The 144179-nt window shown below is 35.0% G+C and overlaps 1 protein-coding gene and 2 long non-coding RNA genes across 7 annotated transcripts; all 3 read right to left on the bottom strand.

Annotated features, from left to right (window-relative positions):
• Nucleotides 1-1275: 1275 nt before the first annotated feature.
• On the bottom strand, nt 1276-12570 carry LOC143223494 (uncharacterized). 2 transcript variants are annotated; one of them, XR_013012938.1, is made up of 4 exons: nt 12097-12570; nt 10088-10227; nt 8153-9006; nt 1276-6675 (listed from the first exon to the last, which is right to left on the bottom strand). It is a non-coding gene; the product is annotated as an uncharacterized LOC143223494 (long non-coding RNA). The 2 variants fall into 2 exon arrangements; XR_013012939.1 differs by having other exon boundaries at nt 8153-8274; nt 12097-12559.
• Nucleotides 12571-80108: 67538 nt separating this feature from the next.
• On the bottom strand, nt 80109-121144 carry LOC143223493 (uncharacterized). 4 transcript variants are annotated; one of them, XR_013012937.1, is made up of 5 exons: nt 120449-121144; nt 114074-114154; nt 108008-108100; nt 95309-95387; nt 80109-81058 (listed from the first exon to the last, which is right to left on the bottom strand). It is a non-coding gene; the product is annotated as an uncharacterized LOC143223493 (long non-coding RNA). The 4 variants fall into 4 exon arrangements; XR_013012936.1 differs by lacking the exon at nt 80109-81058 and adding an exon at nt 91683-94723; XR_013012935.1 differs by lacking the exons at nt 80109-81058; nt 120449-121144 and adding an exon at nt 118852-119541 and having other exon boundaries at nt 94766-95387.
• LOC143223848 (protein FAM200B-like) lies at nt 81301-85238 on the bottom strand. Its single transcript, XM_076452327.1, has 4 exons — nt 84664-85238; nt 84115-84503; nt 82925-83087; nt 81301-81349 (listed from the first exon to the last, which is right to left on the bottom strand). Exons 2-4 carry the CDS (start codon nt 84488-84490, stop codon nt 81301-81303), a joined length of 588 nt encoding a protein of 195 aa, XP_076308442.1. The 5' UTR covers nt 84491-84503; nt 84664-85238.
• Nucleotides 121145-144179: the final 23035 nt, after the last annotated feature.

The raw sequence follows: 144179 nt of genomic DNA, 5'->3' as shown, positions 1-144179 counted from the left end.
CCTCTTCCTCATTCTCAGAGCCAAAAGTATTGCAATCAATTCCCTGAAATTAAAATCTCCCATAATACAACATTTTTTCAGCTCCCAATCTAATTTCATTATACAGTTGACTTTCAAATTTTGACCTGGTGGTCTATAAGGCTTTTCTCTTTATGTCCACTAACACTAACCCAGATTGACTCAAGCTTATTGCTATTTTCTTTAACATACCCTAATTCAATTGGGTGAAATTCATTCCTCACATATAAAGCTATTCTTTCCTCTCTTTTCAGTACTCTATCTCTTGTGAATAGTTTGTAGCCTGGTATTTCAAAACATTCTCTCATAACAATTGTTAATATCCAATTAAGTCTCAGAAATACCCATACTATCAAAATTCTCAGTTTTCAGAACTGCTTTGAACTCATCCATTTCATTTCTAATACTCCTAGCATTACAATAGGAACAATTAATCATATATTTTAAAATGTATTCATATTTTCCTGTCAATTATATTTCCTATTTTACTGACATGTTTGCCCTCACCTCTGTCATGACCTAGTTCAATAAATCTACCACTACACCTGAGTTAATAGCCCTTACTTTAAGTGTATGTTGTCAGTTCAAAACAAGATTAATTTTTCCATTAAATTATTCAAAAATCTAATCAACCTGTTTGCTTATCATTACATATTGGTCTAAGCCTGACATTCAACCCTAATGACCTACTTAGTTTCTCTTCCCGACAATTTATGTGACAAAATCAAACTATGAACCCTTTCCTTAAATGTGATCTTATCAGTGTTCCATACTTACCAATAAGCTCCTCAGGTTCATCTTTCCATAAATCACTAGCCCCAACATGTGCCATATAATGTGCATTGCTACTGGTACCCTTAACTATCTCTAGTTCTGTCACTTATATCTTATACCCCTTCTCCTAGATAATATAAACAGATTCTTTCACTCTGTTTACTCCACATACTTTTATAATCTATGTGACTAACTAGATTCACCTACAACTATAATTTCCCTATCTTTTCCACTTATTATCTCATCTGTTTCCCCTACCTGCTCCATCTCATCATTAGTAAGTGATTGTAATCAAGTGTTTATTTTTAAATTCAAGTCCATCTTTACTCTTCAATGCAATATTTTCCAAGTTTTTGTCCCTGTTTCCTTTCTTAGCTCCCTAATGATGAAGATACCCATTTTTAGTTAAGGTGTTCTGAAGAAAAATTATTTCACTATAAACGGGGATGTAATCCCAGCAAATTGAGTCGACTCTGTGAATAAGACTTAAAACCAAGTTTAATTTGAAATATTTAAAATCAAAAACTTTTCATCTAATACTCATAAAAATAAATATTGAACATTCCAGATCACAAACATGTTAATATAGCTTTTCACTTAACTATAATTTAATTGTTTAGAAGAATTGTTTTATACACAATTATAAAGTCATCTGTGTATATTCATCTGCCCCTCCTCCAACAAAGTGGTAAATTTGGTTATTATAGAACAGATAGCCCATTGTATAGATTTGTTGTTAACTACAAAATAATTGAAATAAATTTCAGATATTCAATTACACTTTAAAATGTTTAACTATTCACTTGATAGTGATCAAAATTCAATTTTGTTCTTGGAGGGGTTGTGAAAGAAGTGAGCATATACATTAGGACCTTTATAAAGTTCAGTGGATAAGATAGTTTGTGGGATAAATAGGGAAAAAGGTTTGGATTACATAATTCAGTGAAATGGGTGGAAAATATAACTGACAGAATAGAAGATTTAATAAAGAGGTTAGTAGTGATGCAATTTTTAATGTGCACATAGAAGCTAATGTTGCAGGGAAAGGCAGATCAGTGGAACTAACTGATAAGAAAAAGGGGCTAAAAAGGTATTTAAATCAAAGGGTGATAACAATTGTGTCAGGAATACCATTGAGAACTAATGATGGGGCTGAAAATGTGAGTAGGTCACTAGGGCTGAATACTAGGTTAATATGTAAAAATGAGCAGATTAACTGATTTGACTTCTAGGATCAGTTTAATGGGAGAAAGGAGCTTTTTCAAAAGGAGAGTTTACATTTAAATAGCACAAAAGCTGGTTTGTTTGTAAGGGTATTAACACAGCTGAAAAGGAAGATTTAAACTAGGACTAGACAGTACTGTGGCCCACGATAAACTAAATGTAAGATGTAGAGGAAAGTTAAGCATAGGAACAAAGTACAGTAATAGCTCTAAATGTAGGCTTAACTGTCACTATTGTAATGCTACAAGTATAAGAAATAAACGAGATGACTTTGGAGCACTGGTATAAATGTAGAATTTTAATATAATAGGAATAACTGAAAGAAAATTACATGTAGATAGTTTTGATAACACGTCTAATAAGTTATAGGTTATTTAATATGGAGACATTTTTGAAGAAAGAGGTAGGAGTGACTGTATATGTAAAATGTGTTACATACTATTAAAGTTAAGAATATCAAAGATAATGATGAGGAGAGAGAATTCATTTGTATTTCTGTTAGCAAATATAAAGGGAAAAGGCTTTTAGTGGGAATTTGTTACAGACTATCATATAATACTGGCAAAATTTATGAGAAACTGTAGAGTGGAATTAATATTTCAGCTGTTAATGAGGTTATAATTATGGAAAATTAATTTCATCTATATAACTTAGGAAATATTAGAATCAAACCATAAACTGTTCAAAATGGCTTTTCTTCATCAATTGATTGAGAAAACTACTTAGGACAATGCTATTTTAGATTTACTGTTAATTTCTAACATATAAATGGTTGAAAGGGTGGAAATCAGGTAACATCTGGGTGCAAGTGATCATTGCTCTATTAAGTTTACTTTGTGGTCCGTGAGAAGATAAGGAATAATAATATTTTGGTTAGAATATCAAAACATCACATTTTGAAGGGATTTGACAAGAAATATCTGATGAGAAATATACAGATCAATTATTTGAAGCCACTGCTCTAAGGATATAAGGAATAATATTTAGAAAAACAAACACAATATAAATTTAAGAAATTTAAACTGACTGGTGTTATAGTAGATTTAAAAGATCAAGATAGTTGCTGAAATAGAAAATTATGACATAAAAAAGGAATATATGTTAAAAGTTAAACAGAATATACATCAGTGAATTATAGAAAAGTATTAAAACTAAAAACATACACCACAGTGAGATCAAAGTAGAGAATAAAACTTTAACACATTCTCATCAAAATACTAAAATCATCTGGTTTTAGAAGTTACTAAGTTTGGAAATGCAGAAATACGTCTAATATATTTATTTAACAAACTAGAAAATAATTAGAAATGTAATGAATAAACTTTATATTTTGTGTTGTGTCACACTAAACAAAGATTTCTAAATCTAAAGTATAAGTGTGGTTTGTGTATGTGTTAATATGATTACTATATCTTAAGTATTTGAATATAATTTTTTTCATATTTATCAGTACATAAATGTAATACCTATTTTATATGAAAAGTGTGTTTAAATCAACAGGAGCCATAAAATCTTTGGAATCAAAACCTTGTCCAAGAGACAAATGCTAAAAACATCTACTTTCCACCTCAATCTCCAACAAAACACCCACGCAATTCAAATACAAGTTTAGGACTTTGCTTTTGTTAAACAATAAATAATAGTTGAAACTACTGTGCTCATCCATTCTACATTAGAGAGAAATGTGAGCTTATGGTAAAAAATGAAAATAACCTCATACTCACTTCAACACATCCACACAACGTGATGGAAAAGCCTCCCACTCTTCTGTGACACACCTTAGTTCTACCTCTCCCATCTGACAATGGTTTGTTTCTGTGTTTATACATTTGTTTAGTTGTTTGTAATTTAGCACAATGCTAGACAGTTCTCTGCTGACCACAGGTATCAAAATAAGGTTTCTAACTAAGTCTGCAAACATTCTGCTGTGCCACTGGGGTGCCTGAAAATGGCAGGTGACAGTGTGTGTTTTCTTATAGCAAAACCACATCGGTCTATCTGCTGAGCCCACTGAGGGGAATTGAACCCCTGATTTTAGCATTCTAAATCCATAGATTTACTGCTGTACTAGCAGGGGGTGCAGGTGACAGACATGGTCAACAATGACCAATCTGAGATACTTTATTATATAGTGTAAATTTCTCTTCTTTCATATATTGAAAATATTGTTACAATTTTACACACATAACATTTAGAAAGTTAACAGGTATTACACTATCATTGTAAAAATAAAACATTACTGTAGCTGGTTTAGTAAAGTTAAAATCCTGTTGATACAATAATACTATCTAAATAGGCTTTTTAATATCACCTTGAAATGACAAAACAAAGTGCTGGTATGTATAAAAGATGGTACAGAAGTATCAGTACACTCTTAGATACATCATTCTGGATGTAGGTGAAATGCTGGTATGCAACTGTTCACAATATAGCAGCATACTGACAAATACTGACTGGCTCATTTCAACCACTAATCTTATGCGTATTTATTTGCTAACAGTTTTCAAACACTTGAAGATAAAGTCATGACTATTAAAAGTTTTAATTTTGGAAAATTAATTGACATTATTTTAAATTTTATGTTGTTTGACTTTTATATTTATGCTTTTTAATGAACATAAAAATATTACGTTTTTACTTAGGTTAAGTGTATGTTTATTTAATAACTAAACTGAAGTACAGTTATTCATTTACCTTGGTTGGTCACAAAGTGTCTGAGTATAACAAAGTAGTTATGGACTATAGACAAGCATGTGAAATTCAACAAATCAAGAACTTTGAGATTTTCAGTATACTGATGTGAATGTGCATGGTGTTTGAGTGTTAAGCACTGACTTAGATAATGTTTTATTATTTACAGGTTAAAATATTTAATCCCATGAATGTTAAATCGCAAATTAACTATTTCAACAACTAGAATAAAAAACAAAACAGGCATTGTGGTATAAAATGTAATTTTTTTTTTGAAAAACAAGTACTTAAAAAAAGTCATTATTAAAGGCCAGCAATACCTATAATATTAGAGTAAGGTTCATAATTTACCAGATATAAGATAAAGATAAAGTGAAAAAATATCTATTCAACAGGCAAAGTACAAGACAAACCAGGTTTTTATACCAGTGGTGGGAAGAGCATTGATAGACCATTGTATAGCTTTCTGCTTATCTACAAATAAACAATAATGGTGGAACTTGTTGTCCCAGACATACATACACCTTGGTATTCAAAAAGTAAAGCAGTATTCATTACCAACTTCCTATACATAAGGGCCTGGTATGGCTAGTTAGTTAAGGCACTTAGATCGTAATCCGAGGGTTACGGGTTCGAATCCCTGTCACACCAAACATGCTCACCCTTTCAGCTGTGGGATCATTATAATGTGACAGTCAATCCCACTATTCGTTGGTAAAAAAAGAGTGGCCCAAGAATTGGCAGTGCATGGTGATGACTAGCTGCCTTCCATAAAGTCTCACACAGCTATATTAGGGACGGCTAGTGCAGATAGCCCTCGTGTAGCTTTGCACAAAATTCAAAACAACCCAAACCTATATGTAAAGCTTGATTTAAGTCTTAAAGATCTATCCTGTGGGCAAACAAAATATAGTGTTAGCTTGCTATAGGCTTAATCAATCACTTAAATACAATACATAAAGGCTGACCTTTCTTTATATCTAAGAAATGTTATTGTTAAGCACATTAGGCAGTAAACATACTTTAATGTTATTGTATGACTACATAATAGAAGAACAAGTACATACATAAGTTGTTTTAGGCTTACTCTTACTCATAATGTTGTGTTGGATTTATGTTCTATCTACATATATTTTCCAAACATACCATTTTTTTTGTATAAACTACAACTGCATTAATTACTAGATGGATGATTAGACAAAATTACTTGTTAATTAGCCTGCAATTTTTATCTACAATAAAATAACTATGAATGTAGAAATAAAGATCAGTATTAGGTATGTCTTTTTGTCACTTAATTGAAAACTATCAGTTACACTAGGGTGCCACACACTTTATTGTCTTTTATTCGGAACTAAATTTTGAACATATTTGTAATATAATACCTTTTAATATTCGTAGTGTACACTAGAGGGAGATACACATCTTGATTAAAAGGACAGAGAAAAATGACATTTAAGCCCAAAAAAACACAAATTAGTTGTATTTACTTACTCTGAAGAAGCTCAGCAACCTTCAACAGCAGCAAACTGTTACACAAGTTGTAATTAGAAGATATAATTGTTTGCTTTACTTCACTTACTTTTCTGTGTTTTAAGAAAAATAAGTTTAAAATATCATCTGTAAATAGTAATAATGTATTATAACTGAAATGTGACCATATTATACAAACTACAAGTTTACTGAAACATAGTCAAGGTTCCACCCAACCTGTGATGAAAGTGATAATTATAGTTCAAGAACAATTAATGTAACAAATTATACTTATGTTTATCATACAGATCAAACATATAATTTAACAAAGCAGGATGTTTCATGTTTAAACCTTGTCCACCAGGAGAAAATCTGGTTTTGTCTTGACTGGGTGTTGGGAAAATCTCTATCTGCTACACCAGAGTATGTTTTCTGGAATAACGTTTCTCATCGATTTTTACTTTTCTATTTCTGTTTCTTTTCGAAGGTTTTCCACTTCATCCATCAAAAAGATTAACGAAAATATATTTTCACAAATATACCCACAGTTGTATAAAAGTTTAATTTCAAACAAAGAATAACCATCTATACTAAGAAAACATACTATATAATAACAATAAACTTGTTTAAATTATACTGTTATGATAAGTCATAAAATGATAAATATATTTCTTGCATTTCTTATGATTCTCAGTCTAAATGTACTTGAAACAATAATTCTATTGTTATAAAATTGTTTATTCTATAAAATTAAACAAAATGATCATTTTCTCTTGTGTGTACCTACTGTTCATAGATTTCTGGAGAAATAACACCTGTTTAGATAGAATCATAAGTAGATTGACGTTATCTTATTGAAAGGTTCTTATGACAAAAATAATTGAAAACTTTGCCCACGAAGTCAACATACTGCTACAAGTTTTGTTTGTTACAATATTCAATGTGGAGAACTAGCCTACTGAACTGGGTGAAACTGTATAATTTATTTGTAAGTTACACAAGCACCTCTGCAGTAATTAGTAGAATTAATTGTAATATTGGCATGGACATCCTGAGAATTTTTTTCCAGAGAAAGGGGAGGGAAAAAGTAGTGTAAGATTATGAATTGAATAAAAAGTCATATAGACATGATGAATAAATAAAAAAAATAGTCTAATTTTCCAGATAGTTGCAAATGACCTCACATATTGAGAGTACTGTTGCATATGAATTTATGACAACTCATACATCATTATAGATTCTGTAAACAACATAATCTCAGAGTCATAGCTAATGTGATGTATAAATATTTTAAAATGTATTTAAAAAGTCAGTATGGTTAAGTTACAGTTGACCAGATCATCACAGACAGACTATCCAATTTATCTTTTAACAGAATCCCCAAAAATTGCACAAGCTGTTATTCAAAACATCAGATCTAGTTTTACACTATCTGTGTAAAAAAATAATTAAAAAAATTTTTTATTAAAAAAATAAAAACATAAGTAAACTTTAACTGATTATAGTATAGCTTCTCATGTTGAATATTAGGTCAAATCAGTTTCTCATCTTTTTGTCTTTCTCAGAAATACACAGATATATGCAAGTTTTTGTTTGTTTTGTATTATTTGTGTTTCTGCATTATCCAGGCTCCCTTTTCCCCTCCATTACTACAGATAAGCAAGTGTAGTCTCAAACAATTATCAGCCTATCATCAGAAAAACTTCAAAGTGTAAAACACCCTAACCTGTGAATGAATTGTCAATAGAACAATTTAGGAAATCACATTGCAAGTAAGGAAATATTCAGACCAAATTAAATGTTACTTTATCTAACAGTAGGGAAATATTTAAACCAACATTATAAAGAATACCAAAATGTGAAAACAGTACCCTAAGGGCTGGCTTGTTCTAAACATATTACATTAATATTGATTTGATCCCACAAACTTTCAGAATTCATTATGCAGAATTTTAAGAGGAAAAATTCTTACCTCTTGAATAGCTTCACACAGATTATCTACAAACTTTGTATGATCGACTTCATTTCTGGCACTGAATGTTATCAGGACTGTGTTGTCAACTCCCTGCGTAACCCTAATTCCATGTGGATAATCTGGACATAAAAAAGCTGTGCAAGTTATTTAGAGATTTATAAAAGACTGCCTTTCATTAACCTTAAGTTTAATGTTTACTGTTGTTCATCTTTCACATTGTTTAACATATTCAAAATACTTCATTATTCTTTTGCTTAACAAACAAGTAAAGTATAACATTAAATAATAACTAAAGAACAATCAGGGACCTTTCAGTGTATGATGTATCTAAGCTATTCTATCCAGTAAATGAAACACTAAAAAAAAAAAAAACTCATAGCCAGGTGATGGAGAGTAAGTTTGTTGTGGACACTTGAATGTGGTGATGTTTTAAACATTACTTGCAAGTTACTGAAATAAATCAGGTGATTATACAACATTTCTTAACTTTAGATTAATTTTATATATTTTTATTAATATTCTGATCAGATTCTGAGTGCCTTTGATGATCATAAAAGAAAGACAGAGGTGGGAGCAAATGTCTTCTTTGACATCCCACTCATCTACCTGCTCCTGCAACTTCTCAGTGACTTTACTTGCAGATACTGTAAACCCAAAAATGGAAAACTTTCTACAAAAATAGCAGTTTCCCCTAAATCACAAGAAATAAATCTCAGAAATAACCTGAAATAAACAAAAATTAATATCTTGCATGGAGCTTCAAAGAGGGTAATAGTGATCCCACAAAGTGGAAAGGACTACTTGGTCTTGCAGGTGATTCTGGTATTCATTTGACTGCAGATTTCAGAGACCTGGAAATACACATACCTTATGTCATTGAAATGTTGACAGCTTTTCACCATAATCTTTTCATTTTCATTTTGAATTATCTCACAGCCATACTGCAATATAAATGTTCTTGTCCCATGGGTACAATTTTCTGTACAAGTTAAGTAAACTTAAACATCTTTAAATAAAACAGTTTATAATTTTTAATGCATACGAATAAAACAAGAAATGGTGACATAAAAAAAAAACATTTTGGTAATTAAGTAAAGAAATAAAATAGGACATTTGAAAATTATGACATCGTAAAGTAAAACACGAAATTCTTATCACTAGTGCAAAATAACACTTTTATCATTAGTAGGTTTGATGAAAATGTTGAAAAATAAACTAAACTTGTCTTTAAAACAGAGAACAATAAAGTAATAGATTTACACAATTAAATACATAGATTCAATGATCTGATATAAGACATTATCCTTACTATAAACATATCATTAAGGATGAACACTTGTCTCTGATAGATTCCTGCTTCTTATTTCTTGTTAACATTATTAACTTCATACAGTTGACAGTGAACAACCAGCCTTCTGTGAGGCTTGACTAAGGTCTAGAAAGTTAAATCAACCAATTATTGAACTTGGATAATATTATTCATTTATTTTATTTACTGTACATCAAATTCTTTAAGTCATCATTGCAGTAAACTTTTAATTTAAAGAAAGCACCTTTTTTTTATTAGAGTATAGTTTTTACTGTATTATAATTTGAGTATTTTCTTTTTACACAATGTCAAACCTTAAAAATCATGTAAGTTGAGGAGTATGTCACTAGACATTTTTTGAGATACAAAAAAAAAAGAAATTTCATTCTTATGACTGCAAGCTGGTGTCTGGGATTCAAATATAATAATTATAAAAAAGTCAAGCAGACAAAGTTTCTGAGGACTTGTTCTGCAATTTGGTTTCACTTTAAAGATGATATTTTTGGATTCTATAATCAAAGAATTCAGCAAGAAGTCTTAAATGTCAAGAAAACAGTAACAGAATTGAAGAAGAAACTCAATCCACATGTGAACACTAAGAAACAAGTAATTCATTTACTTACTGGATTTTTTATAACAACCATCTGCTGATCCTTAATTACTTGGGTCATGTAGTCAGATCCAGTATTAGATTCAACTGCTTTCATTATTTTGTAAATTCCTGACAGCATATCTTGGTCTAGATTATGACCATCATCTATTGCTAGTTATAACAAGAGTACAAAGATTTAAGAATTTAAACTTATAAAACATTTGTTCAGCATACTTATGGAAAGTTTATTACTATCTTTCATTTCATTTCAACAAGTTTGAACAATGAAAATGGTTTATTGTGATTCCAGTATAAAATATGTGTTGCACAATACTAAACTTTCTTTGAGGACTTGGGTTTAAATCATCAGTTGAAGAATAACTATAACAGAAACAAATACAGGCTTTTTACAAGTGAACAGACCTGAAGGAAAAGATTTGTTAAGAGAGGATTACTGTATAAAATGATTAAATGAATATTGTAATACAACTTTATAAGAACCTGGATTAAGAAGGGTTGCAGAATAACTTGATAATAATGTGGATTAAAGAAAAATTGTTGTATTGCCAGATAAGAGGGTGGATTAATTCAGGATTTGTAAAACTTAACAGCCTGGATTAAGACAGGATTATGTATAATTTGACAAGAAGCCAAATTAAGACAAGATTATGTACGATCTGATGACAGGCTGGATTAAGACAAAATTACGTATAATTTGATGACATGCTCAAGTAAGAATTAATTTAAGTGTTCAAGTCTAAGATAAAATACAAAAAAATGATTGACTATTTTAACTTAGTAGCAGATAATTTGCTTTATATGGTATGGTTTGCCTCTGGCAGTTGAATGAGAGTTCGTTGTATATGGTTAGGGCTCACAAAAATTCTACATGCATTTAAAGTAGCCAAAGGATTAACACAAACTGATTATTTTAAAGTGATTTAGTTTGGGAGTAACATACTACATGTTGCGATACAACATTGATCTGTCTTCTTCAGATATTAGACATGTAGTATGACTTTACCAAAAGTAATCATTTTACTATGCCCATAAATCGTTATTTGCCAAATATTATCATAATGTGCTTTCTTACTTAAGTTCAAAATTTTGTAGTTATGGAATTCACATAAAATGTCTGTTTTTCTGAAGAAAAAGTAACTAATATTCAGTAAACTTGTATCTGATTACAATCATTAGATGTAACACTAATTATCTACCTTAAAACATAGAAGTTGTTGTTTTTGTTCAGTTGAAAAAACACCATTGGGTCTAGTAGTTAAATTATAAGTTTATAAATTTAGATACAACTTTACAAAACCTCTACACAACTAACTGCCATGAATACTAAACTTACTGGCATCCCAAAATTAGTTTGGAACTTCCAGAGAGTCTCATCAACTTACAACCCAGCTAGATCAAGTTCTTCACAAAACTTCAGTAAATTTAGAAGATTCAGAATTATTTTCTCTTATTAATTACACATTTTACTGAATGAATTATAAACAAACATATAAACTAACAAATGACCTGTTTCAAATTTATCACCAGATCATTTAAGGTAGAGGTTACCAGATATGTTAAATTTTAATGATGACACAGAGTACGCAACTTACACTTAATGATATAACAGCTTGATACTTTAAATATAATTTTAGGGTTGTTATGTACAGTTAATATAAATATGACAAAGAATTTTAGACTCTTCCTTTTCTGTTTCTAAAAAAGTGGTTTACAGCCTGATTAAGGCTTAGGTAAGAATCAAAAGGTAGCAAAAATACTGAAAAACAAGAAATGTTTGAAAAACCCTTTAATATTTAAAATAATACTTTAGTTAAGAAAGTGAAAAGTTTAAAGTGTTATATTATGATATTAGTAAATACTAATTCATACAGCTGCTGCTATCTATTGTGTATTGTTTAATACTATAGTGTCCAGCTAGTGTTATGTGAAGTATTGGTAAATACCGATTCCTACAACTGCTGATACCTGTTTTGTCAGAACAGTTTACATTGTTATACATATGATTAGAGGTTTACTTACTCTAACACAGCTGAGTTGAAACCATTTTGTAGGTTTCCCAGATACTCCCCAATGTTCTGTTTACTGAGTCTTTTCCTTGAGATCAAGAACTGGGCTACAGCCTTGGCTGTTGATTCTTATAAATTTATTTGGATCAGGTAAGAAATCCCAGTTTCTACTTCTATGTTAAAGAGATTCAATCCCACTCTGTACTGGAGTTTTTTTCTGAAAATCTGATACCCGTATCTGTATAAAAACTGGACATTTCTAGTTAAGGTACCAGTAAGTTTGTTTTTCGTTGTTTTTTTTAATTTTCGCACAAAGCTACTTGAGGGCTATCTGTGCTAGCCGTCCCTAATTTAGCAGTGTAAGACTAGAGGGAAGGCAGCTAGTCATCACCACCCACCGCCAACTCTTGGGCTACTCTTTTACCAACGAATAGTGGGATTGACCGTCACATTATAACGCCCCCACGGCTGGGAGGGCGAGCATGTTTGGCGCGAGTCGGGCGTGAACCCGCGACCCTCAGATTACAAAGCGCACGCCTTAACGGGTACCAGTAAGAACAACAAAACATATTACAAGTTACACTTTTTTTTTTCCAGTAGTTGGGACAGTTAAAGAAAAGTGCAAAAATATTCTGATTTACGTTCATTAAATTTTAATTCCTTGAAAAGGGCAGTAATAAGATACTGTATTTGAAAGCATGAAAACTATATTGAAACAATTCTACTATTTGCCATAAAATTGTTTTAAAATTATCTTCTCGATTAACTGCCCTCTGTAAATGATAATGGAACAAACCTGAATAAAATTTATTATTTAGGAGCTGTATAAATTAATTTTCAGTTTAACCATCTGAATACACACAATGAACTGTTTAATAAATGCTGTCCTCATTTTTTTCTGAGATTTTACTCAAACATTTATGTATCTGTTCACCTGGTGTCATTAGTTCAACAACTACGAGAGCGTTTCTCTTCCATATTGGGAGGCCTGGCATGGCCAAGCGCGTAAGGCGTGCGACTCGTAATCCGAGGGTCGTGGGTTCGCGCCCGCGTCGCACTAAACATGCTCGTCCTCCCAGCCGTGGGGGCGTATAATGTTACGATCAATCCCACTATTCGTTGGTAAAAGAGTAGCACAAGAGTTGGCGGTGGGTGGTGATGACTAGCTGTCTTCCCTCTTGTCTTACACTGCTAAATTAGGGACGGCTAGCACAGATAGCCCTCGAGTAGCTTTGTGCGAAATTCCAAAACAAACAAGCTTCCATTTTGGGAAATCCTCCACGATATCTTTCTTAATAAAATTGTTTAGTCTTTTCAAATGCTTCTGAATTATCGTTCAGTGCTGGAGATGGGTTATAACCAAGACTTGGTTCTGTTTAGTTGTAGCTGGTGAACGATTTCTGGCTCGATCTTTTAGTGAGGCGGCGGGAAACTTGCTTTCCACTTCTCATGGAATCAACGAGCTCTTGACACCAAGAGTTCATACAGTAATTCTCGTTGTATAGATAGAACTGCTCTTCGAGCACAAATACAAATCCTTTGCAATATTTCTACTTGTTTATAATAGAAGTATTGTAAAAGTTCGTACATAAGAAGAAAAACTTGAAATTTCTCACGGTGAAAGTGTTAATGCAATTTCAATTAACTTCGACTGGTTGCTTGCAGATATAGCACCATCTCAAGATCGCATGCGTCATTGGAGATGCAAGATACTCTAATAACTTACGTATGAAACGTCAAGTAAGCCGGGATATTAATATTTAAGCTTGGTAGGTGTTTTGGGCTTTAAAGACCTCTGGGGAGACCCCAAAGGCAAACCAGGGGCGCTCAGAAACTTCTGTTTCTCTCCAGCCCCGCACATGAAAAAGGTTAAAGTCATCAGGAATTGAAGGATAAGTACTTGGTATGTTTCTGCTGGTGGACTTGGGGTCGTTCGGGGGTAGTTGCAGTGAAGGCCAGAGAGTCGGGGGAGAAAAGGAGGAAAGAGATAACTTAAAGTGAGGAAAAAAGTAACAAGACTAATGTATCGAGCAGCGGTAGACAAAGAGAGTAGGGGAGGGAAATATATAAACTTAAATTCTGCATGAAATTAAGAGAAGGCACAAGGTAACTGATCACCTTTACAGGGCCAAGGTAAAGAATTACCTAAAAATTTTACTGTGGGGGGAAACGGAAGTACCCCGAGAAAACCCACTTTCACGATCAGGGCGCCGAATGATCTACCCTGATCGAGCCCTAGATAGCTAGGGAATTTGCATCAGATAATTAACAGGGGGGGGTAGACGTGGCCAATCCTCATAGTAGAGAGACTGCGCTTGTTGGAGATCCAGTGCTTGTTGGGCCTCAGAATCTATCCCACTAAGTGCCAACGAGAGACCTTCGTTCTCTGGCCTTTCTATTTTGGCAAGTTTCGATCGTAGCCTTATAGCCGTAGGGGTCATTCGTAATGATTCACGTGTTGAGTCATAGTCTTGGTCAATTGTACTGGCGTGTGGTAATCTTGGTTTCGGTGGGTGTGGTGTTTGAACTGGTATAGGTAAGTTTTCCTGGAGTTTCTCAGCTGTCTGGGAAAATTTATGTCTTCTGGGCAATTTGGTTTGAGTAGCTTGAGAGATGGTAGACAGCTTGTCTGTTGTGGTTGATTTGTCCGCATACGTAACTTGAATAGTTGGCTTCTGGGCAAACGTTTTCGGGCGAAGTGGAATAGATAGCGTCTGAGTGAGTTTGTTGAGATACTATGGCTTGTTCAGTACTTGGCTGGCAGCGATATCATCGGTTGTCCAAGTATGGTGGAGGTTTGGGTTGTGTCGGAAGGTGGCTTCACAGGAAACGATCTGACAAACGGCTGTGGGGAGTGGATGCGTAGATTAGATGATACATTAGATGGTGAAAAAGTTTTTTGTTGCTTGGGTAATCTAGGATTATTTGAGCGACGGTGGGGACGTTCAGCACTAAAATGGAAGATGTGATAATAGCAAGCATTACGTAGAATGGTATCAGCATACTGTTTGGTGGTCATGACAATTTTCATGTAACTGGTAGTTTGCTTGGTGGATTTTGAGAATATCCAGTGCACGGCGTAAATCACGGACTTAGTTTGGCTCTCAGTGGCATGTTTGACTTCACTTGGTTGAATGGAGTAGTGAACTCCTTTCAGGCAAACAGTGAAAAGGTTAGTAGGACTCTTGGTAGGTGAACATTTAATATTAAATTGGGAATTCCAAGGTTCGCAAAAATAGGATAGGTCAGCAGGCGTTGACGTTTGGAGGAGAATTCCCCCTCGGCGAAGAATTCGCGTTCTGGAAGGGTCTAAGGAAGCGCCAGGCTTAGCCTACGCGATAAACGTGGCGATTTGAAGAAGAGAGAGGTGGGGTGGCAGGCCGTCGACGATTACCGGTCGGACTGTTGGCGAGATCAGCACAGCAGAACCAGGTAATGAGAACGTCATTCTGGTATAGCAAGAGGAGAAAAGCACGTCCGGCTAGCTCTCTGTCTATGCTGGGAATAATGATGACAAGCCGGGATCAAACGCAAATTAACGTAGCAGGGGTTTAGTTTAGAGAGAGAGAAATCAGAAAAATTCTCTCTCCAACTGGGGTGTTCAGGAACTTTGTGGTTCCTCTTCGTCCCCTTTCGTGGAAGATTATTGGACTTAGCTGGGTTTTTTTATTATTAAAAAAACTTTTTTGGGTGAAGGAGTGAAGTTGGTCATAATTAATATTATTCATGAACGAGGCAAAGGTAGCACCGGAGAAAACAGCCAGAACCCGTCCCGAAAGGCAGATGTCATAGTAAATGTGAACATAAACGACCCGATTCAGGGCACGGCAATAAAGTTGCCTTGGTTGGGATCTAAAGATCCAATGGCTAAGTTTTTGCTGTGGGGGGAAACGGGAGTCCCCCGAGAAAACCCACTTTCACAGGACAGGCGCCGAAAGTTTTGCCTATCATGTGCCTGATATCTGAAAAAAAAAAAAGGAATACATATTATTGACATAAATTTATTTCTTTAGATACTTTGTTGTGTAATTTGTGATTCTTGAAATATGTTGTAAGGTGAAATGTATTTTGTTGGTGCACTAGTTAATTTGTGTAGTGATGCCGTTAGTTTGTTTCTTTTTTCTGCTTTTAGATAATATTTGTGTGATATTCTGTTAGTCTATCTCTTAGTGTTGGTAAATTGCTAATTTGATGTATATAATTTACTGGCGTGAATGACGGTAGACTGAATGCAGATCTTAGTATTTTGTTTTGTTGAACTTGGATTTTCTGTAGTGTGTTATTTGACATATTATATGTGACTTGACATCCATACTCTATTAGTGGACGGATGTAAGCCTTGTACATTTGTATAATGGTTTTTGGTGAGCATTTTGAGTGTTTGTTGGTGAGAGTCATTAAGTGTGAAATGCGTTTTCTAATTGATGAGTGTATGTTGTTAACATGTTTTTTCCATGTTAGTTTTGTGTCGAAAGTGATGCCAAGGAATGTGATATTTTTGCTCATGTTAATGGGCGTGTTTCCGAGTGATAATTTTACTTTTTCTAGATTTTTTCTTTGTTTTTTTAGTTTCCTGTAGAAGGTAATTGCTTGTGTTTTGGTTGGATTTAAATCTACTCTCCACTTGTTGCTCCAGGTCGAGACGTTGTTGAGTGATTCTTGCACGCGAGACATGGCCATTTCTGGGTTTCTGGAGGTGCTCCAGACAGTGATGTCGTCTGCGTATTGTGAATTATGTGTGTATGTTAAATTGGGGAAAGGTATGTCACTGACGAAAATAATATATAGTAGTGGAGAAAGGTCTGATCCTTGGGGCACTCCTGCATTGAATGATTTATTTATAGTTTTATTGACTTTTACTTGTGCTGTTCTATCTGTCAGGAAGTTTGATATCCATTTAACTATAGTAGGGTTTATTTTTAGATGAGTTAGTTTATATTTGATGGCATTGTGCCATACGCTGTCAAATGCTTTTTTAACGTCTAGGAATACACCAATGGTTACTTGGTTGTTGTTAAAAGCTTTGTAGACTGATTCGGTGAGTCGTGTGAGGTGTAAATGAAACTGCCGTGCCAAGGATTGTGATGCTACTGTTTTTTAAAAGCCAGAACTGGATTAACGGGTAAATCTCGAACGAAATGAACACGACGTCACAGCTGAAATTTGTCTAAATTTGAAATATTGTAATGGAATTAGATGCAATATCAATTGTTTCAATTTCAAAGCATATTTATATGAAGTATAATTATATTTATGACGATTGTAATTGGCAATTGTTAGGTTAGGTTAGATTCGTTGCGGTTTAATTGGACAAACTTTCACCAATGACCTCTATGCCCGCATAACGTCATGTTTCATTTTGTTCGAGATTTAAACGCACGTCAGATTTGGCTTAATATTTTGTTATATGGCTTAAACATTTGTATTAAAAACAAAACAATGTAAAATATAGGTCATACTTTTTCTTTAGAAAAACATATTATTCTAGTGACCTTGCCTTTTTTCGATAAATCTTTATTTCTGACTTCGGTATGGCAACATTGATCTTAGGTCAGCATGTCATTGTATGATGATAAAACTTAGGTGCTTGAACGAGTTTCCATTAAGAAGCTATTTTGTGTCCGTGAAAATTATTTTTAAGTACCAAAGGTATAGGAATACGTTTTTAGACAAATTAATAATTAGTTGTCACCCTTATAATCGATAAGTAACTGAATATCAGTAATAAATCTTCCTAGGCCTAATACGAATTCATCGGTGTTGTGTGTGCAAGCACTCAACACAGGATGATGCAAAAAGTACTGAAGCAAGAAAGAATTTGATGGTATTGTTTTCTGATGGCAAAGCCACATCGGGCTATCTGCTGAGCCCACCGAGGGGAATCGAACCCCTAATTTTAGCGTTTTAAATCCAACTTCCGAGTAGTTCAAAAGGAAGTGTTTGCAATTAAATCCAAGAAAAACTACATTTCGTTTGTCTATCAATAAAGATGCTCTTATTGCTTCATACCATGTTAGTTACCGTACTGCAAAAGCAGGTGAAGCTCATACAATTGCAGAAGATTTAATAAAACCATGCGCAAAAGATTTAGTAGAGTGCACGATTAATGAGAAATTTCTTAAAGGTTAATTTTACAAAAAAAGAAAACTTTGCAATTAAAAGAACTACTCATACTGATTAATTTTGCAGGTTCATATTTTTTATAAAAATATCTGCTAATAAATGAAACATAGAACTTGGTGCAGAAAGAGCCCTTTCCGAGCAGCAATACGAACGTTTTAGTTTTTACGTTTGGCGCTAGGAAAATACTGTGACCTAACAGTTGCCAAACAAACCGCCAATGCCAGCGCATTGAATATAAATAAATATGGCCAGTGTATACGGAGAAATAGAAGCGGAGTCTGTTTTAACTTTGTGTTCTGAACAGTGTCGAATAGCACCATATCAATTCAATCCTACTCTGAACGAACCTAGAACAGTTACTTTTGACACAGATGTGACAAGTTCTAGTGATGAGGACAGTTCCACGAGCGAGAGTAGCAGAACTGTGAGTGATACTGATAGCGCCCAGGCCGGTCACGAGTCGGTCATACCTCCAGTGAAAGAATAAGTCTAAGTCATGAAAACAAATATGGTCTGTATTATGTCACGTACAATTTAAGCATCTCGAAACCTATCTGCTGTTGATAAATTATTGGTATCACAGACTGGGTTTTATTTGTTTATACTTTGCCGACTATGGTAACTAATACTCGGCCCTTCCACAATCGTTGTACCGGGTATTTATGACTCGTAACAAAATGAATTTCAATTATACGTCATAATTCTGTCTATTAAATCAAACTAGATGTAGCAGTCTAAATAGTTAACTTACCTTGAAATGTTAAAATTGAAAAATTGAATTCTTCAAACTTTTCCATATTTAAAAATGATACAAAAACATTTACAGAATGATATACCAGCTTTTAAACTTGGAATTTACTCTATTTGGGAGAGATTTGTCCATTGTCTAAACTAGGATATCAAGGTTTCACTGACTTTCAGGTAGGTGCCACAAATAAAAAACACGCTCATGAATGTGAAATGTGTATGTCGAGTTACATTCTTCAAAAACTTGTACTTTTTAAATTATTATATTATACTAGTTATTGTTTATCGCTTTATACTGCACACACACCTTTAAGTTTGTTATTTTCGTGATGGTAAGAGGGGTGGAACCTGTACGCTGCAGGCTGAGATCAGTCTTTAGCTCTACACGAGGAAAGATGTTGTGGACGATCCTGTCTACTGCCGATGGCTTTTTCAGTCTCAACCTGCCTGGCTTGAAAACCCACGGAATCCAAAACAGTGTGATCAGACATAAAACATGAGCGTTCAAAGTGATCTTGACAAAGCTTTGCATGGTGTGAAGGAGTCCAGTTCTCCCTATTGACCATCCGCACCCACTGTCGCCACCTTGTCGGTTCCTTCTTCTTGCACGGAAACGATAAGAAGCTTTTGCCTGATGCCGAACAGTTTTTACAACCATAAGCAATAGAAGTGCAAGTCTTTTTTTATTTTTTGTTGCTAGATTTATTTTTATGTGCAAGTAAGTAAAACATTTGTTCAGAAATGTGATTTGCAGTCTCAGAAGTGTATGAAAATGGTTGCATAATAAGCGAACGTTTTATATTTATGAAAAATAAAAAAAACATTCTGAGGTATTACCGCAGAATTAAATTAGTAAATGTTGATTTCTCTGGAAACTTGCTAACTTTATGATTTCTATTTGGAAAAATTTAGTAGTTTAACTGCATCTAATAATGTCATGTTCATATTATTGATCAAGGAATGTACTGATGCATATGTGTGTACACGGTTATAAAACATATGATACATATATGTCAATAACTATATCTAAATTATTGCTTAAACTGCTTATAAGTTTCTTATTAAAGTAATTAAGTATTTCCCCAAATGTAGTAGTAATAAAATAACAATGTCAAAAGGCATTTTAGATCAATGATCACATACATAAATTACACATATTTCTTCCAATTTCACCAAAGTTAAAATTGAAAAGATAATGATGGCCTAAGTAGAAGATTTTGTTTGTTTTGGAATTTCGCACAAAGCTACTCGAGGGTTATCTGTGCTAGCCGTCCCTAATTTAGCAGTGTAAGACTAAAGGGAAGGCAGCTAGACATCACCACCCACTGCCAACGAATAGTGGGATTAACCGATCATTATAACGCCCCACGGCTGAAAGGGCGAGCATGTTTGGCGCGACGAGGATGCGAACCCGCGACCCTAAGGTTACGAGTCGCACGCCTTAACACGCTTGGCCATGCCGGGCCCTAAGTAGAAGATGGATAAGTTGCCTTGGTGTGTATTCCTTCGTGATAAACATTTTACAAGTTAGAAACAACGACGTATAATATTTTGTTGTTGTTTTTGTAATTACAATAATTTTAATTTTTTTCACAAAACTGCGTTTCCTTCCAGAATATCTGTAGAAAATAAATATATTGATTTGAAAATAAGGTCAAAATGCATTATAATCTTTCTATTCAGTAGAGAAGTCTGGATTCAAACTAAAGAACGTGGATTTATATACAGCTTTTATCAACTTACAAAACTAAAAAATGTTATACCCAAGTCCTTTCATGTTAAACTGTAATGCTACAGCCTACAATCAGTGTCCAAAATGTCTGCTGGTAGGACTCAAGTGAAAACATCGACATCAGTCTTCTCACGTCAAAGTTCAACATAAACGAGACTTATTTTTAAAAGCATCGTTACCTGGTTAGACTTTGTACATTTAGAAAGTTTAATTTTTAGATGTAAGAATGGAAAACTGCTTGTCATGAGCATTTACAAAATACGAAAATAATGAAATTTTGTAAAGTTACTTACAGCAAAAAATGTATTGATCATTTTATATTTATATCATCAGTATCTTAAAAGACAACTGTAACAGTGTGAACTAGATTAAGATTAGTTCAGTGTAGCATAATTATTTTGAGTTTTAGTAAAGTCATTTAGAAACTACATAAATATATTCACAACCTCACAGCAAGCCACATCGAAAACCACCCCGCCATTCACAATACTCTTCACCGAGCACCTACTTCTGGTGACCTTCGCCTGAAAACTAAACAGCATACACGCTACCCCCATGCTGGTTTATTGGTCTATCTAAACACAGAATATCAACACACGTGATGCCTCTGTAATGACTGATGACATCATAACAACCAAAGAACCGGCCCAAACCATACCTATAAAAGATACAAAGCGATACAGACTCGACTACCTTCGGAAACTCCCAAAGGCATCACAGAGCCCACCACCAACTCTTGGGCTACTCTTTCACCAACGAATAGTGGGATTGATCGTCACATCATAATGCCTCCAAGGGTGAAAGGGCAAGCATGTTTGGTGTGAAGGGGATTCGAACTCGCGACCCTCAGATTACAAGTCGAGTACCTTATCCACCTGGCCATTTATAGTGTTCAGACAAATTCTTATCTGAATTTGTCATATTACACATTAAGATTCCTCTGTAAGTGTGTGTGTGTACTTGTAACTGGCAAACCGCTGGCCCAGTCATCATTAAACTTGGCGTATACCTTAAGGACTCTGGGGGTGGGGGACGTAGTATACACAGCGTTTAGATCTTACGTACACCATCGCAGGCCCATCTTTCTTCCGTATTACAGACAAAATTGTTCTGAATTAATGTATTTATGTGTTGTCTGCTATGAAATTTTAAAAATTTTGTTCTTGTTTCATAAAAGATCTATTAGCAGGAGACAATTTATAGTGATCTTTAGTACTTTAAGAGCACCGTAATGTCATATAGTTGTAAGTTGGTGTACATAATGAACATTATTTATCTTATATTATTAGTTCATTATAAGCTTATATAGTGAATTTTATTTCTCATAACATTACTGCTGTCTCATATAGTTGTAATATAATATGAATAATATTGCTGTTACGCCATATAGGTATGAATTAACATATATCAAATGAGCCTTTGTTCTTTTACGTTATTGTTATCTCTTATCTCATATATTTAAAACTTGGTGCATGTAGTATATTTACCACTTATATTATCATTGTAATGTCATAAAGTTAGAAATTAATAAATTTGATGAACTTGTATTTACTTCCATTATTGTTATATCATATAGTTATGTTAGTAAATATATAGTAAAAAGATTTGTTTGTTTGTAGTTAAGGACACAGCTACACAATGAGCTATCTGCGCTCTGCCTGCAACGAGTATTGATTGTTTGCTTGTTTTGAATTTCGCGCAAAGCTGCACGAGGGCTATCTACGCTGCGGGTGTTGAAATCCGCTTTATACTATTGTAAGTTGGCTGGCATGCCACGGTAAAGAGAAAAGTCAAGTGCTATCAATTTTTCCATTCTGAACCTTTTAATCATTGTCGCATTTTATGACTGCAAGCCTACGATAAAAAACAGCATATCACACAATAAAATTTGATATTTTAACTTTTTTTTTTTTCAAAGTAAATTAAATCACCAAAATAGTTTAACCGGAAGCACCCAACACAATTATAATTTTTACTGGAACCGAACCCAATTCTAGGCATAAAGTAATTTTTTTTATTTTAGGCGTTTTGTTGTTCAGATGATGGATCACCATGGATAATCCATCTTCTTTGGCTGTTTATTACCTAACAGATACATTAAAAGTGCAGTAAGTATCACTAATATTTAAGGTTTGTTTGTTTGTTTTTGAATTTGCGCAAGGCTACACGAGGACCATCTGGACTAGCCGATCCCAATTTTCAGATGTACCTGTCTCGGTCTTACGACGTAGGGTGTGCTTAACAATGTTGGGGGAGTATTTCTAGTCTACAGCAGTTTATCAGAGAGTCCAACCAGCATCACCTAAAGCTTTTATGCGAACCCTCTATTCCACTGACTGTGAGTCGAGCGCCCTTACAACCTGCTCACGCCGCGCCCATATTTAGGATAAACACGTAATTGTAGGGTTTTTGCTCTTTCCTTTCTGCAGGTCCGGCATGGCCAGGTGTGTTAAAGGCATTCGACTCGTAATCTGAGGGGCGCGAGTTCGAATCCCTGTCACATCAAACGTGCTCGCCCTTTCAGCCGTAGGGGCGTTATAATTATGACGGTCAATCCCACTATTCGTTGGTAAAAGAGTAGCCCAAGGAACTCTAGTCTTGCACTGCTAAATTAGGGACGGCTAGCGCAGATAAAAACAAGCTCTTTTCTTTCTAAAACTGGAGCAAAATGTGTTGACAAGATCAGTTCATCACTACTAGAATGCGAGGATGAACGATATAATAATAACTGTAATTAGAAGAATGTTGTCACCCTATGAGCATATTTAACATCATCAACAACAAGCCATTATATTTGTGATAAAATTAATCAATAAGAGACATCATGTAGAATTTAGTTCGTAATATGTTGCGAGTCCTCAAAATGCAAAGTAGACAAATCACGAAATTATTCCTAGCTGATCTTGTGGTGTCCTGTTGAACTCTCTTTTTTCAGCCCCACTTCTGTGTTTTTCATTAAAATTATCTCTTCCTCCACTGCCAGTTCTGTCTAGAACTCACGAGTTCTTGTTTCTTTTATCAGTCACTATATCCATTGGCATCTCACCTTTAAAACAACTCATGTTTATCTGGCGGAAAGTATCACACAATTCATGGCCCTGTGAGGTTGAAATTATCGAAAGTTTCAATTTCCCCTCGATATAATCGGCACTACAGTATATTCCTGATGATTACCAGGCTCATCAAAGTGCAAAAGATGATAATATCATATATTTGTCAAGCCTTTCATAGTTATCCAGGGATGTATTGCAGCACCTTGTAACTAGCTGTTCAACTTTAGTGTAGTGCTAAATCTCATCATATTTACATCACTTCGATGTTTTAATGCTTTTACCAGCTTCAAAAGTTTCGACGCTAATAATCAAAACATTTTTAATATACATTTTCTTGTTCTCATACGACGAATAAAAGTAAAAGGGAAGGGCATATGAATCAAACTTTAATATTTATTTTACATTATTATATTATTCCAATACGTTTATTGATAAAACTATGCAACAAAATTTTTACTTTTTCTTGTTCCTGGGCAAAAAGTGTTATTTCCCAATTGCTTAAGCCTAAAGGAAATGGAGAAGACCTATTTTTCTCTTCAAAATTTGCTTTTGTGACCCGGGTAACGAAAAGTTCAAATTTATCCATTTTCCAGAACATTCTAGGTAGATTCGGTGCTGAGCTGATAGAGAATTTTCTCGATCTTACAAGAACTGTTGTAGAATGTGAGTAGTTTTTCGAGATTTGCGACTGTAATGTAAATCACTTTCACGTATTAGCCCCCAAATACAGTCTCCCATCATGTTTGCGTTATTCGTTCCTTTAAGAGGCGCCACTCGTTCGGGTTATATGCAATTCCAATTGCCTCGCACAGACCAGATACATTGTGGCAGAAGCAGAGCCCATCTTGATGAGTGAAGAAGCTTGAAAAATGTCGGCGATCCTTCATGTGACTTGCAACTTATGCACTTTCATCTGACAAATCCCACACCTTGAGCCTAGATGTGAAAAGTTTGGCATTCGACTTTGTTAGACCAAGATCTCTGATCAATTCTTTGAGGTCTCTTTGGTTGGGGTATTGTCAGTTTCTCTCACCAGCTGTACCTCTAAAATTGTAATCTGCATCTTCAACGTTTACCTTCTTTTCTGATTTGGTGCTCGCTTCTGAGAATGGTTGATTTTTCTCTGACGGAGTGGGTACAGGGAACTCAGGGCAGTGTGGCACTGGGGCGACGGATGATGGAAGGTGCAGATACATGATTGCAGATGTATTCTTACCAGCCCGACGTTTGGAAAGGTCCACCATGCGGAAGTAGCAATTGCTTGAGTGGTCAGTGGGTTCATGCCAAATTCTTGGAATAGCAAACTTCACGGCTCTCTTTTCCCCTCTCTACCATCCTCCAAAAGAACAAAATAAAGTTGTTATTATGAAGAATAAATTTATTTCATTCACAACTTATGTGTAAGAGGTGCATTTAAAATAGTTTATATGTGATATTTTTCCACACTATTGAGAATTAAAAAATATTTTTAAAAGATATTTAAATTTTGAAAGATATAATGTTTTTATAATGTAAAATCTTACTGTTGAAGCAAACAAATATTGTCCGTTTCACTTTCTAGAGTTTTTTTGCAGTGCTTGCAGGTAAAATGAGGTGCCCAGTGTTTGTCTTTATCCCCGACAGGCATGTCAAAATATATCTTGTAGGCTTCACATATTTTAGCAGATACTGTCACAAAGTATGTTTTTGCTCTTGTCTTGATAAATTAGCCACATACATAGCAGAATGCGTCTGAAGAATGCTTGTACAGACAGGCTTACAGAATAAAGAACTTTCTCATATCAAAAGGTTTTTTCAAGCAGCAAAAGATTAAATCAAAGTAAAAAAGACATACTATTAAATGATTTATTCAAAATTTAACTTACTACATTGTAATTACCTGTAGAAATCACATCAACCATTAGTACTGTTTTCAAGCAACATCCATGAATCTGTAGTATATGGCCAGTTATAATATTTATTTTGTAAAGCTCATTTACATCGGTTATTTTCTTCTTTTTTCACCATAAGTTTTAATTTGTCTTTTACATGTTATGCACTTTTAAGTTATCAAAAAAAGATTTGACAGTTATGCAAGGACGCGAGTATGTACTGGTTTATTAAAAGTGATTTGTGAATAGAAAGTATAAACATAACCACGTGAATTGATTTTTCTGCATGTTTGTTGTTAAGCTCGAAGATATGTCTACCATAGGTGTTGAATTATTAAGTCTTATAAGCCTCCACAAGGAGTCACAGGGGGCCAACCGCTTAAACTTGTAGTTAGTTACAAAGCTACGCAATGAGTTATCTGTGCTTTTGCCCACCACGTGGATCGAAACACAAATACACTTTTGACATGGATACTACGTCAAAGTTCCGACCTTATTTCCTTTCTTGGCAATCTTGTGCATAGTAATGAAAACATTCACTGTAGCTTCTACACTGCTGTGACGGCATCAATCTGTAGATAACAATCTAATTTCTGTTTCTTTAATGAGACTTTATAACCCTTTTCATGACCTCAACAATGCCATAACTAATCAAAGCAAAACTATTCATCACTAACAATGACCTTGTTATAGTATGCAACCTTGCATTTCACACAGTGTTCATGATAACTAGCCTCAGTACTGCTCAGAAATGACTCTTTTACCAAAGAATAATAGTATTAGACAATTACCAACGACCACTACTAACACACTTCCACTCGAGTTGTGTTCCGTAACTTGAACACCGTTTTCCTCCCTAATGTAGTGTTATAGTGTCGGCTTCTTTTCTATCATCATTGACTAAGTTTTGCCTGGTAGTGTCACTTTTTTCATCATTATCTGCAGCTAATTAATCTTATTATCCTAGCATCTGGTTCTCGAACTTATCGTCATCTTCACTTTACTAATTCTCGTTCTCGTCTGAATTCTCACATTTTTCACAGTTTGATTCTTGTTGTTTTTCTAATCTTATTAATTCTTCCTCATAATTTTGATCTCTAATGCTCAATTTATAATCAGCTAACAATTTGCTTTTCAAATTTACACAGCCCATCTAATTTCCAAAATTTCATTAAAGTTAATTTCTCATGTACTGTATATAATACTATACTTAATACCATCACCACCAAGCACAATGTTATAATCACAGAATTAGTTAACTTCCACTTATCTAACCAAATTTTTTCTGCTGTAGCTTGTTTATTTCTTGACATTTATGACTAAAGACTTGGATACATCATGTAATGTGACAGAAACACCATTCGGTATACAAGGCACTTCTACATTTGAAAGTCAATTAAAGTCTCAAATACAAGTAGTGTCTTCAGAAAATTTCAACTGTGTAATATATAAATGTCCTTCAATCTAAAAGACAAAATGGTACCAACTCGAAATGTCAACGTCATAAAGTCAATGAAAAGGTTGCTCAGTGTAAATTATTACTGTTCAGAATGTGATAAAGCATTTGAACCTTTAAATGAGCATAATTGTTCTGAATATCGTAATGTTTCTCACAGTGATGAAGTCTTGAAAGTTAAACCCATGGTTTGTACTGTTTGTAACAGATTTTACAAGTTTGTAGAAAGAATCACACAAGAATGAACAGACATGAATCAAGGAAAAATAAAAAACAACATCTTTATGTGATAATTTTTACCAGCGTAAAAATACTTTTCTCGTCACTGGCACTTTGTTTTTCTTAATTTTGCGCAAAGCTACTCGAGGGCTATCTGCGCTATCCGTCCCTAATTTAGCAGTGTAAGACTAAAGGGAAGGCAGCTTGTCATCACCACCCACCGACAAATATTGAGCTACTCTTTTACCAACGAATATTGGGAATGACCATCACATTATAATGCTCCAACAGTTGAATGAGCAAGTATGTCTGGTGGGATAGAGATTTGAACCCACAACCTCATATTGCAAGTGGCCTAACCACCTGGTGATGTATAACCAATGAAATAAACTTTACAATCTAATCAAACTGTTTACAGCAGCAGAAATGAAACTATTCACTGGAGAAATTCTCCCAGTGAAATTTTTCTTCTCTTACTAGTATTAACCATGTATAATATCATGAACACATAATCTGTCACTAGTTAAAAAAGTGGGCTGTCAACAAGAAATTAAAATTAGAGAAATTTAGGCCATACTATCATGGTTGTAAATTCTGAATTCCAGGTTGGCAAAGGTCACACTAAATATGAAAACTCCTCCAACTAAGGAAACATTCACAAAAATAATTATATGTATGACTAAGTTCAATTACTACTAATAATTATATAATAATTCTTCATTGGTTTGTTATACCTAACAGACTCTAAACTAATACCCCAAGAGTGGCAAAAGTTTGTGTCAAGAATCATTATGATTGTTATTAAAACAAAACACAGACACTTTCATTATTAAAACTAGATTCCTTAAGCAGAACATCAAATCCTCTTTCTCAAGGTGTGCTGAAACAGTACTTTAGATAATATATACATATATAACATATTGGCATGACATAAATAACTTCTCATTTGCAATAGATATTTACAACTGCTACTGGTGTTAGCTGTGACTGATACTCTTATGTAAGTGACGACAAAGAAAAAGTACAATGGCTGACCACAACTAATTGCTTCCCATTTCTTAACTTATTATATTAACAGGACTCATGCTTAACCTCTTTTATGGAGCTAGCCAGGGCCCCAAAACATGCATTTTTGGGGGCCAATCCTATAGTTCATTGTGAAATGTACTCTACAGTGAATGTTATCAGAAAAATCACTAAAAAAAGCAGTAGTTGTCACGTAACTTAAAAAGAAATTAAAGATATCAACATATCAATTAATGTTGCTGTGAACTCTTATTTTATAAAAACAAAACACCAGTCAAACCATTTTATTTCACAGCACTTAGGATTTTTATCTATACAGATAAAAGGCTAGTGTCCTTCTGTCTGCAAAACTTCTCCACAATTTAATTTTGAGTTGGATTAAACTTTGCATAATTCTTTACCATCATTAGGGAAAGTTCCTAACAAAATTTTAGTTGAAATGGCTCTCTAATTAAAAAGTTTAGTTAGTGCATGTGTGTTTTTTTTAAGAAACAAGTCAATAACAGCTTTATATCATTTCAGAATATATCATAAAATAGATCCTTTCAAGAAGCCACAGGGCTACCTAGGTAACACTTTTTATGGGCTCACCTGCATTTGCAGGAGTCTTTGGCTCCTAGGTTTCTGCTAATTTCAAGTCTTCTATTAATTAGAGTGCTATCAGACACACTGAAGGCATCTTTCAGCAGGATGTTACATATAATAACTATTATGTTTCAACTGGTATTTTATTTATGTTAAACAAAGTTTAACAGCATTTGTTGTATTTTAAGCTCCAATGGTATGTAATTTTGGTTCCTTTCTTACCGACATAGCTCCCAATCATGCCTTGACTTGACCTATTTGAAAAAAAACTTATGCTGTGTCTCACCTACCTCAAATATGGTACAGAAATACTTACTCACTTGATAATGGCCACGAGCACTACATATTTATAAATATGGAAGAATATGAATTTCTTTGAAAACATTTAAACATTTTCATATCATAACATCATATGTAGTTTACAACAAGGCATCTTTCACATCCATATATCTACCTGAGTATGAAGTTTATTTATAAGTATGCTGGTTTGGTGTGTTTTGAAAGCCACACCAAGACTTTCTATGCTAACCATCCCTAATTTAGCAGTGTAGGACTAGAGGGAAGGCAGCTAGTCATAACCACCCACTGCCAACTCTTGGGCTACTCTTTTACCAACAATTACGAGTCGAGTGCATTAATCACCTGGCTATGCCGGGTCTATAAGTATACTCCCAAATGCAGTTTATCTTCTTAAATTAATTCATAACATTATAATGAACTTACAGATATATATCATAAAGTTACATGGTGTATGAATACACAGTTTTGTAGGAATAATTGTTTTACTAACTAAAAATTTGCCTATGATCACTCAATACATTATTACACTCCTGATATCCAATCTTCACACTTAAGCCTACCTTTTTTACACTCTGGTTTCCAAATTTTACGAGCAATGAAGGTATTTGAGGTAGTAGGCATGTCACAACATGAATAAAATTGTCCAGCAGCAGTTGAAAAATAGTGAAAAAAACAAGAGCGGAGGTGAAATGTAAACCATCTGGAAGCAAAAAACTCTTAAAAGGAGACAACCAAACAAAATATGTGTCAAACTAAATCAATAAAGGCAGAAGGAGATATGTCCTTTGTGGAAGTGAAATCCCAGAAAATGAAGGGTTGAAGATAAAAACCCAGAAAACAATAGTTATGAACTAAGTGGCAACGAATGGTATGAACAGAGAAGTCTGTCTGAGCTTGAAAAAAAAACACAGTAGAGTGAAACAGAAGGATGAGAGAGAAGAGAAGAAGGATGGAGATCTTCTCTCCAAGTGGCTGAAGACTGAGGCAGGAGGTACTGGAAAGGGGAAAAATGAATAACAGGACAACATAAATGGTACAGGATAAGTCAGTAGCATAGAGAGAGAACTGCAATTACATACAAAATATGTCTGATGAAAAGAAGGTTGAAGCTGCAAGTTACTAGTGGTTTGAATGGTTAGGAACAAGAGCACATAGGATGACACCAAGATCCCAGGTGTGCTCAGGAATCGGGCAAATGTATGTATAGACAAGAAAAGGATCTGACCATGATGAGAGAACAAAAGAGGAAACACTTTGCAGTATCAAGCAGGCAAAATGAAGAAGGTGCCATCCAATAATTGGCAAAGGCGGAGGCAGCAAATTCTATTGAACATCCTGGTAAATGGAAGGGAGGTGTTTGATGGTAGAACTAACGAGTAAAATGGTGAAAGATTGACTAATGTAAAAAGCCACCTCCCACAGGTAAAAGGGCCAGGTGGAATGACGTGCAGATAAGGAAGAGATTAGCAGATGGTAAAGTCTGGCTTAACCAGGTAAAGGATTACCCTAAATCAAATGTAAAGGTGAAAGAACAAGATTCAATGTTGGAATAGAGGTGGTATAAGTAGAAGTAATAGTGTATAATTGGCAGAGTGTTGGATATATAAGACTGATTGATGCATTATTATTTAGTTTATTTTGTGATTTAATATTTAATGATTGTTTAGTTTTTAAGACAGAAGTGTTAAAGATTGATTATTTTAAGTATTAGTTGTGAGAAATTTCATTATGCAACTCTGTACAAGTCAATAATTATTTAACTTTTGAGATATGACTGTGGTAATCCACAAAGTAGTGTGAGTGAATTTATATCAGATTGTATAGTAAGAAATAGAATAGAGAAAATAAAATATTCTTGTCAGTTGGGTTCTAAAGTAATTGAATCAACCTGTATGGATTTTTGACAAGAAAATTTAGAATTTTAGATACAAATGTGATATCCTATTAAGAATTTTTTTACTCATGTTTGACTTGTTTTAATATATCATTTTAGTGGGTTGTGTGCTGTCCATTTAATGTTAAAATTTATCACTAACAAATTATAGGCACCTATTATAGACGAATCCAAGTCCACACTTGCATATCCAAAACCCTGACACAGAGAAGAGGGGTTTGGTTGACAGATAGCAAAGAACCAAGGTCAAACCTGCTAAGGGATACCATACCACCAAGAATAAACAACAAGGAGTGTCTTAGTTAAGGCCATGACCCAAGGTAAAGTCTAGAAAGGAGGTGAGCAACATGGTCAGACCAGGCAGAAGGTAGGAAGAGCCAGGACCAAGGGATGAAGAACAGATAACCTGAAGAGGTTGGTTGGTTGTTTGGCATTTTATGGTGCAAAGTAATTAGGCTATCTGCACCAAACGACTGGTAAAAAAATTAAAAGTAAAGTAATGTTATTAAAATTTGTAAAAAGGAATCAAGGTAAAACAAAACAAAGCTTAATTTTTGAATTAAAAACTTAAATAGCATTAAATCCAATTTTTAAATCTAGTTAATAGCAATTAGAGAGAAAGTAAAGCAATACAAGTTTTAAAAGGCTTTCTGTAGCATAATTTTAATTATTCTAACATGCCAAGATGATTAACAGGTAAGTTCAAACGTCAGTATGAGTCACCTGAAGTTGGCCTCTCCAGTCCTGGTTTCGAACTATTCGATGTAATGGCCATTTTCTAATTTTGTAATGAATTACTTTTACTTTAATTCATAAAAAAGAATCATGTTAAAAATCTAGTTTATGAATTAAAAAACTTAAATAGCATTAAAAAGGCCAATGGCCTTTAAAAAAACATTTGTAAGGAGGACAGTGTCACCATCATCAATGACACTGTCTAATGTTAGGGATAAATCTTGGGACAAAATGTGTTTAAAATGGTGCCATCATAGAGAGTTGTAATGTTAGCATGACAGTAAAATGTTGCCTATTGTGACCTGAGTTTCACACAGACCACACATTTGTGCATTAGTCCCAGACAAAAACAAAACAAAACAATGAGTTAAAAAACTATGACCAATGCATAGTCTAGTTGGGACAACTTCCTCTTTCCCATCCTTAAGGAAACAAGATGGCCAAAATCTAATAGAGGGTTTTATCTGGAAAACTTGTTTTCATATTGCTCATTCCAAGTCAGCTGTCAACTGGCACAGAGTCAAGTCTTGAATACAAGACCACAGTCTAGGTATGAAACAGGCACAGCAGTGATAGCACCAGAGCAGACAGATTTAGCTGCAGTGTCTGCAAGCTCGTTCCCACAAACACCAATGTAACCTGGTACACAGAAGAACTGGATAAAAGTGGATGTTAAAGAGAAATGAGCCTGCAGAGAACTAATTGAGCCAGAATAAATAGTAAAATTCCAGTACTGCTTAGCTTCTATGTGATCCAGGGCAAGAGAAATGGCATACAGTTCATCAGTAAACAGAGCAACTGTAGAGGGGATTCTGTGTGCAACCACTGAACCACAACAAACCATGGCAAAGCCCACAGTCACCTGATTTTGAACCATCTGTATAAATGGGAATGAAGGGGTGGTTCAAAAGCTGTTCAGCAAATAAAAGACATTATTTCCAATCTGTAGTATCCAATTTTCTCAGATGACTTAGAGAATGGTTACATTTTGGGATGGTAATAATCCATGGTGGAATGGTTTAACCCGTGGATACAGGAATTTTATCCAAGGATACACCCAATTCATCCAACTGCGCCGAGATTCGAGAAACAAAAGGAACAATGGCTGATCATCTGTTCTGAAAAAAGCATAGCCCACTGAGGAAGAAAAACACATCCCCAGGTGGGATGCTGTGGTAAGGATTGAAGTTTAGAAGCATACAGTAAAGACAGTTGCAAACAGCAGAGGTGTAGAGGAGGTTCATGAAACTCTGTGTACAAGCTCTGGACTGGAAAAGTGCAGAAAGCTCCAGTGCAAAGCCAAAGTTCCTGATGATGAACGAGGTCCACCATCTACAAGGCCAAGGATCTGAGCAGAGTCACAGACCAGAGACCCATAGTCTAGTTTTGATCAAGTAAGAGCACAATATATCTTTAGCATAGAACATCGATCCACTCCCCAAGTGGTGAAAAAGAAGACACGGAGTATGTTCAGTGCTCTTGTACATTTGACTTTTAGCTGCTTGATGTGTGATATAAAGGTCAGCTTATGGTCAGAGATAAGACCCAAGAACTTTGTCTCAGGGACCGCGGGAGCACAAATTTGCCAACACGATGTTCAGGATCAGGGAGAATACCCCATTGGCAGAAAAAGTGCATGCAAATGGTTTTTTATAAAGAGAGACGTGAAAACCAATTGCTATGGTTCACTTTAGTAAGTAATTGAGGGCAGTCTGTAGCTGCTGCTCAATATACCTCTGGTTCAACAACTGACATCAGATATGGAAGTCGTCGACATCGAAGGAGTTGTTCAGTGATGGCATTAATACTAAAAAGTGTGACACTCAAAACAATACCCTGAGGGGCTCCAAGTTCCTGTATGAAAGAACAGGAAAGTGTCAAACCCACACAAACTTGGAATCGCCTGCCCATTAAAAATTGTTAATAAAAATAGGCAAATGGCCATATAACCCATATAAGTGTAGATCTTGCAAAATGCCATACCTCCACGTAGTATCATAAGCCTTCTCAAGATTTTTCGGTGTATTTCTGTTTTAAATTGTGTATCAGTTCTTGTAATTCTGAGGTTAAGAAATGATATTTGATTTCTTTCTTCCTGTTTACATGTGAAATTAATGTTGGGATGTATAAAGTTAATGTGATTGAAAACATTAAGTGTGTGTTCTATAGATGTGAATCCCGCAACTGTGTCGTCTACATATCTGTACCAGTATAATGATGGATGTAATGCTGTGTTAAGTGCTTGTGTTTCAACTTGTGTCATAAAAATATTAGCTAGAACTGGTGATACTGGGTTGCTCATGCTTAGGCCATTTGTTTGTATATAGTTGTGGTTGTTGAACACGAAGTTTGTCTTCATCGTGGTGAATTCTATGACGGTTGCTAGTTGGTTGCTGGGAATGTCTATAGTTGGGTTAGGGTCTCGGATATAGAGTTCTAAGGCTATCTTGCAGGCTTCAGTGGTTGGAACTTCTGTAAGAGGGATATAACATCGAAACTGGCCATTAAGGCTTTATGATTAAGTTGATTAAGATTAAACTTAAAATTAAAAGTCTTTGATGAATGAGCTGGCTGATGTTACATATTTGGTGAATGCCCATGCTATGTATTTACAAAAATTGTAATTAAACGATTCATATGTGGACATTATTGGTTGTAATGGACAATCTGGTTTATGAGGTTTGGGGATGTTATATATTTGTGGTGTGCGTGAGTCGGTTTTACGTAGGTAGGAATAAAGTTTTTAAAATTGCGTTGGCTTTTTTCATTTTTAGTAGTATTTTGTTTAGTTGTGTTTCGTATGTCTTTGTTGGATTTGTGTGTATTGGTTTAAATTTGTTTGTGTCTGATAGGATGTTCTTCATTTTTGGATGTATTCATTCGTGTTTGTAATGACTATAGCATTTCCTTTATCTGCTTTTATAATTTTTATGTTTTTGTCTAGTTTTAGGTTTTTAATGGAATTAATGTCTCATATATATGGTGCTAGAAGATATGCTGGTTGTAAATTTAATCCAAGATTCGTTCTGGCTTTGACGTTTTACCTGCCGAGCATGTTCATGAGCCTGCTGGAAAGCGATGTGGTTCGAGAGTGTGAGATACCTACAAAAGTTATCCCAGGAAGTTTTTGAGCCTTCTGTGCCATATGGCAGGCAAGATTCCACCACGGACGAGGATATCATGGAAACATGTCCAGGACTTAGGAATACATTGAACAGCTGCCTATATGATACAGTCAGTTACTTCTGCCACCCAGTCAGCTGTCGATGGCAGGATCAAGTTCCATGAGAGCAGTGAAAGATAACCAGTGGGCTTGATCCAGCTTCCACCAGGCATGATGGTCAGGTGGCACAGACCACAGCCAGTCTCTCTCAAAATGATAGGAAAATTATCACTATTTCATGGGTTGCTGTCAACCCTCCATCAAAAGTGGGAAAATAGTGAAGGAGAGCAGACTGAAACCAATAGCAGTAAAAGACTGACTAGGTGCATCAAAATAAGCATAAGAACAAATACTGAAAAGGTGTGTTAAGTGGCAAAGACAGGGTGGGCACATGCTGATCGACCAACATGCCTTTGTCCGTCACACGACCTGTCATTTCTGTACAAAGAAAAATGCCAAAGGTATCTGTATCAGCAGGTTTCAGAAATGTTTCCTGAAAGGAAAAACAAAGGATGGTGAGAATTAATCAGTGCTTTGATGTCATCCAGATTAGAAGGTAAATCTTGACAGTTCCACTGTGTCAAAATGGCCATTTTTATTTATCTATTGGCAAACTGGGTGGAGAGCCCTTCTATTTTTGACCACATATTTTTCTTTATTTTCTTCGACCTCCATAGATCCTGCCCTGGGTCATTTGGACAGATCTCTGTCGTTGGAAGGAGATTCCAGTGACCGAGGGCATGAACAAATAAGTGTTTTGTATTTCATGGCCGAAGAAGAAGATGTACCCGAGAAAATGCCAATACTTTGAACCAAAGGAAGTGAATCTGGGGGTTTGCTGGAATAAATGGTAGAGACAGAGGTGGGTGTTGATGATGATTCATTAACTTTCTTAACCATGGAGGTCAAAAGACTTTTCATATAGTTTCAAAATAATTCTTTAGGAGGCACAGAGAGATCTGGCTGCACTTCCACTGTAGTAGTGGAACTAAGTGCAGCATCATACATCCGAGATGAAGTGGTGGACAGTAACTTTCAAGAGTGAGTAATGTTTTGAATCGTTTTCAAATGCTGTATCTTTTTTCTTCCAACCACTTACGGCAAGAACAAAAGCAGGATGGGTGAGACCCATTACAATTAATGCAATGAGGGTCTGTTTCACACTCATATGCATCGTGGTCCTTGCCACTGCAATGAGCACACGTCAAAAAACCTCAACATATTGTCTTCGAGTGACCGAAATGTTGACATTGGAAACATCTGAGAGGGTTTGCAATATACGGCCATACCTTGCAATTAAGATAACTTGCCTCGATGGTGGCAGGTGAACGTGGTGATGTAAATGTTAAAATTAGGATATTGGTCAGCATCATAATTCCATCTTTGTGAGTGGATATACACCTGACTGCAGAAACTCCTTGGGTGGAGAAACCAGGAAAAACCTCTGACTCAGGGATGTTCTTCAAATTCCTCTCAACAATAACTCCTTGTTACAAATTCAAAGCAGCATGGGGAGTACCCTCAATATGTATATTCCCAATTGCTTTTGAATGCAAGAGGAGTTTACTGTGTTTGGCAGTGAATGTCTCCACCAATATGTCACCATAGCAAAATTTTCTGACAGACTTAGGAGAGCCAGCACGTCCCTCTAGTGCCTTCTGAATAAGAAAGGGAGATATTTGCCCTAAAGGTTTGTCTCAAAGAGAATGTAATATAGGAAAATGAGGTACAACAGGTGTTACAGATTTTGAAGATTGCTGCTCAGAATTTTCTAGATGTGGTTGTTTACCTATGGACTGTTTTTGTCACTATTTTATTTAGATTTTTATTTGGGGGATCCATAATAAAGAATGAATATTTCGGTGCCAACTAAACCACCCACAATCTAGCCCTACAGGGAAATGCACTACACTGCCAAACAAGGACACTGCAGCAATGCCAGGGTTTCGTGAGCACTATATCCAAACACCAGAATCAGATACAATGCCAACAACACCCGCTGAGAACATCCAACACTAGTACTTGTTTGACCTAAGCCCAAGTGGACCAGCCAATTAACCCTTATGGGGCCATCCCAAGGCTGCCTATCTACAGGAATTCAAGGCGAAAGTGGTGTGTTAGGGTTGCAACACCAGGATCTTCTCCTCTCCTTCATGAGCCGCCTCTCACAGCAAACATGTGGGTGGATGTTTAGATCCCAGAGGAGGTAAAACGAAAAAACAGAACCTTCTCTGGGAGGTCCCCTCACCACGTACAGGAATCCACACTTAGGGGTAATCTGAAGAGAAGAATCATGAATGTGAGAGGATAAACCATAATAACCACTAGAAATGCCTTTTTCTGATTACGACAGAGCCACAATTCAAAGAGATAGGACATGCACTTTTCACCATTGCCTTTAAAGTTTAAAAATCGTAAATTTACAATTTATGTAGTCTCTACTCATCAGTTATATACTAATACTTTCATTTTAAAATGTTGTCCAAATCTACTCATATAATACTGCAAACACAGTTAAAATGAACAATTATTAATTTTGTGGTTAACTAACTAATTTTTGTATTAACACTCACAGACTGGCATTAGGCTTAGCCGCTACGGTAAATTCAAGCTACAGTACATTACTACAAGTACATGGTGGCCCGTAACTCCCTACCCATCCATATGTTATGTTATATTCAATTACGCATGTATTATAAACTTGTTTCTTTCTTTTCAGAGAAATATGGCCAATGTAAGCCCATTTACACTTGAAGTGCGTATTGTAACAAGTACGTGGGTACATGAGCGCAAGACTACTGGTGACACCACACAGATACACTGGATACATAAGATATATGGATGGGTAGGGATTTACGGGCCACCCTGTACAAATATTGCACTGGTTACAATTTACATTGTAAATTGTTCAGAATTCCAATGCCTATGTATACGACAATAAAATTGTTTTAATTCGATAATTATTTTCTTCTGATAAACTTTCTCTCCAGGCTCTTTTGTTTTTTTCTTTGAGGGCATCAGTTCACTAAAATAAAACTGTAAAAATGTTACCACATCTGATTTTTCAGACCCAACGTATTGAATACAATACAGTGGTACCTCGGTTCTCGAACTTAATCCATTCCAGAAGGCTGTTCGAAAACCGAATCAATTTTTACGATAAGAAATACTGTAAATTAAATTAATCCGTTACAGACTTCCAAAAATTACGCATTATTAAGCATTTTAAGTAAAAATATTGCTTATTTATACCTGTATAATAATACTTACATGCATAAAGTCAACCACAAAAACTATAAACACAATAGAAAAACAATAAATGAAAATTTAACTGCACTTTACCTGTGCTGAGGAGAGCTGATAGCGCAAGTGAAAAGTGGTGAGGAACGTGGAGAGTAGGAGGGTTATTATTGTTTGGAAGGGGAGTCACCTTCCATAAAAACGTCAGGTAACTCTCCTTTTGGGGTTCTTTCTCTTTTCTGTCTCTTTGCACCGCTACAACCTTCTTGAGACTCACTGGACCTACTTGTCACTAAAAACTTGTCTAATAAAGCTTGTTTCCGTCTAGGACCCTCCCCATGTCTCACCACATTATGTATGCCACTTCTCTGCCTAAATTTTTCAACCCCCCCTACTAGCCTTAAAGGCATCACTTGTATCAGCACTCGTTCCAGGGGTGTTTTTCAGGAGGTCAGCATGCAACTGTTTTTTGTTTACCCAAATCAACAACAGTTTTTCTACCTCTTCCATTGTTTGTGATCTTTGTTTCGTAAGCACTGTGTCTCATTTTGCAACATCAACTCCTTTGATGACCTCTTTATTTTTCAGTATGGTGCAGACTGTAGACTTCGCCATACCAAACTATGTAGCAAGGTCAGACACGCGAACACCACTCTCATACTTCGCTATGAAATATTTTTTCACCTCTATTGTGACTCTAACAACTTTTCTTTTTGGCTTGCTGCTTTCATTATCCTTTTTTAACCCCATAGTGGCTTATTTAATCAGAATATTTAGAAAAGCAACAAAAAACAAACAAAAAGAAAAACAAGAACATTCACAGCAGATTTTAGCGGAGGTGTGGACTGAGCTTGAACCGAAAATAGTCGAAGGGTCATCAGTCGGGTTATTTTGGGGCTTCGGGCCGCGACAGCTTGGTTTGGGAACCGAGTTTATGTTCGAAAACCGAGACATTTTTTTCTCAAACAATATGTTCAAAAACCGAATTGTTCGAGAAGGGAGTAGTTCGAGAACCGAGGTACCACTGTACTTCGTTTGCAAATTGTCAGTGACCTGGGTAGTTAGCTACATGTGCTATCAAACGACCTCTACAGTTTCGAACAAAATGCCAAGCGAATTTGCAAGAAAGTTCTCGTCACATTAAGAAAATAAAAAAGAAAACGTACAGTCATGTGAAAAAGTTAGGGCACCCTATGAAAGCCTTTGTAATTTTGTAACATTTTTGGATATATAGATATTTAAGCTCAATTTTAACAATACTGAGAGTTTATAGAAATATAACTAAACAATTAACACTGAAGAAAAGACTTTTCAAGATCTTCTGTAAATATAATTCTACAAAAATGCATATTCTAACTAAGGGTTGAGAACCTAAATGAACAAGCCAACATTTACTATTATGGGGTATATATAGCTGTACCGTATGACTTAATGAGTCTCACAAGTCATAAATGATCAAGTCTGATTGTAATGACAGATTCATTGCTCGTAACTTTAACCCTCTGTCCCTAGAAATATTTCTTGAGATGTCTCTGAACCAAGTAGTTTAGAAATAGTAGATATTTTATTTTTACCTAAAAACATTGGATGAATTTTTATTGTTGTAGAAGTTAGTGTTTAAGAGATGTTTTCTTGTTGGAAAGACAAATAGAAAGTTCACTAACATAAGTTTTAGTATTAAATGATAAAGATAAAAAACAAACATGCAAATCAGGTACATATTGTAATGATATAAGGAAAACACTAGATAAAAAAATAATTAAAAAATCAAAATATAGGAGTTTCAGAGTGTTTACAAGAGGATAACTTATTATTTAATTTTGAAAGTATAATAAAGAGAACAGACTACTAAGATTCATTATTGTACTGATAAACTGGAATCACTGAAACAGCTCACTTACCATTTCAAACAATGCAATAGTACTCTTCCATTAGATGGTTGGTGTTTAACCTTCCAGTCCTCTTTACCTCAAGATTGATATCTGCAATGCTAAACATTTAGCTCTTCAAAGTAGTGCATCTTTTTTCTTGATCATTTAGTGTGAACAAAGAAAGCAGGCTCATATCAAGAATTTCAACTTACGTTCTTTGTCCAGTAAATAATGTCACCCCGTGACCTTTGTTAACTGACAGCATTGGTCATCAGACACTTTCAATAATTATCATACGTGGTCAACCTGGAATATTTTAGTTGTAACTCATTTAACCTGGATTCTATATTGATTGACTGATTGATTTAGTGTTTTATGGCACAAAGCAGCTAGGCTATCTGCGCCAAACGTCCGGTAAAAAGGTAAAAATAAAGTAAATGTAGTAAAATATATAAAAGGAAATGAAGGTAAAACAAAACATTATTGAAAACAGAAAAAGCATAAAACCAATGTTGACACCTGGTCTACAATGTTGAGAGAGAAAGCAGAGTAAGAGAAGTTGTAAAGTACTTACTCTAGCAAAATGGTAATGATCATAACCCGCCAGGAAGACTAACAGGTAAGTTCAAGAACCACCGTCAGTCGCCTGAAGTTGGCCTTTCCAGTCCTGGTTCCGGGTTATGTGTCATAGCAGCCATTATCAAAATGTAAAAGAATAGAAGTTTTAAAAGACACATAGAAAAACCAGTAGCCAAATGTCCAGTAAAAAGGTAAAAGTCAAGTAAATGGAGTAAAATTTGTAAAAGTAAATGAAGGTAAAAACAAAACAGCAATTCAAACAAAAGATGGCGTAAAAACTAACGTTGACATCTAGTCTACAAAGTTGTAAAGGACTACCTGTAGCAGAATGGTAATGATCATAACCCGCCAGGAAGACTACCAGGTAAGTATAAGAACCACCGTCAGTCACCTGAAGTTGTGTCTTTCCAGTCCTGTTTCCGGGTTATGTGTCATTATGGCCAGTACTAAAAGATAAAGAAATAAAAGTGTTAAATGACATGCAGCAAAAGTGTAATAACAACTACAAACTTGTAAAGGACTTCCTGTAGCAGAATAGTAATGATCATAACCCGCCAGAAAGACTTACAGGTAAGTATAAGAATCACCGTCAGTCACCTGAAGTTGGTCTTTCCAGTCCTGGTTCCGGGTCATGTGTCATTATGGCAAGTAGTAAAAGTGTGAAATGACATGCACCAAAAGTGTAATAACAACTCGCCAGGACGACTAACGAGTAGCTCAAACGGATAGTTTAAACAGCAGCGTTAGTCACCTTTCCAGTCCTGGTATCGAGTTATTTAATGTTCTAGCCATTTTCCAATGTCAAATTGAACAAGAGAATAAAACTGTTAAAAAGGAACCACAATTAAAAATGTGTAATGAATAAATATGCAACACTTAAATGAGATTAAAAAGATTAATGGCCATTAAAAAACTAAAAACTTTATCAAGGTGGACAGTGTCACCATCACCAATAACACTGTCCAATGTTACAGATAAACCCTGGGAAAAAAAGATGTTTAAAATATTGCCGTCGTTGAGAATTGTAACGATGGCAAGAAAGTAAAATGTGGCTGATAGTGATTTGAGTGTTACACAGACAACACACTGGTGCATCAGTTCCAGATAAAAGAAAACGATGAGTTAAAAAACTGTGACTAATGCGTAGTCTAGTTAGAACAACTTCCTCCTTCCGAACTTTACGGAAGCTAGATGGCCAAAGTCCAATATAGGGTTTTATTTGAAAAAAGCTTGTTGTCGCGTTGCTCACTCCAAGTGGACTGCCAGCTGGCACGGAGCCGAGCCTTGAAGACAAGACCATAGTCCATGTACGGAATAGGCACAGTGTTGATAGTGCCGGAGCAGATAGATTTACCTGCCGTGTCTGCAAGCTCGTTCCCGCGAATACCAACATGACCTGGTATCCAGAAAAACTGGATAGAAGTAGATATTAATGAGAAATGGGCCAGTCGGTTTTGAATATCAGCAAGAACAGGGTGTGAGCCAACGTGTAGCGATTCCAGGGCCAGCATAGAACTAAGCGAGTCAGTATAAATAGTGCAGTTAGAGTACTGCTCAGCTTCAATATGATCCAGGGCAAGAGATATGGCATACAGTTCAGCAGTGAACACAGAAGCTGTAGAGGGGATTCTGCGCGCAACTACCGAACCGCAGCAAACCATAGCAGAGCCCACTGAATTACCTGATTTGGAACCATCTGTATAAATGGGAACAGAATGAGTGTTCGTAAGATGTTCTTTAAATAAAAGACGGTACTTCCAATCTGGAGTATCTGCCTTTTTTAGAAGACTGAAAGAAAGGTCACATTTGGGGGCTGTAATAAGCCATGGTGGGATGGGCCGACCTGTGGAATCTGCAATGTTATCCAAGGACAGATCCAATTCATCCAATAGCACCCGGATACGAAGGCCAAATGGAGCAATGACAGATCGTCTGTTCTGAAAAAGTACGGCCCACCGAGGAAGGAAAACACATCCCCAGGTGGGATGTTTTGTTAAGGAACGAAAATTCGAAGAATATTGTAAAGATAGTTGCAAACGGCGAAGGTGCAGAGAAGGTTCATGAGATTCAACGTATAAGCTTTGAACTGGAGAGGTACGGAAAGCCCCAGTGCAGAGTCGAAGTCCTTGGTGATGAAAGGGGTCCAGCATCTTTAAGGCCGAGCTCCCCAACTGGTAGAAGAGAGGACACAGAGGATGTTCAGTGCTCTTATGCATTTGACCTGAAGCTGCTTTAAGTGTGGTATAAAGGTCAGCTTACGGTCAAAGATAAGCCCCAAGAACTTAGTCTCTGGGACCACTGGCAGTGAAACTTCGCCGATATGAAGTTCAGGATCAGGGTGAATACCCCGTTAACGGAAAAAGTGCATGCATACGGTTTTAGAGAGAGAGAAATTAAAGCCGTTCGCCATAGTCCACTTCAGTACACGATTGAGGGCAGTTTGTAGTTGCCGCTCAATATATCTCATGTTCGACGACTGACATGAGATGTGAAAGTCGTCGACATACAGCCCATTTGCAATAGTGAGAGGAAGTTGTCCAGTGATGGCATTTATCTTTATACTGAAAAGTGTGACACTCAAAACACAGCCTTGAGGGACTCCAAGTTCCTGTACAAAAGAACGGGAAAGTGTCGAACCCACACAAACTTGGAATCTCCTGTCCATTAAAACATTTTTAATAAACATGGGTAAATGGCCACGTAACCCATATGTATGGAGGTCTCGCAAAACGCCATACCTCCATGTTGTGTTGTAAGCCATCTCAATGTCAAAGAATATTGATACAAGATGTTGGCGTTTGAGAAAGGCTTCTCTGATAGATATTTCAAGACGAATTAGGTGGTCTGTGGTGGAGTGCTTTCGTCGTAACCCACACTGGGTAGGCGAGAGGAGGTTGTTTGATTCGAGGAACCAAACAAGACGAGCATTAACCATCCTTTCTAAGGTCTTACAGAGACAGCTCGTCAAAGCAATTGGACGGCAGTTTGAAGGAATCTTGGGATCTTTCCCTGGCTTAGAGAAAGGTAAAATAATAGCCTGGCGCCAGACATCAGGAAAAACATTCTCCTGCCAGATCCAGTTAAAGACAATCAGAAGGACATCAAGAGAAGCAGGAGATAGATAGTGCAGCATGTCATAATGAACATCATCAGGTCCAACAGATGTACTGGAAGACCGATGAAGAGCCATTTTCAGTTCCACCAGTGTAAAGGGACAATTATAGTCAAAGAAACAGTCAGCTCGAAAGGAAAGAGGTGAACGCTCTGCACGAGTCTTGATGGCCAAGAAGGTGGAGGAACAAGCAGAAGTGCCAGATACCCGGCAAAAGCTTTCACCTAGAGTATCAGCGATGCTCCGGACATCAGCCACCTCCTGACCATCAGAGAGTAAGATCGAGAGGGGGACAGAATGGTAGTGCCCATTAACCTTTCGAATCCTGTCCCATATGATCTTGGAACTGGTGGTAGACGATATGCTAGTTGTGAACTTAATCCAAGATTCCTTCTGGCTTTGACGTCGTACCCACCTAGCATGTGCACGGGCCCGTTGGAAAGCGACACGGTTTGAAAGTGTGGAATATCTACGAAAAGTATCCCATGCCCGTTTTTGAGCTTTCCGTGCTAAGTGGCAAGCAGGATTCCACCACGGACGAGGATATCGTGGAAAACGTGTCGAGGTTTTAGGAATACACTGAGCAGCTGCTCGGATAATACAGCCAGTTACTGCTGCCACACAGTCGTCTATTGATGGCTGAGTTACGATGGCAGGATCAAGTTCTGCGAGAGCAGTGAAAGTGGACCAGTCTGCCTGATCCAGCTTCCACCGGGGCACGCGGGTAGGGTGGCATCGACTACGGCCAGTCTCTCTTAAAAGGATAGGAAAATGATCACTGCCTAGTGGATTACTGTCAACCCTCCATGAAAAATGGGAGAATAATGAAGGGAGGTCACCCAAAGGCTGCCCGTCTACAGGAATTCAAGGCCAAAGTGGTATGTTAGGGTTGGACCCCTCAACCACCAGGATCCTCTCCTCCCCTTCACGGGTCGCCACGCACGGCAAACACGTGGGTGGATGATTAGATCCCAGAGAAGGTAACCAGACAGAACAGAACCGTCCCTGAGAGGTCCCCTCACCACGTACAGGAATCCACACCGAAGGGTGGATTCTATATACAGTACTAAAACATACCTAGGAGTGGAAGAGAACAAAGGATAAAACAACTAAAATAAGGCAAAGATAATAAATTTCTGGACCTCATGTTGCATTCAAGACGTTGTAAAAATTAAGTTAGTATGATCTAGGCATAATTGTTAGTGTTCCTAAGGTCTTCTAGACAATATATTTTAGTTACTCATAAGGAAAACAGGATTATAGGTTGCATGCAGGAATATGCTGAGTAAAGAAGAGTAACAGGCAATCTTATGAAAGCTTATAATATTATCTGGGGGAATTGATAGGATAAAAGCTTCTAATTTCTTTGTGATTATTATTATATAGACAATAGGATGAGTGGACACATGTTTAAGAACTGAAAACGAGAGGCTAGTCTCTCGTTGAGATAATTCTATTTTTCTAACATGATGACTAACTTATGAAATGAATTGCCATTAGCAGTAGTGGAGGCCATAAATAAAGTTGAGAGATCTTAACCTATCCTTAAAATCCTTTTCTGTCTCTAGAATCATCCTAGTAGCTCTCCTCTGAACTCTTACCTTTAATTTAATATCATTTCTTAGATAAGACAAAATCTGTATACAATTTTCCACAGGAACCTTAATTAATGATGTGTATAGACAGAAAATTTCCTCTTTTGACTTGCAGTCAAACTAACTAACCTATACTTTTCAGGACAACCTTTAATATCCCATTTAAAATTAGAATAACTTATGCATACCTTCTAAACAGTCCTGCTTCCTCTAACCCAAAACTATTTTTATCTTGATTTGCCCTCTAAGCATTGCTAAAATTTTGTTTGCTAATAGTACACTAGTCTGTTATATCCTTTTATTTGTGTCATTTCAGAACATGTGCATATCATGTGATTACTCACAACCAATTATACTGTACCACCTATACTAGAGCAGGTAGTTCCACTACTAATATAGCACAATCTTCACTTCCGTAATTGGCATTACATTGTATGGATGTGTATTTACATTGCTCCGTGTGCTTGCTTTTTTGTTTGGCATTACAGTGTATAGATGCGTATGTACTTTGCTCATGTGCTTGCTTTTTGTTATGACTTAAAATGTGTGTTTTCAACTTGTAGTAACTCATGGGACTCAAATACTTTTTTGGATTCCCATTGACTGGACCCTCTCATCCTCCTGTGGGGCTCAGATATGAAGTCTTTAATCCAGTCATAAGTTTGATGTGGTAAGGCTGTATTCCTCCTTGTAGTTCCTGATATCTTGTTTGTCTCATCTGGTTGTTCCCACTCAAGCTTCACTGGTTCAACTTTCCCATGCCCGTTCTTCCTCTCCTTGTTTCTTAACCACATTTTCCCCATTCTTCCAGGGATCAGCAGTATAGGTGCTGAGATATATATATTACAGAATAGGTGTGGGGAAAATTGCAACATATCTCAACTGTTTGGCATATCTTTACAATGGATTTTTAAATGGGTTCTGTCAAAGGGTCTCTGTCTTCAGTCTCTACTCCTATCCTCTCCAGTTTCCTTCCTTTTTTCAGGATCATGCCTCATCCAGTTGTCTGATCATAATGGTTTGGAACCTCTTACAGAAAGGAGCTATCAAACAGGTAATGCCCACTCATCCAAGATTTTACTTTTGTCTGTTTCTGTCCCTAAAAGATGGGAAATTGGAAGCCCACCATAAATCGAGACACCCCAGTTCACCATAGAGCCCTGGGTGTTTTTTCCTGGGACCCTGGATGACCAAGTTTGATGAGACAGATGCCTATTTTCATATTCCCATACTTTCAGGATCATGTTGTTTTCTTCAGTTTACCCATATGGAATTTGTCTTTCATTTCTGTAGACTGCTATTTGATCTGCCTTTCAGCTTGTTATGTGTTTTGTCGAGTGGTTCACTTGTTTGTTTCTTGTCTTCAGTTGCTGGGTTTTTTGGACTCCTCATTACATAAACAACTTGCTCAGGCTCAGTCAGTCTCTCACCCATAATTAATTCTTTGAGAAGCTACCTGTGTGGGATTTATAATCAAGTTAAAGAAGCCCCTTCTAATCCCTTTATTCATTTAGTGGTTCTTTATAATTCCCATTTAAGTTGGGCCTAGCCTTCTCCAGTTTGGCTCAGGTATATGGAACAGGCAGTCACAAAGACAGTACACTCACCTTCTCTTACTGCATGAGATGTTCTATCTCTTTTGGGGACCTGAACTTCCTTGTAAGCTCTCATTCCCTTGGGTTAGGTTCACATGCGTTCCCTTCAGTGGATGCATATCAACCAGTGGAACCTCTCCCACAATCCCTTGAATCATCTGTCTCCCTCCTTCATTAGATCAGGGCTGACCTTGCATGGTGGGGTTTTCATTCCTCTGTCTTGTCCTGATGCTCACCTGTCCACAGATGCATTCTTGGTAAGTTAAGAAGCTTCCTTCAAGTTCAAAAATATTTTAGGGCAGAAGTCACTCATGGAAACTACATTCCATATCAACCTCCTCAAATCTTTGGCTGTTTTTTGGGTTATGTCTAATTTCCTCTTGCTTTTCCAAAGGTGACTGGTGCTGCCTCATTCTACATTTCCATTGTTGTTGGCCATATCACCAAACAAGGAGAAGCCAATTCCTGGTTTCTGTGCTTTCAAACACTTGATCTCCTGTAGTGGGTCCATGATTACAATTTAACCATTTTAACATGTCATGTTTCCAGAATTATGAATCTGATTATTGATTGCTTGTCTCATCCTAAGTTTTACCTGTAAAGTGATTCATTCATCCTTAAGTATTTAGCGTATGTGTTTTTGCTTAGGAATGCCACATATAGATGCATCTGCCACTCATTGTAATGCCACACTACCTTCTGGTCGATCTCCTTTTCCACACCTTTCAGCTCTCTGGATGAATGTGTTCAGATGAAATTGGGGGGCTTTATTTATATGCTTATCCTTCTCTCAGACTAGTTTCTTGGGTCACTTTCATTGTTCAGATCAGTTCTTGCTGTTTTGCTGTTTATTGCTTTAAATTTGTGGCTCTCTCTGCTCTGGTCCATACTGGAACAGCAGCCCTGTCCTTACTTTTGTATAGGTTGCTCCTCCTACAACCACAATTAGACATATTTCATCCAAGCATCACCAAATTCCATATTCACGCATAGATTCTGCATTCTTCCTCACCTACTTACCCATACCATTTGGTCTTCTTCATTGTTTTTTGTACCAGAGATGTTGACTTACCTTCAGATGGTGGTACTGTCACTGTGGCTTCTGTCCTTCTGTTCCTCATCCTTCCAAATTGTTTACTTGATTGTTTGAATATAGTTTCTCCATATCAATGGTTGCTAGTTATTAGGCTGTTCTGTCAAATATTTCATTTATTCTAGTTCTGTGAGGCTTTCAACTCCTTGATTATTTCCTTCCTCTTCTGTTCTTTTCAACTTGTTTGTCCTCCATGTCCTTTTCTTCTTCCAGATTGTGATCTTAGTCTTGTTATTAATGTCCTGTCTGGTTCTCCCTTTGAACCCATTGTTATGTGTTCCTTGTACTGTCTTTTCTTTTAGACTTATTTTCTTCTCCTCTTGGCTTGTGATTATTTTTTTCAATGTTTATGCCATTAATGTTTCCCATACCCTTCACCATTCCTCTTATGTTATCCTTTATCTGTATTTATGTGCTGCTACCTATGAAGGTTATTTTGCTTTTTATTTCATTTCCTTACCATTTATTTTCCACAGGTACACACATTTGGATCTGGATTGTCTTCTCTGTCTTATGTGTTCCTTGCATTATGTGTCTTGTGCTGTCTCCTTTTGTGGCTCCTGTTCCTGCCTATTTATTATGTTGCTGGTTGCATGGTGTTTCATTGCACCAAATCAGTCACTTAACTATGTCCTTAGCTGCTTGAATTTGTCAACCATCAGAGGAGATCATTCAAACAGGTGTGGGGTCGGCTTCCAATACATGCATAGCACACATTCTCCATGACTTGGCTATGTCTTTCTTGTTCACATATCACCTTCCTCCTGTAGCAATTCTCCAGACATCTGTTTTCCCTTGACTGGAGTAAGTTGACCTGTTATTATCTTTTTCAGTTAATATACATCATATCTCAGGATCCCACCTAGTGTTGGATGTTTCCTGATCTGATATGGTTAATATTAAGTCTTTGTACTAAATATATATATTTATAAGTGCTCAGTGTAGATATGTAGTATTTCTGCAATACCACTGGATGCCTTCCCATTGGTATGTGTGTTTACATGTATATATCAAACTTTTATTGTCAATTTATTTTATATAAAACACCATCACTCATGGACTTCATGACTAAAGCAGATAGGGATTTTTGCTTATAAGTACTCAATCAGCAAGGAAAAGACTGTCATCATTATAATTACTGAATAAGGAATAATATACTGTTCTGGATTCAAGGCACTTCCCCAAAATGTTTTATCTAGGCTGACTGCACTTGTTGATCATAATATACATGCTTTTGCAAGGAGCTTCCACTGGACTTTTCTGCCCAGTTGGACTGCAGTTTACTTACTCAGAAGAATTCCAAAGTGCTTTCCCTGTATGTTTTTGTCCAAGTGGGACACACATGGACTAATTCCATATATCTTAGGTGCTTTCCCCAGGGTTTTGCCTGGGTAGACCTCACTTGTGATTTCTGTATCTTATGCAAGGACCTTCCATTGGTTGTTTTGTGCCTAGGCAGATCACACTTGGCACAATCTCATATATCTCAAGGTGCTTCCCTCCAGATGTATTTTGCCTGGGTAGGCATCACTTAGTCATAATGTTATATATCCAAGCAACTTCCACTAGATGTTTCTGTCCAGTTGGACTGTATTTGGCTTACTCAACAGAATACCAAAGTGCTTCCACTGTATGTTTCTGTCCAAGTAAACTATGAGGATTAATCCTATATATCTTAGACACTTCCCCTGGGTTTTGCCTGGAGAGATCTCGCATGTTGATCACTGTACCTTATACAAGGCACTTCCTCTAGTTGATTTCTGCCCAGATAGACCGTACTTCGCATAATCTGATGTACCTTAAGGTGCTTCCCCTCCCCGTAGATGTTTTTACCCTGGATGGACTGCACTTGGCTTATTCATATACAAATTACAGTCCTTTAGCTCTAGCCACTTATTCTTATATCACATTATCTGGTACTTGACTATAACTAATTATTGCTGTATCACATGCTCTGTCTCACTACATATGTAGATGAATACTGTAGTCTCTGCTAACAACTGACTGATCCCATATTATCAGGATGCAGACAACCAAATAGTTTTGTGCCATAAAACGTGAAACCCACATACCAATCAAAATTATCAGAAAATATTTATCTTACTACTTATTTAATGATCAAAATATTGATATACTGAAAATATTAAACTAAAATAAATTAGTTTCCAACTATTACGTTTTGATCATTTCAATTATATGATCAAATCTTTACATGATATGTGCAGACAGATGATTCTACATTACCTAAAAGCATCTAAGACAGACAGCTATCACTAAAGCACACTGAAGTTTAAACTTGTCTCATACTTCAGCTCCCATTTCGCAGTTTTAGAGCAAACGTTTGGATCAAAGTTTGTCTTTTATCTTCAGTTTACCTTGATAATGTCATCAGAAAACTTGAACAACCGCATAAGAAAAACATCTTGATACACACTGTTAAAGTATTTCTTGTTGTTTGTGTGTATTTTTATTTTTGTTTTGTTAAGGGAGGAAGTTCATTCATTTGAAGTTAAGAACAAAGCTACACAATTAGCTGCAGGTATATCACAATCCCACTGGGAAACACACTTTAGCTAAAATACCCCGAGCTGATGTCAAATTGTGCTGAAAGGATGCACCAGTTATCGACTATATCGATATATCATTTGATTCAGCTTTGACACTAGTTCTTCAACATGCCAGTCACTTCTGTGTGGACGAGACAGTATTTTTTTGTTTAGAATTAAGCACAAAGCAACACAATGGGCTATCTGTGCTCTGCCCACCACGGGTATCGAAACTCAGTTTTTAGTGTGGAAGTCCGCAGACATACCACTCTTCCACTGGGGGCAACGAGACAGTATAAACTATCTATATTTCACCAGTAAGAAAGGGTGGCTGAAAGTTATTAAAAAATTAAGATTGATGCACTCGAAAAATTTGCAGAGGAAAGCAGTTCATCTTCCATTACTGACGAGTTAGTATGTCAAGCACTGTCTATAATGACAATGTGAAAATGTCTGAAACTGATCTATTAGAAGATAGAACAAAGATGTTCCTAACAGACAACACAACACTTTTAAGGCTTCTCACCCAGCACAGGATGTCTTTATGTAACATCACTAAAGAGTTTCTCTTGCTACATTAATCAACGGAAGTATACATTTTACCAAACTATCAATTTCTCTTCTCGATGACAATGGATGTTCACTTACCTCCCATTAGGGCTAGCACAGCTCTCTCACCACAGAAGATGAACTAATCAGTTTTGTGTGGTTGTAACAAGGGCTACAATCAACACTGTTATTGTGCCAATAATTAACTACCTAGCTACCTTGTGTACACAGGATCTCTGAAGAAATGTTCTAGAACATCTCGCTCAGTGTGAAGAAACCAACACTTCTGAATCAGATGAATAAATTATAAAACTCAACTTTATCTTATTTTCACGAACATTTCTAGTGACACAGTTCCTTCTGTTGTTTTTATACTGAAACTGAGTTTAATTCATATTTTTGTTGTCTATTTTATTTGTATGTTTAATAGTTTGTACCAAAATACAATTTATCATTAAACCATTGGGCAAAGATCCATAAATGTTGACACGTGCATGATCTTGGAAACCTATTAATTATCTATAAATGGACAAAACTGCAGTTGCTATTCTTATGTAGTGTTCTGCACGTGTCAAGGTATGTTTGGTAATATCACTTATTGAAGTTAATGTGTATAACTCGGTTCATGTATTCTACACTTTATATCAGTCTGAATTATTTAAGGACAAAAGTATTCAATTGCTATTCATTCCTGTTCTGTTAATGTTCCACCTACCAAGTGGAATATACGTAAATCATATATCAGTTATTTGAGGTTGTACATAAACCTGGATACATTTTGTCAACTTAACTAATGTTATTTTGAATCATTTGTGAACGAGTAAGGGTTTGCAATTGTTTCTTAACCTTGTATGTTCATTATTTTATATTGAACTTGTTGTCTTCATAAACATTATTTGTTTGAAGCCATATATACACCTTGATTCTTTTAATGCCTCGGATGGATAATACAGTAGTGTATCATATGCATGCTCATGTTTCTCGGAATAAAATACCCCACCACCTGCTCATATGTTTGTAAAGCACTTCCAGTAACTACCCAGCAAAAATACTACGTATTTACCAGTTGCAAAAGCTTTTAAATTTAAAAAAGTATGTTTATGTAACTTAATAATATAAGTCAAAATTGTTTGCTTTATTTTTAAGTAGTATAAAATAAACACGATTTGTTACAGGATTCTAATGTCCCTCGTGATTCACCGAGATCTTAATACACCAGTTAAGTTTCTCCTTTATCTTAACTACTTCTATAGCTTCCCCAATGCACCAATTCTTTAAATTGTTTTTATTTTACCATTTTCCAATCTTAATTCAGTCCAACCTTTTTTAAAAACAAATAGTTTGACTTTAGTTTCTCAAATTCGATTATTTTATTACTGTGATTTTATCTTAATCTTTTTCAGTCTTCGAATTCTGCAGTATTCTCTGTTTCTGTTTCCAAAATTTAGTTCACTTTAAATGTTTATAGTTCCCAAGTTTATGTTGAAAATAGTGTACTGAGTAAGAGAGAGAAAATGATACTTTTCTATAGACCTTTATGAAGAAAAATAATTAGACTTAAGAGCTATAGGGCAAAAAACTGGACATTTTTGAGCCAAATCTAACACATAGTACCACGGTAACTACCCACACTATCCCGTTACTATGTGTGCAAAGTTTTAGGTTTTCTTCTCTAATACACATTGCAGTGTATGCAGTTACATACACAACTCGTCATAATGTTAATGACTAACTCAATGTTACCAAATTATCCAGCTCAGACAGTTCTTCTTTCAGTTTGGCTCTTAAAACGTGTAAACAGATACGAGTGAAGCAAGCCTATTTAGTTGAGGGTACACATTCGAGATAAACAACAGCCTTTTTCAGTTAAGGTGAGTTAGGGAGCAGGTATGAATACGTAGAAGAAAGAGAGAGGAAGGGAAAGAGTACAAATGAAAGGCTCCACGAAGTTTTGAAATCATTTTAACACATAATTGATCGTGGATAGAAATATTAGAAGTCGTCACACAGAGAAGAAATTTAAATAATAGATATCTAGGTTTCACACTACCAAAAATCCGCCTTTTTCAATTTGAGACCAGTTGTTGTTCAGTTTGCTGGCTATATTGGTCATTTTGACCTCTGAGGCTGTGGACAGGTAGGCATTGTTATTTACCATACAAAGCTCTGTGACTCTGTTCACATAAAGCAACAGATGAAATCATAGTAAACAAGACCCTAACCGTCAGAAACTCACTTCGATTTAGATTTATTACTAAATCATTGTTGCATCTGATAGATACCGCACCCTGCGATTTTTTCTCAGCTGTTTAAAGTTTTGAAATTATAAACAGTAGGTTTGCCACTTTTTGTTTTTTCTGTTTTGTAGGAGAAAAACAAACCGCATATCTTAATATGTTTAATTCAACTGCATTTTTATTTTTCTATTGGAATAACAGCTGTTCGATCTTAACTGAGGAACCAACACATTACGTAGACTTTCCTATTTCTGTTGTGGTGTTAGAGTCGCCTTCTAGAGGTAAATTAAAACAACATATTTTTATCGTTGTTTTTCATGTATCGGTTCAAGTTCCAAGTTCACTGTGTCGGTATTTGGGTATTGATGTTGTTAAATACCCAGGAGGGTCAGGTACATTTGACCTCTTCCTCCCTCCCGAACGATTATAGCGTCTGTCTTTAGGGTTTTTTTTTATGCTTTGGGCCAGAGTAAAAGTATAACATCATACCCAGGCCCATTTCAGGGCTCAGTCCATGCATGGACGAACAAGAAGTTTTTTTGGTTTTTTTTATTTAATTTTTTCCATATATATATTTTTTTGTATTTTCATATATATATGTTTTTTTTGTATTTTTCTCCTTTTTCTCGATTGAGAGAATGCTACTACTACTTGTAGTAACACATACACACACACACAAAAGAAAGTAATAATAATTATTATTATTCAATACTTGAATAATAATTCAAAAAGAGAATAATAATAATGATTAATAAAGAAAATAATAATTATAATAATAAAAAGAAACAAGGACTAAGTGTCTAGTGCATAGTGGCCAGCTTGTGTTACATTTCTTAAATATATGTTAAAGGGGGAGAGGTATTTAGGACCATTTACATCATGTACGTGATATCTGTCGAGATCACACATTAAGTCATTTTTATGCCAATTCTTATTGAAATATTTTAGAGAATTATGCAAGAGTCTTTCAGATATTGTATCTATGTTTGCATACTTGTGCATGAATGTGGTTGAGGTGCTACGTGGTACTTTATATGCTGAAGTTAGTACTGAATTTTGTATACGTTGAAGTTTCTGTACATGTGTGGGTGCTATGTTAATCCAGGCAGGTGATGCATATTCTATTGTTGGTCTAATGTACGTTTTGTAGATTTTAAGTATGTTGTCTGGTGATGTTCCTTGGATTTTACCTGAAAGACTTCTTACATAGTTTGCTCTTTTCCAAATTCGTATCAGTATATTTTTAATATGTGGTAACCACGTTAATTTTGAATCATAGGTTAGACCTAGAAATTTAGCAGATGTAGCAGTCAGTAAAAGTGATCCATTCATATAGAGTTTTGGTGGATCTTTTTTTCAGCTTATTCAGTCTGCTGAATAATATGACTTGGGTTTTTGGAATATTGATTTTGATTCTGTATTTCTGGCAGTATTCTTCGATGTTATTTAGGACTGGTTGTAGGTTCGTTGCTGCTATTGACGGAGTGGGGGCACTTTTCCAGACTGCTACATCGTCAGCAAACTGTGATGCATAACCTAAATTTAGGTCCGACAGAGGCATAATACTCACGTACATGATAAATAATATAGGGCTAACAACCCCTCCCTGCGGGACTCCTGCTTCTGGTGAAAAGGACCCTGAGTGGGCCCCATTTACATTGACTTTACACATTCTGTTTTTCAGAAAGTTGGACAGCCAGCGAATAGTTTCCTGGGGTAATGCCATTTCAAGTAATCTATGTCGTAAGCCATTATGCCACACTGTGTCAAATGCTTTCTCAATGTCGAGAAAGCAAGCTACAGTGCATTCTTTTTTGTTGAAGCTGTCGGTAATTGATTCTGTAAGTCGAATCAGGTGGTCTGTAGGTTGGCGGTTTTTTCGAAATCCGTTTTGAATTTCCGGTAATTTTGAATTTTCTTCTAAGTAAACTGACAGACGATTACTAATTATCCTCTCTAATACTTTGCCAATACAACTGGTTAAGCTAATCGGGCGGTAGTTGTTTGGTTTATTCGCTGGCTTTCCTTCTTTCTGGAACATTAATATTATTGCTTCCTTCCAAGAAACGGGGATATATCCAGCTGATAGTGAGAGATTAAATAACGCTGTTAGGTGTTCATATAATCTCTAAGTGCCTTGTTTTAGGAGGATAGCTTGAATACCATCTTCTCCAGGGGCTTTGTTTTTTGTGTTGTTAATAGCAGTTACGACTTCTGTTACAGTGATATGTTTTATCAGTTGATGAGTGCTCCAGTCTTTTGTTTTTTCTTGGTGTGTAATAGTGTTGACTGGAAATTTAGGTGTAAAAATGCTTCTGTTTTGATCAATAAAGTTTGTGACTGTGTTATAAAAGTATCTGTTCATGTCTGGTTCATGATGTGTCTTGAACGTGTTTTCTAGGTGTTTTTTAAATATCTCGGCTTTTTCTGTGTTAGTGTATGCTGTTTCTCCATCCAGTTCCAGTGGTGGATATACTGTGTTTGTATCGGTTCAAACGATTGGTTTACTTTATTTCGAATTTCGCGCAAAGCTTCTTGAGGGCTGTCTGCGTCCCTAATTTAGAAGTGATATACCAGAAGAGTAACGACTTAACATCACCCATCGCCAACCCTAGGTTAGTCTTTTACCAAACATGCTCGATCGTTTATTCGTGGAAGCGTTATAGTGTGAAGGTCAATCCCACTCTTCGTTGGTAAAAGAGTAGCCCTAGAGTTGGCGGTGGGTGGTGATGATTAGCTGCCTTCCCTCTAGTCTTACACTGCAAAATTAGGGACGGCTAGCGCATATAGCCCTCGTGTAGCTTTGCACGAAATTAAACAGAACTAGCAAACTAACGTAAAACAACTCAATAACAGCGATAGCGAACACACAAACTGGTTCACACTATCCACGTGACATTCTTTTATCTAATTATGCTGTTGAAACAACTCTAATCACTTCACAATGTCTCGTACTTGTAATCTAGCTTCAAATGAAAAAGAAAACTTAGAACTCTAGGTATTCTTGGCCTAAGTTATAAACCTTTTGATGCCAACGCTATCTTTAGGTCTCGCAACTCCCACTACCGAACATTTAAAACTACAAAATTAAAAATACTGTAGAGAACAATTATTTATTTTCTTACACCTACACTAGATAGCTCGAAGTGGCTTTGTTCTAAATCCAACAAACAAATACATTTTTTCACACCTTTATACTCTATAAAATAATGTACAGTTTAAAACATTCTAGCTTATACTGAATAACAAACCATACTACAGCCAGCTACAATTTGCGGTTCAGGCACTACTAGTTCTCATTATTACAAAATATACACAACTTATAATTCCGAGCTTATAATTAAACAATATTTTCCTTAACATTAAATGAAAGATATCTACTAACGTTCAAACTTGCTGTTCTCAACTGTTATTTTTCAAACATTTCATAATGTTCATTATTTTCGACCTTTACTTGCAGCCATTTATTGTGAACAACACGTGAACCAACGTTGTTAACCTGGAATACAGACACGTGTGAATACGACCAGTAAACCCAAAACTTGATGTTTGGAACAAGAATACAGGCACATGTGAAAACTATCAGTAAAACCAAAACTTGATTTTTGAGCTAGAATACAGACACGTGTGAACACTACCAATAAAATATAAGCATGACATTTTGAGCTAAAAGACAGTAAAACCAAAAACGTTATGGATAAGGTTATGAAAGTTAACTGGTTCTGTTATGTAAGTTAGATTGTAATTTCAGTTTCACAAATAATACGAAACATGTTGGTCAAGCTATCAGTTGAACATACAAACCATGAACATCTCAGAATTGTAGTTTCCAGTTACACAGCTTCAGATATAATCTGAACGAAAGAATATAAATTCGAGGGTTTAAGACACTCATATCAGACTATGGATGAAATAAGCATAGTTGAATACACATATCTCAAAAACAATAAATTATTTCATCCTATATTGAATAAAGTAAATTATTAATATGTAACTCATAACACACAAACAGTTATTTACGGAATGAAAATCCAGTAACTACAGAACCTTTCGAAAATGATAGATTGGAAATGCCGGGTTTCAACCTCGGTGCATCTCACATGTTAAGCGAGTGCTTTTTTATTACTTTCATTCAAGATGAAAGATAAAAACCAATACATATGTAAATATATACAGAAATACGTACATACAGACATGTGACATTTTCAAAAATATTTTCATATTACAGAAAACTTTTCACTTTCATATTAAAAATAAACTACTTTGCTATATGGTAATTTGATTTGTATTTTACATTCTTGTAATTCTGCCACACCTGTATCCACATACCAGTGGATAAACATTTGTACTTTGTCTTTGAACTTGAACCTCAAAATATATTTTATTCTTAAGTTTCGCTATATAATATACAGAAAGATTAAGCGGAGTTTTACCATTTTTTTGTTATTTTCCTCGACGTAAACGTAACATACTTGAATAATGAGATGGCATAAAACATCATCGGTTGTAGTGAATTTTCTTTATTGTAATATCCAGATATTATTGTTAATTTAAATTGTTTAATACTAACAGGCTTCTTTGTGATTAATTCAAAATGAGTCTTAACGTAATTCTAAAGAGACATTGTTTCTTCACATTCCATATAAAGATGTTCAATTGTTTCACTAAATTTGCTACAAAGACAACAACTGTCATAATCTACTAAATTCATATTTTGTGGTTTCGTATTAGTTATCAATGATTTATATAAAAGTAAATAACATATATCACCCTTTACGTTTTCTTTATACTCTGAATAAATCACCGTTGTGGAGCCTCGATAACATTGAACAGTAAATCCCAACTAAGTTTAACTCTGTTATTAGTTAGTTAATTTTGACAATATTTATAAATATTTTTTACGGAGATATTGGCAGCATCAATCAACTTATTATTAACTTGAACATAAATTGTATGTGGTAACACTCCCAAACCATATTCGACTGAATAGGTAAACTTCTCAACTGCCTCTCTCCAGCTCTGAGGAATAGCATTCCATTATGTTTGAAAATATCTTTCAAAGCTATTAATTGTGATATTTGTCAAAAATGGAAAATTTTCCAGTAAACACTTAATCAATATAGCTTTTTTTTTTAAATCCTAGCATTACTTCGTAACACAAATCCTTAATACACACAATATCACTTTCATTCATTAGTTCACTGTACAAGTAATTACCGTCAAGTTTTAATGTGTGGATCTAAAAATATTGGTTATTTCATAATACTTTGTAGACTATCTGGAAATATAGAACCTGGTTTACCTGTGTCAGACCAATCCAACAATAATTCTTTATAAAACAATGGCACACCTTTCATATATTTTGATTGAATATATATGACATTTAAAAACTATCCAATCTAATTTTAGATATCCATAAAAATTTAGGCAATACTGCATTAGATTTGGTAGTGTTCAGATAATTACATATATATTTAATTCACAATGCTTGTATCTTCAATTTAACATCATGTAAGTTCAAGTCACCATTAGCAACACTGGATATATATGTTCATAAGTAATTAAATTAATACCATCGTGTCATAATAAACGTAATATTGATGTTTTGAATCTCTCTATATATATTTGTCAGACATAGATATAACGGTCAGGACGTACCATACAATAATAATGAATTAATTATTAATACCTTACCTTTGAAAGATAATTTCCTACTTAACCAGCTATTGATAACTTTTCGTACTTTATTTAAACACTTATTCAAATTAAGTTCAACCATGTCGATTTCATCGTTACAGTATAATTCCTTACACTACAAAACGTTTCTTTGAAATTGAGAACCCTGACGCCTCAGCTGGACGTCTATTTTTAAAGTAACCAAACCATAAAACTTTAGGTTTGTCCCAGTTGACTTTCGATCCTGAAGCGTTTTCATAACTTCCGAAAATTTGTCGTACACATATTAAAAAATTAACATCATTTACCGTAGTTGTGGTGCCATCCACATGCCGATTGTGAAGACAGGCAACTTTATTTGTTATAGGTATTCCTTGTACAAGTTTATGATACAATAAATTGTACTGAAGCGGTTCTGTTATTAAAATGTAGAACAGGGCTAACAAGGCACATCCCTGACGTACTCCTCTACCTTTTGGTATTAGTGATGTGAGAAAACCATTGAATTTAATACGACTAAATATTTCAAAATAACATATTAAAACCCATTTAATAAAATATTTGCTTAATCCATAAGTGTGTAAAACTTTAAATAAATATTTACGATTAACTCGATCAAATACTTTGGAATGGTCAATCTTCAACAGAATTCCTGGTTCTTTCTGATCCTGATCATAATAAATGGCATCTCTTAAAACAATAGCTCAATCTAAAATTTATCTGTTCTTTACTCCACCAGATTGATGAGGTGAAACTAAGTCATCCACGACTTTTGACAAACGTTTTGCTAATATTTTACTGACACTCTTGTAATCAGCATTCAAAACGTTATTGGACGACCTTTTTTTTCGACATTGACAATTTCCATTTTTAGGGCATAAAACTATTAGCCCTTATTTCATACTTTCTGGTAGAATACCAGTTCTGTGGATTTCCGATATAAGTAGACGAAATTCTTTAATAAATCTTGGCATAAACATGTGATAGAATTTTACTGTTAGCTTATCACTCCCAGGAGACGTGCCTGTCTTCAGGGCACTTAGTGTTTCCTGTATATCCATAACAGTGATAGGACATTCCAACATTTACCCAAGTTATTTAGTTTAGTGGATGACACACATATAAAATTATCCATATCCTAGTCTCACAATTAGTCAGTCTTGTATAAATTTGCATAATATTCTGTATTATAGTCCTCATCTACTAAACCATTTATATATGTATTTTTCCTGTCTTTGGTGTTCAACCCTGAAAAAGTATTTGGAACTCTTTTCATCTTCTTTGCTCTTAAGAAAGCACCTGCTGTTTTCTCATATTCAATTATTTATATTTTTTTCTTCTAAGACCTTAATTCTTACAATGTTTCTGATACGTTTGGCCTTCACTAGACAAATATCATTTGTTAACCTTTTTTTTTGTAGAAATGTTTTTTTCGGATAGAATATCCTTTTAAATATACAATAAATTTGTGTTTTAGTTTATCGTACCATTCTATCATCGCAATATATTTATTGATAAGCTTCACTTCAATATCAGTAATACGATTTATCGTCCTAAGATACTTCTCGGTGGGCTCAGCAGGTACTCTGATGTGGCTTTGTTATAAACACACTCGATGCTCCTCGGTGGGCTCAGCAGGTAGTCTGATGTGGCTTTGTTATACACACACTCGATAATCCTCAGTGGACTCAGCAGGTAATCTGATGTGGCTTTGTTATACACACACTCAATATTCCTCAGTGGACTCAGCAGGTAATCTGATGTGGCTTTGTTATACACACATTCGATATTCCTCGGTTGACTCAGCAGATAGTCTGATGTGGCTTTGTTATACACACACTCGATATTCCTCGGTGGGCTCAGCAGATAGTCTGATGTGGCTTTGTTATACACACACTCGACACTCCTCGGTGAACTCAGCAGATAGTCTGATGTGGCTTTGTTATACACACACTCGATATTCCTCGGTTGGCTCAGCAGATAGTCTGATGTGGCTTTGTTATACACACACTCGATACTCCTCGGTTGGCTCAGCAGATAGTCTGATGTGGCTTTGTTATACACACACTCGATACTCCTCGGTTGACTCAGCAGATAGTCTGATGTGGCTTTGTTATACACACACCCGATATTCCTCGGTTGACTCAGCAGATAGTCTGATGTGGCTTTGTTATACACACACTCGATATTCCTCATCTCGTAATATCGAATTATCGAGAATCCAAATTCCAGGTAACCGAAGAAAATCAAGGTTACATGTTACTGCCCTCCATGGTCTGTAAATGTGCATACAGTGATATAACAAGATTTCACATTATTTATGTTGTTATTGGAAAGTAAAATTTTATCTATCCTCGAATATTTTTATCTTGATAGATTCTTTTCCATGTATATTGCTTCTCCGTGGGATGGAATTTTCTCGTGGAATCTGTCAAACTAATGCGAGATATATCGTTATTATAAGTCGGAGAATTCTTATGTAAATGGGTTTCCAAAACGTAATTGAAATCCCCCAGCAAGAGTATTATATTGTTTTTAGGTGGTTTTGTGAGCAATTCTTGAAAAAAATAGGTATCGCGTATGGGAAGCATCCGGGCTGTAAATGTTCCATACGAATACTGTTACATTCTGTATTACGTAGTCTATACAAAACATATGACCATTCTTATTCTCATCATATATATTACTAATTGTAATAGCCATACTTTTTCGAACTAATATAGATACCCCATTTCTATCATCAACACAAAAATAATTAAATATATACTAACATTCCATATGTTCTTAAGCTTTGGAATATCATAACTGTTTCAATATGTTTCTTATACACATAAGGTGTCATATCGCATAGAGATAAACCAATGTTTCAACCTATTTATGGTACACTTAACTTTACCTCCACAAATATTTAATGTTCCAATGCGAACCATTATATATCGATGGAGGGCATTATTACTATGTATAATTAACTAACTTCTTCTTCAGAGATATCTTACCCTTGATGATTTTCTTTTTTTCATTCGTGTACTCGTTTCGTCGGTAGAATCAAAGTCCTATTTGATGTTTTTGTATCTTCCTCGTTCTTACCATTATCCGATGATTCAGACTGAACTATCATATCCGTCGTATGGTTTCAAACACTGCCCATATATGTTGTCATTTCACTTCTCGCTTCAGAAGCCAGTACAGTATCTGTTACATTATCTTCGGCTTCATCCATTAATTTTTCCTTACTTCCTGCAAATGAAGGAAATACCTCCATCTCTTCTAAAGTGGTGTCCTGTACAATAGATAGATCACCATTCTGTTTCTTTATATCACTACTCTCATTCAACGTTTTGATTTCAATTTCCTTTACGATTTATTCTATCATTGTCATTGTTAATAATATTCGCGTTCTCTATAAGTCCGTCTTCTTTTATTCCAACTAGTTCCAGGTCACGGCCTTCCACATGCGAAACACTACCGTCTGACTTTGTACACTTTGAACAAGGGTGTTTAGGATTTTGTGCGTTACAATAATTATTACAACGTCTGTTGTAATAATAATAATTATTATTATGACAGCTGTAGCACTGAAACTCAGGAAAATCACCAAAAAGATGATTTATTCTGATAAACGTAAATTCCATACTTTGTGTAAGTCGTTATGTTTAATGTTGTAATAACCAACACGGCTTAATGGATCAATTAATATTACCACATAAGGTAATGACGATTCGTCTGATGGAAACACTACACGAAATATTCCAGTTGCTGTGTACATCTTAGTTTTCTTCCAGTGTATTCTTTTACTGATTCTATTTTGTCTAAATTGGTGTCCAAATTCTTCAGTTTTTTTTAACTATCTGGTCATCGTCAGTATATGGTAGTACATTGAATATGGACACTGTCACCACTTTATTCACCATTCCGTTCGTTGGTAATAATGTTTCTCCACATTTAATACCCATATCCATGCATATCTGTGCATACGATAGTTCTTTAAATGTAATTTCATATCGCTCAGGCCTGAACACTGCCGATTCTATACAACCAACTCCATATAAATGGAGTTGCCGGGCATGGCAAGGTGGTTACGGCGCTCCACTCGTAGTCTGAAAGTCGCGGGTTCGAGTCCCCGTCGCACCAAACATGCTCGCCCTTTCAGCCGCGGGGGCGTTATAATGTGACGGTCAATCCCACTATTCGTTGGTAAAAGAGTAGCCCAAGAAGGGGCTGTAGGTGGTGATGACTAGCTGCCTTCCCTTTAGTCTTACACTGCTAAATTAGGGACGGCTAGCGCAGATTGCCCTCGTGTAGCTTTTCGCGAAATTCAAAACCAAACCAAACCATATCAATGCTCCACTGTATCAGCAACTTGTTCAAAATGCATTCCTTCTGTACGAACTAACACCGTTTTGTGCATCAAGTCTAACAAGTTTAACTGAATATTCTTATTTGCATCTGACAGCGTACTAACTGAATCCCCTTGAGTGGAATAAAACTACTAGTGATGAGGTCAAATAATATAAGAGGCGTTATGTTTTCTATGCTGGTTATCCATTTAAACTCTAAAAACATATATAATCAGTTGGCAAATTTTAAACGTTATCATTTTTATATGAAAATACATTATAAATGCAAGAAATATCGTATTTATTCAGTTAAAAAGTTTAAGATATTAAAATAAGATATCGTTATGCTTAAAAAATTATACACTTTTCTATTATTAATAGAAACATGTAATTCTTATATATTTATTTTTTGTGATGATTGTGCAGCATCCTTTGTTGTTTCTTCAATGGGAATAAAAAAGCCCGATGTGAATGGAAAGTTCTGAAAAACCGTGTCTTTGGGTCTTTTTGCCTTTACAAAGCGAGAAGAAAAACCACCTGGAGCTGAAAAGATTATCCCTAATGAATTAGATATTTATTATGCTATTTAAATGATCCCTAAACGTGAGAAAAAGGCCCCGACATAGAAATAAGAGAGAAACGTATATGCTGTTAAAGCAAAAACAAAGAGAATTAACCAATCAGCAGACGGTAAGCAAAAAAACAAAACAAAACAGCACGAGAAGTAATGACGTAAAGAACGCAAGAATGGCGGAAAAACATGAGCAAGATTGCTTCAGGTTATGATAAAGATACATCAAAGAAACATGTTACAATATTTGCAAGTGATGAAAAATCTGAAGGGGCATTAATATCTGATTCATGGTTCGTGAACGTTTAAACTTTATCTTATTTACAGCACCAAGTATCTTTCAGCACAGGTATGTATCCATTAATATCAATATTGTGCTCTTAATATTAAACTTTCACTTGTTATAAGTTTATTCATATGTACATATATATTACAAGTACTTTTTCTTTATTTTGTCATTGAATATTAAAATTAAACATGATTGACTGAAGCTAGTGATTGGACTTCGAGCCTTTAGAAAGGGACAACAAGCATTAGTTGAATTTAGAGTCAGAAAAAAACCAATAAAGATTGAAAGTGTACACTTGAATGTCTAATTTTCCTTGACAAACCTTGTAAGTTCTTAGAAAGTTTTTTTTTCTGTTACTATAGTATATGATTGAAAACACAACTTCATCGAACAGTTTTAGTACATATTTTTATGTTTATGTTGAAAACTACTCTGAAATACTGTAGTAATATATGACTTTATTCTGGTACTCTAATAATTACTTTGTAAAATGTTACCCTTCCCATTTGAACATGAATATACTGCAGGTGTCAACTCCACTAAAATTGACATGAGAACAAATGGTTCGTGTTTCGATGGGCAGACAGGTTATAACTTAATGATATCAGAAGAAAATTTTACGTTATTTACTTGTTTATCCAAAGTTAATTACCGATGTAGTACACTTATTGTGTTATATTGATTAATATGATATTTTTACCTGTTGTTACAATAAGTGTAAAGAACTGAGCAACACAATTTAGTGAAATCATTCATTGTGTACTTTAAAGCTACTCAGGAATCTCGGTAGTAATCAGGAGAACTAACTGTAATATGGGGCTCGGTGTGATTTAATGACTAGCATGTTATATTTTGGACCAGAGGGTCTATGCTTGGCATCTGATGCTGCAACAAAATGAAAACCAAACAACTTATTATACTTAAAACTAAAACCAAACAACTTATTACACTTCGCAGTTAAAAGCTATGAGTGTCTTATGATCGTGACTGTTTTTGTTTGTTTTTAATTTCGCGCAAAACTACACGAGGGCTATCTGCGCTAGCCTTCCATAATTTAGCAATATAAGATTAGAGGGAGGGCAGCCAGTCATCACCACCTACCGCTAACTCTTGTGCCAACAAATAGTGGATTGACCACACATTATAACGCCCCCAAGGCTGAAAGGGCAAACATATTTGGTGGGACGGGGATTCGAGCCCACGACCCTCAGATTAGAGTCGAGCGCCTTAACAACCTAGTTAGGCCGGGCACACTTGGAGTAACCCAACTAACAGTGGAGGAAGCTATATACTGACTATCTGCTTTCCCTCTTGGGAAATGTCAATTTTAGCGTAACGTAAATTAAATACTAATTCCTCCAATTTAATCTTGATTGAAATTTATGTTTGACTCTTGAGCTACTCATATTTGATTGTCATTCTTATAGCATGCCCACGGCGACAAAGTGCAAGGCGATATTTTGTTTAGTAGTAACTGGTCATGGGCAAAAACCTACAGTCCCATAGTCTGAGTCACTGGTAATGGCTGTTCTCTTCCTTTTTTGTGACCTTAAAACTTGCAGTTCGTTTAGAGAAGTGAGGAATAGGCCGCAAATGCTTTCGTTAATTAGGTCCGTATTCTTCGGATTCGGTGGGTAAACCAGACGTTTTTCGGCATGATTGTCACTCTTTTTTATAGATGACACAGAGGTTGGTGTCTTCGAACAGGCCCACCAAGTTGGCCTCACTGGCTACTTGAAAAGCTATGGTGGTGAAGCTCTGGAATCGCAGGTCAGTCTTGAAGTCCTGAGCTATTTTTCTCACTAGTTTGTTGAACGGTAGTTTGCGGATGAGCTGCTCAATGGACTTCTGGTAAAGGCAGATAACATGGAAAAGGTTTATTTTCATCACCTGCAGCTGGAGCACTCTTTCTATCAGATTTAATAGCTAGTTATTTATTGATACTTTTACCCCTGGGCTGTCTTGCAGTTTGTATTATTCAGTATGACGAGTCTGTAAGGAAGCGAGATAATCCATATCGGGTACTAAGAACTGTGAGATTCATTGCTTGTTTTTAATTTTGCGAGGATTATCTGTGCTAGCAGTCTCTAATTTTAAAGTGATAGACTAGAGGGAAAACAACTAGTCAATACCAGTCACCGCCAACATTTGAGCTATTCGTAACAAACAGAATGTTAGATTATAACGCCCTTATGACCGAAAGGGCGACAATGTTCTTATTTTGTTTGAGAAGTGGTGCTACTAACCATGCTTCGTTCTTTCAGCTATGTTTGCGTTATAACAGTAACAGCTAATCCCACTATTTCTTTAAGAAAAATTGTTCAGACTGTAAATGGTGTGGACTTATTGCTTTTTCATTGGTTTCTGGTTCAAAATTATGGTCGGTTAAGCCTGAATCACTGGGTACCTTCGACATGGCAATTTATCGTATTCTGCGCATACTATATTGCTAAATTGGACAAAGAAACATGTAAACGTGTATTGTGTTAATAATAATTTCATTCCTACCGTATACAATATTTTATAATTGAGTTAAACAATCAACTCCTCTAACCGCTACAAACTTCACATGAACAACAACTTCGTCGTATTACTGTTACTGCCAATAGACTGTGATATTAATTCTTGCGTTTTTAGGGCCTTGCATAGACTGTGAATCAGTGCATTCGACTCGTAATCTGCGAATCGCGGGTTTGGATCCACATCACCGAAGACGATTACCCTTTTAGCCATAGTAGCTTTTTAAACTGACGGCAAATCCCACAATTCTTTTGTAAACAAGCAGCCCCAAACGCTGTCAGCGAACAATGTTGACTAGCTCCATTCCCAGTGATATATCACTGCTATATTAGGTACGTCTAGAACAGATAGCTCTCGACTATCTTTGCACGAACCAATCAAACAAAATCCTATATTTTTGAGTGAATTGCATGAGTCTAAAGTCGTGTAAGATTTCAGTAATTAAAATATATACTCTCAGTTTCATTGTAATAACCAAATTTACAGCAATTTAAAGCCCAGTCTCAAATTCTCAGCTACAACTTATCAGAGTGATGTTTTTTGTTGAATGAAATAATCGACAGGTTCAAGAAAGACATAAAGACGTGTGAAAACAGTGAATGTCAGAACCTTGCCGAATATCATGAATTTATGGAAAGTGATAGTACTAGCAACTTGTGTAGCTTGATTATTTTGTTCCTTGTGATGAAATATTATTATGAAATTTATGTGTATAAAGAAGGGAGCACACAAAGAAATTAAATCAGCCTTCAAAAACATAGCTGTAAAGTGTAATCTAAAAAAAATGCACAAGTATGCAAACTCTCTTTGTCAATCTGAAGATGACCTAAGAAGTTAGAAACGTTGTCCTCTACTTTATTTTAATAAAAGTTTTAATACCCATACTAGCCGTATAGAAATACATTGTTACTTCAAGTGTTTTTCGTCATCACGAAGTACATTCTAATTTTTTGTATTTCATTGGAGCTGTTATCGAGACACAATTTTGATAATCATGATTCGTTTGTTTACGATTTGGCGAAAAGCTAAACGAGGGCTATCTACGCTAAGAGTTCTTAATTTAGTAGTGACAGACAAAAAGGTAGGCAGTTAGGCAACACTACCCATCACCAACTCATAATGGGATGATTCGTCACATGATTATTCACACACACACGAATGAGAGGGCGATCATATTTTATGATTGGATTCGATCACGCAGTTGACAGGTAGCGAAACTAGTGCACTAAACATCAGGCAGTAGCACGGTCAAATTGTAGCGAGTAGAGGAACTGATTACCTAACTACCAAACTCTCATTCGAAATTATGCTTCTTTCCTCAAACAGATAATTAAAGTAAAATAATACATAAGGCGCTGAACAACTAAATGTAAATAAAAAAGTATCGTCCCTTGCTGGTACAGCAGTATGTCTACGGATTTACAACGCTCAAATCAGTGGTTCGATTTCCCTCCGTGGACTCAGTAGATAGTCCGATGAGGCTCTTGCTATAAGAAAACACCCACTCACCTCAAAAAGTATTGTTTTACAGGCTTTATATTCTGACAGATATTTCCTCTATTTGTTGGCTAATAGTTGCTGGTGTGTAAAGTTTACTAGCTGTATTTACTCTTACTATTGATGACGAGAAACCCATTTGAAATAAAAATGTATCTCAGATATCTCCGTTAATGTCCAGTGTTCCTAGGTCATCTTCAGGTTAAGAATAAAGTTAAGGTCGAAACTTTGTTCTCGACTTGTCAATAAAAGTGTTAATACCCATACCAGCCCTTCTGAGATACATTCCTCTTGCTCTATCACTTCACTTACGCAGATAACTCTCAAGTAGTTTTTCGCGAAATTCAACAAAGTTATTTGGACGTCACTCTACTAACCAAGAACACACTTCAAAGACGAAGAGAGGTACCTATGAGGATATTTATTAAATTAAACATTTATAGAAATATAAAAGAACGTTTCAAAAACTGAAATGTCACAGTATCAAAAAATACATTAACGAAAGAATTCATTCATAGTAACTTACACTGACACTAGTTTGTTAAATAATTTATGCTCAAGTTTTTGGGTGTTATTCTTCTCAATTTATTGGTAGTTTAACTGAAAAATGAACAAGTTGAAATGCTAGGTGCAAAAGTACCTTAACAGCAAATAAAGAGCAAGAAGTGTAATGTCGGAACACGTAATTAACTTGGATTCGAATCTCCGTCACATGAAACATGCGAGCATTTTCAGAGGTGAGGGAGTTATAATGTCGTGTGCAATCCCACTATTCACTGAGTTGGTATTTATTTAATTTTTAACCATTATTTTTTATTTTGTCGTATAGATTTGTCAGATTAAGTACAATCCTTTCCAGTGGGATGTCTGCGATTTGCCCACGGCGGGAATACAGTTCAGAATAGTTCTTTTTGTAATGAAGTCCAGCTATCATTGCATACTTTGAAGAATACTTCTAAAACGTGTTAATACTAAATAGTATTAGTAAAATTAAACAAAAGTGTAATTAACAGCAATAAGTGCTTTTTGTTATCAACGGTGTTGTTGTTTTGAATTAAGCACAAACCTACACAATGGGCTATCTGTGCTCTGCCCACCACGGGTATCGAAAGCCGCTTTTTAGCGTTGTAAATCCACAGACATACTGCTGAGCCACTGGGGGACTTTTGCTAACGACGCGCATCAGCTGCTATATACCAATAATAATGAGAAGCAAAATACTTCTCAAAACGCTGTGTCCATCCTGATACTATACGTAGTCTATGTGATTTTTATCCAAACAACAAAGCATGCTGCTCTAGCGTGATTGAGCCAACAATACTTTTGTCAGGCCCGGCATGGCCAGATGGTTAAGACGTTCGACTCGTAATCTGAGGGTCGAGGGACGAATCCCAGTCCTTCCACACATGCTCGCCTTTTCACCCTTGGGAGCGTAATAATGTTTCAGTCAATCTCACTATTCGTTAGTAAAAGTATATCCCAAGAGTTGTTGGTGGTGGTGATGACTAGCTGTCTTCCCTCTACTCTTACAATGCTAAATTAGAGATGGCTAGCGCAGTTATCTCTCGTGTAGCTTTGCATTAAATTAATAAAACCAACAATACCTTTGTCACTGTTGTTAATCAAGTTTTTTCACTTAACAATGTCAGATCAGTTCATGAAGTCACTCAAACAACAATAATTTATGCTCATAGTAACAAAGATATTTCACTTAGAAACAGAAAAGAAAGTTAAATATAAGGCGTACAGTGGAAACAAGAATAATTATCTATGGATGATTTAAGTTAATTAATGTACATTTACGTTAGTTTACTGCTTGCTTCATGTTCTACAGTAGACCAAAATTGAACATGGTTCTACTATAACACTAATCTGTTCAAAAGATGTTCATAATAAAGAAGGAAAACAAATAAATTGGTACACACCTCTCAATGAAGTAATAACAAGTAGGGAGAGAATACAGAGGGAAGATGGCGGTGAATTAGTGTCGACTGACGTACAATTTGAAGACGCGTGAATTTTACACATGTCAAAATGGTGAAGGCGATTATAAACAAAATAAATTTTGTCGTACCTGTTATTGAGGGAATCTCTCTTCCAACTAAGTCTTTCCATTCTTCTAGAATAGCATCATATAATTTTTTGTAATACTGTCTGACTTGAATAGGTATCACACTTTCAGATACATCCTGACATAACTCGATAATAGTTCTTAATTGAAGCCAACGAGGGACAAATTCGTAAGTGAAGTCCCTTAAGCGAATTACTCCCGCGCTAATAAAATTTTTATTATAGAATGTGCTTAATATCATAGTGGGAACAAAAACATTGAGAAACAGTGGTTGCCGGAAAACAATTTCTGTGTTATTTAGGAAGATTCGACGACACCTAACGAGTGTTTTACAAAACTCTAATACTTCACAATGAAATGTACGAACATTCATCATGCATCATGTCACAATACCACACATCGTACCCAAGATTTAAATCACCATACTTGCCTAAAAGATGGGCAAAGAGGATAAACAGAGATGGAAATGTGTTAAAATCTGAAGAATCATTTTAACCTAGACGCCGCCTTTTTCGTCTTGACGTGTGTTAAATTGAAACCACCTTTGTTTTTCGAAGATACCAAAATTTCTTAACACATTTATGTACTCCACCATTCCATATAAACCGTAAAATATCATTTTTAATTGTCAGATAAATCCTGTTTTCCATCGGCAAGACCATCAGATAATACCAAATAGTGATGGAAGTTAACGCGTTCACAACAATAACTTTGCCTTTCAATGACAAACTCCGATATCTCCAAGCAACCAACATGCGTGTTATTCTCCGACACAATACTTCCCAGTTTAGTTCATTAGTTCATGCATTTATGCCGCATTTGTATGGAACTGAATACCCAAAATTTGTAAAGGGTCATTTCCTGTAACCAATTTACCCATTTTTAATTCCTGGTTATCAGCTAATGAGCCCAATCACGTACCTTTACTTTTTCCCACTTTACTTTTCTACCAGATGCCCGTTCATAATCGTTACACGTTTCTTGTATGGCAATAAGAGAGTCAGCGTCAGACATTGTTATCCGAGTATCGTCAGCATGCACGTATACCAGTGAAGTCGAACAGATATTACTGTATTTGAGAGAAATACCTCGAATTTGTGAGTTATGTACCAAGGCTTCTCTGAAAATTTCCGCACAGAGAACATACAATAATGCAGATAAAGGGCATCCCTGTCTCATCCCTCTAAAAACAGTAAATTCCTTTGTCAGATATCCATTACATTTAACGAGACCAGTGATGTTGGTACAACATAATCTTATCCAATTGCAATAATTGGTACCGAATCCCATTCAAGAAAGAACTGCAAACACGTATGAATGATCAACTCTATCAAATGCTTGCATTTGATCAAGAGACTAGAATCCAAATATTCCATTATAGAACGTAACGTCAGTGAAGTGGTTATGATATCCCTACCAGGGACACAGCATGTTTGATCTATAGAAACGACATTAGCAATAACACCTGACAAACTCAAGGCCAGAACACGGGATATAATTTTGTACGACAGAGACAGCAAAGTTACGTGTCTCCAGTTTTGTAATCTAGTATTGTCGCCTCCCTTAGGGAGCAAAACTATTAACCCTTTTCTCATAACTGGTAGTAGCTGGTTTTGCGATTTCATCTGATTTAACAACTTGACATAATCGTCCACAAAAAGAGGCATAAAAATCTGGGAAAATTCTGTGGTGAAGCCATCGAGACCGGAAGATTTACCATTCTTCATTCCTTTCAATGTATTTAATACTTCCTCTGATGTAATGGGAGTTTCGCAAAGTTCTCGATCGACGGTAGACAACTTTTTAGTTAATTTAGACACGAATGTAAACCTAAAGTCTCGGTCAATATCGCTGTATTCATACAAGTTCCGGTAATAAGAATATACACAGTTTAAAATATCTGTTATAGCTGTACAAGGCACATTACTTTCATCATACAATTTCCGAATGTATTTTTTACTGTCTGTTATTTTCTGTACGAAAAAAGTACCGTGTATTCCTTTCTCCCTCTAACACGTACCCGAACTTGGGCCCCTTATATACTGGCTAGCTGTAGATCATTTATTTGTTCTTTCAAGTAATAGGCATACTTAGGATCACGTTGAGCGTCTTTCGACAACTGTTCTCCCTACATAACTTTCAAGTCGTGCAAGCTTATACTTACGGTTTTGAGCTTCTTGTTTTGCATATTTACGGGTAACAAGATAAATATCACTAAATAACTGATCGTACCAAGCGGTTAAATCATTTTTATAAGTTTTTCTGCGTTTACTTCTTTCAATCAGTAATTCAATATTTCTAGTATAGTTCACATTTTCTAGTAATTTATTATTAAACAACCACACACCAGGCCCTCGCGGAGTACAAGAAAAATTAACTGTACATTCAACTATATTATGATCACTGTAAGGAAATGGAACATGGCCACTTTTCGTAAAACGGAACAGACTTTGTTGAGACACCAGTATTTTATCTATACGAGACCGACACAAATTACCACAGATTATTTAGAACAAGCGAATTCGCGGTTAGTTGGAAAACTATAACGGTAAAGATCAACTGTATCAAATGAATTTAAAACTTCATGCAATACTGTTCGGGATCTGTCATTAATGTGATGAAATGGGTTTTAAACTAACCCTTCGTTTAAAACACAACTGAAATCACCCATTATAATGAAAAAATCAGAAGGTATATCAAATTTTAAGTTATTGAAAAATGAACAGCGTTCTGCAGAAGAATTTGGTGCGTAAATATTAAATACTGTAAAATGTTTAGCACTATAAGTAAATGATAAAACTATCTTACGACCTACTCCACTAATATGATAATTAATATCACTAATATCTAAACCTCTGCGAATAAAAATCGCAACACCTTTTCTGTGTAATTCAGTATGGTCAGAGATATCCCCTTCCCACTGTAACTTAACTTGATCAACAAAAGCATCATACCAAAATGTTTCCTGTAAACAAATAATATCATATTTTCTCTTTTTAAGGAAGGTTAAAACATTTTCTAGCTTAGACATATCAGATAACCCGTTAACTTTAACAGTACATAATTTTAACTGGAAAATTACATTGTGTTAGTAATATCTTTCTGATTATGTTTCCTGCTATTCTTCTTGAAACGAACCTATTTTACTTTAATATTTTCTTGTTGTTCATTTAGATCAATCGATAGCCTTTTACTTGTTGCATTCGCGTAGTGCATAACATTATCTTCTTTTCCACTTTCGGTAGAAATTATAACTTCTGATTCTGTAACAATGGCGAGAACAATCTCCAACGGTTTTTCATGTCTCGTGCTCTCAACAAACGATTGTACGTTAGGAACTTGACTAATTAAAACAAGCGATTCCACTTCGGACGCGATGGGGGTGTCGGTGAATTCAGGAGGCGTTTCTTTTTCGATATTAGTACGTTCATTATTATCGTTATTACAATCTTGCGCAAAACGATCTATCAACATGTCCGACATTAACGTTTAGGGCAGGTGCTGTACAAATGATCATCGACCATACATCTATTACACACTTTTACCTGATAATTGTGTTTTATCTGATAGAATACAGCATTTCCAACTGGATCTATAAAGCGTATAGCATACGGTAGAGATGATACACCTGTTGGTATCTGAACGCGTACATGCCTAATTCCTATAGAGATACCATTAATTCGTTTCCACACAATCGGACCTCTTAAGAGTGCAACCTAGTTCGATTAATTTGTCCTTAATTTGATTATCCGTTATGTATTCTTGTACTTTGAATAATGAAACCGTTACAACTTTGTTAGCGACACCAAGTACATCACAATCCTGACTGTTAATAACAACACCATCATCCATAGCTGAATCAGCATCACTGCAAAACAATGGTAACTTCTAATCCTGCAGGTCTTGGAACAATTGCCGAGATTGATGCATCACCATATTCTGCACATATTTGCCGGGATGTACCCCGTAGTCGATATTATCAAGACACAAAAAAACAGAACGCTTCATACATGATTTCATATCACATATATCATCACCCCTTATTATGTCATCTTCCACCCCTACAGGAGAAGACATAATGGTCCGCGCAAAAAACAAATCTTAATATTAAATTTAACAGCAAATAATTTAGCTTATCTAACTTAAAATAATAACTGTAAGGATTTAATTTGCAATAAGACTCAAGGGAAAGGAAACTATATTATAAAAATCTTAAAAAATGTAGACGCGGAGCTCAAGCAAAACACGTCTTCACTGAACGACGAGAAGACCAAACCTTTGTATTGATTGGTCAACAAATGAGGAAACGTGGAAGGAAAAGTTATTCAATGACAGTTATTGTTTCACTCGACAATAATATTTGTAAATGCTTAAGTATTATTGGCTGTTGTCGTTTACTGATAAAACAATATATTACGTAACAATAATTAAAAAGTAATGCTTAGATACGGAAATATATATACACATTTATGAAATATAGTTACTACAAGACAAGTTAATGAACGATAGTAAATAAAATAATAGGATTTTGGGAAATAAGAATCTCAGGTAAAATAAGTTGCTATAGCTTGATATATTTCCATGTTTCCTGAAGGAATAAAAACTATACGTTTGAGTATCGATGGGATCAGACACAGGATTCCAGTTGAAACGCTCTCCAAATGTAAAGTAGGCAGTTCCCTTACCACTCCAGCACGTGAACGACGTTGGTATCTTCCTAAAGATAAGAAGTACCGTGTTTCTCCAATAATAAGACCTAGTGTGATTTTTGGGGATAGTTTTAATATAAGCCCTACCCTTAAAATATGCCCTAGTTAAGAGTGGCAGGAAGAGGAAAGAAATAAAAAATAATAATTTATTAATTAGTTTAATAGTTAGTTAATTAGTTTGTTTAAGTATGAATCAGTTAGTTTAATAGTTTAATAATAGTTTATTTTAAATGGTTAGTTTAATAGTTTTACTTTGTAACTTCATTTTTTTAATATATCAAAATAAGACATCCCCCAAAAATAAGCCCTAGTGTCATATTTTGGAGTGAAAATTAATATAAGCCCTGTCTTATTTTCGGAGAAACACGGTATCAGTTCGAAGGAGGTGGGACCATGTTCTCTTTGTTCATTCATTATATAAAGACAAAACATTTCATTATTCCTGAAGACGATCAGAGTATTAATACATTCCTACAAGAAATTAAATTCCATGAAACTGAACTAGCAGAAGTTCTTGTTTCACAAAACCTCACTTTTCTTCAATTTCAAAAAGAGCGTGAAGATAATTTCATCAGCTGCATTGATGAAATGTTAGTGTTTCAGACGGACTTTACTGATCGTGGATATTTAATGACGATTCACGGTTCAAAGAAAAGTTTGATGTGAATTTTACCAAAAGTGAAACCAAAGGCTGACAAACAATTTATAAATCTTGGATGGAAGGTGTCTATGTGTTTTAAAAAAGTATTATAAGTTTGTAAAGGCATTATATAATTGCATTCTGTTTCAATCTGTGTCGAAACTAGGATACACCATTACGTGTTCTTCTGAGTGGCGCAATAAATAAACTGAAAATCTCACTTACCAATGGTTACTTCATAGACAACGCATCACCCGGGAAGAACAACCAAGGCCAAACACGAGTAAAATTTAAAATGTAGTTTATCGCATTATAAAGAGATTGAAATTTTGGGAAACATAAGAAGTCTATTTTTAATTTGAATTAAACTTAATATTTACTACTTTCAAATTTACGTGTACTAATATTAATCGAATTTATAGTGTTTGCTGATGTTATCTGAGAACAGTACCATCTCCATGGCTGCTTCCTTGAAGTTCATGGCTCTATGTGAAAAATTGATATTGATGTTAAAATCACTAATTGAATAAACGTTTAAAGAAAAAATAAAATTATGTAAAATTTATGTAATTTAAATAAAAAACAGTTACGTAATACTGCTATTCCTCATTCTATGTTGATTTAAAGTCTTTTTTGTATCTGTAGCTCAAATAAAGATTATTTTGAAAAGACACACGAGTGTGTGTGTGTGTTTTTCTTATAGCAAACCAAATCGGGCTATCTGCTGAGCCCACTCAGGGGAATTGAACCCCTTTCTTTTTCAGTAATATAGTGACTTCGTTCGTACAGAAAAGGTATGTTTTAATAGATGATTCAGTTTTAGATTGTGAAAGTAGGATTTAAAATAAGTACAATAATACACATTGAAACTTGCACAGATTATTTCTTTTTATTTGGTCTACAGTATCACCTTACAAAAAAGTAATAGTAGCGATCATACACAGTTTAGTGGGTACGTTTATTTAAATTATTTCTTAGTTATTCTTGGCGTTAGAAATTACTTTTCTGTCATGTCGAATGTACACATTATTTGATTTTTATCAGCACAGCACATTTAAATGCCTACTAAACAGCCACATCAAATACAAATATAAAGACAGTGTTATTTAAGAGATGATTGGAGATTCTAGTTTTAGTTAAGTGAAACGTTAAAGCCATGAAATGTTAGCATGTACTCTATTTCCTTATGTTAAGAAATAGTGCTTCCAAAGTCGAAGCATGCTATAGAAATAAAACCCTCGTATTTAAATAAACAATAACTATTTTTGAGGTAAATTCTTTCTGACACAAATTTTTGGTTTACATTCACAGTAACATTTACTTTAAAAAATGTAATTACGTTATTATTTTGAAAGTTACGTAAATGTTATTTTCTATTTCTCATTCTGTGTTGATGTAAAATAGTTGAGTTCTAGATTATGAACTGTCTGAAAAATATAAGATCAGTAAGTAAATATCGTTACCTTCCACTGCTTATGAGCCGGCCCGGCATGGCCAAGTGCGTAAGGCGCACGACTCGTAATCCGAGGGTCGCGGGTTCGCGCCAGCGTCGCGCTAAACATGCTCGCCCTCCCAGCCGTGGGGGCGTTATAATGTTACGGTCAATCCCACTTTTCGTTGGTAAAAGAGTAGCCCAAGTGATGGCGGTGGGTGGTGATGACTAGCTGCCTTCCCTCTAGTCTTACACTGCTAAATTAGGGACGGCTAGCACAGATAGCCCTCGAGTAGCTTTGGGCGAAATTCCAAAACAAACAAACAAAAGCTTATGAGCCCTGTGCCTGGTTAACTATTTATAATAGATTTTGAGGAATTCAAAACTTTGTTGGTACGTTGACGATTTAACATGAACTGAAACAAAATTTCCAAGAGTGGATTCAATTGCGTTTTACTTTTATCTTTTGATTTTGTTATACTTAAGCATAAAGGTCTATCTGTATGCTCTGCTCACTGCAGGTATCAAAAGCAGGGTTCTAGCGCTGTAAATACGCAGCACAACTCTGTGTCACTGACGGGCTTTATCTTTTATCTCTTATACCTATTTGCATTGGTGCTGGATCCTGTTTGATGTTTTTAGCTCATAAAAGAAGACTTTCTTCCAACAAAATTGTTAACCGTTAGTCCTGTGAGTAGTTAGTTGATTTGTTTGTTGTTAAGCAGAAACATACATATACAGTTGACTGTGTAGGACCTATGAACAGACATTTAGAACAACTTTTTCATTTGTAAATAATAGATAAATATTACTGTAGAGCGTTAAAACAAGTAAATACACAAGTGGTCAAAACGGTTTAAAAATGGAGAACGTTATTGTACGTCAGTCAAACGAATCCTGGGACAAAGAATATCAGTTTTTGTTAAATGTGTTGCCCATTGTAATTATTAAGCGTATGAAACCCTTTTTTACTACGATACTTTTTAAAACCTCATGTTTTTTTTATATGTTTACCACTTTACTCTAACAAGTAGCATAGTTTTAACGCTAAACCTAAGTGCCAGTTGAATAATTTCGTGACTTTCGTCGGGACAAAATTATTTAAGAAATAGTTTTGTTTAAATGAAAGTTAGTTTATTGATGTGTATTGATTTTGATATTCAATGAAAGATTAATCTTACCGTTTTTTAGGTAACTATAGTTGTTAATTATTTCGTAGTATTATTGTACTTTTTTCGTGTTTTAGAGTTTTTATGGACACAAGCCATTTTTCCACGTCTTGGACCTTAAAGAAGACAATGATTTCTTGAAACACATATGTGAAATACGAAGAATCTTCAATGAGAAAGTAAAAATTATATAGAACAATCTATATTAATGACAAATAATTAAATTTACTCTTTAAAGGTGTGTGTGTGTAGTTTTCTTATATCAAAGCCGCATCGGGCTATCTGCTGTGTCCATCGAGGGGAATCGATCCCCTTATTTTGGTGTTGTAAATCCGTAGACTTACTGCTGTTCTAGCTGGGGATAACTGTTAAATTTCCAAATAAATAATTTTTTTCCCAAAAGTATCATGTATAAACAAATATTCAAAGAGCAATGAACATTTTAAAGAACCTACATTAGGATATCTTACACAAGAGATTTGTATTAATTCATTCTAATTTTAAAAAATTGTAAATTTTGTACACATTAGAAGATCGACGGTTCGAGCCACGATATGTCACTGAACACGATTTGTACTTTCAGCTATGGGGGCGATATAAGAGTGGAATCAATCCTTTTATTTCATTAAGAGTAGATAAGTGAAGACTCATTTCATTCCTTTTGGTCAGCAGTTCTAAAGTAGATGTGAATATATCTGAACCTTAATGGTCTCTGGCGTGGTCGTCAAACCTATAAACCACATTAGGTATCTTCTAGGTTGAAAATAGGTATTGGTAAAAGAAAGGTATGGATTATCAAGGGACACCAGGATTATCAAAGAAGATGCATGTAAGAAGGATCTCGAAGATAATCGTGACACAAACATAAGGCTTATTTACTTCATGTAGAGTTGGAACAACACGATTTGGCGTGAGCTGACATGTGTTTTAATATGGTTTTATTTCGTTTTAATGATTATACTACACAAATTACGGGCAAAGGGAAACAGTATTTAAACATTTGAAAACTTACAATTTTTCATTATCTTATCAATGACTTACCATTCAGAAAAGACTGGTAAAATGTGTGACAATGTAAAATTTATTGTATTCTAGAATATTTGTCAAAATAAGTGAAGATAAATTACCTCTGATGAGCAAACATAGTCTGCTTTAGCAGAAAGTTTGCAGTTTGATCTTATATGGTGTTCTTTAAACGTCAAAGCTAGAAAGTTATAGAAATGGTTTACCTTCCTGGAGACTAGTACTTTGAACGACGTTTGGTTTCATTTGTGTATTTTCATCAGGTTGCCCTCCGCTAGTACAGCGGTATGTCTCCGGATTTACAACGCTAAAATCAGGGGTTCGATTCCCCTCGGTGGGCTGAGCAGATAGCCCTTTGTGGCTTTGCTATAAGAAAAACACACAAAACACACACATTCATCAGGTTGAGATATATTGTTATTTGCCGTTGACATCCTTAAATAGTAGCTTAATGTGGCTTTTAGGGATGCAATCGCAGCAACAGATTATCGTTCTAAACGAAGAAATCATATAAATATGATTAAAGTATTACTTAAGGAAGACAATATAAAAACAGACAAATTTTAAAAATAAGTCCACTGATAACAAAATGATTAGTTAGAACCCATGATTGTTACATAGAAATGTTGCATTACCTGGATAAAAGAATGACAAGTTAAAACTCATGATCGTAACATAAAGATGTTGCACTGCGGCTCAAGAATAAGGGTAGAATGTGATCGACTGAATGGACTTTATAGAATTGTTCTGTTCAGGAATAAATGGAGCAAGATAAACTTTATTGTGTCCTACAAAATATTTTGCATGGTTATTTTCTATTAAAGGAAAAATTCACGACTGAAACATAGTTTTGTTTGAATTTCGCGAAAAGCTACACAGGGGTATCAGGGCTAGCCGTTCCTGATTTAGCTGTGAAATACTAGAGAAGGCAGCTGGTCATCACCATCCACCTTCAGTTAAATACTAGAGAAGGCAGCTGGTCATCACCATCCACCTTCAGTGAAATACTAGAGAAGGCAGCTGGTCATCACCATCCACCTTCAGTTAAATACTAGAGAAGGCAGCTGGTCATCACCATCCACCTTCAGTGAAATACTAGAGAAGGCAGCTGGTCATCACTGTCCACCTTCAGTGAAATACTAGAGAAGGCAGCTGGTCATCACTGTCCACCTTCAGTGAAATACTAGAGAAGGCAGCTAGTCATCACTGTCCACCTTCAGTGAAATACTAGAGAAGACAGCTGGTCATCACTGTCCACCTTCAGTGAAATACTAGATAAGGCAGCTGGTCATCACCCTCCACCTTCAGTGAAATACCAGAGAAGGCAGCTGGTCATCACTGTCCACCTTCAACTCTTGGGCTTCTCTTTTTCCGAAGAATAGTGGGATTGACCGTCACATTATAGCTCCCTCACGGTGAATAGGCGAACGTATGTGGTGGGACAAAGATTCGAACCAGCGAACCGAGCGCCCTAACCACTTGGCTGTACCAGGCCGAGAGTTTTGGTGTAGCAGCTTATGTGTGTCCACCAAGAGCAAACATTTAATAAATCATCCTTTCAGACTTTAGTTTCAAACATTTATAAACTAAACTCTTGTCTAATACCAACGCTTAGGACATCCGGGAACTTCTAAGAAGTATGAACAGACAGAATGATCAACATCATCAAATAGTCACCCTTGTAAAGAAGTAATTCACTCATATGGTGTCAGCGTTGTTCCTGTAATGAGGTAAAGTCAGCGTTAGCTTCTGAGAGGTTCATGAAATATCGTCCTGCCAACTAATGTAAGCACACACCTTAACGCAGATATTAGTAAGTCGTCTGATTACAATAAACCTGAACTATATGTTTGATTATTTGTCGAAAAATTTAAGAGCAACTTAAATGTCTTTTAATCCAAGTTATTTAGTAATTAATTAAAAAAAGCACAGACATTGATGGAAACTTGGACAAATTATTTATTATACATTGCGCTGCATCTGAAGGTATTCAGTAACTACAATGTCAGTGCTGTAGGATTTATTGATCTATTACATTATTCTGACTCATTAAAAAGTTGTGGATGCAGGTTTTACAGAAAACAGTAACTTGACGTGATTTTCTGTTTGTTTTTTAATTTTGCGCAAAGCTATACGAGGGCTATTTGCGTTAGCCGTTCTTAATTTAGCAATATTAGATTAGAGAGAAGGCAGCTAGTTATCATCACCCACCAACTCTTGGGCTACTATTTAACCAAAGAATACTAGGATTTACCGTCGCGTTATAACACCCCAATGGCTGAAAGGGCGAGGATTCGAACCCACGACCGTCAGATTACGAGATGAGTGCCTTAACCACCAGACTATGCCGTGCCTATTTTTTTTTTCTATTCTCACAGTTTGTTTGTCTTGCATACCAGCGGATCCTCACTTCACCTTTCACAAATGTTACAATACTACCAATTTTCACCATGGCCAGGTAGGTTACAGCGTCCGACTCGTAATCCGAGGGGCGCGGATTCGAATCCCCGTCGCACCAAACATTCTAGCCCTTTCGGCCGTGGGGGCGCTATAATGTGACGGTCAATCCTACTATTCATTGGTAACAGTAGCCCAAAAGTTGGCGGTGGGTGATAATGACTAGCTGCCTTCCCTCTAGTCTTACACTGCTAAATTAGGGACAACTACTGTGGATAGCCCTTGAATCATCATCATCATCATCATCTGCCACTCGATTCCTTAAGGAACATAGGGTCGCAATCACTGCAGTTTCTGTAACAGGTTTTTAAGTGAGTAGGTTGTTAGCCCACTGCACCTAGCCGTCCCTAATTTAGTAGTGTAAGACTAGAGCAGTGGTTCCCAAACTTTTTCAGCTTGTTACCCAATTTAACATGCCACATTAAGCATGTTACCCCTTTCACAAAATGTTTTCAACATTGATATATATGGCTAAATTAAACTAGAGATATATTGCACTTTATTTATTACACTTTATTTATTTACAATTTATTTATATAATTTATTTACACTGAATTACACTTTTAATTATTGTATTTGATCATTGTGCATTTCTAATGAATATTGCCAAAGATGTCAAGAACATCAGTGGGATGGATGGAGTTGCATACTTGAAGCTAGTTTAGGAATTCTTGGCTTTGTGTTTGAAAGTGCCAGCCTGGCATCGTTTGCAACATTCAAGCGAGTCCTCTTTTTTGTTTTCATCCCCAGCACGGTTGAGTACCCCTTCTCGCACAGATACGTTGTTGAGAATGATACCAACAACTTCAAAACTCTCTTGGACAGAGTTGGATAGTCAGCTAGTTGTGAAATCCAAAAGGAATCTGCATTTTGGTTTTGGAATTTGACTTTCAAGGCTTCATTTGCTCGCATTGTGATCCACTCCTCCTTTGCAGGGAAATCATTATCATGAATGGCCTCATCAGGTACAGAAAAGGGATTAATGATCCACTGAAGACTTGCTGTTTTTAGGTCACTCTCTGGAAAGTAGTGCTGCATGCTTGTTTCAAGCCCCTTCAAATGGTCGCTCATCTCTTTGTTGATGGTCTGTAAAAGTGATCCAGTATCATAACTATTCTCCTCAACAAACTGGTCTAGAGTGGGAAACTGAGCGATCACTCCTTTCTCCAAGCGTCGAATCCAGAGTCTCAGTTTTCCCAGAAATGCAGTCACAGTGTGATGGGCATCAATGACAGTCGTGTTTTGGCCCTGGAGTTGCAGATTATCACTGTTCAGCTCCGCAAATATGTCAGCTAAGTAACAAAGTCGAGCAAGCCATTCCTTATCAGTGAACTTGGTAGCAAAAGGAGATTCTTCTTGCTTCAGAAATTCCTGAAGAGCCGTTCGGAGCTCAATGACTCGACGTACAACCTTGCCTCGTGACAACCAGCGAATATCGGTGTGGTAGAGCAGAACTTGATACTGCTCTCCCATTTCCTTTGCACAGCTCCCTGAATATGCGCGAATTCACATCCCTGGACTTGATGAAATTGACGAATTTCAACACATCTTCAAACACTAATTTCAGATTACCAGGCAGGCTTTTTGATCCAAGAGAGTACCGATGAATGATGCAATGATCTACAGAAATTTCTGGATTCACAGCTTGTATGAGGCCCCGTAATCCACGATTACGACCCATCATCGACGGTGCTCCATCGACGGAGACCTAGATTAAAAAAACAAACTATTATAGATTGCGTCAGTTAGTCATTCTTACTTATCTTTTGCGTTATAATTATATGGTTTTAATTTAATTTAATTAATTTTGGTACTTTAGTATTTCAGTACGACAGGCACGATACTTTTTTGTGAATTATGTATAAAATATTAGCTACACTACAGCTACTTGTACAATAAATAAAACTATATGACTATATGCCATGTAATTCATTGTATTTATACTAATCTAGACTTTATATAAACATCTCTCCCTACCTGTTGAACGCTGTTCCAATCCAATCCATTCGTGGTAAAGAAACTGTTGATGATATTGAAGATATCTTCTCCCTTCGTGGTTGTCAGCAGATCTTCGCATAATAGGAACTCTTCTTTGATCTTGTCCTGGTGGACGTAACGAACGAACCCAAGGAGAACAGCACAACTGGCTACGTCACACGATTCATCAAATTGCAAGGAGAATTTGCTATATGAGCTTTCCTTGATCTCTGTTGTAACTTGGGACAGAATATCTGATGCCATGTCATCGACTCGTCGGCGGATTGTGTTGTTTGATAGAGATATGACACTCAGTTTCTTCGCTTGATCCTCCCCACATACCTTGCTTACCATCTCGTATGCACAAGGCATAATCAGATTCTCTGCAATGGTGTGGCATTTTTTGTTGTTCGGCAACTTTATATGCAACAAAGTAAGATACTTCGACCGCAGCTTGAAGCTTTTGGGCTTGAATTCCAGATGAACCGAACTGGATATTCTTCAGTGCTACAGCTCGGCGCTGAAAATAAGCCTGATCCTCATTTTGAAGATTTGGATGGCACTTCTGGAGGTGAGCTGAGAGTTTTGATGGCTTGAGGCTTTCATTTGTCAACACTTTGTGACATACTACACATTGTGGCCGATCATCTCCACCAGAAGGTAAATTCACAAAACCATAGCGAAGAAAGGCGTCAGAGTAGGTGCGCTTTTTAGACATTTTATTGTTTAATCTGCAGAAAAGAAAAACTGCATAAAAAGTGTGAACAATGTGAACTTATTCTTTATTTTTCATGGCATTCTAGATAGCATTAAAAGAGCTTATTCAGCATAGGAATGATGTAATAGTAGGTAAATACTAACTATACTGCACAGGGCAGTACACATACATACCAGGTTTTGTCTACCTCGGCTGATGCTCACATAGAAACTGACAGTGTGAAATAGAGGCAACCTCAGGCAGTGAGTGACCCGTACTGGACACGTCGATGAGTCATCAGGGTTACTGAGTGACTTGTGTTCTGAAGCATACTTGTCAAAATACTTTTAGGTTACCACACACTTAGATACATATTTTTTCTTTTCTACTACTGTATATTAGTTTTTGATGTTTATTGTTATTTGGTTTAACTTTATTACATACTTAAAATAGGTTTAATTTACAACTTTACATACTAAGACTAAGTTAACATTAATCTTAATACCAGCTACCTCAATGTTTTCTTGATTTTCAGAATTTTAACTTTTTTTCTGTCTCCCCTCCATTACCCCCGATAAATTGTTAAATTACCCCCAAGGGGTAATTTACCCCCAGTTTGGGAACCACTGGACTAGAGGGAAGGCAGCTAGTCATCATCACCCACCGCCAACTCTTGGGCTACTCTTTTACCAACGAATAGTGGGATTGACCGTCACATTATAACGCCCCCACGGCTGGGAGGGCGAGCATGTTTGGCGTGACGCTGGCGCGACCCTCAGATTACGAGTCGCACGCCTTAACGCGCTTGGCCATGCCGGGCCACTGTGGATAGCCCTTGAATAGCTTTGCGCAAAATTAAAACAAAACAAACTAATTCTCCCGCTAGAAGCATGGAGCAGAGGGTTAAAACTGTATCTGCTCAGACGAGACAGTTACATAATTATCTTCAGTTATAAATAAATACTTGTTATTGAAATATTTCACATCAATTAATAAAAACAAATCCTCATTATTTCATCAAGTCACTATTGTTCCCAGAGACTATGTCGTATAGTTGAGCTCGAACTTAAATTTTACACTTCTCATAAATAACCACATACAGGCAACATGTTTTTAATTCTGTTCTTGGTTTAATATTAACAATATCCTGATTTGTATGTTACATACCTGTATTAATTACTTTTATTTAAATTTTAATTAAAGAATAATGATAATAGGGTTAACGTAACAAAAATATATGTAATCTATAGAAATAAAGATCACTTGAAATTCTCGTTCCGTATCCCTCAGGATCTTTTAAGAAATTTGCAACAGCAGTTTTACTACACCCAATCTCACCAGTGATGGTACGTTGAGAGAGACCTTGCTTTTGCAGCTTGACAATTCTGCCACGTTCAAACTCTGTAAACTTTTTAGTCTTTGCCATGTTTTCACCCAATGTAACACAGGAGATGTCAGTGGGAGATGTTGACAATGCTAATGCTTGAACACAAATGACTAAATTTCGTTACGTGTTTACCGATTAACGCTTCGTTTCGGTATGGTCTTAAACTTTTGACCAGCTAGTATTTAGGCTAATTTCATAGCGTTCACATTTTCCCTATTAAATGTTAAAAAAGTTTTTTTACTTTTATTTTGCCTTTTCTTATTTTCATCTTTCGAAGCTCTACTCAAAGAAGTAGTTGAGTCTAACAACGCAAAATTCACATCTTTTCTTTATATTCACTGGCCTTAGGATTTTGGCCAGCAGTGTATATAAACACACATACGTGTAGAATAATACCGTTGAATAAGGATTTCGTTTATTTCTGTTAACGAAAAAGTTTACTGATATCCAGCAACTAATAGACGAAATAACTAAATAAGATATGCGTTTTCTTTAAGTAGTGATAAACATGCCGAGCTGTGTATTATAAGGTCCAAGGTCTGAGCCACACAATGCATTTGAAACGTTCTGCTCTTTCGGCTGTGGTTGTCTTAAAAACCGGCAGTCAATCCAATTATTCAGTTCAAATAGTACAAGCGTAAACCCTTGTTACGAAGAGTGCTTTTGAATGAATATTTTCTTATTGGCAAATACTTCGAAAATATAGATCATTAGCTATATTTGAACCAAATAAATACACCAACCTGAACACACAAACTTATTCCGTAACTGATCTAATATGACACTGTAATACAAAAATTATGAGCCATATAGATAAATGTTTTTAGTATTTTTAACTTGAACAGCAATTATGCAAAGCATTAACTAAGCAGCCAGATAGCAGACTCAAAATGTCAGCCTTAGCTAACATTAATCTATAAATTGTAAGAAGTGAAAACCAACAAGCATGGACTACATAATGTAGTTGAGTATCACGTTATTACACACCCACAGGGGTACAATAATTTTTTTCATTTGTTTTTCTCTCCTGAATTTAGCAAGTTTACCCAATCTTCATGATAATGTTACATGAAGTTCCGCTTCATTTATCTTCCATATACTTTTGAATGCGAGCATGGTTTGTGTGTCGGAGTTACCATTTGTTATTTATTAAGTTTTATGTTATTGTAACTTCAGCTTACAATGTTGCTTACTAGGTGACAGCTTTATAAAGTTTTATACACTCATGTCTTTAATGTTGCTTGTTTAATGACTTTTTACATTCCTATAAGCCTTCCACGTGACCTGTAAGGGCTTAAAATTGCTCAGAATAGCCACAGTTATATTCAGCAACTGCTAACATTTGCGTTTTTCGAGGCCTTGGGCTAGAATGCTATTAGGGATTCACACAGACACATAAACACCTCTCACAATTCTTCTGGTTTTCTATCTTTGCGTGTGTTTGTGTGTTTTTCTTATAGCAAAGCCACATCGACCTATCTGCTGAGCCCACCGAGGGGAATCGAACCCCTGATTTTAGCGTTGTAAATCCGTAGACTTACCGCTGTACTAGCGGGGGGGGGACGTATCTATCTTTGCAACAAGATCGTAGCTACATGTAGGGTGGCCCGTAAGTCCATACCCATCCATATATCTTATGTATCCAGTGTATCTGTGTACTGTCCCTCATTCTCACTGCATAATATTAGGCGACGTCATGTTCTATGAGACATTTTCCTCAACATAGCAGGGGTTATTGTTCCAAATGCCGCAGTAACAGCTGCCTTCAACTCATCATTAGTATTATTGAATTTAACATAATAACATATGGATGGGTAGGAACTTACGGGCCACCCTGTATTAAGATTCTCAGTGGAAAACTGAGTGTGCTCCGAGTGAAACTGATGCTGCAGTTTGTCATTTTATAGATAAAATCCTCAGATTTTTATTGGTTATATGTAATACATAATTAAACATAAGAGAAAATTATTAATATACCTTGTAACAGAGAATATGACAGGTGGGTGTAGTAGGAACGGTTTGATTTTCTGTTGATAGCTCTGTAACAAAAAAATTAATGGTTCGTCTGAGCTCTGAAAATTTTATCTTGAAGAACTTTGCTTAGTTTCTTGCTCTTTCAAGAGGTGGTGAAAAACACGAAAAGAAATGTCAAACTAGGGGAAATTCAGGATTTAAAAAATATTTCATTGTAAAAATAGGAACATAAAACTTGTACGTTATTAAAATATTTATTATTAGCTAAAATTTTAGGATATTATCATTGGTATAAGATAAAAAGATGAGTACAATTTTGAACGTAAAACACTGAAACTTTGTCATGTATAATAATGGACGCCCAGATTGAGAAAGTTAAATGAGCAAAAATTCTTTCAGAGGAGGTATTTGAAAACTACAATTTCTATTACTTTGGGAAATGTCAGTGGTAATGCTCTAGTGGAATGAATAACATTTGTGTATTTTACAAGAGTTATTTGTCTTTCATTTCTTGCATTATTGTGTTCTAGACATAATCTAACTTAAAATACAGTTAGAAAATAATCCATTGCTGTTTTATCTCCTAATTCAATATAAATCCATGCAAAGATTTCATATTGTTTTTCTGGTGGTGTTTTTGTTTTTTTCTCACATTATGTTGAAAGACGTTTTTTGGGGTGAGGGTTTTTTTTTAATGCTACTATATTAAGCTGTGCTATTATTTTTACCTGGAAGTAAAATAACAAATGAAAGTTCTTACATTTATGATATCTAAGATTTATCATTTACAGATAAACACGTACTTATACATGATAAAAATATGGTATGATTAACATTCATGATACTTAGTTAAATTTAACTTAGTTCTAAAATCTAAATATGTGTGTTGGCAACCAGAATTTGATAGTGATTTCTTTGACAATTTGTAACTCCTGAACGTTAATTTTGATAGCAATTTATGTATTCATTGCATCTTTATAAACATGTTGTTTAACCAACTCTTTTAAGACCAGGAATTTTATATTTCTGAGAACCAAATATTATTCAGAATTTACCAAAATACCAAGGTTTTAGATTTGATTTATTTCATATTTTATTGCAGAAAGGTTAAAAAAATGTATTACTTGATTCAGTATTACAAAATCTCTTATGAAAGTACCCCACAAAGTCCATGGGAGGTTTATTTTTGAAAGACATCTTTTTGTTATGTTGTGATAACTCAAAGTAGAAGATTGAGAGTTAGCCCCTAGGTTAAAATGCACATGAACAAATATTAATAAAACAAATTCTCCATTAAAAATTTGACTTTTCATGTGTAATAGCCTTGTAATGTTTAGTAACAATCTACCAAATTTTGTGAATATACATTTAATATATTAGAAGTTCCTAGTATGTAAACTAATGAGTACAAATAGTTATGGGTTTGATCCAATAAGTCTAAGCAGTTTCAGTAAAGTTCATAAACTACTTTAAAAAATTATTAACTGAAATATTTACCACGGAACTATAATCTTATATTAATATATATTAAAAGTTACAAACCTATGTTAGTTTACATTATAATGCTGTTTAATGAGCAACAATAGATTGCTTGAGTGTTTTCAAATTATCTTTTTAGAGTTACCTACACACCAATTAACTTTTACCTTGTGCTGTCCATATTATGTGTACATGTAATTTTTCATGTATCAAAACATATTTCCAACTTCTGCAGTGTTGATTTTGTGATATACTGTTAACAAGATATTAAAAATTTTACACATATAGACAGAAACACTTAATTAGTTAAAAGGACTTTGTGTTATGTTTTGTTTCTTTCAGGAAAATCTTCTTTTAAGATGAAGAACAGAACTTGAAACTAACAGATTTTGGTTTTTGTGCTGGACCAAAGGCAATTTGAACTTGTTATTTTTATCTAAAATTTGCAAAATGTTTTATTGGAATTTTTGTAGTCACAAATAAGTAACTGAAGAAACAAAAAGTCTAAATAAATGAGTTTCATTTATTTTAATTTTAGAAAATAGTTAATCAAAAGAAAATCCAGATATAGTGGTTTCTGCACATGCAAAGATTAATATACTTCTTAGCTCAAGATAGTCAAAAGACAGGTAAATAAATTTGTTTAAAGAATTTTACCTGAAGTCACTCCAAGGAAAAATATTTATCAGATACATTAAAAAAAACCCCGTAAAAGTTACATATATTTGTGTACATTTCTTTTATTTTTCTTGAAATTAAACCTAATAAGTTATAGGAAATTGTACTACACTAGTTTTTCAGAAGACACGAGATGATACAAACAATACATACCAGTTGTTAGGATAAGAACATCTTTTGTAAGTTGGCAAAGCATGACTAAAATCATACTTGTCATCCAACATTAGTATTAAGACTATTAAATTTTCAAACGTTTTGTTTTTCATCTGTTTTTGAAGGATTGAAGAATGGTGGTGCATTCTCTGACTTTTGCTCAATCCAATAAACATATTAAGAAAGTACGAGTTTTTGAAAAAGTAAAGAAATTTTGTAAAATTCTATTTATTTTAAAAATACTTTTAAAATAAACTGGTTTTTGTTGAGTTTATTCATTTGAGAATAATCATTATATCATGGCAAAAGAAACTGTTGTTGGAACACATGCTAATAAATCTTGTACTTTTAAGGGAAGTAGGGAAACACACCTAGAAACATGTTGTGGTAGTCCTGCATATGCTGCACCAGAATTGATTAGTGGACAAGAATATTTGGGAAATAAAGTATGTACAAAAGGTTTTATATTATTACAAGCAAAATATGCTTTAGTTAGATAATATTTTCTTATTTAAAGATATAGATTTTACAAAGACAATTTCTATGTAAACAGAATTACGTCATTATTTGATTGAATGAAAATGTGGAATGAATAATGAAAAATTAAAATGACACCATTCTCATCTTTTAATTTGTTATACATTTGAAATAATGCAGTCTTTGTTTAGCTTTATTAAAATATTTTATCTTTAAATTGTACTTGTCATCAGTGTTTAGAAAAGTTTTTAAATAAATCATGTTGACTTGTAGAAGTTGTAAAAATAAGGAATCCTGATTAATGAGTTTATATCATTATCGAAAAAATTTACTGAATCAGTTGGGATAAAGGAATTATTGCTTAAGAAAGTGAAAAAATTAATAAGTCAAAATTTAAATTAGTTATGACATGAGCAAACTAATTATAAGAAACTGATGCTCAAGAAAATATGAATAATGGACCACCTTTAAGAAAGTATCAAGAAGACAGAAATTATAAGAGTATGATTTCAAAAGTTAAACAACTGTAGTTTAAACAGCGATTTGTCAATTAGAAATTTCAATTAACAAATACCTTCAAATTTTACAGGCTGATATCTGGGGCCTGGGAGTTCTACTGTTTGCCTTGCTATGTAGATATTTGTCATTTGATGATGACAATGCAAGCACTTTATATAAAAAGTTCAGGTAAATGATTTATAGAAACAGTGGTTTGTTTTGTCACTACTGTTATTTTTCTTAAACCTTTCTTATAATGTTGATGTGGTGTAATTAATTTTCTATATATAAATATGTTATTTAATTATACAAAATGGCTTGTTGAATTACAACCTGATATACCAAAGCACAAAAAACTTGTCTTGGCTTTACATAACCATATGAATTAATACATTCTAATTTTCTATCCTACTTTATAATTTTTCTTGTTAGTTTTTGATGATTAAATATTTTTCTTTAAAATATTAAGCTGTTTTCATCTAATTTTCAGAATAAGATTTTAAAAGCTTATTTTCTAAAGAATATTTATTGATATAAAAATGTTTTCTGTACATGGTTTTTGCAAAAAAAATGAACTTCAAGCTTTTGAAAAAATCTAGAGTATTTTCTGAAACAATTTTTCTTTGTGAAAGACAAATTATCATGTCTTTTATAACTTGGAGAAATAATATTGGAAGGAAACACTGTGCATAATTTGTAAGTTAGAAACAACAAATTATTTATATGGTATTAACCACATCATGGATTTCTCAGTTTTTGACGAACAAACATATTTCAGTAGAGCAAGTTTTCATTTATCTGTTCATATTAGGAAATTGAAAAGAATAAGTTAAATTCACATATATATGTGCTTGATGTGCATTCTGTGTCTAGAGAGTTTGTGTGATATTTTTATTCTGGAGTGGTCTGAGTTGTTTTAGTCATAATTATAAATGTTTGTAATGTTAAAATTTAAAGAATTACAATTGCTTTAAGTTAACTAGTTAAAGCCACAATTTTTAAAAAATCAAATAAGTAAGCTTGATAAATCTTTAGATTTTCTGGTTGTAGTAAACTGGAATATTAGCTGTAAACCTAAAATTAAGGGGGGAAGGGAGGGTTGATGAATTTGAAAGAATGAAAATGACAGAATTTCACACACACCATTGGATTCCCCAGACACAGATTAGTAGAGTTATATTACAAGTTTAATTATTTAGCTCATAATTAATGAAAACAATTAAAAATGATTCTTGAATAGTGATCTTTCATCCCATTCTACCTTTTCACTGGAACCATGTAAACAGAATACAAGTGATTTATAATTTTACCTAGTAAAGTGGTGCTCCATGACACCTTTGTCAAGGCAAGATAAAATGTAGTCCCAAGAAAATTGATCAATGCTCCTCTCGTACATATAAGTACATATTATATGGATAAATTAAATGAACATTATCAACAACCAAGTATTAAAAATGAAGTAGAAACTTGCCTGTATACTTATGAAAGTAAAGGGGTATTTTAATGACATTAGTTGAAAATTTGAAATTGTGATTGAAAGATACTTACAAGTAGTAAACTCTATCCATTCTATACTGTGTCATGACATAATTCATAAATCACATCTTTAAGTACAGAATATTAGTTATCCCAAGATATATCCATAATACAAAAGCTTAGGAAAGAAGTGTTTGTTTTTGAATTATTGAGGAAATTAGTAATAAGTAAGGATATATCATGATATTATTTAAAAACCATTAGTAATAAAGATGGCCTATTCACAGAATAATTATTGGTATAAATCAGATTAACAACTTCTAATATATATACATAAACACCAGTGAATTTTGGTAATACTACTTTCTAACATTTTGTCTGCTCTTCACTATCTGGAATGCACATGCTTTAATTTTAAGATATTATACTGATTATAATTATGTTCAATCTTAAAGTACAGTGCAAATATTTACAACTATGTTGTCCTTGTTCCACTAAAGAAAATGTCAAATTTATTCACAAATAAACATGGAATGCATTAAGATTACAGCACATGTTCAGTTTTGTGGCATACTTCATTTTCACTTAATGCAGATGCTGATTGTATAACTCTGTAAGTTAGAGGAAATGCACCTACCCAGGACCAGAAAAAGTGAATCTTGGGATTTGCTGAAATGTATGTTAGGGATAGAGATGGGTGTTGAAGTTGATTCATCAACTATTCCAACCATGGAGATCAAAAGACTTTTCATTTGTTTGGAGAATGATTCTTTTGAAGGCACAGGGATATCTGCCTGCACTCCCACTGTATTGTGTAACAAAGTGCAGTAGCATACGTTCGAGATGAAGTGCTGGACAGCAATTTTCAAGCCTCAGGATAAGTAATGTTATGAAACCTTTTCAAATGCTGCACCTGTTTTACTTCCAACCATTTAGGGCAAGAATGAAAGTAGGACGGGTGAGAGCCATTGCAACTGACACAATGTGGGTCCATTTCATACTCATAGGCATCGTGGTCCTTGCCACCACAACAAGTACATGTCAGGGAACCACGACATGACATCTTTGACACAGGTAACATCGGAGAGGGTTTGGAATGTACGGCTGTACCCTGCAATTAAGATAACCTGACTTGATGGTGGCAGGTGCACATGGTGATGTAAATGTCAGAACGAGGATATTGGTCGGCAATGCAACTCCATCTTTGTGAGTGGAGATACGCCTCACTGCAGAAACTCCTTGAGTGGAGAAACCAGTGAGAATCTCTGACTCTAGGATGTTCTTCAAACCCCTCTCATCAGTCACTCCTCATGATGAATTCAAAGTAGCATGAAGTGTAACCTCAATAGGTATATCCCTAATCACCTTTAAATGTAAGAGGAGTTCACTCTGTTTAGATGTGAATGTTTCCACCAATATGTCTCCAGAGAGAAGCTTCTTTACTGACTTTGGAGAGCCAGCAAGCCCCTCTAGTCCCTACTGAATGAAAAAGGGAGACATTTGCCCTAAAGGTTTGCCTGAAAGTGAATGCAATATAAGAAAATGAGGTACAACAGATGGTACAGGTAGTGAGGATTGCTGCTCAGAATCGTCAAGACGTGGTCATTTACCTATGGACTGTTTTTTCAGTATTTTATTTAGGTTTTTTATTTGCAGGATCCATAATGAAAAAAGGAATATTTCAGTGCCCACTGACCTCACAAGGGGCCGCACTACAATGTCAAACAAGGACACTGAGGCAATGCCAGGGTTTCGTGAGCATTAAACCCAAACACCAGCATCAGATACAATGTCCACAACACCTGTTGAGAACATCCAACACTGGTACTTGGTTGACCCTTGCCCAAGTGAATCAGCTGATTGATCCAAGGGAGGCCCACTCAAAGGCTGCCCGTCTGCAGGAATTAAAATCCAAAGTGGTGTGTTATGGTTGGACACATCTCCTCCTTTTCATGGGTCACCATGCACGGCAAACATGTGGGTGGACATTTAGATCCCAGAGCAGGTAAACTGAAAGAACAGAACCTTCCATGGGAAATCTAACCATGTACAGGAATCCACACCAAACGGGATTGATCCTTAATGTACACAGATGACTTGTTGACGTGTCCCAAAGTTGACTTTGGCAAAACCTACTGACACATTATAAAATTAACATAGTATATCTAACAAATCATAAAATATATATTTGATATTCTTATGTCATAAAAATAATTTTTAGTTGAGTATAAAATTATAATTACTTTAAAGTATGATGATTTCTCACACTAACATTAATGTTCTTATTGAGCCAAAGATTAATATTTTTTGTTGTCAAAATCATTAGATAATTCTACTTTTTATATTTTGCATCAAAGAATATTTTTAACTGCTTCACTTTATGAAAAACTAATTAAAAATTCTGACTTTATATATTGAATATAATTCTAGGGTCTGATTAAATTATGGAAATAAAAATGTACACATAATGTGAATACATTTGTTGCATGAAGCAACAACTATGACTCAGAAACAGTTTACACTTATCAAGAAAACTTGTGTTTTGTTTACAGCAAAAGCTAACTGAAAAAAATACAAGAAACAACTCAATTGTTATGACCTTATGTCAGTACACATGAACATGAGTTATTAGATGTTGTGGTTGTATTGAAGAATAACTACTCTTTCAAACAATTTGAAAACTTAATTTCCCAAACTGTATGAAGCCAAATGCATACCTGTTTATATGGTTTCATGGAGTGTGTGCTGGCCTTCAAGGACTGCATAAGCACTGGACTTAGATAGCATATTTGTTTCCTAAAAGAATGAAATAAAGTCATCTTAATGTGAGAAAAACCACATCCACACTAAAGTTTATTCTCAGATCTGCTTTTCTTGATCAATATAGAAACAATCACTTCAAACATTTTCAATAGTTAAAAAAAAGCAAATCACAATCTCATTGTATATGAAATAATTTCAAAATGTTGTGATAATAATTTGACATAAAAAATGTTAAAACATCTGTAGTACAAAAAATTTTCAAAGTCAGAATTCCTTTGATTAACATTTAGGGACTATGGAAGCAAAAGAGCACATACACTAAATCAGAAATTTAGTTTAAACATATTAAGAACTCAATTTGCTTTATAAATAAAACACAATTAGTATGCCTAAAAAGTCCTTAATACAAAATAACTTTTGATTCTTTACAGAAACAAGAACCATAACTTAAAGTTTCGAATTGCAGGAATAGATCTGCAGTTTAAATTTCATAAAGAACAAAATAATTTTTTTTGTATTTCAGTGATACTGGGAAACAATAAAATGTGTGTTAATACAGCATTACATTTTTCTAGTGATGTATGTGCACCCAGTACTAGTGCAGGAATTACAAGGACATGTGGGTAACCCAACTGTTGCACTGTAAGGAAATGTTTTTGCAATACCATTGGGTAAATCCACTTGTCACACCAAACAGTTTTAAATGTCAAGTTAGATAAATCCAATGATAGCATCCAAAGAGTTTTAAAAATTCCCATTTGCTAGATTATAGAGTGGTTGGATGGGAGAAAGCAAAATATTGTTACTAATGGACTTGCCTAATACTGATTAAAATATGCAATATTTTTGTAAATATAACCTAAAATCCTGTTTGTGCTATCACTAGCAACAACACAATGCTTAAATGATTTAAGAGACTGATCAACCATTACACTAAGATCCTTTTCTTTCATGAAACTGCATCTAAATTATACTCATAATTCAAATTGTGATATCTTGCATACAATACTTTGCATTTAATGTAATTAAAACTCATTTCCCATTTACTTTCCCCAACAATTCATAACATTACTTATCCTGAGGCTTGAAAGTTCCTGTCCACCACTTCATCTCAGATGTGTACTGCTGCACTTCATTCTACAAATACAGTGGAAGTTCAGACAGATCTCTCTGTGACTCCAAAAGAATTGCTCTCAAAACAAAGGAAAAGTCTTTTGACCTCCATGGTTAAAAAGATTATGAATAAACTTCAACACCCATCTCTGTCCCTTACATACATTCCAACAAATCACAAGGTCCACTTCCTTTGGTTACAGGTACAGGCATTTCTTCGAATACCTCTTCTTCTCAAACCCTAAGATGCAAAAAAAGATCATTCGTTCACGTCCACAGTCACTGGAATCCCGTTCCAACAGCAAAGACCTGCCCAATCGACCCAGGGCAGGATTCATGGAGGTCGATAGACCTTCCCCAAATAAGGGCAGTAAGAAAATAAAATATGGTCGTAAACAGAAGGGTTCTCCAGCCATTTTGTCTACACACCATTAAAAATGGCCACCTTGATATAATGGAACTGTCGATGTTTATGTTCTAATCTGGGTGACATCAAAACACTGATTGCTTCCTACCATCCTCTATGTATATCCTTACAGGAAACATTTCTGAAACCTGATGACACAGTCACATTTTGGCAGGTTTCTTTGCACAGAAATGACAGGCTGTGTGATGGATGAGTGCATGGAGAGGTGACACTGTTGGTTGATCAGCATGTGCCAACCCTGTCTTTGCCACTCAACACACCCTTGAAGGCCATTGCCATCTGTGTTTCCTTGAGTTGTACTATCACTGTTTGTTCTCCCTTCCTGTCGCCTGGGTTCCTGGAATCAAACTACCTCTTGTCGCCCACCCAGTGTGGGTTCCAACGACAAAGCTCCACCATGGACCACCTGATTCGACTTGAAATGTCAATCAGAGAAGCCTTTCCCAAACAACAACATCTTGTATCAATACTCTTTGACATTGATAAGGCTTTTGATACAACATGGAGGTATGGCATTTTGTGAGACCTCCATATATATGGGTGACATGGCCATTTGCCCATTTTTATTGAAACTATTTTAATTGACAGGAGTTTCCAAGTTCTTGTGGGTTCGACACTTTCCCATTCTTTTCTACAGGAACTTGGAGTCTATCTGGGCTGTGTTTTGAGTGTCACACTTTTCAGTATAAAGATTAATGCCATCGCTGAACAACTCCTTTTTATTGTTGCAAACGGACTCTATGTCAATGACTTTCCTATCTCATGTCAGTTATTGAACGTGAGGTATGTTGAGTGGCAGCTACAGACTGATATAACAACAAAGTAATTTTTCAGATTTTACTTGAATGCTTCACATACTTCTTTATCTGTATCTCCCCTTGCTCTAAAGTATGTAGGACAATGTTTTTGGTGTGCATTTTGAGTTTATCCTACTGTGGTTATGCAGATTTCTGCCACCAACTATACAGTTAAAATATTTAATGAAGATCACAACACTTTTTTATATTCTATGCAAAATATGAAAGTCAGATTACATTTGTGAAATTGCCTACTTTAAAGTTGAGGAAATTGATAGAACCAATGAATTTCATGGTATCATTAGTTATTCCACAGTATATAATTATTTACAAGTAACTTCTCTTTGGAATTAAAACCAACAATCGTATCACACACTTAAATGGAAGAATTCAATAAAAATATTTATATTTAAAAGAGCATCTTAAATGTATGTTCAATTTATCCTGTATATTTTCATACGTGTCCAGTACAAATGTTTGGTACCTTCATTATTTTGTGCCATTTACATTTTTGACAAGTAAGTATAACTGCATACCTACTCTTTTAATACAGAAATACTGGGAGATAGATAAACTTACCATACAAGTAATTCATTACAACAAACCAGGAGAGAAATATGTTTGGTAATTGATAACTTGAAATATATTTCAAGGGACATAATACTTTAGGTATAAAATTTCAAATGTAAAATATTTTTTTGTAAACAAATAAATATCAGTATCATTAGAAAGAGTAAAGAAAAGAAAAAAAATCATTTAATAAAATAAAATAATTTGTCTTAGAAATCTTATACACAACAATATGCACACTATATTTCATCAAGAACACTATTAAACATAAGTATAGAAGGAATGAAATTTCTGCTCTTCAGAAGCTTAAATAGGGTTCATGCTGAAGGAACTTCAAACAAACCTTCTAATTAATAGATGTTCTTAGACCAATAGCAATTCAAATTGGTTTGAAATCAACAATTTTCCACTTTTATACTTGTATACTTATAGTGAATATAAATATCTTGATACTGTAAGTCCTAAAACCAAATTAAATTCCTAAAACAAGAATTGTTTAACCCTTTACAAGTGAAATATATTTATCTGTAACTTGGTTATCACATTCAAAATTTCTTTTCCTTACACTGTTGTTCAGAGTAAAACTTAGTTTGTACAAACTACAATGACAAGTAATGTTATAATGTTTTTAACTCATTCTGGGATAGTTCAATAGTCAAGAGACAGGGTTAAAGTCTCCCTTATGTATAAATGTTTTTCAAATAGCTACTTCCTCCGCACCACTAAGAGCTATTCACTAACATACAACTCCCACATTCCATCAACTTTGAACAAACTCCCACATGCATTATAACAGCTTATGACAATCACACTGCTGTAGCCCTCTACCAATGGGAAGGTCACACAATCTCTATATAAGCATAAGCTTGTTCTTGACAAGGCAAAGAAAATTCACTGGAAGTCAGGAAGAAGATTAGAAAAGAGTTGTCCGTTTTATTTGTTTTGTTTTTATAAGAGTTCAGAATTGGCTATATCAATTATATACCCAGAAACTTCCATTTCAACACTGGTCACTTAGAAGGTGGAGATGGGTTTAATATTTTTCATTCTCCCATGTTCAATGCAGATTTTTGTTAAGTAATACCTGTGAGGTAATGCCAGCAACTTGGTGGTTTCCAATGGCACCAGGAATGAGAAGTGTAAGATGCCATTCTTCATGTAACATTGTGTCAGATGATTATCATCTTCTTCAATTCATTTTTTTTTTTTTTTTTTTTTTTTTTTTTATCATTGAGAAATTTTCAATGTGTTGGAATGTGTACATATATCAAGGTACCATAACACATATAAATCACATAAAAATGACTGGAAAACACAACAAACAAAAGTCATCATACTAGATCTTCTGGGTATACTGGAGAATAACAATTAGTAGGAGGCAAAAACCAGAGGAAACTGCATAATGTTACCATAAGTTATGGTAGACAAATGTGTTACTTTTAGTTCACATACCAGTCTGTGAGATCGCCAAAGACAAACAATGAAAAGAGGCTGTGCTATGTTGAAACTGGCAGGAGATGCGAAAATGTCTATGGTCAGACTTACCCAAAGAAGAATATGCAAGATGGATCAATTGGTGATCCAAAACAGTTAAAGTAGAAAAGGGCAAATCTAGAGAGGTGGAGATTCTGTAAAAATAAACATGGATAACAGAAGTTTCCACAAAAATGGATAGCAATGGACACTCTGTACAGAATGCAAAAGACAATACACTAAAATCCTTGTACAGTGATGAAAATGAAATAGAAGTGGGAAGAGAGAAGAGAACATCTGATCTTATTCTTGAATAGCTAAACTCTGACAGAAAAATGTGGACTGGAAACATCAACAAGTCCTTATATTAAAGAGGAGGGAAGACATCTTAGGCATAAATGTCTGAACAACGATGACCACAAACACGAAATTATGTCTTGAGAGTCAAATAATACAAATAACAGGAGAGTGACAGCTCAGAGAGTGAAATATTATGTCCAAACAACCATACAAAGGCTGTCCCTGTATGGGACAGGGGTTACACAAGGAGATGGTGCAAAAGAAAGGGATTACTACCTGGAAAGAGGCAGAAGTTTAAGGTCAATACTCCATGATAACCTGCATCAGGCAGAACAGACAAGCCCTGGATGAAAAACCAGGGCAATCTCATATGTCAGACAAGGAACCAGACAAGTTTTACCACATGAAGGTGCAACACCCTGTCATGAAAATGGATGGCTGAGGTCAACTGAGAGAAATCATAAAATTAGGTGTTGCAAAAGTATTGAAGAGGGATCCAAAATTTAAAAAAATCCAACAGATAATTAAAGGATGAAAGAGTTACTCCAAGAGTTTGTTTTGAATTTTGCACAAAGCTACAGGAGAGCTATCTGTGTTTGCCTTCCATAATTTAGCAGTAAAAGAATAGAGGGAATGTAGCTAATCATAACCACCCACTGCCAACTCTTGAGTTACTCTTTTATCAATGAATAGTGAGATTGACTATCAGTTTATGATGCCTCCATGGCTGAAAAGGCAAACACATTTGGTAGAATAGAAATTCAAACCCTCAAACCATGAGTCAAGCACCCTAACTACCTGGCATACTATTCTGTGGGATGGTTCCTGTCAAGAGAAGAAAAGTGAATGATCACCAGATACAAATGTCAAGGACATGACATGTTGTGAAGTGAATAAAATAATTGTAGGCCCAAGAAAGGAAATTCAGAGTTAGAAATCGCAGGTGCCAGAAGCAGATGTTTCCCTGGTGATTGGTTGAAGTAATGACCATATAATTGTCAGAGTAGATCACCATAACATCCACAAGCAATTAACAAAACAAAAGGATAAGAATACAAAGACACACAGTGTCTGCCCCTTCCATACAGAAATAGAAACACCAGTGGAAAGATGAAAGTTACTCCAAAGAGGGATCAGTATATCCAGGAATATGGTGTAGATAAGAGAATGCAGGGCATTCTAGAGTCTATTAAAGGGGATGCTTGTGTACATGACTATGAGGAATCAGAACTTCCACAGAAGCAAGAATCCCCAAATGCAAAAAAAAATGTGAATTGTACAGAAAAATTTCCACAACACATATACACAAGGGAGAGGATTGAGCCCAACATGTGCAGTAGTCGAGTTAAACATCCAGGTAAACAAGAAACTATATTTGAAATATTATTTCAGTTAACAAGAGAGCTCCCAAATAGTATAGGTAGCAATTGCCAGTTCCTGCCAAGACAGGTTCCACAAAAAGCCATACAACTACAGAATAATAGGAATGTGGGGAAAGATATCTGAAATATGTAGCTTGGTTAAACTAAGCCTGGAAGAGATGGCACAATACAGACCAAGAAAGCTGTACACACAGAACTGAGGAATAATGAAAATAGTGATTCAGAGATGATAAAGAAATTACAGGGTGAGAAACCTCCAACTTTATGGGGACAACAAAAAGACTAGAATAGAAATCCAGAATAGAATGGGAGACAGATTCTGTAATTCCCCCTGTTAATAATGAAGATAGAGAGGATCAGTGAGAACTGGATAGAAAAGAGAACAATAAGGAAGGTGAAGTATGAAAAAAAGGAAATTGAAATGATGAGATGGGACATATAAAGCCCCAGAATTGCTAGAGAAGAAAGAAGACTGGGAGATGAAGTGAGAGAGGTAGGCACTGACAGGTCCAAATTCTAGGACTGGTTTCAAAGAAGAATAACCTCTGAAAACTGTGACAACTAGCCTTGCAAGAGGGAAACAACAAACATAAGCAAGTGAATAAGAACAAAAAATTTTAACTTAATATCACTTCTGAGTATGGATGTCAGACACAAATACCTACTAACCAGTGATTTGGAAAAACATGGAAATAATGATAAAAAAACTCCAGGCAAGAAGTCTAAACCCTGGATTCTAAAGGGTTGGGAGCAACCTCAAAGGCCAGAACTATGAAAAAAAATGGACAAGACAAAGCACCCAGATATAAAATGGAGGAATAGGAACACCTAACTAAAGAAATACCAAAAACAAAAAAATCAGAACAAAGACAGAAGGGGAAAATTAAAACTAACGTAACAAACAAAGAAGAATAGAGGTCTTCATCAAAAGTATTGGAGTCAAAATGACAAACATCAATAAGGAGAGAGAAAAGATAGAAAAAAATGAACAAATAGTGGGAAAGAAAAGACAGAGGAAGAGGAGACCCTAAGCAGAAGATGTTGGGTATCATGAAATATAAAATGGCTGAAGCAAATGTGTCAAAAAGATGAGTATGACAATACAGACGTGGGACAGTACACAGTTTGAACAGGAAGAGGTAGAATGACCAAAGAGAATTTATAATATATAGTTAAAAAAAAAAAGACAGAATATCACATACCTGATTCATGAGCATACAAACACAAAAAGTGCCATTTCATCCTTAGAGATAGATAAGCCAGAAACAAAGGCCAAATGTAAGCCTCTCCAATAGTTTTAATTTTATGAAATACATGTTTTTTGTATCAATTCAAAACTCATCACACACGCATCATAATCATAACTTATAAATACCATTTCCTTATGGTGTTTTCAAACATATTAAAGATTAGAATGCAAGAAACACTAAACTTATCAAATGTAACAACCTTTTATTCTTCTCATACTATATATATTTATGAAAGTGTGTATGAAGTTCAAAGTATTTCATACACGAGTTTTATTGTTGGAACAAAATATAGCAAGACTTCAACTGGCTGCACAAAAACTCAGTAATCAGTAGTGGTCAAGTCAATTACTTAGTTCATTAGATCTACTGAATGTCTCAAGTCTCAGTTTTCACTTTATTGATTATTACAAGTTGAATTTTGATGCCTATGTCTATAAAGCAGCAAGACCTAACATGACATACATTTAAGTAAAGACTGTTCATGTAGAGTTAACTTTTCAAACTCATCACTGAAAATCTGGGATTTTTATTCTAAATATTACTATTTAATTTTCTTTACTGATATAGTGCATCTGCAAAAATTAATAATTTTTCCATGGAAATTAAATACTTATGCATAAGGAATATGGAAACATTCACATCATCAACACATGCTTCATATAAAAAACTGCAGAAGCCATCAATCTCTGGAGATGAGAGTAAACAAAAATAATTCAAGTTGGAAAACTGTGATACATGTATTCAAATAAACTAAAATCAAAATAAAACACTTGAGAAACAAGTACAAAATTCAAATACACATCCTTTACACAAATCACAACTGAAACCTCAATTCGTCAAGTAATTATGATAGCAATCACAGTTTTTTCCTAGGGTGCACTATTTCATTAAAATAAGTTATTTGATAAAATAAAAACACAATTACTTTATTAACCTATTATCACTAATTTTCGTAAAATTTTAGAATCATCTCAACAAAACTTCTGATATATTTACATCTTTTTTCAGTAATCAAAAACTGAAGTTCATTTTGTCAAAGTAAATTGCTTCTTCAATGAGTAATGCCACAAAAATGAAAAAAATAAACCATGCATATTATTATCCTAAAATTCACTACTCACCCTATTTATAAAATGAAACTCTTCCTGTCCCAAGTGTTTATTTTTCACATGACTATAGTATAGTACTCACTGCTAAATATTGGCTGTTTCATAGTTTAAATAAAGTAATTTTAAATTTTAGAATGATAAAGTAAGTAAATACAGAACAGTAATGTGAACTATAGTATTGCTCAGTTGAACAAAGCTCATGTGGTTCACTCCAGTAATGTAAGGGCTGTAAAAAGTGAGCCTTTCACCCTGGTAGGTTAAACTATTAAAAATTACTCTATTACAAAAACCTGGTTTTTCATGTGCAAAAGCCTTGTAATGTTTAATAAAATCTACCGCATTTTGTGAAGACACAATTAGCATATAACAGGTCTTCCTATGGTTAGGGGTCAAAGGGGGTTTCATCATCTTTGTAGACTTACATTTAAACTTTTAGTGACCTAATTTTATGAATGAACTTCAGTAAGTTTGGTGTCACATTGAAGATTATAATTCAAATTTTAGAATTATACATTAATTAATTTCTTAATTTAAAGATAAGTTTTACAACAAAGTTTTTGAATAACAAATTTTGTGTGCCACCTGGCATGTTGATTGCAGCTTTGGTAGATATTAGGTGTTTGTGATGTTCAAATATAACAACTATAGTTTCTTATGATTATGAATTAAAAACTCAAATTACCAATACTGAAAAGCTAGAGTGTAAATTAAGAACTTCCTATCTTTTCTATTTGCAGAGTTATCACTAAATTTAACAAATCAAACATAGTGAGTACTGCTCAAATCTTCATTTTTGTAAATACCTGCTTATGTAACCTACTTCTGCCTCTAACATGTTAATAATTAGCTGAAATATCTGAATACTTCTGTTCACATGGTTTACTCAGTCTTTTAATTGTGGGAAGTTTTCAAGATTATTCATCTTGCATCTTAATACGAAGGGGAAAAAAATTTATCCAAAAGAACAGTACTTTTTTTTTAAAACCAAAATACAGATCATTTAGTAAGTCTGATAAGTCACTGTAGAATACTGCAATATTGACAGAGTAATTGGCAATACTAACTTATTTTAAAATGCATATATAATGCATATTGTTTTATATCTTCCAGGTGTAAAACATGACATGCATGACATGATCAAATTTAAATACATTAAAACATCCAGGTATTAAAAGTTCATAAACAATAAAACTGAAATATTGTTAAACCTACATCACTTTAGATACTAAAATTACATAACAGCAATTACAGCAATAAAAAACTATAACCAAGGAAATGTCAATTATTACAGGTAATGGTCTGAATTACATCAAACTTTTAAAGAAATAATACAATGTTATTATATAAAAAAAAAGAGAGTAAGAGAGAACAAGTATTAATCAATGGTAATTCAGTTTAATGTTAACAGAAAATTAAAAGCTTTGAAGCTATGGCAGTATAAACTTTTGAGTTCAGTAATCTTTACACCAGTTTTCCTATTAATAAAATAAGAGGGTTTGATGAAAAATTTTAGTTTTTTGATTACTTAAGTGTATGGCTTTTCTGCTTCTGTAAACACAGGACTGTATATGGCACGTCACTTATGAAAATTACCACTGGTTCTGTCAAGTACATTTTTTACAGGCCATGGAATTTTTACTCAATAATACATTTATGCAATTTGGTCAACATGTATTCAAACTGGTACAAACAATTCCAATGAGTGTCAACTCCTGTCTACAAGTTGCAGATCTTTATCTATTTAGACTAAAATTTCCTTACATTGCAAACCTTACTAGTCAGGCTATAGTAAAGATATGCAGATATATAGATATTATTATACCAAATTATTAATGTTTTCTGGGCAGAGTTTTCTTAATATATACCAGAGCTCACTCTAGAAAAACTTTTCTGCTAGAAATAAAGCAAACCAATTAGATTTAGATGTCACCATCATTAACTGTGTTAAACTTTTAAAGTTACAATATTTTCATTTGTAAATAGGAATATTCCAAACAAGTTATATTACGATGTTTACTTATTTGATACAGAAGAATTTGTCCATCATTAAAAGGTTTTATAGATAAAGTACATAAATTCACTCGCATCTTTCATAACTATTGTTTCTCATTGGTTGGTTTGTCAACTGGTGGTTTATGAAACAAAGCAACAATACTATCTGTGCAAATAAGTGGTAAAAATACTAGAGTAATATATTATACAAATTAAAAATAAAGTTAAAAACCAAATAATGTTCCAAAGGCAGCTAAAAAAACTTAAATAGAATTAAAAAAGCCAATGTCTCATAAATATTTGAAAACAGAAGTAAGTTTGACAGTGTCACCATTAATAATGACATTGTCTGGTCAGAGGTACACCTGTGAAAAATGCATCTCTAAAATGGCACCATCACTCAGATTCATAACAGCACAACACTAAAATGTAAGCTATTGAGACTTGAATGTTACAAAAGTCACATATTGGTGGATCAGTCCCAAATAAAACAAAATTATTGATTATTAAACTGTGACAGTGCATAGCCTAGCTAGGACAACTTCCTCCTTCCAATTCTTACTGAAATAAGATGGCTAAAGAGAAACAGAAGATTTGATTTAGAAAAACTTATGACATTGCTCATTTCAAGATGACTACCAACTGGTATGAAGCTGAGCCTTGAATACAGTACTGAAGTTCATATACAGAACAAGCACGACAGTGACAGCACCAGAACAGACTGACTTAATGTCAGCGAACTCATTCCTGTGAATACCAACACGGCCAGTTATCCAGAAAAACTGGATGTGAATAGCAGATAGAAGAAAAATAGGCCAGCCAGCATTGATTAATGTGAGAGCAAGGTGAGAATTAACACAAAGCAATTCTCTGACCAGTAGAGAGTTAAGAGAGTTGGTGTAAATAATACAGTAAGTGTACTGCATAGCTTCTATATCATTCAGAACAAGAGAAATGTCATACAAAGTGACAGTGAACACAAAAACTGTAGAGAGGATTTTGTATGAAACCACCTAGCTAAAACAAACCATGGCAGATCTCATAGACTTAACTGATTTCAAACCATCTGTATAATTGGGAATGGAAGAATGGTTCAAAAAATATTTGGCAATGAAAATAGTACAATCAATTGGAAGTATTAACATTCCTCAGATGACACAGAGAAAGGTAAGGGGCAGAGGTGGTTATAAGACATAGTGTGTTGGGCTGATCGGTGGAGACAACAACATCAATCTATAACACACTAAACTAAGTCAGCTACACCTAAATATAAAGACCAAAGGGAAGAATGGCAACCTGTATATTCCCAAAACGTATAGCCAGTGGAACCCAGTGTAAAGACTCTAAACTGGAGAAGTGTAGAAAGACCCTGTTCAGGACTGACGTCTCAGATGGTGAATAGGGTACAACATCTTTCAAGGCCAAGGTCCTGGCAGAAAGATAGATAAGAGACAAATAGTCCAGTTTTGAACGAAAAATGAATCTGCTCCACAAGAGGTAGAAGAGAGGATGTGGAAAATGTTCAGTGCCCTTGTATACTTTGTATTTCAGTAGGTTGGTTAAGTTTTACTACTGTGTATATTTGACAGTTATATCATGAGATAGGGTCAAAAAGCCATTGTGAAGTAATAAATTCAAAATCAGCCAAATAGGAAATGTTTAGAAAACTAAGACTGTGCTAAAATAAAAATTGTAATTGTATTTCAGAATCTGCAGTTATTTTGTACTTTCAACATTTTTTTCGCTATTTTCATTACAGTTAAGATAAGAGAGCAAATTTAAAGTTCTATGAAAAATAAAAAAAAATTATATTCATTAAGTAGATGTTATATGTAATGTAAATTAAACATTAAAACCATAAGGTGAACACAAGTAATTTTGTTCTTAGCATGAAAAATCACACTTTACTCAAAATTACTTAATAAAGAATTCATAAATTAATTAATAAATGTTTTGTAAAAGCAATTTACTTAAAATACAATATCCGTTTGCAAAAGGCTTGTAATGTTTACATAAAAATTTGCTAAAACTCATGATGATACAAATTTAGAACATTACAGTAGTTTATGTAGTTTCACGGTTACATGGAAATTACAGAACTAGTCAGAATGACCAAGCCCATATACAAGCTTAATAGAGTATAATTTAATTGATAATGGAATATGTATGTGGATCACAATCAGTAGTCTAAATGTTTTAGTTTGAAGTGCATTTTTTAAAAATTCTTTAGATACACTTACCATTTTGGAAACTTCTAGTAAGCCTAATTTTCTTTTCACTTTTGATGAAACACTATCAGTGACTTCATCAAGAAAACTGCTCTTGATTGGATGCTGTAAAAAAATTACTTTTTCTAAATTTACTCGCTACACTTAATTTTAAACACAAGTGAGTAATAAAATCATGGAGAATGTTTATAATACATAATATGTAGTTTATTTTTCAAAGTCCCATAATTAATATTTTTGTTAAAATACAGTTTACTACTAATTATTTGGATACTTTTGTATTGAGGTGGTTAATTACCTCAGATACATTTCAGTTACATTCTTAACCATAATGTTGGCAAATCTTTCGACAACTTTATATTAAATCATATATCTTTATTGAAGAAATTATAATAAAATAAATAAATTTTATAATTTTAAAATCCTTTTCTATGGGTAAAGATTAAGTATAGAAAATCTTAGTGGTATATACACAAAAAACATCATTAAAGAAAACGTTATTAATTCAAATTCTGTTAAATATTTATGAAACAAAAAGTAACTTCTGAATTACAAGGTGACAAGTGTCTCTAGGATCAAGCAACTTCATGAGAAACATAATCAATATATCTTGCTCTGATCCACCAAATACTTATAAAAGTGTACAGCTTTGGTCTTCTTACACAAGAAGGAAAAGTGATGTATAAAGATCTGTTCAGGATGATGCAACTTAAATTGATTATCAAGTAAAAAAGAAGTTATCAATCTATACAAGTCACTAGTTGATCCTCAATAGTCTTCACTTGAAATATTGTGTGAGCTTTGTCTGAATAATGACACTGATTTGTTGTAAATTGTTCAAACTACAGCTACTAAAATTACTCCAGGGATGGAAAGGTTATATTAAGATCTCTTCAGAAAAGAGCAACAGGCAGGGTTTTCAGTATGGTAAAGAGTAAATAGGTGATACTAATGAATCAGGCAGGTAATCCTGTTAGTGTACAACATTGTGCTGGCATATAACTCTACACCATATTTTAGGCACAATACCTTTAGGAAGATCCAGAGGCATGCTCCCCCAGAAATATTTAAAATCAGAAACACCATTCACTGTATCTTCTGGTCTCTTTTCAAATAAGGGTATAAAAAGTGTTTAAATTTGCAATAAACACATGATTTAGCATTTTTCTGCATTAGGTGCATAACATCTTTTCATAAATGTCATAACTCTTCTCCCTTCAGTGACATGAAAATGCCTTTGAAGTTGGCAAAACTTTTTGGTAAACATAATTTTTTGGAGTGGGTGGGTAGGGTAGTTTGATTTACTGACTGAATCCAAAGCAATATGACTATATTTAATTTCATATGGTTGGTTGGTTGATTTAGTGTTTTATGACACAAAGCAGCTAGGCTATCTGCACCAAACATCCGATAAAAAGGTAAAAGTAAAGTAAATGAAGGTAAAGCAAAACAGCATTTAAAAACATAAATTGCATAAAGCCAATGTTGGCATCTAGTCTACAATGTTAAGAAATTACAGAAAGGGAAGTTGTAAAGGACTTTCTGTAGCATAATGGTAATTATCATAACTCACCAAGAAGACCAACAGGCAAGTACAAGAACCACTGTCAGTCACCTGAAGTTGGCCTTTCCAGGCCTAGTTCCGAGTTATGTGTCATTATGGCCATTTTCAAAAAGTAAAGTAATAAAAGTTTTAAAAGACATGTAACAAAACTTTAATTATAACTCGCCAAGATAACTAAGGGGTACTTCAAATGGATAGTTCAAACAGCAGTGTCAGTCACCTGAAGCTGGCCTTTCCAGTCCTGGTGTAGAGTTAGTTAATGTTACAGCCATTTTCTAATTTCAAATCGAACTAGAGAGACTGTGATTCTTAAAAGGAACCACATTAAAAAGGTTTAATGTATAAATAAAAAACTTAAATAACATTACAAAGGTTAATGGCCTTTAGAAAACTAAAAACGTTATCAAGGTGGACAGTGTCACCATCACCAATAACACTATCTAATATTATGGACAAACCTTGGGACCTAACAGTGTTAAAATGGTGCCGTTGTTGAGAGTCATAATGATGGCAAGAAAGTAAAATGTGGCTCACAGTGATTTGAGTGTTACATAGACTACACACTGGTGCATCAGTTTCAGATAAAAGAAAACGAGTTAAAAAAACTGTGACCAATGCATAGTCTAGTTAGAACAACTTCCTCCTTCCGATCCTTACGGAAGCAAGACGGCCAAAGTCCAATACAGGGATTTATTTGAAAAAGCTTGTTTTTGCGTTGCTCACTCCAAGTAGACTGCCAGCTGGCACGGAGCCGAGCCTTGAAGACAAGACCATAGTCCATGTACGAAATAGGCACAGTGGTGATAGTGCCGGAGCAGATAGATTTAGCTGCCGTGTCTGCAGACTCGTTCCCACGAATACCAACATGGCCTGGTATCCAGAAAAACTGGATAGAAGTAGCAGTTAATGAGAAATGGGCCAGTCGATTTTGAATATCAGCGAGAACAGGGTGTGAGCCAACGTGTAGTGATTCCAGGGCCAGCATAGAACTAAGCGAGTCAGTATAAATAGTGCAGTTGGAGTACTTCTTAGCTTCAATATGATCCAGGGCAAGAGAAATGGTGTACAGTTCAGCAGTGAACACAGAAGCTGTAGAGGGGATTCTGTGCACAACCCCAAAAACTGCAACAAACCATGGCAGAGTCTACAGTGGTGCATAAAGTCCAGCCTGTGGGCCAAATCCAAAGTCGACGATGCAAACTGGCAGTTTCATGATGATTAGACTGCACAATACTGTTTTGTTCACGAACAGAAGAATGTGATTTGTGCAGCGGTTGCTGAATCACCAGCAGAACATTTACTCAAAGCAGTCAGCAGATTTAGGCACAGCATGTGAGGTCAGTTACAATATTTTGTTGATGACAGCGAAATCTGGACGACCATTCACTGATGGTGATTTTGTCAAGCAATGTATGATTACTGCATTGGAAAAGTTGTGTCCAGAAGCAGTTCGCAAGCTACAGGCAGTGGCTTTGAATTGTATGACAGTTCAATGAAGAATTTCACACCTCTTGGCAGACAAGACAAGGCAGCTTACAAATAAAGCAGCCAACTTTGTCTACATCTCTTTGGCAGCAGACGAGTCGACTGACATCAGTTCAACAGCACTAGTTTTTGTTTGTGGTGTGTCGTCATCGTTTAATATCACAGAGGAACTAATCAGCATGGGTTCCATGAAGGGTCAGACGATTGGGTCTGCTCTATTCGAGTAGTAGTAATAGCGTTTCATTGGATTTCACGAAACTGGTAAGTGTGACAACTGATGGAGCACCAGCCATGACTGGAGAAAGTAGAGGGCTGGTAGCACTGTTGATGAAGCATCGACAAAACCAGAACAGACAGTTGGTGAAGTTGCACTGTATTATTCACCAAGAGAACCTGTGAAGTAAAGAGCTTGGTTTTCAGGTACTGGTGGCATTAGTGACGAAAACCATTAATTTCATCAAATCACGAGGGCTCAATCACCGTCAGTTTTGAAGTCTTCTTGAAGAAATTGATTCAGACTATGGTGACCTTGTGTATCAATGTGAAGTACGCTGGCTGAGTTGGGGGAAGATGCTCAGAAAATTCTGGGAGTTGATTGATGAAGTGATAGAATTACTCAGAAGCAAGAACAAAGACACAGAAGTGATTTCCATGACAGATCCAGCATGGCAAGCTGATTTGACCTTTGTGGTCGACATGACACAACACTTGAATGATCTGAATTTGAAGTTGCAAGGCAAAAATCAGCTTGTCTGTCAGCTTGCAAATCCCGTCTCAGCTTTCAAGACAAAGTTGCAGTTGTTCCGGCAGCAAGCAGCATCAGGCAACTTCATGTACTTTCCCACTTTTCAGTCACAGCTACAGAAGAATCAGGACATTGACACATAAGTTTATGTTGGGAAGCGAGATACCTTGATTTAATCCTTCAACTCATGGTTTCATGACTTTGACCAATGAAGATTGTTGATGAAACTTTTTGCTGATCTGTTCAGTGTGTCAGTGGATGACTTGTCAGCAGAATATCAGCTCGAACTTACTGATCTCCAGGCATTTGATGAACTGCACGCTATTTACCGAGAAAACAGTTTGCTTGACTTCTACAAAACGTTGCCTGATACATTTGCTAATCTGAAAGAGAACACACTTTTCCACACCAACATGTTTGGCAGCATGTACTACTGCGAACAGTCTTTCTCGCATATGAAATTGAACAAAAACTACACTCGCAATCAGCTGACTGATGATCATCTGGAAACAGTCTTGCGTCTTTTAACGTCAAACATCAAGCCAGACATTTCTAAGCTCGTAGATGACATGCAGCACCATCCACCGCATTGACTTTGTGACAGTTGACGTATCATAACATTTCTTAGAATAATGTGCAAACTCTTTGATGTGATCATTATTTGTGCATTCTTAAATGTGATGTCCATCTTGTGTGAAACAACTGTGGAACGATTTTAATCTTCACTTTCTTGTGGTCCCCAATGGTTACAAGAAGTCTGTTTGTGGCCCCTAACTCAAAATGTTTGTGCACCGCTGGTCTACAGAGTTACCTGATTTGGAACCATCCATATAAACTGGAATGGAAAGATTGTTTGAAAGATGTTCAACAAATAAAAGAAGGTACTTCCAATTGGGAGTATCTGATTTTCTCACATGACTTAAAAAAAGGTCACATTTGGGGACTGTAATAAGCCATGGTGGGATGGGCTGACCAGTGGATACTACAATGTTATCCAAGGACAGACCCAATTCATCCAACTGTGCCTGGACACAAAGGCTAAAAGGAGCAATAGCAGATTGTCTGTTTTGAAAAAGTATGGCCCACCGAGGAAAGAAAACACAACCCAAGGTGGGATGCTTTGGTAAGGAACAAAGTTTTGAAGCATATAATAAAGGCAGTTGCAAATGGCAAAGGTGCAAAGAAGGTTCATGAGACTATGTTTAAGCTCTTAACTTGGGAGGTGCGGAAAGCCACAGTGCAGAGCCGAAGTCCTTGATGATGAATGAGGTTCAGCATCTTTAAGGTCAAGGATCTGGCAGAGCCATAGACCAGTAATCCATAGTTGAGTGTCGATCAAATAAGAGCACAATATATCTATAGCATAGAACATCGATCCACTCCCCAACTGGTGGAAGAGAGGGCACAGAGGATGTTTAGTGCTCTTGTACATTTGAAACATAGCCACTTAATATGTGGTATAAAAATCAGCTTACAGTCAAAGATAAGCCCCAAGAACTTGGTCTCAGGGACAACAGGTAGCAAAACTTCACCGATCCGGAGTACAGGATCAGGGTGAATACACCATTGGCGGCAAAAGATGGCAGGATCAAGTTCTGCGAGAGCAGTGAAAGTGGACCAGACTGCCTGATCCAGCATCCACCAGGGCACGCCAGTTGGGTGGCATCAACCACGGCCAGTCTCTCTCAAAAGTACAGGAAAATGATCACTGCCTCATGGATTATTGTCAACCCTCCATGAAAAAAGGGAGAATAATGAAGGGGAGCAAATTGAGAGATCAATAGCAGTAAAGGACTGACTAGGTGCGTGAAAATAATTATAAGAACCAGTATTGAATTGACAAAGGTTGTGATCGTAGAGCATACATTCTACAAAGTGCCCCCTCCTATCAATAACAGCACTTCCCTGGAGGGGATGATGTCCATTAAAGTCCCCCAGGATTAAGAAAGGAGACTGCAACTGTTCAATGAGAGCATCAAGGTCTGATTGATCATATGTCTCTCCAGGTGATGGGTAAAGAGAACAAACAGTGATGGTATGACCCAAGGAAACACGGATGGCTACGGCCTCCAAGGGTGTGTCGAGTGGCAAAGACAGGGTGAGCACATGCTGATCAACCAACAGTGCTACCCCTCCATGCACTCATTACTGAATAAATAGTTATGACCTTATATCAGTACACATGAACACTAGTTTACAGATGTTATGCTTCAACTGAAGAATAAATAGTCTTTCAAACAGTTTCAAAACTTAATTTCCAAAATTGTATGAATCCAATGCATACCTGTTCTTCCTATGGTTTCATGGAGTGTGTACTGCTCTTCAGAAACTGCATAACAGCTGGACTTAGATGGCATATTTGTTTCTTAAAAAATGAAAAAGTCTTCTTAATGTAAGAAAAACCACTTTCATACTAAAGTTTATTCTAAGGTTTGCCTCGACTTTACACGAGCAATAGCGAAACAATCACATTAAACATTTTTAATGGGTAAAAAACAGGCAAATCACAATCTCATTGTATGTGAAATAATTTTAAATATGATAATAATTTCACATAATACGTTATAACACTTGGAAAACACAAAAACTTTTCAAATTCAGAATTCACTTTATCTTCATTTAGAAACTGTGGAAGCAAAAGAGCACATTTATATTAAATCAGAAATTTAGTCTAAACATATTACAAGCTCAATCTGTTTTATAAATAAAATACTATTAGCATGCCAAAACGTTCCTCAGAGCAGTAAACTTGCAAATTAATACAAAGTAACACCTTTGATTCTTAACAAACAAGAACCATAAATTAAAATTTCAAATTACAGGAATAGATCTACAGTTTAAATTTCATAAACAACAAAATAATTTTTTTCTGTTATTTCAGTGATACTGGGAAACAATAAAATGTGTGTTAATACAGCATTACATTTTTTTCATGATGTTTGCACACCCAGTACTAGTGTGGGAATTACAAGGACATGTGGGTAACCCAACTGTCACACTATAAGGAAATGTTTTTGCAACACTGTTGAATAAGTACACTTGTCACACCAAATAGCTTTAAATGTCAAGTCAGTTAAATCCAATGACAGCATCCAAAGAGTTTTAAAAAAATCCCATTTGCTAGATTATAGAGTGGTTGGATGAGAGAAAGCAAAATATTGTTATTAATGGACTTGCAAACAATCTGTACACTAGTTAAGGTCACTTCACTTTCTGTTACAATCCTGTTCTTATTGTGTAAGAAAGGATAGTATTTATTCAAAAGTATTCACAGAACTACTAGGATTACTTCATGAATGGAAGAATTGAATCACGGGAATGAGTTAATCATACAGTCTAAGCTCAGTTGAAGTGCATATGTCATGACCTTATAAGTTATATTCAAAATTGAACTGAACTTTATTATCCATGCATGTTAATAAATTAGATATTAAAGCATGTTTATAATTAAAAGTTTTATGTTATCTAATGTTCATGATTTAATTTGTCAGGTATGCAGCTTTGTGCTCATCAGCAAACAAAGTAACATTTTTATTACTTGGATAAATATAATTACCAAAAATAGAGAAAATTATCATCTCTGTTTGCAATTAGTTTATTATTATAGTGACAACTGATTTAGTCACAGTTTTGATTTGACTGCATAAACCTAATCAATGTGAACACTGCCTGAAGGTAACCAATTACATTTTCCAGTTCTAAACAGTTCTCTCAGTTGTTTAGCATGCAACTGGCACTACAATACATGCTACAATAATGTAAAGAAAGAAACTTCAAGTCATTTCCACATAGACAACAAATTATTTTTAAACACTGGAAGGTTATGTTTAAAAAACAAATAATACTGTCATCATAAACAGAGACAAATACCCTTAAAATGCAATTTTTTATACATATGACATAATGTAGGTTTTTCCACACCTACTGAAAGTTTAAGAAATTCTCTTAATTCTAAAACATAAAATTCAACTTCCAGATGAAACTCACTTCTTTTCCCCCAAATTAAATACACAACAGAATGTTTCAAAACTTTCCAAACAATCACATTTAAATACTTTTTTCTCCATAACATTCCTTAATTGTTTCTAGCTTCATGATAAGGACAAAAATTGTTGTTCACATATGTACAAGATATTGAGAATTTATTCACTGACTACAAAACTTAGTACCAACAGAGACCAATTCTGATTAATTTTAGTTGACAAGCTGACTCACTCCTAAAATTCTGCTGTAATCCCATGTCTGAAAGAAAGGATGAAAAGATAGTAAAAGACCATACTTATGATGGATGTCCTGAGATAGTATGTTTCACCTTGAGAAACCCATTCTTAAATTTTTCAAATCACAGTGTATCATAATAAGCTAATTAATTTTCTTTGCTCTTATAAGAAAAATAGCAAAGGTGTCACAAATTAGTCTTAATATTTGAAGAACAAGTGTCTAATCCTCCATAAAACTCCTCTACTGTTGATCTTATCAGTGAAAAACATTTTCCAAATTCATATTAACTCATTAAACCTTTTAAATTAAAGACTTTCTCAAAAGCATCATCCTGTCATCACAGTAATCACTCTAGTAGGTCTCAAGTCTTTCAAATTATTTGAATTTGTTTGATTTTCATTTTCTTGGATTTTATAAAATTTTACACTAACAATTTTAGTTATGCAACATGAATGTACAGTCTGTTTCTGTGGGTATTTTTATCACAATCATTAATATGTATTAGTGAAAATAAATACATTTTAATGAAGTTAAATAGTGAAATGTGTAAAATCAGAAGGAAGGACTGCATTAAAAACAGCAAACCTAAACCTCTAACAAATTATACTAGTTTGTTATAACTCAAAAACATGTGGGAAGTTGTGGACTTGAGCACCCACACCTCTCTCTCCTAAATATTAATTCTATATCTATTGCTACTCTTTATTTCTTATGTGAGACTGTCAAATGGAGATTAAGACTGATACATGGTGTATCACCACCACAATGTGGGTCCTATTTCTTTTAGTCACCTTCAAAACCTCAGGTACATGTTATGATCCTACACTGTAGCTTGTACCCTGGGATATTTTCACTCAATGTAGCATTTTTTTATTTAATTTGTTTTCAAGTTATAACAAACTAACACACACGTCATTTCTATGATTGCTGATATTCAATTTATGCCTTTCCTAATGCATCATTAATGAAAGAAAAAGGTATAACCTGCATAAGTGTCAAGGTTTCCCCATTTAAGCCTATACAGTTCCCTGGAAGTAGGGTCATTCCACGTCAAATCATCCAGGGGGCTACAGGTGACCCCCTCAGAATGCCTTGAAAAAATTCACATGTGCTCAGCCACCCATACAATGAAAAACTGCCAAAGATTAGATCAATAACTAATAGTTTCTGATTTACAGCCCTGCAAAATGTAATTAATTTTTTGTTATTTTTGGCAAATTCATTTTTGGGCAACTTTGGCTGCTTAAAGCTGCAAGAGTAATGGTGGTAGAAGGCTGATATTTGCTACACTGACTGAAGTAATCTCACAGAATTCAAAAACGGTCTCAAACCAAGTTTATCTCTCTTAGGATTTGCATAGTGAGGCTGTAAAATCACCTGAAAACTCAATATCATAAAAAAACATTGGTTAATTTAAAAAGCCATAGCTCCAAGACTTAATATGATACAAAGCTGAATTTTGTTTTAAAATTTCTTATAACATATCAGTTGATAAATCAGCAATTGTTGTAATTAAAAGTCTGTTAGATCACTGTAAAAAAATTTAGCTGCATGCAACTTTTTATGATTTAGCTAAAAATAGCCCTACTTTAGGCCACAGTTTGACCATGTCACCAGTTATTCAGCCCTTTCAGATTTTTACCACATATTCTTACATCTCTGAATATGATCTACAAAAGAAATCAAGATGGTGTTCAACCTATGTTTTGAGTTATAATTTTTTAAAGTATCCTCTGACAATACGTTTTTTATTTAAAAAAACATTCAGTTCAGGTGTGTTACTGTGTGCAAATATATCCATTCAGTTTTGTATCATATTAAGTCTTAGAGCTATGGCTTAATAAATAAACCAATGTTTTTTTGTGATTTTGGGTTTTCAGATGATTTTACAGCCTCACTTTAAAAATCCTAAGAGAGATAAACTTGGTTTGAGACCATTTTTGAATTCTGTGAGATTACTTCAGTCAGTGTAGCAAATTTCAGCCTTCTACCACCATTACTCTTGCAGCTTTAAGCAGCCAAAGTTACCTGTAAATGAATTCGCCAAAAATAAAAAATAAAATTAACTACATTTTGCAGGGCTGTAAATCAGAAACTATTAGTTATTGATCTAATCTTTGGCAATTTTTCACTATTTGGGTAGATGAGCACATGTGAATTTTTTCAAAGCATTCTGAGGGAGTAACCTGGAAAATTTTCCAAAATCTGGATGATTTGATATGGAATGGCCCAGTATATAAACAAGCTTTTGATATATATAAATATCAAAGGTCCCAAAATGAAACACTGATAAACTTTTAAAAAATTATAATGGTTATTCTAATCAAATGATGTAAACTTTATACCATACTTTTCTTCCTACTTAATTAAATTTTTTATTCACTTCTGAAACTCTTCCAATACTACAAAAACTAATACAATAATTAAGTTTCATGCAGAATGATACAAAAATATTAAAATGATTAACATCAACTGAGAATGCCTTTAAAAATTGCATAAACTTCACAAACAATATTATAAATTAGTAAGAAAATAAACACTTTATTAACATTGTAAAAACTTTTAAGTATCAAACATTATTGTACTGTCAGTACAAATATTTAATACTAAATATTAAGCTATTTGTTAGACCTCAAGCATGAAGCAAGAACATCATAATTCATGGTTCAATTCCTAGTCCAAAACTAACACAATTAAAATCATAAAACTATAGAAAAATGGCCCAGTAAATATTATAGGCAATATATGTTATTCATTTACTCAGTTTATTATTAATATAGTATCACTACCACTGGGATTTTTAACCAACCTAATTCAAATTATCTTAAGTCTTACTCTTACTTTCTGGCCTGGCACGGCCAGCTAAGTTAAGGCGTTCGACTCGTAATCTGAGAGTCGTGGATTCGAATCCCCGTCGCACCAAACATGATCGCCCTTTCAGCCGTGGGGGGCGTTATAATGTGACGGTCAATCTCACTATTCGTTGGTAAAAGTGAAGCCCAAGAGTTGGCGGTCGGTGGTGATGACTAGTTGTCTTCCCTCTAGTCTTACACTGCTAAAGTAGGGGCGACAAACGCATAGCCCTCGAGTAGCTTTGCGCGTAATTCAAAACAAACAAACTCTTAATTATTAGGACGTTTTTATCACATAGTTACAACTTCCTTCGCGCTTTATTACTAATAACTTACAATATGTACATTTACAACATAAAATTATAATTAAATCTAAGCCTGATACAAGAGGCCTACATATACATAACAAGTTGGTGTGTCATTTCAGTTTCCAACAAGCTAAATTTGGCTCGAAATCGAATAAGACATCTAATTTCATTCAGTTTGCATCGGATTCCGAGTCATATTCTATCTTTTCTTCAAAGTTTAAGTATCAAATATGTCCGCATAATGAAGATATTTTAGTATACGCAGATTAATAATATATTACTGTGGTGATACATAAAATATTTAATTAACAAGAATCAAATTATTAACGCTAACTACAAATTTCAATGACTACACCGTTCGCTCTCTCTTTCTCTCGGTGTTTGGGCACATGTTCATTCCCTAGAGGATTAGGTTCTCTTTGACCTCTTCCTCCCCTCCCCCCCCATCCCCGTACTTATGTGGTCTTGCAGTATTGAAATTTGTAATTATTTTATTTTTAGGTCAAAGTGAATTGAATATTATTCTGATCCTTTTCAGGCCAATGTCCATGTATTGTGGTATATATATATATATATGGTTGTTATTTTGCTCTATCAGCAGAATGTCAAGTTTGTTGGTGGCACTTTTTTTAAAATTATTTTTTATTTTATTTATTTATTTTTATTTTTTATGTTTAAAATATAAATTGACTGGGGAGAGATGTTTAGGACTAACTTCATCATGTATGAGGTACCTATCTAGTTCGCATAGTAATTCATTTTTCATCTAATTTTTATGGAAGTACGTTATTGTACTATGTAGGAGTCTATCAGGTATTGTTGATATGTTCGAACATTTGTGTATGAATTGAGATGATGTAGTTTTCTTGGAACCCTGTATGCTGTTGTGCGGAATGTGTTTTGGATGGTTTGCAGTTTGGTTTTAATTATTTTATCGCTTACAGTTTTCGATGCTGGAGCTGCATAATCTATTACTGGTCTAATATCATTGTAAAACTTTTAAGTATCAAACATTATTGTACTGTCAGTACAAATATTTAATACTAAATATTAAGCTATTTGTTAGACCTCAAGCATGAAGCAAGAACATCATAATTCATGGTTTAATTCCTAGTCCAAAACTAACACAATTAAAACCATAAAACTATAGAAAAATGGCCCTGTAAATATTATAGGCAATATATGTTATTCATTTACTCAGATTATTATTAATATAGTATCACTACCACTGAGATTTTTAACCAACCTAATTCAAATTATCTTAAGTCTTACTCTTACTTTCTGGCCTGGCACGGCCAGGTAAGTTAAGGCGTTCGACTCGTAATTTGAGAGTCGCGGATTCGAATCCCCGTCGCACCAAACATGATCGTCCTTTCAGCCGTGGGGGCCTTAGAAGGGTACGCTCAATCTCACTATTCGTTGGTAAAAGTGAAGCCCAAGAGTTGGCGGTCAGTGGTGATGACTAGTTGTCTTCCCTCTAGTCTTACACTGCTAAAGTAGGGGCGACGAGCGCATAGCCCTCGAGTAGCTTTGCGCGTAATTCAAAACAAACAAACTCTTAATTATTAAGACGTTTTTATCACATAGTTACAACTTCCTTCGCGCTTTATTACTAATAACTTACAATATGTACATTTACAACTTAAAATTATAATTAAATCTATGCCTGATACAAGAGGCCTACATATACATAACAAGTTGGGGTGTCACTTCAGTTTCCAACAAACTAAATTTGGCTCGAAATCGAATAAGACATCCAATTTCATTCACTTTGCATCGGATTCTGAGTCATATTCTATCTTTTCTTCAAAGTTTAAGTATCAAATATGTCCGCATAATGAAGATATTTTAGTATGCGCAGATTAATAATATATTACTGTGGTGACACATCAAATATTTAATTAACAAGAATCAAATTATTAACGCTAACTACAAATTTCAATGACTACATCGTTTGCTCTCTCTTTCTCTCGGTGTTTGGGCACATGTTCATACCCTAGAGGATTAGGTTCTCTTTGACCTCTTCCTCCCCGTACTTATGTGGTCTTGCAGTATTAAAATTTGTAATTATTTTATTTTTAGGTCAAAGTGAATTGAATATTATTCTGATCCATTTCAGGCCAATGTCCATGTATTGTGGTATATATATATGGTTGTTATTTTGCTCTATCAGCAGAATGCCAGGTTTGTTGGTGGCACTTTTTTAAAATTATTTTTTTTTATTTATTTATTTTTATTTTTTATGTTTAAAATATAAATTGACTGGGGAGAGATGTTTAGGACTAACTTCATCATGTATGAGGTACCCATCTAGTTCGCATAGTAATTCATTTTTCATCTAATTTTTATAGAAGTACGTTATTATACTATGTAGGAGTCTATCAGGTATTATTGGTATGTTCGAACATTTGTGTATGAATTGAGATGATGTAGTTCTTGGAACCCTGTATGCTGTTGTGCGGAATGTGTTTTGGATCGTTTGTAGTTTGATTTTAATTATTTTATCGCTTACAGTTTTCGATGCTGGAGCTGCATAATCTATTACTGGTCTAATATATGTTTTGTAGATTTTTAGTATGTTGTATGTAAATGCTCCACTGTTTTTTGCCAGTGAGACTCCTAGCATAGTTAGTTATTCGCCAGACTTTATTTTTAATTTCGTTGACATTATTAATCCAAGTTAGATTTGAATCATAAGTCAGACCTAAAAATTTTGCCGATCGGGCAGTCTGAAGTAGTGTGCCATTATATATATTTCTCGCTGTTGTTTTTGTGTTTTGTCAATTTCATAAAGACTACGAGTTGTGTTTTTGCTGTGTTTATTTTTATTCTATATTTTTAACAGTATTCACTTATTCTATTTAATTGCGGTTGCATGTTGGTGGCTGCTATTGTTGGTGTTGCGGCACTTTTCCAGACTGCCACATCATCAGCAAACTGTGAAGAGAATCCAGGATTTGAGACACCTGAGGGACACCAGCTTCTGGAGTAAAGTACTCAGTTAAGGTACCCTCAACATTCACGCTACACTTTCTATTTTCCAAAATGTTAGATAGCTAGCGAATAATTCCACGCGATAGTCCCATTTCATTCATTCGGAACCTTAGACCATCGTTCCATGCAGTGTCGAATGCTTTTTCGATATCAAGGAAGCAAGCGACAGTGCATTCTTTTTTATTGAAGCTATTTATTATATTTTCGGTTAATCTTATTAAATGATCTGTTGTTTGTCTAAATTTCCTGAATCCAGTTTTGTTCTTTTGGTAATTTTGATGTTATCTTCAAGAATGTGGAGAGTTTATTACTGATTATTCTTTCGAGAATTTTGCCTATACAACTGGTCAGGCTGATTGGTCGGTAGCTATTAGGTTTATTTGCTGGCTTTCCTTCCTCATGGAACATTAATATATTAGCGAGCTTCCAAGAAACTGGAATGTATCTTGAGGATAGAGATAGATTAAAAAGTGTTTTTAGGTGGTGAAACAATTTCGGAGTGCCTTTTTTTAGAAGGATAGCTTGTATTTCATCTTCATCTGGAAATTTGTTTTTTGTGTTTTTTATTGCTTTAAGTAGTTCTTGTATGGATATTTCTTTCATTAGTATCGTATTTTCATAGTTTGTGATAGGTCATGTGTGTGTCTGAGTTATGTTTATCAGGAAAATTGGTTCAAATTGTTTTTTATTGTTTAGTATATGGTTGGTAACTTTATTGTTGAAATATGTATTCATATCTGGATCAGAGTGAGTTTTAAATGTATTTTGAGGTTAAGCTTTGAAAGCATGGGCTTTTTCTTTATCTGTGTGTACTATTGTATTATTGTGTTCGAGTGCATGATATTTCTTTGCGGCTATATTATCGTTGATGAATCTTTTAAGGTGTGTCCAGAATTTTTTCGGGTCAGTTTTATCGTTTAGTTTTTAGCAGAAGTTGTCCCATTTATCTTGTTTTTGTTGTTTTATTTGTATTCTGATGTAATTTCTTACATTAGTGATGTCGAGAAAATCCACTTGTAGAGAAAAATATATACGTAAAAACGGCCTGCTTGGGTTTAGAAAATATTTTACGTATATATGATTTCTTACATTGTTTATTTGCGTTTTTGTTTCTCTGTCTCTTGTTATCATGTACTGTCTTCTTAATTGTCTTCGTTTTTTAATTAGGGTGATTATTTCTGTATTGGGTTTCCATGTATTGTTTGTTGTTTTATGGTGTTGTTTTGGTATTGTTATCTTGACTGCTTTCTGAAGGCACTCCGTTATTGTTTGACAGTAATTATCCATTTCAATATGGGTTTTAACTTCTTTTATGACGTTATTAGGTAAAAGGTTGTCTAATTCCTGTTTATAATTTTTCTAATTTGCTTCACTGTAATTAAATTTTTCTTTCCTGAAGGTTATATTTTTATGGGGGCGAGATCAAAGACGCAATATATTGGTAGGTGATCACTATCAACATCTTTTCCCACTTGGAATTTTATTAATTTTTGGCTCAGATTATATTGTAAATGCACAGGTCAAGTATGTCACTGGAATTAATGGCATACGCTATGTGTGTAGCAGTGGTATGACTACATCGAATCTCTGTCGGTATTTGGGTAAGAAAAGTTCATACCCTGGAGGGTCAGGTTCTCTATGACCTCTTCCTCCTCCCCGTACTTATGTTCTTGACGGATTGGTATTTATAATTGTAGAATTGAATATTATTTTGATCCTTTTTAGGGCAATGTCCATGTATTGTGGCTCATATATAGTGATTATTTTATTCTATCAGCAGAATGTCAAGTTTGTTGGTAGCATTTTTTTTATTGTTTAATACACACATGTACATATATTTATTATTTTATTATTATTATTATTTAATATATATATTTAAATTTATTTTTATATTTAAAATATAAGTTAACTGGGAGAGATATTTAGGACTAGCTTCATTACGTATGAGGTACCTGTCTAGTTCGCATAGTAATTCGTTTTTCATCCAATTCTTATTAAAGTACATTATTGTACTATGTAGGAGTCTATCTGGTATGGTTGGTACGTTCGAGTATTTGTGAATGAATTGAGATGATATATTTCTTGGAACTCTGTATGCGGTATGACTACACTAACAAATTAGATTCTGACTCAAACATGCCGCTTGATCTTCACAACTTTCACCTTTGAATCAGTTTGGCCAATGACAGTCAAGTAGAGTTTGTGACGACTCCACATAGACTACATTTTAAAAAACCATCAAAAACAAATTAATAAATGTGTTTATTTTGAATAACCTATTTGTAAAAACTATGTGATTTGAAAACAATTAATAATTATGGAATTTTTTTCATTTTCAAACTGTGATACAGGCACGTACACACACAAAAATTCAAATTTCAATTTTTTGTGACAAAGTTTCTTTTAAAAGTTTCGTTTCTTTTAGAAGTGTTCACGCAAAGCTAATCAAATAAGTTTCTATGCATAGCCGCCAATAATTTTGAAATGATAGACTAGAGTTTGTTTATTTGATTTCTGAATTTCGTACAAAGCTACACGAGGACTATTTGCGCTAGCCTTCCCAAAGTGGAAGATTACAAAGAAACCAGCTTGTTATCACCACCCATCGCCGACTCTTGGACTACTCAGGATACGACTGGGATTCTAGCCCGCGATTTGCACAGCACGAGAAGAGCGCACTAATCACCTATCCATGTCGGGTCAATAGATTAAAGCGAAGGCAGTTAATTAATAGTATACCAATGCCACATTTTTTCTAATTAGTGTTGTTTGTAAAAGTAAAGTGTTTTGATTGAAATTCGATACGAAACTGTATGGGGATCGGAAATTATATGGCTCCTTCTCATGACCTTTCTCATGTCTTACTGAATCACTATGTCAGGTTTGGTGCTCTTTTATCAATACATGTGGAAACGTTTAATGAACAGATGCACACATATAGTGACGTTTATTTAAATAGAAGATGAAGGTTCGAACTAACCCTTTCATGACTTTCCTCAAGTCATCGTACGTCAGTGTGTCAAGTTTTGTGTCTATTGATCAAGAAATGGAGAAATGTGGAAGGAAAAGTTATTCAATGATAGTTATTGTTTTACTTGACAATAGTATTTGTAAATACTTGGCTGTTGTCGTTTATTGATAAAAATAATGGTTTAAACAATTTATTACGCAACAATAATTAAAAAGTAATGCTTTTTGTTTTACAGTGTCTGTGAAAATTTTGTGAAAGAAGTTGGTGTCATCAAATTGTAAGGAGCGAAAGTATGAAAATGAAAACAATAATTTTGAGCCAGAGTGCAAGGAAAATTTTGCATTTACTCTTAAAGGAGGTAAATCTTTGTATGTTACCTGCAACGTGTTACTCAAGCCAGTAACTTGAAACGCCACTATGAAACAAATCACTAAAACTTTTCACCTGATTTTTCACCTAAATCAGAATTACGGAAAAACAAGTTAACTGTGTTAAAATCATTATTAAATAGCCAGTAGAAACTGTTTACAACGTTCAGTAAGGAAGCTGATTCAACGACTGAAGCTAGTTTTGTTATATCATGGAATATTGCTCGTACTAAACGCCAATATTCTGATGATGAATTTGTCAACAAGAATATAGCTGAAGTTGCTGCAGTGTTACATCCAAATAACACAAAACTTCAGTGATTAATAGCACAACCAGTAGCTTCACGCCACACTACAGAGAGACGAATCTTCCAGATCAGTTCTGATGTTGCACGCAAAATGCAAAATGATTTAAATAATTCCCTTGCATTCAGTTTAGCCCTTGAAGAATCTACAGACATACAAGACAGTCCATAACTGGCGGTATTTATTCGTTATGTTTCCTCTGATGTAACTGTGAAAGAAGAGGTGTTGGACTTACTGGTACTAAAAGAAACAACTCGTGGTGTTGACATTAAAAATGCGTTTGACAGAGCCTTAACAAATGCTGATATTCCACTGGGTAAACTCGTCAGTGTTGCAACAGATAGAGCACCTGCAATGGTGGGGAAAAATACAGGATTAATTGCATTTATGAAAAGTGACCCCATTTTCCAGAGTTTCTCCATGTTCATTGCATTGTTCATCGTGAACACCTGGCAGCCAGATACTTCAAGTATAAAGATGTTATGAAATTTGTTCGTGAAATTGTCAATTCCGTACGCTTAAATGGGAAGATCCACCGACAGTTCAAAAATTTTATTGAAGAACTGGAACCTGAGATAAACACAGTGATGACTCTTTCTTTTGCATTGTGAAGTGGTTATCAACCAGCAATGTCGTAAATAGGTTTGTGGATCTGATGGAACCTATTTTTACTTTTCTTGAAGAAAAGAAAATATTCCATTCTCAACTGGAAAATTATGGATGGATGCAAGATCTAATGTTCCTTACTGATATAATGAATCATCTACAAACTCTCAACTTGGCACTACAAGGGAAGGATAAGATTGTTTCTAATCTTACTCAGACAACATTCAACTTTCAGAATAAAATAAGAATTTTTTAAAGAGACATATTGTGAAGAAACTTCAATTACTTTCCTAATCTCAAAAGGAGAGTAAATATATTCCTTGATATTGAAATAAAAAAGTCACAAATTGGAAGAATACAAAGATAAATTACAAGGACTGCTTGATAATATCCTACACAGCTTTGAGGACTTGCAGAAGCTGAAGCCCTGGTTCGCCTTTCTTGTACCTCCATTCATAGTTGATGTGATCTATGATGGTTAATCAATTCTCGAACTAGTTACAGAATCATCTGCTGTGGAAATGGAACTAATAGAACTACAGGAGAACCTGGGTCTAAATATGATACATAAATCCCATTCTACAACTGAGTTTTGGAAGCAAATTCCAGAAATAAAATATCCTGACCTGAAGGAAGCCCGTGTGCGACTCATCTCAATTTTCAACACAACATCCTGCTGTGAATTACTGTACTCTGTAATGAAGTTTGTGAAGTCGAAGTATCGTGCAATCCTTACAAATTAACACCTGCCAGAGCTAATTCGTACAGCTTTGACAACATATCAGCCGGAATTTCAACGACTCACAAGACCTCTACCAGCAGTGAATAGCCTGATAATTGTGTGAATGTCTGTGTCAGACTATGACAAGACTAAAATTTTGTAAGGTGGTATCTGATTAAAATATCTCTTATTGGAAATTTGGATATTTTTCTTAGATGTTTTCGTATTAAGTACGCTCAATATAGTTGAAGTAATAATCAGCCAGGATATTGAAAACATTTGGTGTATATATATATATATATATATATATGTACTTTGTGGTAATTGAAACTGATACAAATTAACAGTTTGAAAACTATACACATTAATAAATATCATTACATACATGTACTTATTAATATTTATATATAGTTTATATAACACAATGTGTATGTATCATTAAAAACGTGTGTGTAATATTTGTTCATGTCCTCAAACATCTGAAGTTTATCGTATGTGGCTTTTACATCAAGCAAGTTTGGCCGTTCCTGCTCTAGAATATCACACACAATCTTACAATTTGTTTTTATCTCTGGTAGTAATTTCTACATCCTTTCAACTTTAAATGTTTGTTTCTTATTACCATCTGTTTGTGTAGTTTAATTTAATCATAAAACATTTTGTGGTTCTCTCTATATTTTTTATTTCATATAATACAAGCATATATATATTAGGTTAAAGACGACAAATAAATCTTGTCACATCTAAAACTTGTTATGAAATCCATATTAACAAGTCGTTATACATGTGATCGCGAGGAACAACCCTTTATTTATAACCTAGGTACAGTTTGTTAACTATCTTTAAAGGAGAAATTGTCTTTTTTATAACTCAACTTTGAACATCTTCTGTCTTTTCCCACTGCTATCCCTCACTTATCTGTTTTATATTTTTGTCTCTATTTTCGGCCTGGCATGGCCAAACGCGTAAGGCGTGCGACTCGTAATCCGCGGGTCGCGGGTTCGCGTCGCGCTAAACATGCTCGCCCTCCCAGCCGTGGGGGTGTATAATGTGACGGCCAATCCCACTATTCGTTGACTTGCTGCCTTCCCTCTAGTCTTACACTGCTAAATTAGGGACGGCTAGCACAGATAGCCCTCGAGTAGCTTTGTGCGAAATTCCCAAACAAACAAGTCTCTATTTTATTTTCTTTCGCTTACGTCATATCTTTACAACAATTGATTGATAAGTATTGCTTCGTTTCTAACCAATACAAACTGAGAAAGACAACAGTAAAATGGAAGCATAATATTATTGAATATTTGCATGTAGTAACTAAGGGGACAAGATATTAAAGTAGGAACCGAACTGTGCGAAAGAAAATTATTTTTTTTTAGTCGAACTCACCTTGCATTCCATAGATATTTCGGCCAGTACAATTTGTAGGTATAACGTTTTGAATAGATATTTTAATTGTATATTCACATAAGTTCTTTGAATAAATCTGAATTACATTATTGAAGTAAAAAACAAAACTTACACAACTAGTAAGTAACAATTACGTTACCATATAACCTGTGTGAAGCTAAGTAATTAGGGTTAGCAAACATTGGGCTGGTTTAGATAGCGCCGTGCTGAAAACTTTGGTGAAAGTGAATATTTTATAAGAAAAAAAATTCTATTTTACAGCAAGTACTACAGGCGAAAAGTGTTCGGATTGTACTGATATACAGTGAATTTTTATCTATTAAATGTTGTATCATTTTTTGACAAAATAAAAACAAATCCATTCCTTAAAACTATATAAATTACACATTATTAAAGATATAATCACATTTTCAGGTTCAGTCCCAGTGAAACGTCGAATATTGGACTAAACGGCTTATGTTTCTTACAACACTTACAAATGAAATTTCTAACGGTAATAAAATTGTAATTAAAATGTGTGAAAATATTTATTATATGGTTCAAAGTTTCGTCGGTTCAGTAAACACTGTAGGATCTGAGGTCGCAGGCGTTTCAGTGCTACTGCTCATCTATTTTATGCCTGTCGAATTTCGCAGTATATGTGTAGGAAGGTGTTATTTGTGCGCTTTCTCATAAAATTTACTATTCTCTTTTTTTTTAAAAGTTGTCAAGTTTTGAATGTGGTGTTAAATTTACCTTAGTTTTGACTAGACAACACTACAAATGCAGTAGGCCTAACTATGTATTGGCCTACAAAAGTATACTACTTCGGCTACTGTACGTTACTGTATAATAAAAAAACATCCATATTACTATTTATTCATTAATGTTTACATTTTAGTTATATTTTTAACATATAGAAAATAAACGAGAAATACATTGATTTCAAATGCTCCATGAAGCATAGTTTAAAAAACACGAGTATCACACAATCTTACAGTTTCTTTTTATCGCTGTGGGTAAACTGTGTATACCTTTCAACTTTAAATGTTTGTTTCTTAGTAGCATCTATATGTGTACTTTAATCTAATCTTAAAACATTTGTGCCCCCCGCTATTACAGCGGTAAGTCTACGGAATTACAACGCTAAAATCAGGGGTTCGATTCCCCTCGGTGGGTTCAGCAGATAGCCCGATGTGGCTTTGCTATAAGAAACACGCAAAACATTATCTCAATAAAAGTCTCGTCTGCTTTAAACAGTTGAGAAAAATAGTTGGCTTTGTTTTCAGCCCGGCATGGCCATGTGGGTTAAGACATGCAAGTCGTAATCTGAGGGTCGCGGGTTCGCATCCCGGTCGCACCAAACATGCTCGCCCTTTTAGCTGTGGGGGCGTTATAATGTGACGGTCAATCCCATTATTCGTTGGTAAAAGAGTAGCCCAAGAGTTGGTGGTGAGTGGTGATGACTAGTTGCCTACCCTCTAATCTTACACTGTTAAATTAGGGATGTCTAGCACAGATAGCCCTTGAGTAGCTTTGCGTGAAATTCAAAAAAACAAAAACAAACAATAACATTTGTGGTTCTCTATATTTTTATATTTCATATAATACATACATATAGTGTATATAAATAAATATATGTAAAAGGTTAAAGTCGTATGTACAGAATAAATCTACAGACCACAAAAAAACTTGTCACATTTAAATAAAACTTAAACTACTCTGAGATCTACACCGACAAATCGTCATACACGTGATCGCGAGATAAAAAAACCCTTTATTTATAATCTAAGCACAATTTGTTTATTAAATTTAAAGGGTAAATTTTTGTTTTCATAACTCAACTTTGAATATCTTCTGAGTTTTCCCACTTCTACCCCTCACTCATCAGTTTTGTTTTTCTGTCATTTTTCCTCCTATTTTGCTTACGTCATTTCATTACAACAATTGATTCTTGCAACCAATACAAACTGTGAAGAAAGACAACAATAAAATGGAACCACAATATTACTGAAAATTTGCATATAGTAACAATGGAGACCAGATATTAAAATAAAAGCCGAACTTTGAGAAGAAAGAAAGTTTTATAGCAAAAAATTACCCATCTTATATTCCACGGGTGTGTTATCGTTTATTTAAAAAATAACACTTTTTTAACTCCTTTCCCTAAAACTATATTTATAAATTACATCAATAAAGATATAATCAAACCTTTAGATTTAGTCCTAGTGAAAGTCGTGTTCTTGTTACGAGGACAGTACTTTAAAATTCTGTTCTTTGATAAACAAAGGCTTGTTGTACGTATCGTAGCTATTTTCATAATTGTCTGAATTTAGGATACCAAAGTGTGAATGTTCTATAGATGTTTTGTGAGGTGCCATTCAATAGATAGTGACGCAATGCATTTGTTTTTGTCGATCACATAGATACAAATATGCACGCCATGTCGTTTAGATAATAATAAGATAAGAAAATGTAACGTAATTAATTATTTATATTGGATTTACTAAAATATATATTTTCAACATGCTGCAATTCTTAGTAGATAGCCTATACTGTGTTGTTATATTATTAATTAACTGTGCTTTTAGTTCGTGATTTTAGTAAATTTGGGATAATGATATCCATATAACCCACAACAGCAAATTAATATACGAGGTCTGTTCAAAAAATACGCGGACCGTTTGAATTGCGCGGCTCCAGTTAGTTCCAGGGGAATCCGCTTGGTGTCGCTAGGTTCGTACAGATCAGCTGATTATGACGCCATTTCCCGATTGCAGATATCTTCATTTGTGTATTAGCTACGCGGTTTTAAGTGAAGTGCGATTTTTTCGTTTGGCGGATTTCAGAATGAATGACCTGAAGGAGCAACGACTTGCTGTGAAATTTTGTGTTAAACTTGGAAAATCTGCGACTGAAACTTTTGCTACGCTTAACACGGCTTACGGTGATGTTGCTATGAAGCGTACGGGATGTTTCAAGTGGCATGAACGTTTTAAGGATGGTCGACAGTCCATTGAAGATGATGAGCGTCCTGGACGTCCTTCCACGTCAACTGACGACCCACACGTCGACAAAATCAACAGCCTGGTGCGGGCAAATCGACGTCTGACTGTCAGGGAGCTTGCTGAAGAGTGTGGTATATCAGTTGGATCTTGTTACGAGATTTTGACCGAAAAATTGAAGATGCACCGTGTTGCTGCGAAATTTGTGCCACGCAGAACTCGTGAGTTTTTGGCCAAACACTCGATCACTGTTCTTCCCCACCCACCCTACTCACCTGATCTCGCTCCTTGCGATTTTTTCTTGTTCCCCAAACTCAAAAGACCCTTGAAAGGAAGAAGATTTGAGACGATTCCCGAGATTAAGGCAAATGCGACGAAGGACCTGGAGGACATTACAAAAGAAGCGTACCAGGACTGTTTCAACAAGTGGAAACACCGTTGGGATAAGTGTGTGCGTTAGAGAGGAGAGTACTTTGAAGGGGTCCCAGACCTGTACATGTCTGGTTGACTGCTTTACTATTAACCCGCGACCCTCAGATTACGAAGCGCACGCCTTAACGCGCTAGGCCATTCCGGGCCTATTATCTAACCTACAACAGCAACTTAATATACTGTGGTGGTTCACCTGGTGTCGTATCATCATTACTAAAATGGTTACAACATTTCTATTTCTAAGTTCTCTCAGCTGTGTTTCTCACGTTGGGTGACACACAATTAAGGGGCATTGATAATGTGGTAGAGCTTACACGAATAAGCAATATTTTGATCAAGTAGTCATTTTAGTTAAAATAACAATTTTAGGTAGGACTAATTTACACTGATTATTTATGTTATAATTATATAGATTAACAATCTGTTCACTAGGATGGAACTAGGATTGAATGCTATTAGTCAGTCATTTCAGCCTCAAATTGTGGACATGTTCACGTCGAGCAATTTGTTTTCGTTCCATTGGTTCCACTTGTTTAGTACATCAGTGTAATCAACACTGTTAACAACGATTCTAAGGTTAGTACAGTACACATTGAACTGTTTCAGTAAGTTGTCTGTTCTGTTGATGTTTCGTTCGAAATTCTTGATCTAATTTTTGCTTCACCAAACATACTCACTCTTTATGACGCGTGACTGGGCGGTATATTGTTACAATCAATCCAACAGTTCCTTTGTGAAACAGTGGTTGCTGAGTGGTGATCACAAGGTACCTTTTCTCTTTTCTTTCACTGCTAAATTATCGACGGCTATAGCAGATAGTCCTCGTATAGCATTTAGCCAAATTCAAACAAACCAATAGTCTCTTTAGACAAATCTGATAAGCTAACGAATTTTTCAGTTTGGTTTCGTTTATTAAAATGGAGAAACTTTGGAATGATGTATCGAAGTTTGCATTCTGAAAGAAAGCAGATTTCAATATTTTCTTTTTTAACTTTAATTTTGCAGAGGCACAGTATACAGGCAACAGTTCATTTACCTATGGTCATATCAAGACATTAGCAATCAGTGTTTCGAAGGAAAACGATATTTGACCATTAATAGTATATCTATATTGAATATGAATAAATACTTTGATATGACAGAAGGGGACAGAGATAAAATTTTCAATATATATGCAAAAACGGCTCGTTTGGGTTGAGAAAATATTTTACATAGAAGGTCGAAACGTTGTTCGCTCTTCTCTGTAAAATATTTTCTCAACCCAAACGAGCCGTTTTTGCATAAATATTTCTCTACAAGTGGGTTTTCTCGACATCACTGATTAAAATTTTCAATATTGTACAGACTTCATCTTTAGTATTCAGAGCAAAATAAAAAAAAATACGTAATTTCTAACTAACTAAATAAAATACATTGCTGAAATGACGATAATTTAAACAAAACTAAAATACATAGAAAGTAAATTACTGACAATAAAAAATGCTGTAAATATTTTAAAATGTTCTATTTTAATGAAGACTACATGATATTCGGTGTTGGTTAAAGTTCTTTAATGTGGATGGTTTCTTTAAGTACTAATTCCTGATCAGTGTTAGCCTTACAAAGAATATTTATATTTTAAAGTTCGTGTCCTGTTTCTTCACTATTTTGCTTTATGAACGAAAACCATGAGTTACTCAACTTTTCTGAGTATTTTCATGAACAACCCAATATTTTATTGACTCGTACTACTAGATGGCGTACGGATTTTTGAATACGACAGACTTTACCGTCTTCACTCGTGAAATATGTATAAGCCATGAATAAAGATAAATTCGGATGTTGTTAGTCAGGAAAATCCCATGCGTATGGTGTTAAAACTAATCTGGAACTATAACATAATTTATGAGTTATAAAAAAGCAATTACCTATCACCTATTGCTCTATGCATTTTGATTTTTTATTCTATCTTTCTAACTGCTTTTTTTAATCCTACCCCGATTTGGGAGCACCTTTCAGATGTTGGGTGCACAACCTACGTATCAAATTTTAAACTTTAAGTGAAACATAATACTAAATGTATAGTAACAGTTTTACTCAGAAATATTTTAGACTCTTTAGTTTTGTAACATTCATTTAGTGCATGTCACAAAGAAGAATTAAAATCAATTCAGACTTTCATGTTTGTTAGCATGTTAACTCTCACGAGTTTCTCCAGTAAACAATCTACCTTTTGTTTTTTAAATACTAATCTCAAATCCTATGATTATATTTGTTAACTAATTTTTACTTCTTCACATACTAATTACTCATGTCTCGTTTTTTTGTATAATTAGTGGTTTACTAACGAGACTCTTTTTATTTTACTCTTGTATGAAATTACAGAATGGATCTGCACAACAACCAATGAAGGCCGGCTTTGAAAGTAGATGAAGACAATATTTGAATGTGATTGGACAGAGAACATTATGCACCACTTATTTTCAGTTGCCAGAAGTCCCACCAGAGAACTACAAATATGGGTTATCAGTGAGCAGAAGTCTCACCAGAGTAAAACTATAACATGAGTTTTCAGCAACGAGAAGTCTCACCAGAACACGAAAAATGTAATATATCCGTAGCCAAAAGTGTCACCGGAACACAACAAACATGAGTTATCAGTAACAAGAAGTCTCACCGGAACAATACAAATATGAGTTTTCAGCAACGAGAAGTCTCAGCAACATAGTAAAACAGTGATAAAACAGACAGTGAAATTGAAGACCAAGAGTGTCGAAAGAGTCAGTGAAATTGAGACCAACAGTATTGGAGCAGTTAGTGAAAGTGATGACCAATAGTGTTGAAACAGTGAACTTGAAGACCAATAGTGTCGAAACACAAGTAAAAGTGTAGACCAACAGTGTTGAAACAGTGAGTGAAAGTGAGGACCAACAGTGTGAAAACATTCATTGGAAATCAAAACCAGTTGTGTTGAAAGGGAAATAAAAATGAAGAACAACATAGTGAAAACAACAGTGAAACTGGAGACAAATAGCACTGACACAGAGTGTGAAATTGAAGACTAACAGTGTCAAAACAACATTGAAACTGAAGACCAACAGTGTTGGAACAATAACTGAAAGTCAAGGCCAGTAGTGTTGTAACACTCTGTGAAATTGAGTATCAAGTGTTGAACATAGAGTGAAACTGAAAACCAATAATGTTGAAAGAGACAGTCAAGTTGAAGACCAACGTTGTTTGAACAATCAGTGAAAGTGAAGTCCAACAGTGTTGAAACAGACGGTAAAATTGAAAATTAACAGTGTTGGAGTGGATAGTGAAAGTGAAGATCAACAGGGTGAAAAAAGTCAGTGGATTTCAACACCAATAGTGTTGAAACGGAAGCTAAAGTGAAGACGAAAAAGTGTGCACTTCAGTGAAACTGAAGACCAGTAGTGTTGAAAGAAGTGAAAATGAAGACCAACAGTGTTAAAACAGACAGTGAATCTAAAGTCCACCAGTGTTTAAATTGACTTTGAAGTTAAAGACCAGTAGTGTTGAAGCAGACATTGAAATTAAAGACCAATAGTGTTTAGAAAATCAGTAAAATTGAACACTAACAGTTTTGAGAAAGTGAAATTGAAGACCAAGACTGTTGTCACAGTCACTGAAAGTGAAAAGCAGTAGTATTAATATGTACATTGAAAGTGAAGATCAAGACTGTTGAAACAGAGTGAAATTGAATACCATTAGTGTTAAAACAGATAGTGAAAGAGAAGACCAACACTATAAAAACAGTCAATGGAAGTGAAGACCAGTAGTGTTGAAATGGAAGTGAAAGTGAAGACCAACAATGTTGGAACAGTCAGTCAAAGTGAATACCAATACTGTTAAAACACTCTGTGAAATTGAATATCAAGTATAGAATATAGAATGAAACTGAAGACCAATAATGTTGAAACACACAGTAGGGTTGAAGACCAACACTGTTGGAACAGTCACTCAAAGTGAAGACCAATAGTGTTGAAAAAGACAGTGAATTTTAGTACCAACAGTATTGAAACAGTCAATAAAGGTGAAGACCAACAGTGTGAAAATAGTCAGTAAAACTGAAGAACAAGTGTTGAAGCACACACTGAAAGTGAAGACAGTGTGAGAACAGTCGAATTCTCAACAAACAATGGGAAAACAGAAGCTAAAGGGAAGACCATATGTGTGAAAATAGACAGTGAAACTGAACACCACATGTTAAAAGAGACATTGCAATTGAAGACCAATAGTGTTGAAGCAGTGAAGAGACAGTCAGTGAAACTTATAACCAACAGTGTTAACAAGTCAGTGAAACTGAAGGCCAACAGTATTGAAACAGAAGTGAGAGTGAAGATCAACAGTGTAGAATGAGACAGTAAAACTGAAGTCCAGTACTAATGAAACAGACAGTGAAATTAAAAACCAAGAGTGTTGAAACAGCCAGTGAAACTCCAGACCAACAGTGTTCAAAAACAGTAAACTTGATGACCAACAGTGTTGAAACAGCCAATAAAAGTGGAGACCAAGAGCGTGAAAACAGACAGTGGAAGTAAACACCAACTGTATTGAAACGGAAGTCAAAGTGAAGACCAAAATTGTTGAAAGAGATCATATAGGTGAAGACATACAGTGTGAAAACAGTCAGTGAAATTGAAGACCAACAGTGTTCAAACCGTCAGTGAAACCAAGACCAATAGTGCTGATAAGGTCAGTGACATTGAAGACGTATACTATTCAAACATTCAGTGAAAGTGAAGACAAATACTGTTGAAACACAGTCAAATTAAAGACCAACGCTATTCAAACAGATCGTGAAACTGAAAACCAACACCACTGAAACAGTCATTCAAATTGAAGACCAGTAGTGTCAGAATATAGAGTGAAAGTAAAGATCAAGACTGTTAAAAGAAACTGAAAATTGAGTATACACTGTTGAAACAAAGGGAAATTGAAGACGATTAGTGTTACAACAGACAGTGGAAGGAAGAGCAATAATGTTGAAATAGACAGTGAAATTGAAGATCAACAAATTTGAAACAGCCAGTGAAAGTAAAGACCAACACTGTGAAAACAGTCAATGGAAGTCAAGACCAGTAGTGTTGAAATGGAAGTGAATTTGAAGACTATAAGTGCTGGAACAGTCAGTGAAAATGAACACCGATAGTGTTAAAACCGTCTGTGAAATTGAATATCAAGTATTGAATATAGAATGAAACTGAAGACCAGTAATGTTGAAACAGAGTGAACTTAAAGACCAACAGTGTTGAAACAGTCAAAGTGAAGACCAGTAGTGTTGAATGAGACAGTGAACTTCAAGACCAACAGTGTTGAAACAGTCAATGAAAGTGAAGACCAACATTGTAAAACTAGTAAACAAAACTAAAGACCAATAGTGTTGAAGCTGAAGTGAAAGTGAAAACCAAGATTATGAAAACAGACAGCGGAACTGAAAACCACTAGTGTTGAAAGTGATGGTGAAATTCAAGACCAACAGTGTTGAGACCGTCAGTGAAACTGAAGACCAACAGTTTTGAGAAACAGTCATCAAAGTGAAGACCAACACTGTTTAAGCGGTCAGTGAAACCGAAGACCAATATTGTTGATAAAGTTAATGAAATTGAAGACCGACATTGCTGAAACAGTCATTAAAAGTGAAGACCAACGCTGTTGATAGAAACTGTGAGATTGAACACCAAAACTGTTCAAACGGTCAGTGAAACCGAAGACCAATAGTGTTGATAATGTCTGTGAAATTGAAGATGTATACAGTTGAAACACTTAATGAAAGTGAACACCAACACTTTTGACACAGACGGTGAAATTGAAGACCACCACTATTGAAACAGTCACTGAAAGTGAAAACCAGTAGTATTAAAATGTAGAGTGAAAGTGAAGATGAAGACTGTTGAAACAAACTGAAAATTGACTCTACACTTTTTAAACAGAGTGAAAATGAAGAGCATAAGTTTTGAAACAGTGAAAGAGAAGAACAATTATGTTAAAACAGGCAGTGAAATTGAAGATCAACAATTTTGAAACAGCCAGTAAAAGTGTAGACCAACACTGTCTAACCAGTCAATGGAAGTCAAGACCAGTAGTGTTGAAATGGAAATGAAAGTGAAGACCAACAATGTTGGAACAGTCAGTAAAAGTGAATACCAATAGTGTTAAAACAGTCTATGAAATTGAATATGAAGTATAGAACATACAACGAAACTAAAGACCAATAATATTGAAACAGACAGTGAAATTGAAGACCAACACTGTTGGAACAGTCAGTCAAAGTGAAGACCGATAGTGTTGAAAAAGACAGTGAACTTGAATTCCAACAGTCTTGAAACAGTCAATGAAAGTGAAGACCAACAGTGTGAAAATAGTCAGTAAAACTGAAGACCAAGTGTTGGAGCACACAGTAAAAGTGAAGACCAACAGTGGGAAAACAGAAGCTAAAGGGAAGCCCATATGTGTGAAAACAGACAGTGAAACTGAACGCTAAGTGTTTATGACAATTCGCCACAGAATTGGGCTGGCCTCAAAGAAGCTGGTAAAGCCAACAAAGTGTATCCCAATTAAGGAGCATGAAAACAGTCGCGCCAACAATCTAAGTTGTCAAGCTACTACAGCAAAAGAAACACCTGATTTAACTCTCATGATGAAAGTATTGAGCAAACATAATCAGATTGAGAAAGATTGTTTGCTTGTGCTGTTCAGTACTGCCCTTTATATGGCTTTGAATGTCAGACCATTCAGCGATTTTCAAGAGCTTCTGTTGCTGCAGGAGTAAAACTTTGGTGTGAACGTAACAGAACATTATGCCAATGACAAACAAGCAGTTATGTTTACGAAGTATATTGCAGAAACAATTAGAATTAATTTCAGATCTCGTCTGCACACCTCATTATTCTTTGGCATTATGACTGACGACTTAACAGACACTGCCAACATTGAGCAGAAGATAGTCTATGTAAGATACTTGGACAGTGACTGTTACCCAGTAACCCACTTCCTGTGTCTGCAGTCAGTTGAGAAGGCTGATTCTGAACACTTGCTACAGGCACTTAGTTCAAGTAAAGGTTTCTTAAATACCTGGGATGAGAATTTTCTGGATTTATCCTGAGTTCCTAATTAAGAAAAATTAGAATGGACAATATTTCATGCACATTTGTGTTTTAATTCAGGTTTACATAGTCATCCATTATTAATATACATCAGTGAAAACTCAAGCATTTTTCAATTGATTTAAACCAAGAAGAACCATGTATTTACTACTTCCAGAATTGGGGCTTAACCCAACACAACTAGCGTAATAGATAATGGAGCAATTGAATTTTCCAAAGTACAAATTTACATTTATATATATATATATATACATACAGAAAGTAACTAATATTGGGTACTAATTTTTTGTACTTGCAGCATTGTCCATGTATGGCAAATTTCTCGACTGCCTTGAATCAATTGTATGCCTGACAGCTGATGGAGCAGCTGCCAATTTTGGTACAAATAAAGGACTTGTCAACAGATTGAAGATGCAAAAACCTTATTTGATAGGGATCTACTGTGTTACTCACAGATTGGAATTTACAATTAAGAAGACCATCAAGGACATCCCTTACCTTGAATGTATCCAAACCTTTTCAGAAGACCTATGGAAGTTTTATGACAATTCGCCACACAATTGGGCTGGCCTCAAAGAATCTGGTAAAGCCAACAAAAGGGACAGGAACCCGATGGGTGGCCTACAAAGAGCACGCTCTGGAGTCAGTTTCTCATAACTGGCCAGCTTTAGCGGAGCATTTGTATCAAGTAAAGCTGCATGACAAAGGGTAACGTGGACAGAAAGCTGCAGGATTATACAGTACTTTGACAAGCTTTAAATTAATCCTGTGAAACTGAACACCAACAGTGCTGCAAGAGTCCGTTAAATGAAGACCAATATTGTTGAAACAGACCCAAAAAGTGAAGACGTACAGTGTGAAAACAGTCAATGAAACTGAACACCAACAGTGTTGAAACAGTTAGTGAAACTGAATACCAACTGTGTGAAAACAGTCAGTGAAATTCAAGACCAGTAGTGTTGAAACATAACTGAGAGTGAAGACCAACAGTGTGAAAACATGAAGAGCATAAGTGTTGAAACAGTGAAAGAGAAGAACAATAATGTTAAAACAGGTAGTGAAATTGAAGATCAACAATTTTGAAACAGCCAGTGAAAGTGACGACCAACACTGTATAACCAGTCAGTGGAAGTCAAGACCAGTAGTGTTGAAATGGAAATGAAAGTGAAGACCAACAATGTTGGAACAGTCAGTGAAAGTGAATACCAATAGTGTTAAAACAGTCTGTGAAATTGAATATGAAGTATAGAACATACAAGCAAACTGTAGACCAAAAATGTTGAAAGAGACAGTGAAATTGAAGACCAACACTGTTGGAACAGTCAGTCAAAGTGAAGACGGATAGTGTTGAAAAAGTCAGTGAACTTGAATTCCAACAGTCTTGAAACAGTCAATGAAAGTGAAGACCGACAGTGGGAAAATAGTCAGTAAAACTGAAGACCAAGTGTTGGAGCACACAGTAAAAGTGGAGACCAACAGTGGAAAAACAGAAGCTAAAGGGAAGACCATATGTGTGAAAACAGGAAGTGAAACTGAACACCAAGTGTTAAAAGAGACATTGATATTGAAATCCAATAGTGTTGAAGCAGTGTCGAGACAGTCAGTGAAACTGATGACCAACAGTGTTAACGATTCAGTGAAACTGAAGACCAACAGTGTTGAAACAGACGTGAAAGTGAAGACCAACAGTGTCGAATGAGACAGTAAAACTGAAGTCCAGTACTAATAAAACAGTGAAATTAAAAACCAACAGTGTTCAAACAGCCAAGGAAACTGCAGACCAACAGTGTTGAAACAGTGAAGTTGTAGACCAACAGTGTTGAAACAGCCAGTGAAACTGCAGACCAACAGTGTTCAAAAACAGTAAACTTGATGACCAAGAGTGTTGAAACAGCCAATAAAAGTGGAGACCAAGAGCGTGAAAACAGACAGTGGAAGTAAACACCAATTGTATTGAAACGGAAGTCATAGTGAAGACCAAAATTGTTGAAATAGATCATATAGGTGAAGACATACAGTGTGAAAACAGTCAGTGAAATTGAAAACCAACACCGTTCAAACCGTCAGTGAAACCAAGACCAATAGTGCTGATAAGGTCAGTGACATTGAAGACGTATACTATTCAAACATTCAGTGAAAGTGAAGACAAATACTGTTGAAACACAGTCAAATTAAAGACCAACGCTATTCAAACAGATCGTGAAACTGAAAACCAACACCACTGAAACAGTCATTCAAATTGAAGACCAGTAGTGTCAGAATGTAGAGTGAAAGTGAAGATCAAGACAGTTGAAAGAAACTGAAAATTGAGTATACACTGTTGAAACAGAGGGAAATTGAAAACGATTAGTGTTACAACAGACAGTGGAAGGAAGAGCAATAATGTTGAAATAGACAGTGAAATTGAAGATCAACAAATTTGAAACAGCCAGTGAAAGTGAAGACCAACACTGTGAAAACACTCAATGGAAGTCAAGACCAGTAGTGTTGAAATGGAAGTGAATTTGAAGACTATAAGTGCTGGAACAGTCAGTGAAAATGAACACCGATAGTGTTAAAACCGTCTGTGAAATTGAATATCAAGTATTGATAATAGAATGAAACTGAAGACCAGTAATGTTGAAACAGAGTGAACTTAAATAATAACAGTGTTGAAACAGTCAAAGTGAAGACCAGTAGTGTTGAATGAGACAGTGAAATTCAAGACCAACAGTGTTGAAACAGTCAATGAAAGTGAAGACCAACATTGTAAAAATAGTAAACAAAACTAAAGACCAATAGTGTTGAAGCTGAAGTGAAAGTGAAAACCAAGATTATGAAAACAGACAGCGGAACTGAAAACCACTAGTGTTGAAAGAGATGGTGAAATTGAAGACCAACAGTGTTGAGACAGTCAGTGAAACTGAAAACGAACAATGTTAAAGAGTCAGTGAAACTGAAGATCAACAGTTTTGAATAAGTGAAAGTGAAGACCGTCAGTGTCCAAATATTTAATGAAAGTGAAGATCAAGTGTTGAAACAGTCAGTAAAATTGAATACTAATAGTGTGAAAACAGTTAAAATGAAGGTTAGCACTGAGGAAATAGTCATAGAAACTGAAGACAGTAATGTTAAATATATAGTGAGAGTGAAGACCAATTTTGTTGAAACACAGTGAAATTGAACACGAACACTGCTCAAACAGTGAGTGAAATTGAAGACCTACATTCTTGAAACAAACAGTCAAATTAAAGATTAACACTGTTCAAAAACAGAGATTAACACTGAAACTAACACTGCTGAAACTGACGGTGAAATTAAAGATATCCACTGTTGAAAGATTCAGTGAAAGTGAAGAGCAACAATTTTTAAACAGACCGTGAAATTGAAGATCGACACTGTTTAAACAGTCATTAAAGTGAAGACCAACACTGTTGATACACAGTGAGGTTGAACACCAACACTGTTCAAACGGTCAGTGAAACCGAAGACCAATAGTGTTGATAATGTCTGTGAAATTGAAGATGTATACAGTTGAAACACTTAATGAAAGTGAACCACAACACTTTTGACACAGACGGTGAAATTGAAGACCACCACTATTGAAACAGTCACTGAAAGTGAAAACCAGTAGTATTAAAATGTAGAGTGAAAGTGAAGATCAAGACTGTTGAAACAAACTGAAAATTGACTCTACACTTTTTAAACAGAGTGAAAATGAAGAGCATAAGTGTTGAAACAGTGAAAGAGAAGAACAATAATGTTAAAACACGCAGTAAAATGGAAGATCAACAATTTTTAAAAAGTGAAGACCAACAGTGTTAACGAGTAGGTGAAACTGAAGACCAGCAGTGTAGAATGAGACAGTAAAACTGAAGTCCAGTACTAATGAAACAGACAGTGAAATTAAAAAACCAACATTGTTGAAACAGTTAGTGAATGTGAAAACCAATAATGTTCATAAACAGTAAACTTGATGACAAACAGTGTTGAAACGGCCAGTGAAAGTTGAGAACAAGTGTGAGAAAACAGACAGTGAAAGTAAACACTAATTGTATTTAAATGGAAGTCAAAGTGAAGACCAAGATTGTCGAAACAGACCTTAAATGTGAAGACGTACAGTGTTGGAGCAGTCAGTGAAAGTGATGATCAATAGTGTTTAAACAGTGAACTTGAAGACTAATAGTGTCGAAACAGAAGTGAAAGTGTAGACCAACAGTGTGGAAACAGACAGTGAAAGTGAAGACCAGCAACGTTGAAACAGTGAGTGAAAGTGAGGACCAACAGTGTGAAAACATTCATTGGAAATCAAAACCAGTTGTGTTTAAATGGAAATGAAAGTGAAGACCCACATTGTGAAAACAACAGTGTAACTGAAGCAAATAGAACTTAAACAGAGTGTGAAATTGAAGACTAACAGTGATAAAACGACATTGAACCTGAAGACCAACTATGTTGGAACAGTAACTGGAAGTGAAGACCAGTCGTGTCAAAACAGTGTGAAATTGAGTATCAAGTGTTGAACATAGAGTGAAACTGAAAACCAATAATGTTGAAACAGACGGTGAAGTTGAAAATTAACAGTGTTGAAACAGAAAGTGAAACTGATAAATAACAGTGTGAAAACAGTCAGTGAAGTTCAAGACCAGTAGTGTTGAAACACAAGTGACAGTGACGACCAACAGTGTGAAAAGAGTCAGTGGAATTTGAGACCAATAGTGTTGAAACAGAAATGAAAGTGATGACCAACAGTGTGTAGACAGACAGTGGAATTGAACACCAAGTGTTAAAAGGGATATTGAAATTGAAGAGCAATAGTGTTGAAGCAGACAGTGAAATTCGAGACAAACAGTCAGTGAAACTGAAGACCAAAAGTGTTAAAGAGTGAGTGAAACTGAAGACCAACAGTGTATAAACGGACAGTAAACCTGTAGACCAGCACTATTGAAACAGACAGTAAAGTTGAAGACCAACAGTGTTCAAACAGCCATTGAATCTGCAGATCTGTAGTGTTAAAACAGACTTGAAGTTGAAGACCAACAGTGTTGAAACAGTAACTGAAAATAGCGTTGAAACAGACCGTGAAATTCAAGACAAACAGTGTTTACACAGTCAGTGAAACTGTAGACCAACAG

The sequence above is a fragment of the Tachypleus tridentatus genome, chromosome 8 (assembly GCF_004210375.1).
Source record: "Tachypleus tridentatus isolate NWPU-2018 chromosome 8, ASM421037v1, whole genome shotgun sequence".
NCBI classification, from domain to species: domain Eukaryota; kingdom Metazoa; phylum Arthropoda; class Merostomata; order Xiphosura; family Limulidae; genus Tachypleus; species Tachypleus tridentatus.
This window is presented reverse-complemented; position numbering and strand designations above follow the sequence as displayed.

What these genes read in the sequence shown, in the direction of transcription:
- LOC143223848 (XM_076452327.1), bottom strand. Translation starts at nt 84,490, where the DNA reads ATGTCTAAAAAGCGCACCTACTCTGACGCCTTTCTTCGCTATGGTTTT. An exon ending in CATACGAGATGGTAAGCAAG is followed by an intron (nt 83,088 to 84,114) that starts GTATGTGGGGAG and finishes TTTGTTACTTAG; the next exon opens with CTGACATATTTGCGGAGCTG. An exon ending in CAGTTTCCCACTCTAGACCA is followed by an intron (nt 81,350 to 82,924) that starts GTTTGTTGAGGA and finishes TAAATCCTACAG; the next exon opens with CACTGACATTGTAGTTACTG.